Below are 144,179 nucleotides of genomic sequence, written 5' to 3'. Positions count from 1 at the left end.
TCATGGGAGCAGAAGAGCTGTCCTTGCCCCTGACGTGCTGCAGCGTTTGGGAGATTGAGCGCTGTATCACTCCTGGGCAGCAGGGTAGAGCTGGCCCTGGTTTGGGGGTTTGCTAGTGAGCCAGCTGTGAGGATGTGCTGGCAGGAGAGCTGGAGGGGTGACCAGCTTAGACACCTCTCAGGCAGAGATCCAGGGCTTTAAATCGGTCCATCCCAACATCTACCCCATCAATGAATTGCTGGAGTACATGAAGGAACCAGTCTCAGAGATCCAAAACTACAGGATCTCCATGACACAAGGCAACAGAAGGATATCCATGAGGAGTCCCAGTGAGGTTCCAGTACTGATAGAGTAGCAGAAGCCTGAGGCCTTGCACCAGACCAAGGAGACATCGCAATGAACATTTGCAAGCAAAGACATGTGGACAAAAGGGTATGCTGTGGGACGTAGTGTGAGACACTATGGTTTCCACAATGAGATCTTTGTTCTCTGTTGGGAGGCAGTTGCAAGGGTGGAGGGTAGGTATGAGGGGATGGGGAGATAAATATGATTGGGATATGTGGTGTGAAATTCACAAATTATCAATAAAAGTTAAAAAACAAAATAAAAAATGGCTCTATGTCAAGCACAATTAGTATTTACAATTGAACACAAAGAATTAGAACATTTTACCTAAAGGCATCAGTTCTGTGTTTCAGAAGACCAACGCTAATGATCTTGCACAATATTTGATATAGATGTTTCTGAAACTGTGTAATGGGGCATCGTGAACCAGTGGTAGTTCAGCTGGGCCCTGTCGCTCTGGCCAAGTTACTTCACTGTGAACTTGATTTTCCGTGTCTACAAAGATCCATCTATTGCTTCGAGTTAATCCATATCCAGATGAAAGAGACAAATGCTTTTTGGTGGCCCTAAATGACATTTAAATAACCTTCCCATTGGGCTGGTGAGATGACTCAATGTGTAGGGGCTGGTTGCCAAGCCTAAAGGCCTGACATGGATCCCACAGAGCCCACATGGTGAGAGAGAGAACAGAGTGATAGAAGTTGTCCTATAATCTCCACACATCACACATCACACACACACACACACACACACACACACACACACGCCATAAAACACCCCCACACAATACATATCATCCATAAAACACACATACAAACACACCACCACACCCATAACACACACACACCATCCATAAAACACACACACACACACAAACTCACCACCACACCCATAAAACACAAACACACACACACAAACACACCACCACATCCCATAAGTCACCCCACACAATACATATCGTCCATAAAACACACACACAAACACACCACCACACCCATAACACACACACACACACACATACACACACACAAAAAAAAAACCTATATAAAGATATATTTAAATTGAAAAAACGGACCTTTCACATCCCACCTGGAAAATGCAGAATTCCGATTAGCAGCCACCAGCTGGCCAACCTGTCTGCAGCCTGAAGACCCCCACTACTGGGAAGCCCTTGGAAGCATCAGAGCTGGACCACTTTGCCCATACTGAAGCAGAACAGGGAGTGGTCAGAGGTCATTCTCAGGAGGGAGGGAGGATGGGCTGTGAGCAACAGTGTAAGGAAAGACTCCTGCTGGTTCTTAGCTCTTCACCCAGAGCCCAGCCCCTGCCCCGGCTCTCCCGTTCTCTGGTACCTTTTACCTGCTTACTTATTTCCTCCTTACTAACAGAGCCAGCTTCTTGGTGGCTCCTATAGAAGATAATATACCTAAGCCATTTACCATCACCCAAGCATTCTGCACACATTCTTTGTCTTTAGAGCCCAAAGTTCATGTGACTAAGTGAAGGCTTCCCGGGCGTCTGTTTCATGGACACCTCACTGGTCCATGGCACTGTAAATCTTCTATTCTATGTATTCATAATCGGTGTGGGAATGGCTAGGGGCTGCACGTCCACTGAAGTGAGAAGCATCTAGAAAAACCACATTGTGATGTCTATGCTGTGTGCCTGAATGCTACCATCTTCTTTTGGAGATTAGAATGATGAACTAGCAGGCTGAGTGGGGACAGCTGACCCGCCTGGATGCTGGGTGCCCTCGGTGTGCTGTTTGATGCAGAGGCAGGGAGATATGCTGTCTCCCAAGCAACCATGATTTCAGATTATTGTTGAATGGGAAGCCAAAAGCACCTTCCTGAGGTAGTGAGGATCTCCCGCTTAGAACTGCTCTGGCCTCAGTTTTCCACTTAACTTAATGACTTAAAATACAGTGTCCAAACAGCGGGAGCACATCCCAAATGCCCAGTGGATGCTGGAAACAGAGGCTAGTACCAAACCTTGTGTACCTCACGTATTTTGCTATACACATATACCATAACAAAGCTAGATCGTGACGTGCAGAGACTCAAAAACGCCATTTCTAAGAAAGTAGAACAAGGATACTATTTTTAAAATTATGAATGTTATTTAAAATGTACAATTCTTTTAATTTCTGGAAAATGTCGTGTTAGACTCTGGGGCCTTGGTTACTGTAACGCCCACCTCGGCCGGCAAGGAAGACGCAACACCGTTGGATTTTTCTCAACAGCCTTTATTGCAGGAACACCTCATTGTTGATATGGGGACCCCGAGCAACAAAGGCACTAGCCTTATATACAAAACAGGCTATGGCTATATTTTTGTCCTCTAGGGAATGGTGGAGCATGAAATACCTCATTAGCATGAATATCACTCCAGCCTGATAGCTGCCGGAGAAATGCCAACACATGCGCTTTGTGGGTGTTTACCACAAACGACCACCGGATGTCAGCGCCATCTTTTTAATCTATATGTGCCGCTCCCTACAGGTTACCTGTGAGAGAATGAACCTAGGGACTCCTGTAGTCTCGAGCAGACATCTTTCTCACTCTCTTGGGAACGGCTGGACTCAGAAGCAGCTGTTTCCATGTTGTCTTGTTCAGCAATGTCCCCTGATGCTGCAGTGATCTGCAGGCTTAGGCACAGCTTCCTGGGCTGCTGCCTGGGTGTCTTGTTCTCAGAGCTCACAAGTGGGCGCTGGTTGTAGTTGGAGGCCTTTGTTCTTTAACACATGGGTGTCTCCCCTGGCCTACTTAATTCCCTTCTGCCTTAAAGTATAGGTGGTGTTAGTATTTTAGGTATAACCAGGCCAACGTACCAAAAGGTGATTGCCCACGAACACTCAGCTCTACGGTTCAGTAGAGCACTTACTTGCCCGGCACGCTTGGGGCTTGGAGCTCCATTCCTAGTACTGCAAAAGAAAAGAGACAAAGTTGTTACTCCTCAGACATCCCAAGAGGAGGAACATTCCAGGCCATGGGAGTCATGTTAATACCTAGAGCAGTGGGGAGGCGGGGGTGGGGGGACAGGGCACCACAGCTGAACACTTCTGCTGAGGTCTCTGGGGAGAAGGATCAGGGTAAGACAGTGAAGGTTAGGATTGGGTAGTTGGAATAATTTCACTGGGCTCTGGGGCATAGGGCTGTACAGGTTGTTTTGTATAGGGTGCTGGGATAATTACAGCAGAGGCATGGTGGCCTAGAGTGTAAGGTCCTAATGAGGAAGAGGCTGGGATGTGGTTGCTAGGGTGATTGATTCACACTTGAAAAGTGCACTAGCTGTTCACTAACTCTAGGAATTAGCTTGGAGGTGCAGTGTGTGGGGACACGTCTCTCTAGGTCATAAAGGGTCCAGCTACCTAAGTATTAAATAAACGACAACAATAACAACAGCTGGAGACAGGCTATACCTTATGGCATGATGCTGACTCCCCCAGAGGAAACAATACAGAGAGCATGGCCTCTGGGATCTAGGCTCAGCAGCCATATGCTGTCCCCGACACAGGCCAATCCTAATTCAGTGTTGGGTGTGTGAAGGAGTTGGGGGACAACATCTGGTATGAATCCCCAAGACATTCAGATCAGACCACCCTGGAGGTTATGTGGATACATTTGGTAAGTTCCTTACCTCCAAGACTGGATTTCCTCCTGTTAGAAAGATAAAATACTTCTTCCTTACAAACAAATAGATCATTTGGGGATCAAACCCAAATGATCCGGACTGGAATGGGCAAAGTTTAAATAGTACGTACATCAGAGGGGAGGCCATTTTCAAGATTCATATACCAGAAGGGAAGCCATGTCCAAGATCTATACACCAGAGGTGGTCATACCCAAGATTCATATACTAGAGACCATGTCCAAGTTGTTCACACCAGAGAGAGGTCATGTCTAAGATTCATACATCAGAGGGAAGCCACATCCAAGAATCATACACCAGAGGGCAGGCAACGCCAAGATCCATACACCAGAGAGAAGCCATGTCTAAGAATAGAAGGTGAGGGAAGCCACTTCCAAGGTTCATACACCAGAGGGCAGGCAATGGTCAAGATCCACCAGAGAGAAGCCGTGTATAAGAACAGAAGGTGTGCAAGAATAAGGAGCAAGAGTAGTACAAGCTCACAGCTTGGGACTGAACGTGCTAGGGACCCAGTGTGGACCAGAGCTCAGCTCAGCCTGGCCACGGCTGCCATTGAATGACTCAACCATGTCTGTACTTGGAAGATTCCACAGCAGCAGGAAGGAGGTTGGCTCCACTTGCTTCTCAAGAATACAGTCAATATCCCTACATACTGATCCCAGGACGCTCTCATAGGGATGGGACAGAGAGTATATGGGGTGCTGAAAGTGCACAGTTAATCATTAGGTAACAGAAGGCAGAAAGCAGTCATCCTGGGGGAGAATACAGTGAGTTAGGAGGTCTCAGGCCAAAGTGGAATGATGTCTCTCTCCTGATGCTGCTGGGCATCAAACCCAAAGCATGCTGGGTAAGCAACACACCACCTCACTCACACTGGTTGGTTCTGATCACACCCCACCCCTCTGACATCCAAATTCTTAAACCGCTGAGATGTACACAAATCCAATGTGTAATTTTGACCTATTTGCCCTGTGAACTGTTGGGGGATGGATAGTCTTGCACACTATGTCTCCAGTTGCAGAATTCTGTGCCCTGGGATCTGGTTTCTATGCCCAGACATCTGTCTACAGCCCTCTCCTCGTTGGCATGGCCAAGCATCTCTGGTCGTAATGCTATGGAAAAATTGTTTTCCATTGTCTCCGATTGGTCAATAAAGAGCACTGACTCCGCCTATCACTGGACAGAGGAGATAGGGAGACTGGACTTCTGCCCCCAGTAGGGGATCCAGGGGGAGAGAGAGGAAGGACCATGAGTGAGGAGGAGGTGGTTCAAGGCAGAAGGCCCAGGAGTCGTGACAAGCAGGTCACCGAGGGATTCACCATGAGGACACACGTGGATCAGAGCAAGCCGAGGTGAGACTCGAATTGCAAGTCACACAGAGCCTGTGTCTGGGAAGCAGATAGCTGAGAGGGTTAGAACAGATGGATATCTGCCCAGTCACAGCGCTTAACGCTTGTTAGTAACGTAATAGGATTTGTGTATTACTTGGGAGCTAGAATAGGGCTGGCATTCTTGAGTCGCAGCCTACAGTGGAGCAGGGGCAGGAGGTGACTACTGAAGGCAAAGACTGAAGGCTTCCTGCAAGGCTGCAGGTCTGCTCCTTGGTACCCGGCACGAGCAACAGGGAACCTCACCCCCCAAGTGACTGAGGCTCTGTTTGTGCTGTTATTGCCTTGACTTTTATCTCAGTTGGAATAGTCAAGACGTAGAAGCCCCTTTCTTACCAGAAAGCGGGGGCACTGTTGGCTGTGAGCAGGGTGCATGGATCAAATTGAGCTGTTTTCATTCTGTTGCACCTCTGTGGGTTCTGCGTGCCTGAGGCGGACATGTCTCCTGGGCTCACGGTTCTGCAACCGTAGTGTGCACGAGGTTCCAAGCTATGGTGTTTGGATTTGCCATCTTTTGACCTTTTGCTGATGTGAGCATGGTACCTGCTTTGGGAAAAGCACGGTCTGAATTTTTTTTTTTAATTTTGAATTTTTTTTCCAGTTACTGTTTCATTTTGCAACACAAGGCCCTACTTGGACTAGTAATCCCAAAACAGGGCAATGTGTTCACTGTCTTGCTAACATCTGATATTTTGTGGGTTAAGGGGATTAAATGAACTTGCAACTCACCTTCTTTCTAGATATTTATAGCAAGATGTCGTAGCACATGTATATAATCCTAGCACCTCAGAGGCAGAGGCAAGAGGACCAAGAATTTAAGTTCAGCAAATTTTGACACTAGCCTGGGCTACAGGAGACCTGTCAAAAACAAAAACAGAACTTTACAAATTAGTGTATGGTGGGTTTATTGCAGGAAGCCCTGCTGTAAGTCCAGCACCATCTGACTGTATGTGAGGATCACCAAGTGACCTTGCAAAAACACTCAGCCTGGGCACCTTCAGAATCTGGATGCAGAGGGTGTGGGGCAGGGCCTGGCAGATGCTCATAATTCTAATTGGTCACTCTGTGCTGCTGAAAGTTGTTGGTCTGGCCTCACTTAGAGAGCCACTGATTCAGGTAACTTCCGGGATCCTTCTTCTGGCCTACCCTGCAAACTTCTCCTGACTCATGAATGACTTTCCATAAAGAAAGCCGGTCAAGTGTGGAGGTGCATGCCTGCCATTTCAACATGTAGGAGGCTAAAGCAGGATAGCCTAGGCTACATAGGAAGACTCTCTCAATGCCCACCCCCACTCCCAAGGCCATGACTACAGAGTAAAATTTTATGATAGTCACATAAGCATTAAAGCTTTATTGTTGTCATCAAATGGATATTTGATTACACAAAACAAATATGATAGCTCAACCAGAAAATAGTTTTTCTCACAATCTCAGGATGACCCAAAAACTGTCCAACTTCATGAGGTGACATCACCTGAGCTCAGGCTTTTCCTATGCTCACACTCATCACCCTTGGAAAACGACTAATGCCCTCCAAGTTACAAGATGGCTGCCTCTCCACATGTAACCTCTAGACCAAGGCAGGAAGATGCAAGATGCAGAGGAAATGCATGTGTGGCCCTTCCAGGAAGCTGCTTTACAGACTTGTATTCTCACGTTGGACAATGCTGGCGCGTGCCAGCTTCAGGCAAGCTTGAGAGATCTGGGCATTTCAATTTCAGAACTCTAATGAAATAAGATTCCATAACTAGGCATGGTGGCCCCTGCTTATAATTCCAGCACTGGTGAGGAGGGAAGGGAAGATCAGGAATTTAAGGCCAATCTTAGCTACATCTATAGCTACAGTCTGGCCTCGAGGGAAGGAATGGGCAGGCTTCATTCACTTCTGTAGGCTGCAGAGGACTAGCCCTTGCCCTTTGCAGCTCCTCAGGGCTGCTGGATTCTTTCAGCTCCCTGGGTGGGATGAGTGTCTCCTCTGGGATGAGTGGTGGAGCCTTGGTCTCCAGGACAGTGCACTGGGAAGTGGTGGGATCTAAACACTGGAGGCCAACGGAATGTTCTTGGATCTTTGGAGGGATGTCCTCAAAAGGACACTAAGGCATTCTCACATGGCCCCTTGATCTCACAGATAGTTTATTTAAGCCAACCTGGCCCAATGGTTTTTCTCAGCTCCTCATTTCTTCCTGCCCGTGCCTTGCCATTTGTCACAGCCCCTCATTAACCTGAGGTAAGCCACCTGGACTTTCAGCCTCCACAGGTATAACTTAGACCTCTTACTTTATAAGCTAGGCTCCTTTGTTACAGCAGTGACAAGTTGACAGGTCGAGCATGGTGGAACATGTCTCTAATCCTAGCACTCAGGAGGCTAGAGCAGGAGGACTACTTCAAGGGCCATCCTCAACTACATAGTGAGCTGGAGGCTAGCCTGGGCTATGTGAAATCTTGTCTTTTAAAAGGCTAACTAATGCAGCTCCTTCCTCTGTCTCCAAGCCCTTCAGCGTGAAGACAATCCCTCTAGCTTCAAGTCTTTCTCTGCTGCAGTGGGATGCACTCTCCCCTTTAAGCCATGTGTGGGGCTGGAGAGATGGCTCTGTGGTTAAGAGCATTTTTTTGCTCTGGAGAAGAACCTGGGTCCAATTCCTAGCACCTTCGGGATGGTTTGCAACCACCCATAACTCCAGTCCCAGGGATCCATTGTCCTCCTCTGATGTCCTTGGGGACCAGGTGCTCACATGGTGCACACGCATGCATGCAGGCAAAACACTGGCACCTGAAATGAGGAAAACTCCCACAAACCCACATTCCTGCCGTGCTGGGTCCACCCTATAATCACGTCCCCACCTCAGGACAGCCTCCAGGTCGCTGTTGTCATGGAAGATAGCGTACTTACATCTTGTGGGCATAGGATAGAGGTGAGAAGCATTATTCAGCCTACTGCTTGGATGAGCTCCAGTTTTCAAAGAGCTATACCGGTGTTGAGAACGGATGTCATGAATATTGAAATTAGGATTATGTAAGGCACACAGTAAAAAGAGGGTTGATAGAAAGAATTAAAATTAAAAATAAATCAACAACATAAGAACCAAACTGAACCAACCAACCAATCAACCAACCAACCACCACCACCACCACCAACAAAAAACCAACCACACAAGAGGGCTGGAGAGAGAGCGCTGAGGTTAAGGCCATCAGCTGCTCTGGTAGAGGAGCCAGGTTCAAGTCTCAGTACCATATGCAGCTTACAGAGTCTCTGACTTCAATTCCGAGAGATGAAGCATACTTTTCTGGCCTCCCAGACGATGCACACGCACAGTGCCCAGCCACACATGCAGGCAAAGCACCCCTGGACATAACGAGAAACAAACATCCCAAGCAAAGAGCCAAACTGCAAGAGGAGCACACACTGGTTACAGAGGCAGCACCGGTTAGCCCCGCGAAGGAACCAGAGAAAGCAGTAAAGGGTTGTTATAGAATAGTCTTTTTCTCTCGGAACTAAAACCCCAAAACCACAGTGTGAAAAGCAATGGATTATCATTCACTAAACTGATCCTGCAGACTTTAGCAATTTTTAACAAGACTTGTTTTTTATTATTATTATTATTATTATTATTATTATTATTATTATTATTATTATTATTTGAATGCATGTGTGAATCCCGAACTTCTTTCAAGAGCAGTTATGTGACCTCGACCACTGAGACTTTCCAGCATCATCTGCTTGATATATCAGGGTGTGTGTGTGTGTGTGTGTGTGTGTGTGTGTGTGTGTGTGTGTGTGTTAGAGCATACAAGAAGCTTTACATGAAGATGTGGCCACACAGAGAATTTGAAGTTTAAGATGAGGTAAAAGGAATATGACGTCCACATCCAAGGAAGAATAGATTTGGGACCATGATTTTATTGAGGATCAATAAAAGAAGCAAGAACCAGATGCAAGGGTAAGGGTCCATGTGAGGCCTGCCCCTAGGACTTCACAGCCTTGGCTGACCAGCATGCTGGGACAGAGTACACATCCTTGGGTGGATCTGCTGTTTACTCCCAGGGTTCCCAGAGTCTCTGCACACCACCCACCCAACCCTGGGAAACCTCCTGTGCCCAGGCTGTGCCATCCCAAACTGTCCCTGGCTAGCAGGAATCCAGCGAAATTGCTGCAGCTGAGATTCACCGGTATAGTCAACGGACAGGCCAGGCAGGGGAGCAGTGGCCAGAAGGTGGAGCCCACGAGCCTGGTGAAGTGCTGTGGTGGTGAGTTAAGACTCAGGTTCACGGCCTCTGACTAGTACTCCACTGTGTAGATGTACCACATTTCCTGTATCCATCCCTCTGCTGAGGGACATCCGGGTTCTTTCCAGCTTCTGGCTATTATAAATAAGGCTGCTATGAACATAGTGGAGCATGTGTCTTTGTTATATGTTGGGGCATCTTTTGGGTATATGCCCGAGAGGTATAGCTGGGTCCTCAGGTAGTTCAATGTCCAATTTTCTGAGGAACCTCCAGACTGATTTCCAGAATGGTTGTACCAGTCTGCAATCCCACCAACAATGGAGGAGTGTTCCTCTTTCTCCACATCCTCACCAGCATCTGCTGTCAGCATCTGCTCACCTGAGTTTTTGACCTTAGCCATCCTGACTGGTGTGAGGTAGAATTTCAGGGTTGTTTAGATTTGCATTTCCCTGATAACTAAGGATGTTGAACATTTCTTTAGGTGCTTCATGGCCATTCGATACTCCTCAGTTGAGAACTCTTTGTTTAATTCTGTACTCCATTTTTTAAAAACATTTATTTATTTATTATGTATACGTCATACAGCTTTCTGCCTGCATGTATGCTTGCAGGCCAGAAGGCACCAGATCTGATTATAGATGGTTGTGAGCCACCATGTGGTTGCTGGGAATTGAACTCAGGACCTCTGGAAGAGCAGACAGTGCTCTGAATCTCTGAGCCATCTCTCCAGCCCCCTGTACTCCATTTTTTAATAGGGTTATTTGATTCTCTGGAGTCTAACTTCGTGAGTTCTTTGTATATATTGGATATTAGCCCTCTATTGGATGTAGGATTGGTAAAGATCTTTTCCCAATCTGTTGGTTGCCGTTTTGTTCTAATGACAGTGTCCTCTGCCTTACAGAAGCTTTGCAATTTTACAAAGTCCCATTTGTCAATTGTTGATCCTAGAGCACAAGCCATTGATGTTCTGTTCAGCCAGCTGGTGGACTGGCAAGGCGCCATTAGGAGTGTAGCGCTGGTTTACCCTCTTGGGTGTCTGGGGCAGCTTGAGGTCAGGAGAACTCCAGGACAGTGTGTTGAGGCTAGCACTGTGGGTGGCTGCTATCTGTTACGCTGTCGGCACAGATTTTCACAGGCAGGGTCACCTGAGCAGGTGACATGCTTGTTTGCAGTTTAAACAGTTCAGGACCTATTCGCTTACATGGTCGTTGTGCTTCATCTAGGTTAACTGTCTGTCCTTCTGACCCTTGGAAAAAGGAGGACAGCAGAGAGACAGGGAAGCACGCGGGCCATCTCCAGCCTGCACGCCTACTCAGGAGATGGTGCTGGCTCGCCCTGGGAGTGCAGAGGGAACGCCAGCCTCACACAGCCTGGCACCTTGTGCAGTAACTCCTTCATGGTCTGTGGGGGGCAAGCCGCCTGTCAGGCACACACTTATTACAAGTCAGACGAGACAGGTTTGCATATGAATATTAACGCAAGGAAGCTTGGGCAGCATGTACGAGCCCTGTGAGGCAAATAAACGTCCTGATTAGCAAAATTACAGTTCTGATGCAAGGCATGGTTAGGATAGGAAGTTCTTGGGTTCTGAAGGAGTGCTGATTTATAACGTTCTGAGGGAGGAAAGACTTCTGGGCTGGTAAGAGAGGTGAAACTCGGTGGCCTCGGTGGCTGATAAATTTAGGGTGCAGGTGTGGAGGGAATTTGAAGAGCCATGTTCATATTTGGGTTTGTGGTCAAAATAAGCAAAAATCAGCAACCTAAAGAAATAGCTGGACTATGATGTTTATTAGACTAAATCAAATTTGGAAATGAATACTTGATGTATGTATTAAGTTGCATATGATATGGCATGATTAAGACAAACCATTACCAAATAATAACTTGGACTACAAAGATGGCTCAGTGGTTAAGAGTACTGGCTAGGGGCTGGGGATTTAGCTCAGTGGTAGAGCGCTTACCTAGGAAGCGCAAGGCCCTGGGTTCGGTCCCCAGCTCTGAAAAAAAGAACCAAAAAAAAAAAAAAAAAAAAAAAAAAAAAGAGTACTGGCTAATCTTCCAGAGAGCCAGATCCGAGTTCCCCAGTATCTACCAGGCAGCTTGCCACCATCCCTAACTGTAGTTCCAAAGGATCTAATGCCCTCTTCTGGCCCCCGCAGGTACTGCACACATGTCCCTCTATGACGAGAGGGCCAGCTTTCTTCTTCAGCTTTACTTGTGTGTGTGTGTGTGTGTGTGTGTGTGTGTGTGTGTGTGTGTGTGTGTGTGTGTGTGCTGATGTGTGCACGTCATGGCACACATGTCGAAGCCAGAGCACAACCCACAGGAATCAGTTCTCTTCCTCCACTACGGGGGCCTGGGGTTCAAACTCAGGTTGTCTGGGCTGGTGACAAGCACCCTGACCCACTGAGTCACCTAGCCAGCTCAAGGTCTAGTTTTTAAAGCACCTTGTCTCTGGCCCTCAGTCACATGACATATGAAGCATAAATGATAATCAAGCACCTGTTTAGTTTGGTGGATCACAGGAAAATTGTTTTCTATTTGCTATAAAGTGGTTATGCTTTTGATTTGAGATGGAGTTTCACATAGCCCAGGCTGGCCCCCAACTCAATGTGTCCCTGAGGCTGGCCTTGAGCTCTGGGCCCTCCTACCTCCTTCTCTGTCTTAGGGTTTCCTGATGTGCAGGCACCACAGCAACTCTTTTAAAGGCAAATGTTTACTTGGGGCTGGCTTACAGTTTCAGAGGTTCATTGTCATCATGGTGGGAAGTTTCGGCATGCACACGGGCAGACATGGTGCTGGAGAGGTAGCTGAGAGTTGAGAGCTCTGCATCTTGATTGGTAGGTAACGTAAGGAGACTATATATACCATACTGGGCATAGCTTGAGCATATATGACCGCAAAGCCTGCCTCCACATTGACACATTTCCTTCAGCAAGGCCACACCTCCCAATAATGCCACTCTCCATGGTCAAGTATTCAAACACACAAGTCTATGGGAGTCGTTCCTATTCAAACCACAACATGCTCCTGACTATAGAAATGTATTTTCTGCGGCCACACAAAATTCTTTGCATCTCCTTGGCCTCTAGGTCATTCAGGCTTGTCTGCAGACACAGCCAAGGTGAATCAGAAATCTGGGAAACCAGCTTTCTCTGTGAAGGACAGCGGGAAGGTGGCTTTTCCGGTAACCGTTTTTGCTGATTTCGAATTTGTGTGAACAAGTCTCACTGTCACAGGGGAAATAGTCAGGAAAAAAAAAGCTTTTTTCTTAAGATATAAAATCTTCTTCGAGCTTAGGAACCTCCCAGAATGTTAAGCCAGGCTTTGGCTGACAGCATCATTTAGGGAGGGATGGTTTCTTTCTAGTTTCATCCTGTTCTTCTGGGCAGAAGAGATTGTTCTCTTCATTGACAACCTGAGATTCTCCCTCCCTCCCCCTCCCTCTCCCTCTCTGCGTCCTAGATAAGATGGTTAGTTTTGTTAATCTTTCTTTCATACAAATCCCACAGCATCCTTTTACAGGTAGAAATGTGGCATCTCGGAGAATCTAAAGGATTTTCTCTAAGATGAACCAATCAGATATACTACCTAGAAATGCTTTGTGTGTGTCCTTATAAAAGCCCAACTATTCTCAGTGAAAACCAGAACTATTATATAATAAGTTTTGAGGCTAATTTTAAAGCAAGTCATGTGTCCTTCCCATTGATCTGACCCAAATACAACGCAGGGAATCCACCTTGGATGCAACAGCTCGGGTTGATCGGAAAGCTCTGCATGAGTGATTTGATTACAAGAACACAAGCTTCATTTTCCAGCCATTATGGTGCTTCCTTCGCTGGGTGCCCCGAGTGAGACCCAGAGGCAGGAAGCACAGTCCTCAGCCAGGACCAACGTTCTGTCATCTGATATCTTGGACCCAGGCTTCCAGAGCTAACCTGACCTCTCACTGAGATGCCTGAGCTGCACTAGCCAGAGGCCGTGTAGAAGGATGCTGAAGCCTCGGTTGAGCGTTCTTTAGAGGATGGATAGGGCAGGGAGCAGACAGCACTGGAGCTGCCAATCATTCAAGTATCAAATGCCGGGGCCGAGGGACGTGCATGCTGACGAAAGGCAAACAAAATGCTAGCTCTCCTCCAGTTCCTCTCTAGTGTCCAGTGTTGCTTTATACAAGCACTTCTCAACCTGTAAGCTGTGACCCCTTTGGGGACTGAATGACCCTTTCACAGGGGCTGCCTAAGATCATGGGAAAACCACAAACTTACAGTTATGAAGCATCAACAAAAATAAGTTTACGGTTGGGGGTCACCGTATCATGAGGGACTGTATTAAAGGGTTGCAGCACTAGGAAGGTTGAGAAGCACTGATGTATACAAATGAAAGGGTGTTCTTCCTCTCTCCTTTCTCTCAATTAAAACCTGCTCTGAAGAGAGGGTGAGCAACTGCTTTTAGGCCAACAACTCCAATGACAGTCGGCAGCTGAAGCCAGAAACCAGTCACGGCCACCTGCAACCTCAGGGGCCCAGTAAGCTGGGCAGGAGATAGGACTTGTTCTGGCCAGTGAAAAGGCCAGTGGCTCAGCAGGACAAGAAAGAGAAGGAAAGGAAGTGGGCAAGGGGCAAGGGGCAAGGGGCAAGGGAGACAGTGGACATGGAGGCAAAGAGCAACTGCAAGAGCTCATACAGGAAGCTACCTGCTTCTTCCTTCATGAGAAAGACTGGGGAAAATATGAAGGCAAATTGCATTTATTTACAATCACATTCATCCATCTGTTCTTGCCTCCCTCCATTCATCTACATCTCCATCCATCCATCCATCCACCCATCCAACCACCCACCCACCCATCATCCATCCATCCACTCTGCATCTACTTATCCATCATTAATCTGTCCATCCATCTATCCATCCATCCATCCACCCACCCATCTATCCATTCATCTACTTATCTATCATGCATCCATCCATCCACTTATCCATCCATTCATCCACCCACCCACCCATCCATCCATCCATCCATCCATCCATCCACTTATCCACCCACCCATCCATCCATGCATCCATCAATCCACCCACTCATCCATCCATCCATCCATTCATCCATCCATCTATCCATCCATCCACCCATCTATCCACCCATCTATCCATCCATCCATTCATCCACCCACCCATCCATCCATCCATCCACCCATCTATCCATCTATCTATTCATCCATCCACCCACCCATCCATCCATCCTTCTGTGTGTCTTACTTTTCTATTGCTGTGATAAAACACTGTAAACTTCCTTTTTTTTTTTTTTTTTGGTTCTTTTTTTCGGAGCTGGGGATCGAACCCAGGGCCTTGTGCTTCCTAGGCAAGTGCTCTACCACTGAGCTAAATCCCCAACCCCGTAAACTTCCTTTCAAGTGTGTTATAACCATACTGTATAACACACTTCTTTTCTGTGATTCAGTGAGATTCTAAAGTTGTTACTAGCTCTTTAACATAAACAAGAGTACATGTGCATCCAATGTCTTTTTAAAAATCTAATTGTCTTTCTACCTAGTCAATGATTTGCTTGGGCTTGATTTGAGGATATTGAAAACAGGGACAAGCAAGCTAACAGACAGGAATTCGGTTTCTGCTGGTGAAGGAAAAGCTAGGCTGTCCGTTTCCTATTCCCTGAGAAGGCTGCTTCCTGGCTGCTGTCAGTTCTGTTCTTTTCTAGTTCAGCTCTTGCTCTGCTCATCATTCCTGTTTCTGCTGTCACCTCCCACCCAGCCTCCACCCTGCCCAGCTTTCCCCACTCAACATACCTTCCTGCTCCTCGAAGCTAGTACCAAATGCGTCTTTACCCAGTGACTGGAGAGTGCTTACAAGCATAGTAAGTGAAGGTTCAGTGTCTTAGTATCTGAAGTCGTCCATGAGCTTTGACAAATCACTGCACCATTTTGCCTATGGGTACATTTCCACAACTCAGCGACAAGTGGCCCCTGGCAATCATCTTGAAGATGATTAACAATGACAGGACCTTTGGAGTTCTTTCAGTTCTCTCTCAATAGGGTTTCATGTACACCAGGCTGGCCTCAAAGTTACTGTGTAGCTAAAGATGATTCTGAACTCCTGATCCTCTGGCCTCTGCCCAAGAGTTGGGGCTGCAGGGATATACCATCATTTCAGTACCACCCACAACATGGCTCAGGCCTTGGCATTTCTCGCCAGGCCAAGTAACCATCCTCCAAGTCTCTCTTCTTATCAGGGGTTGTTCTGTGATTCTACCAACTGAAAAAAAATTTGGGGTGAAAACCATGGTCAAAGCTGCAATTCGAGGGACAGACGAGGTAGAAGTCAATAGACCTCAAGTGTCTGACACAAGCATCGACAGCCTGCCCCCACCCCAAGGCTATCTCATCTGCTGCAGGTTCTAAAAATAGTTTCCCAATGCTGTCCTTCACCTTCACAATTCTGTCTTCAGTTCCAAATGCGAATGGCCCAGAGCAGCAGAATCTGTGCATTGTTTGGAGGAGAACAGAAAGCTCATTACTCTGAACACTGGCCAGCTCTGACTTGTCACCGTCATGTGCCTATTCTGAAATAAACCTGGGTGCACTTTTCTGAGATGATTAAGTTGTTTTACTGACAACCTCGGAGCTATTAAAAGCATAACACCCTTCATATCCCAGACAAGGTGAGTGTCCCCGTGGTGGGGTGTAGGTGACACGTACATAGCCCATCTCTGCTCATCCATCCGCAAGTTAATGTACTCAAGTATTTAGGACTCATATGCAGCAGGCCAGGAAATTAGAGAAGGAAAACAAAGAAAGGCTCGGGAAAGTGCCTCACGGAACAAGAATCCATGAAGGGAGAAAGAGGAGAAGGAGATGGGCCAGAGGAAGCTCTAAATTTGGCCACTGGGGAAGGTCTCTTTGGGCAGGTGGCATTTCAGAACAGGGACAGTGCAGGTGACACTGTCCAGGAGCTGAGTGTAGTTGAGTGTGTGAGGGAGAGGAAGGCAGACCTGAGAAGGGACAGCATATGGGGAAGGATGGATCAAAGACTTTATTCCCTTCAAAAGAATGATCCAAGGTAGCTGTGAGGCAAAAGGAAACATCTGTTAGGAACTGCAAGAAAAAGTTCCAGGCTTTGTGCAGTGATGTCCCCTCCACCCTCTCGGAGGCTTCAGTGTTCAGGTGAGCTTCTCTGGTACCTGGTCTACTGGAAGCAGACTTTCTTCACTCTGTGGCCTGCTTTTCTAACCATCTCTTATGAGCCACACGGGGACCATAAACCTTGAGTCTGCCCACATGAACCACACGATGGGTGCCTATTTTCTCAACTGTGCCAGAGATCTTTGTCAAGGAGGTTAAGTAGGTGGACAAGGAAGGTCACGTGATTGCTGAGAGATGGAAGCATTTAAACTCAGCTCTGACTGACTAGACTTGTTCTCAATCTGCACGATGGTGTCTAGTACTTCCCAAAGGCCCCTATTGTTCCTTCAGAACATTTTTGAAGCTGGATTCTGATTCAAAGCCAGAATTTAGGAGGCCAGCTGGACAACCCTGCTTCAAGGTGGTTTTATTGAACATCTGCTTTATGTTGGGCACAGGAAGTATGTCAAGGATACAGGAAGTGCTTCAAGGACACAGGAAGTGCTTTAAGGCACTTCTACAGGTGATAGCTTTGTGGCTAGGATCTCAAAGTACAGGGAACTGAAGCAAAAGTAGACAAATCGGACGCAAGTCCTCCGAAGAGACTGTGTGCCCGCAGGTACCTGTGTTTTCCAATAAACCCTCTTGCTGATTGCAAAAAAAAAAAAAAAAAAGTAGACAAATCGGATTTGATAAACTAGGAAGCTTTCATTTGGCAAAGGAAATAGAGTCACATGACAACCTAAGGAATGGAAGGAAATTATTTGCCAACTAAGAACCCACGAAACTGGGCAAAACGAAGCTTTTAAAAGCAGCCCATCAGGCTTAATGGCTAATGTAATCTGAGGTAATGCTCTGCCTCACTAATAACCAGAAAGAGAGAGGTTGAGACCACGAGTGTGAAAAGTTTAAAACGGGTGGTGGCAGCAGTGACAGGATAGCTTAGTAGGTAGCAGTAATTGCCTCTAAGTTCAGAAGACCTGAGTTTAATTCCCATGGTGGGAGGAGAGACTTGACTTTTACAAGGCATCCTCTGTTCTCCACACGAATAAATACACGTAATCAAAACACATTTTAAGGTGAAAAGAAAATGCAGGCCAAAGATTGTCGTCCACTGTGGATCAGAGTGTGAAGTAGTATAGCATTTGACAGGGAACTGTATGGAGAGTCCTCAACAAACTCTAAAGAGACAAACTAAAGGGCTGGAGAGAGGGCTCAGCGGTTAAGAGCACTGACTGCTCTTCCAGAGGTCCTGAGTTCAAATCCCAGCAACCACATGGCGGCTCACAGCCATCTGTAATGGGATCTGATGCCCTCTTCTGGTGTGTCTGAAGACAGTGACAGTAAACTCAATAACTACAATAAATAAATCTTTAAAAACAAAACAAAACAAACTTAAATCCCCAGTGCTCCCACTCCCGAGCTGCCCTGCCCGTGGAATAAAGTCTAGCAGAGAGGCAGCACATTACTCTATGACAGTTCTATTCATAACAGCTAAGTTATAAAGGGTGTCCTTCAGTCAGTGATGGGGAAGGGAAATGTAGACTGTACCCAGACACACAGACACAACGGAACGCAAAGGAATGTTTCAGCCATCATTAAACAAAATCCAACTTGCAATCCTCTTGCCTCTGCCTTGCCAGAGCTAGAGTTTAGAAGTGTGTTAGCCTGCCTGGCAGGTCTGGAATTCTGCAGCAGAGTAGGACAGCTTTTGGCTGGTTGTAATAGTCCGCTGTACTCGGCAATGGGGACTTTCTCTGGTTAGAATGGACACTGCCAGGAAGACTGGAGCAAGTGCAGCGCTAATGTGACCTGAGGCACTGGCTGGCTGGTTTCTTCTCTTACCACCACTGGGGCAGGAAGTACTTCATGATCACCTCCAACCACCATTTCTGCATCCACAGTGGAAAAGCACCAGCACCAGGGAAGTGGGTCTCAGGCTTCCTGGGACCCTTTAGTACAGTTCTCATGCTGGGGTGACCCCCAACCATAAAATTATTTTCATTGCTATCTCCTAGCTGTCATTTTGCAACTGTTATGAATTGTAATGTAAAAGTCTGATATGTGATCCCTGGGAATGCATAATTCAACCCCATGTAAGGGTCGGGACCCCTGGTTTGAGAAACCCTTATGTAGACAGCAGACATAGGAAGCAAAGTGCTTCTGCTTCACCCTCAGCAGGAACTTGTGCTTGCTTCTCTTCTAATAACTTCCTGTCTCAGTCAGTGAGGCCTGCCAGGGACTTGGAAGGCCTCTGGCAGCACCACTGCTGAACTCGGGATCTCAGAGAAGTTCCCATCTCTAGGACCCTTCCCCCATGTCTGGACCCCTTCAGTACTGAACGCCAACTCTGAATCTTTTCCTAGACTATTCTGCCCCACCCTTGCTTCAGGAACCTCGTGGCAAATCTCACTACTCCAGGTGCTGGGGTCCAGTCTATGTCCCCTTGCTCTGTAACCCTTCTAGATCTCACTTCCTAAAGGACTATATTGACAATCCACAGGCAGAGCACACGGGCAATCCTAGCAGTGGAGAAGCCAAGCCAGGAGGATCTGGGCAAGTCGAGCCCAGACTGGGACTAAATGGCCTTGTCTTGTAACAAAAGAGACAGCAGAGGCAAAAGGATTGGGAGTGACTGTCAGGGTAAAGACTAAGGTTTTGGGAGCGAATTCCTTTTTTCTCCTGTGATTTAAAGACAAAAGAGGCAGGAAAAGGAGGGACTGAAAGTAGGAACATATAGCAAAGCACACATACTTCCCAGACAGAAGAGGGCCCGAGACTGGAATCCCAGTCTACCAGGACTTTTCTATGTCTGGGAATGAGTTCTCTTTCTTCCTTTGAAGGGGCTAGTTTGGCCTATTTGAACTACATAATCCAGACCAAAGGGAAGTTAATTGGTTTCTATCACAAGAGCTCTCCTCAAACATCCAACTTGAAAATCCTATTGAACACTTCCCTCCAAAGGGAGAAGCTCACTAAGTCTGTGCTGGGAAGAAGCATGGGAAAGTTGGCTTTGTTAAATATCTGAGGAGCTTAGACCCTCAAAGAGGTCAAGGCCCTCTGTTCAGTTTTTGATGTACACAAATTCAAAGCTACCTGGGCTACGTTACATGAGACTCTCCTAAAAACCAAAACCAGAACCGAAAGTTAAAACATGCTGTAACAGAGTTATATAAGATTGCCCATAAAACACACTCCATAAAATATTAAAAATGAATTGAAAATAGAACAATTAACAGAAAGGCATCTAGGCCAGGAAGATGAGTCAGCAGTTAAGGTGCTTGCCAGGGACAGAGTTTGGTTCTTGATACCCATGTCAGGAAGACACGGTTGGTCACCTGTAATTCCAGTTCTGGACAGGCAGAGATAGGAGAACCCCAGACAAGCTAGTATTCCAGGTTAACCAGACAGGCAAATTATGGGTTCAAAGGAGACACTATTCCTAACCAAATGTGGTAGATAGTAACAGTGGGAGATGTCCAATGTCACCTTCATGCCTTTATACACACATGTACATACATGTACATATATCTGTGCACATGCAAGTGTGTCCAAACAGCAACATGCATACAAATGCACACACATACATGTAAGAGACTGTAAATTTATTTTTAATTTGATTTTATTTGTTATATTTTAAATTATTTAATACAAACAAGGTGCTTGGCTTTTCAGTTGGTTGTCCGGGCTGCTTTCCTGAGAAATGCTCTGTCAACTCCAGAAGGGACTGCTGACCAGCAAGGCCAGGAAATCTGCCCCTTATCTCCTGGTGCCTTGAGTTTGATGTCAGAAGCACGTGAGAGCAAGATCTCTTCTGCCTTTCATGGAAAGGCACTAGAATGAAGTAGATGGAAAGAACTAGAACATGCTCTCAACCCCCTCATTCACACAGTAGACCCCAGAGTTCTGGTTCACCTTTACAATTACATGCATGCCCTGTAATTCATGTTTGCCAGCATCTATCCACGATTAGGCAATTCTCACATTCACAGATTGTGAGTCATCTAAATTTAAGATATCTAAAAATTGTTTTTCTTTCTTTTTTTATTTTTTTTTTTTTAGAAATATAGGCTCCTTTATGAAAAAAGAGCCGGTATTAACTAAATTTCAATGATAATTTAGGCTAATAATTTGCTTCAGGGAAAAAGCAACTAATGTCTATCTTCCTGGATAACTTCGTATTTGTTAAAAAAAAAAAAATGACCTGAGATAGTTAACTATAAGGGTGTGTTAGAAGTATTCTACCTCCTGCCTTCACCTCAGCCATCTGGGCTAAGGAATTCAGATAGATCTCTTTCATAGCTGAATAGGAAAGTAAGGTAACTCTCCTGGGGTCCCCACAGGGATGAGTAGCAAGGTCTTTAACCTAAGGGATGGACACTCCCTCCAAGCCTGACTGGACAGACCCATCTAGTATGTGTACTTTCAACCCAGTTCTAAACGAAGGGTGTAATCCTGTGTCTCACCATGATTTCTCTTGTCCACTCCCCAAGGAAGCAGCTCTGTGTTCAGGATTTGACTTCTGACTGCTTCCTTGTAAGGGCATGCAGTGACTTTTGGCCTTGTTCTTAAAATACGTCAAAGCCAAGTAGCATAGGGTAGAGAGCCAGAGCTTCACAGTTGGCCGACCCAACCATGCAGCTTCCTTAGGACTCAGAAGTGAGGCCGAGGGGGCAGGGTAGGCCCATTTGTGTTGGAACTTGGTGTTGACGAAGCCTTACAAATGAGAACCTACTTCACTAGCAAGACGCACAGTGGAAGGCACGGAGCTTGCTGGGGAGAGCTGGCTAGCTTGGCTAAACCGTTGTCAAACTCACTTATGAATGGAAAGCCAAATCTGGGTCTGCTATTTCAACCAGTAATGTCAGCAGTGTGTTGACATAATCACCAAACAAATTTTTACTTACAGCCAACATGGGAATTGGCGTATTTACAAGTGCTACACACCACGTACCCCCACCCCCACCCCTTTTGAGTGTCCAAATATCATTTCTTGTGTTTGAAGGAATTTTCTGCCTCTGACAAGGCTTCTGTCAGTTCACAGCTGATTGGACAAGCCACCGTAATTCTCAGCCTAACTGTACGCTCTTCTTTAGATGGTCAGGACAGGAGGCGTGGGCAGAATGATTCCTTTACAGCATAATTACTCCCACCCCCAAGGCTGAGTAAGACTCGCCTTCCATCAATGAGAACACCCAAATTCCACCCTCCTTACACTTTCCCTCTTAAATGTAAAGACTAGCGGTTTTACCCCATGCACGCACACTAATTCAGTGCAGTGTGCTGTCTCTGCCTTCTACACCTTTGCCTTTGTAGGTTCTTGGACTGGAAATGCTGGCTCCCAGACAACCTCCAGCCTCCATCTCCATACAGAAACCCAGACGGTCTGAAGGCTCGTCTGAAAAGCCATTCAACACCACCATCTCTGGAAGAGCCCTTCCTCCCCAGTACTCTCAGGAGCTGGCACGAGCCACAAGCCACTTAGGGCATCGGTGTATACGCTTCCAATCCTAACTGAACACAAGCTTCACTGGGGACTGAAGGAACTTTTCGCACAATTTGCTTCATCCACTTAATTCGGCCCCTTGCACTTACTCTCTCCCAGTAACTACCATAGAAGTCTGGCTGGTCCACACAGCAATGAAACTGGACATGACAGAGAACAGATTATCTAAGAAAAGACCAACTGTGGCCACATCACTGGCTCTTTGCCTCTGTGCCTTGTTCCTACAACTTCTATCCCGGGCGTCTTTTATGACCTCAGACCAAAGCCAAGTCCAGATGTCCTACATGGACTGTGGCAAAGATGGCCTAAGAATTTCTCCTTCCAGATGAGAGCCATAAACATAGCTGAGAGGAGAAGAGATAAAATGTAAAAACAAACCAAAACGACAACAACAACAATCTACAAATATCAAGGATGACAAATGTGGGCTTTAAATCTTCTGGGAAGAGGTGGTAACTAGAGAATGGTATAGAGTGGAGAGAGAGCGACCACTGTTGCCACACTGTCTCTCCACTAGAACTACCACTCAAGGTTAAAAGGGTAAAGAATAAACTGGTTAGGGTGGGTCCAAGAGGACAGTGGGACATATCTGAGTTTCCGTCAAAGGCATCTCAGGTCTTGAAGAAATCTGGCTGGAGTGTTGCTATCAGATTGGAGAGATTATGACCAGTGGGCCAGACTGATATTCATAACCCTGTTTGCCAAAGAGCAAAGGAGATGTTAGCACACCAAGAATGTTTTAAGACTGGAGAGAGGGCGCTGTGGTTTAAGAGCACTTTCTAACGTCCTGGGGTCCACTTCCAGCACCCATGTGGCAGCTTGGAACCACTCCAACTCCAGTCCAGAGGTGCGGATTCTGGCTCCTGTGTGCATACGGTACATACGAATTTACAAGGGCAGAACACAAATGCACACTAAAAGACAAAAAGAACAGAGACAACTGGAGCAGGGGGATGACACACAGGCAGGGTCTGCTGTAGTCTGCAGGAAACAAACTGGACAAAATAAAATAACCGCTTTAGAAGAGGTGAAACCCAGGTATCTCTGGATTTTTAAACCAAGGCAAAAATGGAGAATTTTAAAAAGCAGGTCCAGAATGTATCCCAAGGGACCGTATCAGTTGGGGAATGCCCCACTCCCGGAGGGAGGGCACGCCAAGCGCAGACCATGGGACCTGAGGCTTAAGATAGAGAGGCTCGGAGAATCTGTTCTTTCAGGAAGGGACATTTTACAGACCAGAAAAAGAAGGGGAATGGGAAAGACAGCAACAGTGGTACTGGCAGAGGGAAGAGAGACTAGGAAAACCCCTTTCTCAGCTCTGGACTGGGCAGCCATGGTACACCATCTTAAAAAGTCCCTTGTAGAGTCTGGAGAGCCTGAGACTTGAAGTCCTCTCCACAAACTCCAAGAGTCAAGAATGATATACCAAACCTTGACCAGCAGAAAGGTCCACGTAGACCAGAAAGAAAATCTGAGTAAAACCCACGCAGTGTTCAGGTTGGTAGACGCCTGCTTGAAGCCAGAATCTGCAGGGGCATAGAATCTTGGGTTCCATGTGGGACACCTCAAAGCAGGAATGACTGCCCGGAGGGCAGGGCTAACGCTTTCTGGTAACGTGAATGGTGAAGATAGGAACACCAATGTTACACCAACCTTGCCATGACCTGCCTGGGGGCTGTGCCAGCATTCCTAACCAGACTCCTGAAGAACTACCCCCCCCGAGTCCTGCCCAGCATCAGTGACAAGACCACACAAGGCCAGCACAGAGGTGAAATCATTATTTGTAGCTTGACTCAGCCTTACAAAGGAACATGAAGGGGCATGACAGCATCGGGAGGCTGGAGGGAGAAGGCAGGACCTCATACTGGAACCAGCCAATGGGTCAGACTGTTCAGTCTACAGACCCAGGCAGCCCTCTGTTTTTACATTTACTTCTCCTTCTGTAACATTATTTAATATCCAATGTCAACGTGGGAGGCCAGTAGTTCTGCTCTGCTCTCTTCTTCCTTTCCTCATTCAAAAGGCGTTCCCAAAGAACAGAGGGAGGCCTGCGCAGTTTGTGGGGCTTGTGGCTCAGCCTCCCACCTGACCCAACGGTGGCTTCCTTACTCCATTTTCATTCTACCTTGAGCCCAAATGGCCTCATCTCCCCTGCCTGGTCCCTGCTGTCCTCCCCTCTATTTCTACTTCCTTTTTCTCCTTTTCTGTGTGAACCCAGTATTAATCATTAGTCTGATTCCACTTTCCCCCTCCCACCATGCCTGCAGTAACTAACATGGCGCACACAATGCTATCAGTGTTCTTTACGTTGAGATATGAGTAGCTGTTAAGGGGTGACTGTGTTCTAGTTGGCTGTATTTTTATAGTGGGCCTACCTTATGATAAGTGTTTTTTTCCCCCAGACAGTATTCCACTCTCAGAGTACTGGGGATTGAACCTGGTGCCTTGAATACCAGTCCAGCAGAGGAAATGACACCAACTAAGAAGGTCCATACATTAAAAACAACCATTTTTTAATTCTTGGGAGTTTCATTTAAATTACTTTCATTGGAGGTCATTTCTCTGGGAATGATAAAATTCTCGGAGTCATCACAATGTCCTAGTTTTTACTGTTTCTTGTGTTCTTGAATTGGATTTGTGCCTTTCAGGTTAGGTCAGTGGTTGAATTTTGTTTGTTTTTGCTTATGGCCAATTTCATTTAAAAATACTATTAGATAATAGGTTACAGATAACCCTAACATAGTGACTTCAGTACCCAAATTTTACTAACAGACAAACATCTACATTAAATACCACAGATCAAACTGATCTATAAAAAATGGACCGTAGGTCAAATGGACTTATGAAAAAATTCATCAAATGCTGTAGGATACACAACGTTTCTCAGCAAAATCCAAAAGCAGTACATGGAAAGAAATAAGATCAGGGCAGAAACTAAATGGGACAAATAAAACAAAACGTCATCAAACGTCATCAAGACTGTTTGTTGGAAAGATAAATAACATCAATGAACCCTTACCTAGAGCAACCCAAATAGGGGCAAGTCCAATTAATAAAATTACAGACAAAAAGGGAGGCAGTACAACAGATACCAACGAAATTCAAAGGTACAAAGACTTAAGCTAGAAATAACAGTAGGAAAGCCTGAAAGAAATAGATTTCCAGATGGATACCAGCCCACCAAAGCTAAGCCAAGAGTGGGAGAAACCCAAACAGATCCGTGACATGTAGTGAGGCTAAACTAGTAAGAAAGACTCTCCCGGGCTGGAGAGATGGGTCAGTGGTTAAGAGCACCAACCCGCTCTTCCAGAGGTCCTGAGTTCAATTCCCAGCAACCACATGGTGGCTCACAACCATCCCTCTTCTGGTGTGTCTGAAGACAGCTACAGTGTATTCATATAAATAAAATAAATTTAAAAAAAAGAAAGACTCTCCCAACCAAAAAGTCCAGAAGCAGACAGACCCACTGCTCTTTTCTTTAGAAGAGATACCACCAGCACTTCTCAAAGCACTGCATATAACAGAAAAGAAAGACGTGCTACAAATGCCTAGTGCCAAAACCAGAAGGACACATTGAGAAAATTACAGGCTAATCTCAGGGCTGAAGATAAAGTCAAAGATTCTCAAGGCTTGCAAACGAAATTCAAGAACAAATCAAAAAGATCATTTGTCTTGATCGTATTCTAAAGATGCAGAAATAATTAAGAATATTCAAACCAGCAAATGTAATAATACACCACATAAATGCACTCAAGGATCATCTCGATAAATACCGAAAAGGCTTTTATCCAATATTCCCTTCGAGATAATGCCCGAAGAGATGAAGGCAAAACTTATCTCAGTATCATAAAGATTTTATACAGCAAACCTACAGCCACATTATAGTAAGTGGGGAAAACTCGATGCACTTTCAGTAAAATGGGAAACAAGACAGAGGGCTAAGCTTTCTCCATTCTCATTCAATACAGTGGTTTAAGATAAGAAAGGGAATAAAATCAACAGCTTTCCTACATTCTGAAGTGACACAGACTAAGAATTCAGAGTAACAATCTCAACTCACAAAAACATCTACCTTAAAATAGAAAGAACCAAAGAAGTGAAAGTTAAAAACAGTGAAGAGAGAAATTAATCATTGTGCTTATGAATTGAAGAATGAATACTGGCTGTACTACCAAAGAGCTCTCTGTACGCAGCCATGGTGACTCCAATGTGTTTAACCAAAAGATGCCAAGTCGGTGTTTGACAGAGATTATGTGCACCCTGGCCAGCCCCATTTACCCAAATGTGTTATGAAGCCAACCTGGGTGTTAAAAATGTAGCATATAGGGGTTGGGGATTTAGCTCAGTGGTAGAGCGCTTGCCTAGGAAGCACAAGGCCCTGGGTTCGGTCCCCAGCTCCGAAAAAAAGAAAAAAAAAAAAAAGAACCAAAAAAAAAAAAAGTAGCATATATACATTTTGGGGGTATGTGTGGCATAATGATGAAGTCATGTCACTTTTAGGGGAATGGATGTAACTGGAAATAATCATGTTATCTTCCTCATTTGTTTCTTAGATTTCTGCAGAAACACACAGTCATGACTACGGTAGCAACAAGAATTACTGTGTAGGAAACAAAGCAGACTAAAGGAGGAGGGCGCAAAGGAGTGAGGGATGAGGGAATCCGGTCAATGTATAATATATGCATGTAGGAAAAATTTAAATTAATAAAGGGAAATCTGGCAAAATTAGGAATGCAGACTGCAAACATTTAGACTTGTAAGGCTCTGAACTCTGATTCAGCAGAAGAAAGGCCATATTTCTGTGACAGCCAAATTGGGGCAGCCAATCAGGGCCTGATCCGTAAAGCAGCAACTTGTATTTGGCAGAAATGAGTGGGGTGCTTGGAGATCCCAGTCGTGGAGGCTAAGAGCCCTTGTGATCCCCAAGTTGGGCTTCTCAGATTAGGCTACACCACCTTCCACCTGAGTTGGAAGGCGGCCAGGGAGGGTGCTCCTGTCTACAGAGGCAAGAGAACTCAGAAAACAGAAACGGAACATGCCTGGCCTTGTTCTCTTCTCTCACCCACTCACTCCTCCCAGGGGAGGAGGGAGATTGACAGCTAACACCAGGAGAGGAAATTGAACAGTCTTGGTGAGGTAAAATGTCAGCAGGTCAGAATCTGCATTAAGGGGAGCCTTCGTAAGCACCAGGACCAATCTTCCTCAATGTTGTAGTGGCAGCAAAGGACCAAGAAACCACACATTGGTGTGGTGATGCCAGCCCTAAGTTCAGTCCAGGACACTTGTTAGCTAAGGAGAGCCCTAGATTGTGGCTCAACAATTGGCCTTTTCAGTGAGAGGTGTTACTTCAATTTCTCTTCTGTCTTCTCCTCACTTTTCTCTTCTGATGTTTTCTATATTATCCTGGTTGGCCTGTAACTCTAAGCCAGCTTTATTTGCCATTATCTTCTTGACCGCACCTAAATTAAATCACCCACTTCCCCATAGACATGGGTGGGAGATAAAAGCCTTGGGTAGGTTAGGAAGGGCAGGATTTGGGAAAAGCTGTTAAGAAAGTGATAAGACTTTGGGATGAAGGAGGGAATGCCATTTCTCCCCAGCAGACTCAGCAATCCACAGCTCAGGTCTTTTGTTTTTTCATACAGCGATCCAAGACAGCTCCACCCACTTGCTTACATGCCTGTGACTGTTTTGTACTCTTACAAAGGCTGGGTTACATAGTTGCCATGTGAACTGAAACGTAACCTACTTGCTCTTCACAGAAAAATGTGAGGACTTACTGTCTACAGTGAGAAGTTATGCCAACAGCCTGTAGATGAAGGGACAGAGTGGGATACCAGGAAGGAGAGGAGGATCCAGGAGAATGCTCAGAGCTGGAACCTCTAGGAGGAGTGCAGGAGGATCCAGGGTTGGAAGGCACTGTGTTTTATCCCCTGGGGTCCTTCGCCAGGGGAGGTGATAGCAGTTCTTGGCTGTCAACCTGACCACATACAGAATGAACTACAACTCAAATGGCTGGGCACAGCAGTAATGGATTTTGTTTTTTAATCATCTGAAGGGAAGACCTGCTTCAAATCTGGATCTCTGAGGTAGAAGACCCAACTTTAATCCGGGCCACACCTGCAGCCTATCTATAATAGGGACAGAGAAGACGGAAGCTCCCTTCTCTTTGCCTGCTTGCTCTCACTCTTGTTAGTGTGTCCATTCAAGCAAGTCCTTCAGTGGCATTAGATGCTGCTTTGGGACTCCAGTGTTTACGAAGAGCAGCTGAGACATCCGGCTTCGCGGACTGAACTACTACTGGATTCTTGGACCTTCAGTTTGCCGACAGCCTTGTTGGACTAGCTGGACCACAACCTGTAAGCCATTCTATTAAATTCCTCTTGTATTTAGATTCATTCTATCAGTTCTGTTCCTCTAGAGAGCCCTGACTGATTCAACCACATTCCGCATTCATGCCCACTTCCTAAGCTCCTACAAGGTGACAGAGTTGACCGCCCTGAATAATAGAACAATAGAAAACACAGCCCGGGTAATCAAAAAGGTTTTAATGATTAATGTTTAGACATTATTTGACAGTGTGGGTATATCCAGATGAGCTAAGCACACTTTGACAGCACACTACTGAATGTTATAGTTTTGTACTAAGATATGTAAAGAACCTGCGAGCGGTACCCTCGGATGGAGACACACATGGACGCTCTAGATTAGAGAAGATCAATGTAAACAGACGCTGCAACTCCGTCCAAACAGAGGCTAATGAGGACCAACTGGCTCCTTAGAATATGAATGTGCAAAATTAAAGCATGGTAAACTGGTATTTACATAAATATCAAACCCACAATTAGTTTGTACATTGTCAATTGTCTTCTAGGATGTGTCACGAGTGGTTCAATCAATTTTCTTCAATGCAGAAGGTGTTCAAAGGCTAAACTTTCAACACTTTAAAGATGACACATGTAACAATAGTCCCCACTTGTATGACCAACGTCTCCAGCGCACTATCTGTTACTTTTAAACAAGCGCTTTAAATCAATCTTTAGATGCTAAGCAGAAAAAAATTACAGATGCCACCGAGATTTACACTGAATAAAGCGATTGCTCCCCAAACACCCAGTTCCTGCGTGCTCCAGCTCTTTAATTTTGCCTCAAAATGATTACGGTGCTTCCTGGTCTCTTGGTAAATTAGGCACATTTTAAAAGGAAGGGTATGTCAAAGTAGCACTACAGAAAAGAACAAAAAAAATTTGGACCCAGGCAACCAGTTTCCCATCACTGGGCGTGTGTGTGACTGTCACATAATAAATGTCTAATCACCTTTCCTGAAAGGTAGTTTCCTCTCTCCAAGTGGTGGGAAACAGAATGGCCCATTTTCTCTCCTGTATAAAAACACTAAGCACTTCAGAAATAAAAAGTGGCCTACTCACCCTACAGTGGCCCTAGACTCTGGGGGACCAGGGACAGGTACATAAGTGCCTCCAGATGCTTGGGACCCTTTCCCCACCTCTTTAAACACATTGATAGTGGCACTCAAAATAAAAAAATAAGATTTGTTAAAAAGTTAAACTGACTGTCCCACTAGACTTGAGCCTGCTTATGTAAAACGGAAGGTACCGTCAGGTTTCGCATCTCCCAGTCACTTGTAGTTACACATCACACACTAATTTCATAAATCACGCATTTGATTTTTCTAAACAGAGCTATTACAAATGAATACAAAGTCGAAACATACCCTAATTAAACTAATAAGCTTTGGGCCCTGCTTTTTAAGTCTTAAGGCATGTGTGTTCTTCTACTGTTAACAACACTGTACAAATTTACAGTCACATGCATGGTCTACACTTAAAAAAAAAAAAGTTTGGATTACAGTGTTTTAAATTGTGAACCACAATTCAGCACCTATCGTGTTACAACTAATAAGGCAACAGCAGTGTCGTATACTACAACAACATTCCCTTTCCACAGTCTAGCGCGGGGGGCGATGAGAGCCCAGAAATGTGAGAGAATCGTATGCCTACTTGTATAATCTGTATACATATTCTAGGGGTTTTGAACTGATGAAAACGGTCCTACATAAGTCACACTGCAGATAGTAGGGCCAGACTATGACAGCAGCTGTTGTGAGCGTCAGGGCACAACTCATACTGTGCTTACAATCACACGCCTTGGTCTGGAGGCTTCGGCTCGGCTTGTCAATCCTTCCGCTGCTTCCTTGACGTCACACTGTTCTCCAGGGAAGCAAAGTTGTTGGTGTGTCCATTGACGGCAGTCATAGACCCGTTCTGGTGGCCCTTCAGGTGCTCTTTCCTCCGAGAGGCCCCTTTCTTGTTGTAAGTCTGAAATGCACAAAGCAGATCAGTGGCTGCCAATCAGTTGACTGTACTGGTCAGCATCTAACTAGGCTTCTTTGTCTGATAAATCTCACCACGTACTTCCTGTGATAAAATAGCCATTTTATGTTTCTTCCAACTTTCTGAGGCTTAGCTCATGTTCTGAGCCCCAGGCCAGAACAGAAACACTTAGGACAACATACAGTTTCTGCTCATTCTGCCTTGTCTCTTCGGATGGTGGAGGAATGGGCTAGGCGACCACACTGGCTTCTACTGGCTAGCAGCAACTCTACCACACAAGTGACTGCTTATCTTTCCACGTCTGTTACTGCTTCAGCAACCATCTGGGCACTCAGGCGGTGCCACGAGCAGCTGGAAGGTCCTATTATCAGGCCCCAGCAAAGCTCGAGTCAACAACTCACACACAGACACATGGTGGCACAGAAGAGAAACAGGCGCTGAGCCTCCAGGTGGCTGTTCCAAACTACTGGACTTTTCTCCCCATTTCCTTTGTCCTTGCTCCTGCCCAGGGGACAGTGGGGACAGAAGCCACTTGGTACTGGCCACAAAAGGAGGAGAATCATCAGTGTCTGCCTGGTGGCTGGGCACCACCAGACAGACAAACTTCTATCAAGCCCCAAGCAGTGGCCATCTAAGAAAAATGGGACCTAACAGTAGGTTTCAATTAAATCAGAGTAGTGATGAAAACTTCACACTATGAAGCTATGACCCGCAGGGCAGTGGGGCTGAGACTTCTGATCGAAAATCACCTCTTTATTTCCCTGCGTTACCCAAAGAAAAGTGGTGAAGCACTCACTAAACATGGCATTATTTCCCACCTGGGTCCCACGATGCCCAGGACCAGATGGAGAGCAAAACTGGTGAACCCTCCTTCCCTACACAGCACAGTGCCAGCATCCAGCAGTGTTCCACACAGCCCCACTGAGTGAAGGGATGAAGGGTGAGACTCACCTGAATGTAGAAGTTTGTGAAGAGAGCAATCAGGGAAATCATGTATCCGATCTGGAAGTACAGCCACCCGAGAGGGAAGGAGCACGGCCAGATGACCCCGCAGCTGGTCTGGATGATTGTCAGCACAAACTGGACCTAGAGGGAAAGGCCAGGGTTGAGCGGCAGCTGCACAGGGATGGGTTCCTACCAGGGGACTATGTCTCAGTGTCCCCATCCAGTGTCCTGAACCAGCACTTAGTAGCTCTTTATACTAGGTTTTAGTCTGTCTCTGCACGTACGTATGCACCTACTAAAGGTTCCCCCTGTCCTCAAAGCTACGTAAACCACCTTTTCCCAAAAGTCTATGACTCAGCACAGAGAGGTAAGAGAAAGGAGTGAGGCACACGTTTAAAGGGCCAGCGATGATGTTACTCATGATGTGCGGTCTGACTGACTCACTTCCTGCTCAGTATCTGTGTTCACTTTGGTGTGGCGAAGGCTGTCATGAACATGTAAACACTTCTTGGCCAAAATTCAAGGCCTTCTGATGAGTGACCTTGGAAAGCAAGTGGACCCATATGATCCTCTGCAGAGGCGTTAAAGGCCCTGACTACTCAAGCACCCTCAGGAGCCCATTGAGGACTCAGAGGCTCCCAGCAGCTGTTTCCCTGTTTCTTCAGTCTGGTCTTTAATCTAAGACCCAGGCAGACAGCACGCAGCCCAGCAGGGCAGCAACGTGTACAGTGTTCTTTTACATTCTGTCTGCCAGAGCCATGATTACAGCACCAATCCGTCTCTGCATCCTTTCTCGTCTGTACCAGGGGAGGCTAAAGAACGATTGTCCTCCCTCACAGGTGAGAAAAAGATTAACAAGGACCGCAGAGCTGCTGGCAGGGTGGTAATGAAACACCAGGCAGAAGGGCTCCAACCTCTCAGTGTTATTTTTAAATTCTGAAAAATCAAGACTGATTCAGGGATCTAAATTAGATTCATTTGGAACAAATGCACACAGCAGGACTGGGCTGGAGGGTTTGGTGCTGGTCCTCCAGCCTCCAGCTTTAATGTGCTCACCTATGAGATGGAGGTAATATTCCAAACAACTCACGCAGAATCCCATCCTTAGCATTAGTGCCTGACACACAAAACAAACCAGGCCAGTGTTTAGCAACAGTATACTAATTACTCAGGAGGGCTTCATGAGGGGAAAGGAACACACACTACGATGGGCCGACCACTGGGCAAGGCGCAGAAAGAATGGCAAGAGTCATGGAGACCAGACAGTTGTTGGCCTGCCTCTGCCAGGGGCCACCATCTGAAGCAGCGGGAGCTTCTACCAAGGACTCCGATACCAGGGTCAGAGTAGAGTGGTCACCTGGCACCCACCTTACCCAAGAGCTTTCACTGTGTAGTAAATACAGGCGCTCTGGACTCAGCACCAAAGTTCTACCTGAACCTCCTGGGAGCATAGGGAAGCGGTTTTCATCTTCATCTTGGAAATGAGAGCGCACACCCAGGTCCATGTGTGCACATTACATGCTTATACACACAAAGCCTGACCTCGAGTTGGACGCTTAAGATTTGAGGCAGCCCCAGTAGAGCGCAGGTCTCCCTCTACTTGAAACAACAACATTGCCTGATCTGCCTACCACAAGTTTAACTGGATCAACTGGATTCCATTAAACAACAGGATGGCTTGGAAGGGGTCTGGATCAGGCAGGGATCAAGTTCTGGGCACAGCGACCAGGTTACTCACCAGCTGCCCCTGAGTGATGTACTTTTTCCACCAGAGGTAGGGACGCATGGAAGGGACAGAGGACAGGCCATAGTACGAGTACATGAGGACGTGGATGAAGCTGTTGAGCGTCGCACCGAAGTACGCTGCGGGAATAAGGCGAGGGAGGAGGCATTAGAGTGGTTTAAGTAACCGGTGTGGGAAATCCAAGACAATTTTGGAGCTGGCGAAATTCTTCTGAACCAAGAGGGTGACGAACACTGCAGCTCTAAGTGCTACTTGGATGTGGAATGAAAACTCAGTCTCCATTTGGGTGGGCGGGGCAGGCAGGCCACCAGGACACCTTGCACCCAGAGTCACAGACCTGCTATGCCTAGCTTGTGCCCTGCAGGTGTGGCTGGCAGACTCGGAGGCACGGTCCTCCTCCCGAACGCCTACAATGAAAGACCCGTTTATCACACAACTTCCAACTTCCGGTAGAATTTCACTTTTAAAATACTTTTATTCTCAACAGTAAATCATGAGGCGAAGCGAAGCCATTGGCTTTTCAGACGTGCCAGGTTGTATAGGAGGAGTTTTGGTGGCTACGACACTGGTCCTGCAGCCCTCACATAGGTCACGTACACTCTCTAGCTCTCTACCGGCCAGTGGGGCTAGATGTCCTATGAGGTATCTTGAAATTTAAATTACTCCTCAAATGTAATCAAATGGAGGGCTGCCCCTACTAGAATCTGGGCTAGCTTATCCACAGGTGATGTGGGATGGACAGCAGACATCAGTTCCAGAGTTTTAGAACTCAGCCCATCCTTCTGGGCTATCCCTTCCCTCCAAGCCACTCCCTAAAGGTACTGTATTTACAAAGTCTGTCTCAGTTATGAACCTACAGCTCAGAGTTAGAGCTGTGAATCTCCGTGGGCAGAGAGAACGAGCAACCATGTTGGGGGCAGATCCAGAGATCCCCGCAAACTCTCCAGGGTTAGGAAGAAGACCCTGTGCCTGAGATACTTTCTGGAGCCTACGTGGAATCCAACCATACCCAACCTTTAAAACCAGCAAAGCTTGATACACGTTTTAGAGACTGTATAGTTTCACTCTGTCAGACTGGATGGGGACTTCCTAATGTGTAGCTTGCCTAATCCATGACACTCGCCCTCCACACCAGACAGAACAAGGATTGTGAGGGTTGGTTCTCTCCTCCACCACACAGGTCTGGGGTTTAGACTCAGGTCATCAGCTTGGCAGCAAGCCGACTTACCTGCCTACTCACTCCCTACTCCTTAATGTGCCCAGGCTGCTGTTCCCCATCGCAATCAGCAGAGAACAACACCAGAGAAAGGTTCTATGCCCCTAGGCCACACAAACTATTGTTAAAGGCAACCCCAGGCCTTTTCACAAAGTCCCCGCCTATACAGGCCTGGTTCTTGAAGCCACTGGTTTCCTCTGGCAGGTTCAGAATTTCTGACCTTACTTTAAGCCCCTGGCCTATTTAGAACTGATTGTGTGCAGAGTAAGTGAGAGGTCTGAGTTTTTGCTTCCCTGTTTTACACATGGATGTCTAATTTTTCCAGATCTATCTATTGAGGAGGCTTGGCTTACGTAACTCCTAAATTAGCAGAGAAAACAATGGGTTTCATCGCGGCATCTTCATACATTCTGGTTGCTGCTTGGTTATCATTTCTCCCGTCCCCAACAGTGTCCTTCCCTGTGACGTGCTCCCTTCCTCACCCCCCACACCCCCAGCAGTCCCTTCTGTTCTTACACACACTCCATCACCCGCGCACTCTCCTACCTCCCTTAAGATCGCTTCCTGCCCTCTCATGATACGTTTTCCAGTTTTGTGACCTCATGCACACACAGGATTTTATATTTAGGTTTACATGTGCAGTATGTGAGTCTGGCTAACTTCACTTAACATGATGTCCAGCGGCCTCCATCTTCCTGCAAACGGCACACACGATTTATGCCTGCAGAAAATGCCACTGTGCATTTTCATCTGTGCTTGGTCACCCAGGCTGCTACCATTTGTCAGTCATTGTGAGGAGAGCAGCCATAACCAGTAATGTGCTTGTATCTCTGTGGTATGTTAATTGGAGTCTTTGGCTATTTACCCAAGAGCAATACAGCAAGTTCAAACGGAAGTTTTAGTTTCAGTGTCTGAGGGGTCTCCACGCTGACTCCCACAGCATCACTGAGTATGGAGCAGCACTAGGAGTGAGTAGAATCCCGTGTCCTTGCCAGCATCTTGCCTCTATGGATACTGAACCTAGCGCACCTCGCTGACACGGCCAAGTCACTGAGCTACATCCCCCAGTGGTTTGTGTCCTTGATGATAACCTATCTGAAGTGAGATGGGATCTCTTTTTCCTGACAGCTAAAGGATGCGGAACCCTTTTAAAGCTCTCACTGGGCCTGTGGGTTGCCTTTGCTGAACTGTGTATTGAGTTCACAGTCTGTCTGCTAATGAAGCATTTGTTCTTTTTTAAAGCAATGATCATTTCTTGTCAAAGAGTATGCGGTAAATAGATGTGTGATTTACTTTCTGGTCTTCTACTCCTTTAGTCTACAGTCCCTCTTTGTGTCTATACCACAGTGTTCTTACCCCCGGCTCTGTGGTATAATCTTGGATTGGGCCTTGTGAGAGCTTCAGCGTTGTCTTTCTGTTTAGGATTGATTACTCTGTCTAAAATATGTGACATGAAGTGGAAGGGTAAAGGAGACACAAGAAGGTGGGGAGAAGGGACAAATGAGAGGTAAGTATGACAGGGGAAAATGTCACAATGAAACCTTCAGTGTGTGCTTACTGAAATAATAGTAGTAGTAATAATAATACTAAATAAAAAAGAAAAAACTTGCACACAGACTCAAAAGCTTAACTTGAAAATTTACAGAGAGAACATTTTTCTGAGGCTAAGTTTCCAGTCTGTCTCTGTCACATGTTCTCCAAACATCCTATTACTTACAATGGCCGCAGGGAACCCAGTTCATGACAAACCACCAGATGTTGAGCATAGTGGCATGGTGGTAGACGTGCAGGACTGTGATCTGGTGGTTGTTCTTACGAAGAATGAAGAAAAAGGTGTCCATGAATTCTATGAGTTTGGAAAAGTAGTACCACCAGAGGACACGAATAACCTAGGAACAAAAGGTTCACAGTTTACCTCCGTTACTTCCCATTACGACATCGGCGACATGATGCCCACTTCCTTATAAAGCTGGGAGAGCCCCACTGGCCCCTGCTGCCATCCAGTGACAGCTCTGGCCACTGTGAGTGCCTTTAATCAATGAACATGTGATCCTGGAGAACTGAAATGTCGTCAAAGGGCTCCGCACACACTCTTGCACAGCCCAGGACTGGGAGGTAGAGAAGCGGAGGATCGAGAGTCCAGAATCCTCTTCCTATGTAGAAAGAACCCAAGGCTACAAAAGACTGTCTCAAAGCAACTAAGTCAGACCAAAAAGCCCTGGGCGGAAGCTCCAGGCTCAGCAGTGCTGTCCCGTAGTCCAGAGCTGCTACAAGTGAGGAGGATGCTGGGGCCTGAGGGCCTGGTGTGAGGAAGTATGAATCATGAAGGAAGGAAATGGGACGAAGACGTCAGTACCTGTTTCTGGTCCAACTGAAATGCTCAAAGGAAGCGCTGGCCATGCTGGGTTTGACTGCCGGCCTCCTGTTCAACAGACTCCAATTCTCAGAGTGGATAATGGATTTTACCTTTACCATCGCTACTCAGAGGGTACTTACAAGAGCGATTTTAAATCAAATGGTCTTTTATGTAAATATGACACCTGTCAACTGTTCACAGGAGTTTCTTTTACAGAGAGGAGGAGGATTCAGTTTTCATTTTATTTATGCCCTTCATGTTCAAATCATCACACCACACACCCGCCTCTTCTTTCTCTTTTGAAAATGTCAACAGGAATTATCAGGATTGAGAGGCTACTGTCTCTTTTGTCTTTTGTGTAAGTTTTTTTATCAGGGGGGTAAAAAAAAAGCAAATACACAGACACCCCCACCCCCATAACCCTGAAACAATACCTTCATATCTGATTCTCCTGCGCTGCGTGTTCCCTGACAGAAGAAGTTGTATTTGCCTTCCCACACACCTGTCACCAACTGAAAGAGGAGGAAAATTAGTTGCTACACCAGAAACCTGTTCAACAGAACTCTGTTAGTCTACAGTATGCGAAAATTAACTTGGGGCTCTACGGAGTCAAGTTCGTTGAAAGTAAAACGGTCAGAGCGATCAGTGAAGAGAAAAGTTTTCAACCCTGCCAGCACTTTTGTCTAGTCTCCATACTGGGAGGTGAAGCTTGAAGGCACTCCCAGGACGCTGCCGTCAGAAACCCTTTCTTCACCTGCCGCTTGGGCGTGCCCAGACCCATCCAACTCCAGATGTCATCCTGTCTCTCAGGTCACCTTCCCTAAGCTTAGGCTCCTGAAACCTGACTGTACAGGTTGGAGCCATCTGTATGAGCCAGCCATGGACTCCCCAAGGGTGGGGGCTCAAGATTTGTAATTCTAACAAGTTCTTCAATTGCCAGTACCAAAACCACTGGCCTGGAGCCAGCATTTAACACTAGGACGAACATAGTCCATCTTCCTATTCCTTTTTATTTCCTGTTGCTGTGTCTCCCTCTAGACTTACAGATCAGCCGTCTGCAGACACAGAAAGGACCCCAGAACTGGCATGCAAGTTGTAGTTGTCACTGGCTCAGTGACAGGGCCTGTTTCCTCATTGGCACATAGTGAGATGTGTAGCCTATGATGAGACCTACTCTAATGGTCAGGCTAGAAAGTTTAACTATTCTATTTCAATGCTGCCCGCCCACTATGTTCCTAACACCTACTGTATGCAATTTATCGATAAATACCATAGCTCTCTGCTTGTTTGCTTTTCTGTAGTCTAGAACAATCTCATGTGTCCCTGAGGGCCACAGAATGCCAGGAGGTTCCTGAGATGGTATTTTGAGCCTCACGCTATCCACATATGAAGCACACACAAGGACCCAGTCACCAGCATCAAAGTGTGTACCCCTGTCCAGCCTACCATGAGCACCGAGGACCCCTAGCAAAATGCAATCTTGAACTATCACAAACCTTCAGGATCTGAAACCCTGGGGTAGATCACCAAGGTTAGCACTCAAAGTGCCCGATCATAAATTCTTGAGAATCTAATGATGTTGCTTCAAAGTATTGTCTCTAATCCCAGATCTTACACCACCCAGGAACTTGTTGCTAACAGCTTTAGGCCCTACCCCAGATCTTGTGACCTTGGAATTTATGAACCAATATGGGATTCGAGAGAGGCCTCAGGTAACCTGGGTTGAAATTCTCATTTTCCTTCCAGCCTTTGAGTGCTGTGGTTTTACCAGCCAGCCAGTGTCTTAACAGGTGGTTCTGATCATATGAAATTTGGAAAACAACTGTGGGTCCCATTGTAGCTACACAGCACTGTCACCCTGGGATCGTGAAAGAATTACTAGGTGCCTGACCTCACCTAGACCATAAAACAAACCTCAAGGGACCTCTTTCAAAGTTCTCAAGAGAATTTAGTGTGTGGCTCAGACTGTAAACCAGTGGCTTCACCTACTGAGCTCAGTGAGAAAGTGTCTGAGGGAAAGGGTAACTGCAAGCCATGCTGTGGACTTGGTCAGTGCTGCTTGTATTATGTTAATTTCATCCCCAAAGTTGTACAAGAATCTCCATATCCACTGTAACTCGCTGAGGAACTCTGTCCTCAGTTGGTTATGATTGGTAAATAAAGTTGCCAGTGGTCAATGGCTAGGTAGGGAGATAAGAGGCAGGATGTTAGGATTCCTGGGCAAGAGACTAAGGAAGGGGAGAAAGTGATGCCACTCTGGGAAAGAGTGGATACCATGCCTGAGAGGTGCTAGACACTAGACAGAGAACACAGCCACCATGTAGGTGTTGGGAAATTCAATCCGAGAGGGATGCAGTCTGGGTCTGGTCAGCCAAGACGGAAGAAAAGCTTAGTAAGTGATGAGGTGGAATACAGGAAGGTACATCAGCCTCGAAGAGGGTAGGAAGTGGCTCAGCCACTGAGTTGCTTAAGGCATATTAAAATACACAGAGAGAGAGAGAGAGAGAGAGAGACAGAGACAGACAGACACCGTCTGTCTTTGTCTTTCATTCTGGAACCCAGGACACTGGGGCAGGTAGCGTGGAGTGCTCCACCAGGGTTGGTCTGCGTAGTGATAATTAGGCTATGATCCAGAAGGCTCCAGTTGCTCTCCCACTGCCCTCGGACAAGTACTCAGCCTGGTGAACAGTACAGATGCCCTATAGCAAGCAGAATGTTTGGACAAGGACTGGAAGACATACTGCTACATTTTTTATCCAATCTAATGTCAAAAATCAATGTCAGAGTGAGGAGTAGGCTTGGGCCTTTGGAGACCTGACTGGAGAGACGACTGACACAAGTTCTTCCTTTGTCCTGTGAAAGAAATGCAGAATATCCCGAGATACCAAAAGGGCAAGGTATGCTGGCACCCACTTTTACTTTCCTTTGGGAGATGGAGGCAGGCAGATCTATGTGAATTTGTGGCCAGCCTGGTCTATATAACAAGTTCAACACCAGACAAGGTAAATAGTGAGACTGTCTCACAACTATCAAAGCAACAATGAAAGTCACGTTCTAGACCCTACCATTACTATTTTCTCTAGCTACCACCTTGGTATCCTAGATCAGATGACCACTTCACTTGAGAAGACTATCTCCTGTGACAGGTGGGGCTGCTCCGTAGGAAATCGGGCAAGCACCCCCTTTATAACCCTGCAGGTGCCTCTTAACAAGGAAGGCTCTTGTTAACTGAGCAGTGGGTCCCTCCTGACATGTGGTTCTTTTTTGGTTTTGTTTCCAAACGAATCTAGGTAGAACTTCCTTCTATAAGCAAATTAACTCGAAATCCTTCTTGCCCTTTCCTACAGCCTAGGATAGAAGTAGAAAATCTCTACACGACCCTTGGAGGACAGAAGTCAAGCCTGGGCACTGGGAAGTGAGTGAGCTCTGTCAGCAACAACTGGCCACATACACCAGGTTCACTGGTGACCATGCTCTTGGCCTGTGCCTACCACACCTCCCCCACCCTGAGATCCCTGTGGAGGCAGCCTTCACGGTCACACTCTCTCCACCGGGACTGCCACTAGGGCCAGTGAGCCTCTCAATGCACTGAATTCCACACTTAAAACACTTTAAAGATTTGTTACTGCCTTCCTAACAAAACCTCCAACCCCAGCACAGTGCTGGTCTTCATGTTCTACGATGAACCTCTCAGGTTTCCCCTCCACCTCTGTACCTACAAGCTACTGTATCCAGATACTTTCCCAGATACACACTTCCTTAGCCATCACTGAGGTCAATGGCTGTACTGACCTGTAAAACCTGTGCTGGGACAGAGGCACAGCTTTAGGGTCTCCATCTGTGCAAGCCTTAGGCCCCTGGCACAGTGTCTTGCATCAGAAAGGTTATCTTGAGAGGCCGGGGATATGAACTGTGAACTGTTCATCTCGTCCAATAAGGCTCCTAACACGAGCATAATAAGTGTTTGCAATGGCCCAATGGCCGTTTATTCCTACCACCTAGGAATGTCTTCAGGCACCCTACGTCTCCAGATCTTCTATCTTCCAAAGTTCAGTTCAAATTCTATTTTCTCCATGACTCTCCCTCCTTCCTGTAAGCCTGATCTTTCGTGGCTTCTCTTACTTTGCTCAGCTGATCACTGTCCTTTCAAAGTGTGCTGTTCACTGTCCCTTCTCCGTCCCAAGACTGAAATGCAATAGATCTTCTGAGATACCAAAAGGAAACGCTTCTTGTCAAACGTCACAGATAACGCAGTGAAGTTTTCATAAGGAAAGTAAGCCATGAGGGTCTCATGCTCCTCTGTAGGCTCTGGGGGACCCTGACTCTCACATCAACAGACTTACACACAGGAGAGGGTTAACCAACCATATGAAACTAGTGACAGAAGTTCAAAGTCGTCTAAAGCAGTGGTTCTCAACCTTCCTAATGCTGCCATCATTTAAGACACTTCCTCATGTTACTGTGACCCCAACCATAAAATTATCTCATTGTTACTTCCTAACTGTAATTTTGCTACTGTTATGAATAATAACAGAATCATCCGATATGCAGGATACCTGATGTGTCACCCTGTGGGGTCATGACCCACAGGTACTAGATATCAGGAGACAAAAACCTCAGTTCTGTCTGGAGGGAGGGACTTAAGTTCATTTTTGCTTTGCAGAGAGAGAGAGTAAAAAATATCTGAAAGTATTTCAAAGAGGCTCAAATTTTATGGGAGGCTTCTGAATTCTGTTCATAAGAAGAACGCCATTTACCAAACTTCAGAGGGGGGTATGTGTGGAAAACGTCAGAAAGGCCAGAATAATTAAACATCCCAAACTGCGGACCTGGGCTAGCATTTATTTGTCTGGATCTCTACTGAGTCTCTGCAAATGGGCCAGTAATTGAAGCTTCTCTACCCTTCATTCCAGTCAGGGGGATGCCCATGAGTAGTGGCCCCAGAGACCTTCGATGCAAAGGCCTGAGATCCCCTCCCAGCCCTACAAAGAGCACACAAGAGAAGACACTCCAAGAACGGTCCTGTAGCCATTGCTTCCCTGCAGGGCCCAGGCTCAGGTTCTCTCCAACAGGCTGATTTGTGGTGAGGCTGCATGACCGCAGAGGTGGGCCAAGGGGCTCAAGAGACAGGCAGGATGAGGCGCTGAGAGGGAGGGCGCCTATCTGCCTGGGGCTTCTTGGGATCAGCGGAGAGACTGTTCCAGATGGAAAAGCAGGCCACAACACACAGCTTGCTCTGTCTTCGCACTCCCCGTGTGTGCCACTAACTGGTCCAAGGGTGACAAAGAGGACTACTGACGTGGCTTCCCCAAGTAACCATGACACAAGCAGTGCTGCTGTAAAGCCATATGTGCTTTCTCCTTCCTTGGAGTAAAGCAACCTTAATTAGGCCAGGAGCATGTGAAGAGCTATAATTAAAACACAGCAGGCGGCTTCCTTCTCTCCCTAGGAGACAATTCAACGGCCAATGCAGGGTTTGTGCATCTTTTCATCTTAAGAGAATATAACTGCATCACAGTGAGGACCAGGGGACCCAACTCAGGGACAAAATGATTTTAGTGGTGAGAGCTGACTTCTAACCACAAACGAAGGAGAACCTTCGACACAGTCCTTTCTGGAACGCTCCCAAAGCCTCACGGGAAACAAGGTCATCGAAAACACTTGAGTCTGATTGGAAAAGCTTTATCCTCGCCCCAAAGTCCTAAGATGTCAGAAGGGTTGGTTGTTTTGGGTGGTAGGAGGTGGGCAAGTTATGTGGACACCATGCCCTGAACAGACGAGCGGAAGGCAATGAAAACAGACTCCCAATGCTTAAAGACAGCAGCGTACCAGCTGAGGAATGCTCTTAAGAGCTACTAAGACATTTCACAGATTTGCTGGCTTGGATGTGTATGTTTTTATATCTGGTAGAGTGAGTGCTTTAAGAGAGGAAACAGAGACAAAGAAAAGACCCGGCTAAATCCAAGCACACATCACACAGCAGTTCTAGGCTCCTCTGCCTTCCAAGCCTGTTTCTGAATTGTTATCAACTCTCTCCGTGAAGGAAACTGAGAAAAAGACCTTTACCTGTATCTATCTCCTGAGCAGACTTCTAGCCAACCATAAGCTATTCCAAAGACAAAGGCACCATTTTCTCTACAGTGTAGCAGGCCACTCTGGAATGAGGAAGCCTGACTTTCAGTCTGCAGAAGTGTTCTTCCTTCTTCTCCACATGACAAAGATGAAGGGGCCTCCTTGCTTAAGTCGTAAGGAGGATCCCACACACTTATCTTCAGCGCAGAGCAAACAGGCTAACCCGAAACAGGCATGCCTGGAATCTTCTGAGTACTAGCCCTTGCCCTCTCGTGTTAAAGGTTTATTGCTGTGACTGTTTTACTGTTCAGGCTTCCTCTGCAGAAAGAGACAGAAACCTTGAAACAGACCATTAAATGAGGAGTCTGGTGCAGGGCATTAGTATAGGTGCCATGTAAGTCTGATATGATTCTAGCCACAACCATGGTATTTCTGCTCCAACCCTTGAGAATCTACAGCTAGGGCAAAACCGGAGCTCCTGCCAGGGCCCTTTGAGGAGGTTAAAACTCTACAGCCAGCCTACTGCAGTCTGCTTTGCAAAACTTGGCTTTAACCTGTAAGATGGGGTGGTGGGTGGTGCTACAGACCTTTGAGTCCCTGCCCTGGGAGGCAGAGGCAGGAGAATATCTATTTTAGGCAGTCAGGTCTTCGTAGAGGTATCCTATCTCAAAAGAAAGAAGAGAGAGAACAAGAGAGTGAGAAAGAGACAGAGACAGAGAATGAGGGGGGTGGGGAACTTGTAGTCTTCCCATATACTTCATTACTTCAATAGAGAGTTAAGTTCTCAGAGGTCTGAGGAGTCTGCAGAATGTGATCCAAGCTCTCGGGGGGGGGGGGGGGGAACGTATTCTTTCCCTTCTACCCTCTGGAGGTGGGCGAGGAGTAGGGAGGAGGTGCTTGGACTGCACTCACCTCTTCCCTCTCCACTTTGTGCAACCCTTGAGGAGAAGAGCTGCAGCTACACTGAGGGGCAAGTATTATTTCCCCTGGATCTCTCAGGAGAGTTCTGAGCAAGGAACTTCAGTTGTAAGGGAACAAAGTATTACCTATTTAGGGCAATGATCCAGGAATGTCCAACCTACAAGTGTGCACCCCAGGATAGCTATGAAAGGACCCCAACATAAAACCTACACGTGTGCACCCCAGGATAGCTATGAAAGGACCCCGACATAAAACCTACACGTGTGCACCCCAGGATAGCTATGAAAGGACCCCAACATAAAACCTACACGTGTGCACCCCAGGATAGCTATGAAAGGACCCCAACATAAAACCTACACGTGTGCACCCCAGGATAGCTATGAAAGGACCCCAACATAAAACCTACACGTGTGCACCCCAGGATAGCTATGAAAGGACCTCAACATAAAACCTACACGTGTGCACCCCAGGATAGCTATGAAAGGACCCCGACATAAAACCTACACGTGTGCACCCCAGGATAGCTATGAAAGGACCCCAACATAAAATCTACACGTGTGCACCCCAGGATAGCTATGAAAGGACCCCAACATAAAACCTACACGTGTGCACCCCAGGATAGCTATGAAAGGACCCCGACATAAAACCTACACGTGTGCACCCCAGGATAGCTATGAAAGGACCCCGACATAAAACCTACACGTGTGCACCCCAGGATAGCTATGAAAGGACCCCGACATAAAGCCTACACGTGTGCACCCCAGGATAGCTATGAAAGGACCCCAACATAAAACCTACACGTGTGCACCCCAGGATAGCTATGAAAGGACCCCGACATAAAACCTACACGTGTGCACCCCAGGATAGCTATGAAAGGACCCCAACATAAAACCTACACGTGTGCACCCCAGGATAGCTATGAAAGGACCCCAACATAAAACCTACACGTGTGCACCCCAGGATAGCTATGAAAGGACCCCGACATAAAACCTACACGTGTGCACCCCAGGATAGCTATGAAAGGACCCCGACATAAAAGCACAGACTTAAAGTGTTTAAACTTTCTCTCATGGTGGGGTGAGTGTGTGTGTAATGATTCCATGGTGTGAACTTTCTGGTGACAATGTCTTGTCACAATGTCAAGAGGCCGGGCACACCTTGCAGAGCTTCCTACAAACACTGGTCTCTCCAGTTGAGTCAGCTTTCTGTACCCTCCTTAAGCAGGAAGGCAAAGAACCAAAATCCTTCCCAAAGTATTCTGGCAAACAAAATACTTTCTCCAAATCCTGTTTTGCCACAATAACATTATCTATTTTGGGAAGCCAGAACCAGAAGAAAAAGAAGACAATTTAGAATACAATACTTCCAAAGCAACCAACTGCTCTGGGGCCACATCAGAGCCCCAAGCAAGGGAGAGCCCAGAGGTCACTTGGGAGGTGCTTGGCTACCCCTAATTACAGAGGACAGGAGGCTCCAGCACAGTAAGCGGCCTATCAAACGATAATCTCCCATATTCCCAATAAAACACTATGACCTTCAAAGCACAATTCAAAAAAACAAAAACAAAACCAAAACCCAAAAAACAAAACCAAAAAAAACCCCCAAACCATCAGTGTGAGCTCTTGGCAACCTGAACAACGGCGGGAACCATCCAGGTGGAACACATATCCAGTGCACACCCAGTCTACTGCGTCAGTGCCAACCAGGAAGGTTAAGCTTTTCCTCTGCCCTGTTCTTGTTCTTTAGAAGTCTGTATTCTAGTTCTTCTACAACTTCAGATGCTTGGGAGAAGACAGTCATGTCACATAACCCCAGAAACTCTAATATGGGAAGCTTATCTTGGAATGTCAACAACACTTGTTTTAATGTAAAAAAGAATTCACATAGGCTAAATCATTACTTCAGAAGCATGACCTCAGGGGTAGCTGTAGGGTATTTGTTTTTTAAGTTTTGTTTTGAGACAGGGTTTCATGGGTCCTGGGCTGGCCTCACACTTGCTATGGAGCCAGGATGGCTGCTATGACATGCATGTGCCTCCACGCTCAGCTGGGAGTACCATCGGGTCTTTAAAAGCTGACTGAGGAGATGAGGAGATGGCTTTGTTGGTGAAAAGCCTGCTGCATGACCTTGAGGGCTGAGTGCAGATCCCTGGAGCCCACGGCAAAGCCAGGCACAGCAGCACACACACGTAATCCAGCACGGGGAGAGAAAGAGTAAGTTTGGATTTATGCTAAACCACGCCTGTCTTCTTGGGAATACATTTTACATAAAATTTTAAAGGCTCTGAGTGTCTGGAAGATAATTTGGTCATATTTTTCACAACATATGATTCTCTACACAACTACTAGAGAAAAAATATACTCAAAAAGTAACCATTTGTAACCTTTAACTTAAGTCTGATTGTTAAATAGTGTAAAAATGTGGTTCTCATATTGGCCTTTTTCCTATTCCTGTGGTGTAGACAACCGAAATAATGAGGAGCTGAAGAGGGGACCTTTTCATTGCAGGTGTCTGTCTGTCTGTCTCGTAAGCCAGTGGTTGGTCTGTGAGTGTGGACTGGGCTGCAGTGGGATGTTCATGGAATACCACAAAGGCACTTCACTGTGGAACAGATACCGAAGAGGCTGGTGGGGAGGGAGGAGGAATCAAAGAGCTGGTGTTTGTGGGTTATGCAGAGCTAAGCAGACAGCCTGGGGGAGCCCAGAGTAACCCCCAGACCCTGGGAGCAGCCCTAGGGTGAGCGAGGGAAAGGCACTGTACAACACTGATGCTGCTTCTCTGACAGTGGCTGCAGAGTCCTGGATCAGTGTGGGAAGCGCAGACTGGGCAGGACTAGCTGCCCTTTGGACTACATCAAACCAGACAATTAGATGCTCTCTCTCCATGCAGGGCCTCAGAGGTCAGAGGCGCAGTGAGAGAAGAGCAGACACATCAAAACAGCTCCACATCCGAGTAGAGCAGCTGCCTGAGAGGCCGCCTGGAGTAACACTGTAACAACGGATCAGAAGCAGCTTTGCCAGCTTGCTGGTGCAGAATCAGAATAAGGGAAAGTCGCTCCTGAAAGCACAGGTTTGTATTGGTCCCTTTTACCTTATAAAAGCGACTTGAGAGGTGGACAGAAGGGTTTATTCTGGTTCAGTTCAGAGAATGTGTTCCCTTGTGGTGGTCAGAAGGGCTTACTTCACTCTGGAGGCAGGGAAAGGAAGGCCATCATCCATCTGACCTTCTCCTTCCCTACTTTCTATTCAGGTCAGGAATGTTGCCATCCAGATAAACCTCTCTGTAAATACACCCAAAAGTATGCCTCATTAATGCCCCAGAACCTAGGGCCTCAGTGTTTCCTAATTCAATCAAGCAAGCTGATGCTCTGAATTTACTGTCACACGGTTCTCAACCAAGAAGACTGACACAGGTCATTTGACAGACAGTGTCGCTACCCAGGTGGAACACTGTCTGAGGGTGGGAAGTATGTAGACTCCCATGCTTGTCAGAGTGGTTTCAAATGTGTCTCTTCTACAGCAACAAGGGAAAGCTCACACACCCAATACTGTCAAACTAATACATCTCACGTCTCAAATACACCGAAAACTCAGGACTGGACCGCCTAAGGTCAATGAGGTATCTACAAGCACAGCCTGTTCTCTACCCAATGCATCAACTATAAATACACCTATACTCCCTTTACATTCTGGCCTTGTGTCAGTTTCAAAATTGATTTGGTTGTTTTTGCCCCGCTCCTTTCCTGTCTCTGTGGTTTATTTCCTTGTTCCTCTCATTTAAGAAGACTTCTGCATTTCCTTTATACAGCCATTACTTTTCCTTGTATTGATTCAGAACATGTCAAGGCACATTTATAATAAGCAAAAATACCCATGACTACGTATTTGCTTAAAAAGTTCCTTACAGCCTAAGCAGGAAGGTAACTAGAGACTGGCGTGCTCAACACTGCACCCCAAGGACCTCACAATCTCCTCAGTGTAGCCGGTTAGGCTTCATGGCTGCCCTACTGTGTTTTGTTAGTTAACAGAATACAAATGCTAGTTCCAGAAAAAAGAGCTGGAGCTGAAATTAAGTCCCGGACTTGACAAGGACACAACACAGTCACCACTGTGAGTCCATGGAAGGACAGAAGGAACAATCATATATGATTGTGCTGACGGCTAGGGCTTCTCACACAGCAGGAGACGGAATTCGGTTGTGTGCTGCTCTCTCTGTCCTGACAGCTTAGAGTTAAGGGCAGGATCCCTTTCAAAGCGCTCTATCATTTGCACCACACTGCCAGGGAGATCTGTGATTTTGATACGGCTGCCTGAAAGCCCATAATCAGACACGCAAACTGCCAGTTGTTTATACAGCAATTCTTCTCGCTACCTCTGAGGTACCGGTATACGAAGATAAACAACACTGTGGCTACCTCGTCGGGGCTGTGAGGCACCAAACACTAAAAGCACACACTTGGGTACTTCTAAATTCAATCACCTTAATTTTTTTCTAGAATATACTATGTACAATATTAAAGTCTGTAAATTCTACAGAAGTTTCCTTAAAGAAATGGCTCTATCATTGTTCCATTATGTGAGAGAAGTTTGCTCTGGAAGATGATGGCTGCTGCAGTCTGTCTCTGGAGCAGGAGAGCAGCGGCCAGCACCAGACCAAGAATCAAGCACACGCACTGTCCCTGCCTCCAGGCCTGTAATCTCCATCTTAAACTGCCTTCATGCTAGAAAGGGAGAGAGAAAATAAAAACAAAACAAAACGGCAACAAATGAAATAAAACCCAAACTGTCTAGAAGCGTTTCTCTGAGAGTTAGGCATAAGAGCAATGGTAGCTCGGCTCTCATCTCAGCCAGGTTGTCTCTACCGGGGCACAGGGCTACACGTGTGACGGGACAAGCAGCTCTTTCAGCTGCGTCACCTCCAGTGGTCGCAGTGGTTTCTACGTTCACATCCTTGAGCAGTATGAGCCAGGAAGTCGCCACTACAGTTCATCCCTCCCCTCCTCCATCCTTTTCTCCACCTCCTGGAGAAATGAAGCTGCAATAACACCGAAGAGCAGGATGAAGACAGTAAAAGTGGCCATTTTACCAAAGGCGATCTACAGACTCAATGCAATCCCCATCAAAATTCCAATCCAATTCTTCATAGAGGTAGACAGAACAATTTGCAAATTCATCTGGAATAACAAAAAACCCAGGATAGCTAAAACTATCCTCAACAATAAAAGGACTTCCCGGGGAATCACTATCCCTGAACTCAAGCAGTATTACAGAGCAATAGTGATAAAAACTGCATGGTATTGGTACAGAGACAGACAGACCAGCGGAATAGAATTGAAGACCCAGGGGTTGAGGGTTAAGCTCAGTGGTAGAGCGCTTGCCTAGCAAGCGCAGGCCTTGGGTTCGGGCCTCAGCTCCGGAAAAAAAAAAATAAATAAATAAAAAGAGGTGGGGCCTCAAGAGAAGTTATTTGGGGTTGGGGATTTAGCTCAGTGGTAGAGCACTTGCCTAGCAAGCACAAGGCCCCGGGTTCGGTCCCCATCTCCGAGAAAAAAAAAAAAAAAAAAGAATTGAAGACCCAGAAATGAACCCACACATCTATGGTCACTTGATTTTTGACAAAGGAGCCAAAAGGAAAAAAGAGAGCATTTTCAGCAAATGGTGCTGGTTCAACTGGAGGTCAGCATGTAGAAGAATGCAGATCAATCCATGCTTATCACCCTGTACAAAGTTTAAGTCCAAGTGGATCAAGGACCTCCACATCAAACCAGATACACTCAAACTAATAGAAGAAAAAGTGGGGAAGAATCTCAAACACATGGCACTGGAGAAAATTTCCTGAACAAAACACCAATGGCTTATGCGCTAAGATCAAGAATTGACAAATGGAATCTCATAAAACTGCAAAGCTTCTGTAAGGCAAAGGACACTGTGGTTAGGACAAAACGGCAACCAACAGATTGGGAAAAGGTCTTTACCAATCCTACAATGGATAGAGGGCTTATATCCAAAATATACAAAGAACTCATGAAGTTAGACCGCAGGGAGACAAATAACCCTATTAAAAAATGGGGTTCAGAGCTAAACAAAGAATTCACAGCTGAGGAATGCTGAATGGCTGAGAAACACCTAAAGAAATGTTCAACATCTTTAGTCATCAGGGAAATGCAAATCAAAACAACCCTGAGATTTCACCTCACACCAGTCAGAATGGCTAAGATCAAAAACTCAGGTGACAGCAAATGCTGGCGAGGATGTGGAGAAAGAGGAACACTCCTCCAAGTTGGGATTGCAGACTGGTACAACCTTTCTGGAAATCAGTCTGGAGGTTCCTCAGAAAATTGGACATTGAACTACCTGAGGATCCAGCTATACCTCTCTTGGGCATATACCCAAAAGATGCCCCAACATATAAAAAAGACACGTGCTCCACTATGTTCATCGCAGCCTTATTTATAATATCCAGAAGCTGGAAAGAACCCAGATGCCCTTCAACAGAGGAATGGATACAGAAAATGTGGTACATCTACACAATGGAATATTACTCAGCTATCAAAAACAATGACTTTATGAAATTCATAGACAAATGGTTGGAACTGGAAAATATCATCCTGAGTGAGCTAACCCAATCACAGAAAGACACACATGGTATGCACTCATTGATAAGTGGCTATTAGCCCAAATGCTCGAATTACCCTAGATGCCTAGAACACATGAAACTCAAGACGGATGATCAAAATGTGAATGCTTCACTCCTTCTTTAAAAGGGGAACAAGAATACTCTTGGGAGGGAATAGGGAAGCAAAGTTTAGAACAGAGGCAGAAGGAACACCCATTCAGAGCCTGCCCCACATGTGGCCCATACATATACAGCCACCCAATTAGACAAGATGGATGAAGCAAAGAAGTGCAGGCCGACAGGAGCCGGATGTAGATCGCTCCTAAGAGACACAGCCAGAATACAGCAAATACAGAGGCTTATGCCAGCAGCAAACCACTGAACTGAGAATAGGACCCCCGTTGAAGGAATCAGAGAAAGAACTGGAAGAGCTTGAAGGGGCTCGAGACCCCATATGTACAACAATGCCAAGCAACCAGAGCTTCTAGGGACTAAGCCACCACCTAAAGACTATGCATGGACTGACCCTGGACTCTGACCTCATAGGTAGCAATGAATATCCTAGTAAGAGCACCAGTGGAAGGGGAAGCCCTGGGTCCTGCTAAGACTGAACCCCCAGTGAACTAGAGTGTTGGGGGGAGGGTGGCAATGGGGGGAGGGGGGGGAACACCTATAAAGAAGGGGAGGGGGAGAGGTAAGGGGGATGTTGGCCTGTAAACCAGGAAAGGGAATAACACTCGAAATGTAAATAAGAAATACTCAAGTTAATAATAATAAAAAAAAGAAGTGCAGGCTGACAGGAACCAAATGTAGATCTCTCCTGAGAGACACAGCCAGAATATGGCAAATACAGAGGCGAATGCCAACAGCAAACCACTGAATTGAGAATAGGACCCCAGTTGAAGGAATCAGAAAGGACTGAAAGCTAAAGGGACTTGAGACCCCATAGGAACAACAAAGCCAACCAACCAGAGCTTCCAGGGACTAAGCCACTACCCAAAGACTATACATGGACTGACCCTGGGCTCCAACCTCATAGGTAGCAATGAATAGCCTAGTAAGGGCACCAGTGGAAGGGATAGCCCTTGGTCCTGCCAAGGCTGGACCCCCAGTGAATGGGATTCTAGGGGGGACGGTGGTAACGGGGGATGGGGAGGGGAACACCCATATAGAATGGGAAGGGAAGGGGATGTTGGCCTGGAAACCAGGAAAGGGATTAACATTTGAAATGTAAATAAGAAATACCCAATTTAATAAAGATGGGAAAAAAAAGAATATCTGAATGTGTCCAGTGTGTGTGTAGATAGGAATTATCTGTACAAGGGACTTAGCAACAGGCTAATGTGAGCCTGGAAAATAGAGTCCTTCCAAAAGACACAGACAGACAGACAGACAGACAGACAGACAGACAGACTATGCTTACCAATGGAGCACAATGTTCCCCTTTTTTCCGGCTGTATTATTATCCCTTGCAAAATAGTGAGAACTGAAATGCTGATTCTGATTATTTGTCTCTGAAGCCAAAACATCTGACTTTTAACATTCTAGCCATGTAAAAGAAGTTATTGGGCCTAAACTCACACATACCCTTACGATTCTGAATGAGGATCCCCACCCTTCATGTGTCTTAGCTTCTAAAATCGGCTTACACACAACACAGTGTGTGCTTGTGTGTCCCCATACAACAGTGCCATGCACAGTGAATACAACGTACAGAGAAACGTTAAAAACAGAACGTGTGCGGTTTGACAAGTTACCAGTTACAAAGGCCGAATTGCCACAGAATTTACCAATGTTCCACCCACTTCCTCCTCCACACGAGCAACAAGCATTTATTAATAATGGAATGTGCCCAGATCTGCTCGTCACCCTCGCTGTTTTTCCAGCCTGTCTTTTACATGAATAAGAATGTTTCTGAAGCCATTTAGCCTAGTTCTGAGTGTGCCACACAGAACACGAGCGACAAAAACTCAGTAACAATAGCTTCTGCTTTAAGGTATTCCAGGGGACATCTGTACAAACAACTGGTTCTTAAAGATCAATTCTGAAACCTACTTAAAATGCATTAGAGGACTCACTGTCCCTCATTCTCCTGAGTCAAACAGATGTCTTTCCTCATGTAGGGACACAACTCAGGCCGGCCACAGCCGCACGGCTCGGTGAAGGAAACCCCATAGCCATGACCTACCTCATAGAACATGTAGAGAGACAGCAGGGTGAGCCCAAGATTATACACCACCAGGATGCCTCGGCAAGAGAACGGCTGCCTGTTTTTCATGTATTTTGGTCCCAGCCACACGATGAGTAAATAAATGGCAGAGCAGACAAACGTAGGGATGTAATTGTCCAGAAGAAACCATCCTTTGACTCGTGTGTCTGAAAACATCAGGAGAAACACATCGAATCACCAATTAGGTTCACACACGGAAACCATTTCCAAAGCAAGCTGACACTAATGTTGCTTTTAATCTGCCCAATACAATAAAAGCAAAATACATACAAACACACACCAAACAAAGCAAAGCTTTTTATACAGGTTTAGAATAATTTATTACTCGTGTTTATGCTAAGTAAGGTAATGAAAACATGCTTTCGAAGAATCTGAAAGAAAATAAAAAGTCAAATTACCCACTAAGTTTATTAAGTTTATTGAATTAACATGGAATCGGGAAACTATCGTAGATGATAGTTTGCTTTCAAAAGCCTTCCAGCTCAGGGAGTGCCTAGCACGTGCAGGCAATGTGCCCGACTAGAGGCAGGCAATAGAGGCAGGCAATGAGTAAAAGACATGAAATGCTATTGGCTCAGCCATGATCAGACTCGGGACTATGGAAGACAGTGGTTCTCAACCTTCCTAATGCTTTAACCTTTTAACACAGTTCCTCATGTGGTGACCTCCTACCATAAATTTTCATTGCTACTTCATATATGTAATCTTGCTATGTTATGAATTGTAAGTATCTGATAATGCAGGCTATTTAATATATGAACCCCGTAAAAAGGTCATTTGATCCCCCACAGGGTCCTGACCCACAGGTTGAGGACTCCTGAGTTCAGGTATTTAGGGTACTATAGGAACTTGAGACCCACACTGACTCAGTGGACCCCACCCTCTCTCCTAGTTTCCTAGGCAGGGCAAAGAAAGGGAAGAAAACCAAGCACCTGCTGGTAACAGCCTATAGCCCGGTCCTCTGCTGGACTCCCTTCCTTGCTCAAGCCCTCATTTCCTGCCCTGGTCTCACAGGGAAGAGAAATAAGCTCTCTTCAGGGAGCTGCATGCCAGTCTTCCTTCTCTGCAGACACTTGACCCCTTCCAGCCTGTCTGCCACAGCTTGTTTTCTCTTGCTTCAAAAGGAGATGCTGCCTCCACTTCCTTGCCACCAGCTATGCCAGAGTAGGCACGGATGGCACTGTTGGTTCTCACAAGTCCTTCAGGGAAGTGGCTGGCCCAGGAGACTGACCGCAAGGAAGGGATTCCTAACATCTTTTGATCTCAGCTCTGGTCCTTAGCGGCCTATATTGAGAAAGTAAGTTATCACCAGCTAGCCTCTACATCTTTACCTACAAAATTTCCATATCGTTTACACAGAGGTTCAGCTCAGCACCTTACTCTTTTGCATTGTACACTTCCAACAAGCACCCACTCTCCCTCCAAGAGCATCCACAGCAGCTGTCACAACCCTAGCCCCAGGGAGGGAGCTCGTCGGGATCCAGGTAATCATGGTGGCTCCAGGCTCTGTGTGGTTTCTCAGTGCAGAACTGAAATGTCAGGATCATTGTGACCACTTCAGCTTTCTTTCTTCTCCAGCTCATGCAATGAACAAATAAATACCTTCTTCCAGTGTTGGAGGAGCAGCCTGAGCTGCTGTAATCATGAAGGTGGCCATCTTGAGGACACATGAGGGTGGCGAAGTGAAAAATGAAAAGAACAGGGTTTTTTCTCCGTTACTACCACAGTGCCCTTGAGATGGGCTGTTCTTCCTTGCAAAGTAAGCTAATCGTTTTTATTACTTCAGACAATTAAAAGCTGAATTTTCTGACTCTGTAACCAAGTACGAAGGCACTGTTTCAACACAAGCAGATACAAATGCATTTCACTGTTCTTTTTCTTTGTCCTTTACCTTACAGCCCAGTATGGCTTGGAACTTGTACATGATTTGTGCTACTCTCAAACTCATGATTTCCTGCTTCAGCTCCCTGAGTGCTAGGATTACAGGTCTGAGCCAGCATTGCCAGTGTAACGTGTTCTTACAACTGACCACCTTCTAATCTAGCCTGTTCCTCCTAATGACGGGCGACTAGCTTGGTGCCTGGTCTCAACAATTCTCAGAAGGGCATCCTTCATGTATGCAAAATGATCAAGAATCACTGTACAACGACAGCTTAGGACGTGCATTTTAACTGCCACAGAAGCAGAGGGTGCACCAGGTTAGATGCCCACACCCTTGTTCTTATCACAGGTGCTATCAAACGCCTTTCATCTTTGACCCACTGATGGATGAAGCTCTTTCGTTGTTTTCTTCTGTACCTTAGAAATGAGTGAAACCGAGAATCCTCTGTTCTGATAAGAAGCTTTTTACAAGCAGCTGCCTAGTTAGGACTTTGGGGCAAGTGACCACGAGGCCCCTGACAGCACTAATGTGTGAATCTGTCAGTGGGGTCATCCTTGACTGGACTACCAAGGCACTGAAATCTGTAGCAGTCGGGGCCTGGTGGGAGAGGACAGATCAACATGGCTTCCCTTGAAGGGAATATCTTATCCTTGTCTCTGTCCTTACATGCTCTGTCTCTCAGCTGTTTCAAGAGGCACGGCTTCTCTGCTATGCTCTTCCGACAATAGTCAGCCTTGTCTCCGGTTCAGAGAGATAAGGACCAAGAGACCACAGACTGGGCCCTCTCAACCCAGAAGCCAAAATAAATCTTTCCTCCTTTAAGTTGATTTTCTTGGTTATTTTGTCAGTGATGGAAACTTTATACATTTCTGTGAAATCTCAAAAATTTCTTTTCTAAAGAAAGTATTATAGGTAATACTAAAAGGCCATGCATAGCTACTTCAAAAAGAACATAGGAACAAATAATGAAAAGCATCATTAGTGGAGCAAGGGATTTCAGGCATGATTCGATGAGAAATGATTAAAAATAAAATGCACTGGGGGTGCACACCTCTAATCCTAGCACTTGGGAGGCAGAGGCAGGTGGATCTTAGGTTCAAGGCCAGCCTGGTCTTAAAAAATACGAAGAAGAGGGCTGGTGATGGAGAGGGCAAAGGAGAGGGTAACAGAGGGAAGGAACCAAGTACATTCTGTAGACACAGAAATGTCAAGAACGAAGCCCAGTGCTTGTACAATTAACACATGGTAAAATAAACATAATTTTTAAAAAAAACTAAATTTTTTCCTGCCCTCTCCTAAAAATTAAATTTGAAAACAGGAGTAAAGTCCTATGGGCTTCTTACACCACAGCTCAACAACAGAGCACTTCCTCAGCACACAAGAAGCCCCAGCTCTCAGCTGGCACTGTACGCAGACACTTGTATTTGCTGTGGTACCCCACAGCCGCTTACCAGTCCAGCACTTGGGTAGCAGAGACATGAGGATCAGAGGGGTTCAGGGACACCCTGGGCAATAGTACAAGACCCAGTTTTTAGAGAAAAGAAGCCCTTGGGACTTTGCAAGGGAAGACCTCTTGTCCTTGGGCTGGTTTCCTCTAGAGTCAGGATTTAAGGAAAACACACCACCACCAATCACTGTTAAGTCATTGGAGGTCACAGGCTGCAAGTATGGAAACTGAGGTTGGCAGAAAGATGTCCCCAGCCATGGTGTCTCTGTCCCAAGATAGCATTCAAGTACCAAAGAACTTCGCAAGGTCCTTTGTTGCTGGAGATAAAGTTTTAGTCTCATCACAGAAAACATTTTCTAAGATCTCATGCAATATTTACAAGAGGTTATAAAGAGATGGGAGGGAGCTACAGAGGATGAACTAAAGCAGGAGCCACCTTACCTCGGGGGCCCAGTAATGCCCTGAAATAGGTACTGAGTGACGCATCGAAATGTTCCATTTTAAACCTATTAAAGAGAAAGGAGACATTGATTACTGTCTACTCAAAATACTTCTTATACGCAGCTTCCTAAGAGAACAACAAGAAGCCATTTTCAGAGGTGCAAAAGGAAAGGCTGAATTCCTCATGCAAAACCAAAACTATTCCCCACTCCTCCACACAAATCATGTGCGAGGGCTGAAAATCAGAACAACAACGCGCCCTGTGAATTCATGTTAAAAAACTCTCAGTTCCACAGAAACCCTCCCTGTGGTGCTGAACCTCAGTGTGCAAGAAGGAACTGGATTGAGAGGTGGCAGACCTCCATCCCCACAGCAAACCACATTCAGACCAGCAGGAGAGGAGGTGTGTCCTTGCTTGTCACCAGAAACAGTACTGTATATAATATATACTGTATACGTTATATATACTTAGGCTATACACAGTATATATTATATGCAATATCATTTAAACTATTCTTATTGTGGGGGGGTATGAATGTGGAAATCTGAAGACAAGTTTGGGAATTGGTTCTTTCCCTCTACCACATGGGTCCACAGGGCTCAAACTCAGGTTGTCACACTTGGCAGCAAGTGTCTTCACCTGCAGAGCCACCTTGCTAGCCCAAGCCTTCACCTGATGTTGTTATTATGACATTTTTACACACACACACCACAGACACACACACAGACAGATACAGACAGACAGACAGACGGACGGACAGGCAAGACACGCGCGCGCGCACACGCGCGCACACACACACACACACACACACACACACACACACACACACCCCTCCGATGTGTCTCGTCTTGCTGGCCCTCTTGCCATCTCTACCCCACTGACCCCTCTCTGACTCTGCTCCCTGCTTTAAATTACTTGTTACCTTCCTTTTTATTTTAAATAGTTCATGTCCACAGTAAAAAAAATTAAAATATAAAACATCATGTGCTCCAACCACAGCCATGTCAGCACCAAACAGAAGGAAGCCAGTGGCAGTGCTCGAATAAACTGCTCCAGAAATCTCTCCTCTTTGGAGCGTGCACAGACACACACACACACACACACATGCACACATGCACACACGCACGCATGCACACACACAAAGGGTCGGACTGTAATCCATTAGCAAATGACCAAGTGAATTTAGCATTCAAAATAGCAAACTGATCGCAGTAGTGAGTCAAGGTGTTGATCCTTAGGACTCTGGATTAATGCTGGGCTGGATGTGGAAGTGCACACCTTTGAGGCAAGACAAACTCTGATTTGAGGCTAGCCTGGGCTAGCCATAGTTCCAGGTCTGCTGGGGCTACAAAATGAGACCATGTCTCAAAACAATCAATCAATCAAACAAACAAAAAATTCAGTTAAATTTAATATAACTTTAATTTATGGTTATCAAATTCACAACCATATGTTTAGCTATGCTGTAAATATAGTTGCATTGTTTTACACAGAATCAATCAGTGAGCCTCCAGTTCTGAAAACCTTCAAAACCATTTCTTAGTATTGCCAAACCTCTAGGGAAAGGGTGGGGCATGGGTATGGATAATATTTTAAGAAAGAAACTTGGAAGAACAAGAGATTATCTTAAAACAGCAGCAGCTAAATGAAAACACTCACTAAATATCAAGTATCTATTGCCTCCCATGTCCAGCTGAGTGCAAACAGGGATAGACTTTCAGCAGCATCACCTAGAACAAGTGATGTGCACAGAAGGCACAAGGACCCAGGTCTAAAGCACAGATGTTGGAATGGACCTCTGTGGTAGCTGTACACACACATTTGATGCTACACGGTAGGAATAAAATTCAAGTTAGCATTCAGGCACAGTTCCCGGAGAGACATGAGGAAACAATACAAGAATCGTTCACTCTGCTTGTTAACTAAGGGCTTTTCAGAAGGGGCTGGGGAGGTATTTTCTAAGTAGAGGCCACGGGAAAGCTGGAAACAATGTAGAAAGGCTTTAAATGATACAAGGCTAACTGGTTGGGTGGGGGTGGACAGCGTAGGAGAGCCATTAGTGGATTGGGGAAAAAGTAAGTTCCTGGAACTGCTCTGAATGACCCATTATTCCAAGGACAGCAGCCTAGGACAGAGTCCAGTTTGAGAATGTAGGCTAGCATGGCCAGAGAGAAGCAGAAAAACGTAAGGTCAAATTTCAGTCTGAGAGTACGGGACAGACTTGTGGGTTTAGTATCTGGAGACCCTGCAGACAGTGTCTGTCCTGGATAATCTGTCTAAACTGCTCTGCCATGGAGGCCTGCAGGAGCTGGCTCACATGAGGTGCCCTCTTCAAAAGCATACCCAGGAGGAGACTTGGCCAGAGTGCCACACCTGTTCTGACAGTGCCTTTCTTCTCAGCCGCACAACTCTTCTGAGTATGCAGAACTTTTCTCAATCAAACTTAGGAACATGGTGAAAAAGTCAACAATCTTTGGAAGAACAGACATGGAAATGGTCGAGGGGGATCTATGTCACGGGATAGCTCCATGTTCCTGTGATGAAGTGGGAGCTGACCCAAGATTTACCGGCCTGATTCTGACATGTCAGATGTCTTCCCCCACACCCACACCCACACCCACAGGTGGGTGTGTCCACACGCTCCTCACAGCCTCGGCTGCTTGTTCTTATCAGGTACGAAGACAGGTTGTCACCAAAGGCTCCCTTATATCATTCATACCCACAATGCCATGTTTCTGTCTACCACTCACCAATCCACACCATTCACTTTTTCATTTACACCTGTACACTTGCTGTCCACACCAGGTACTGTGCACTGAGGACTTAAAACCCTAAGAGATACAACAGTTCAGAAAACAGAACTCAAGGCCAGGGAGAAAAACACCATGAACAGAGAAACAGGATCTAAACCGTTCCAATGACCTGCAGGTGACTGCAGTCTGAGAATATTAGACTGATAATAGCAGAGGAGAGAGGCACAACCCACACAATCCAACTACATACTACCAATGGGACAAACACTTCTAAGTGTCAGCTACTTATCAGACTGTCCATTCACACAGCCTTTATTAATGACCTTAAAAAATACTGATGCTGGCGATTTGCAGATGTCAAAATAAGCCTTTTAAAGTGTGCTTTATGTGAAAAGGTTAACATCTGTGTGTGTGTGTGTGTGTGTGTGTGTGTGTGAGAGAGAGAGAGAGAGAGAGAGAGAGAGAGAGAGAGAGAGAGAGGGGGTGGGGGGAGAGAAGAGACAGAGAACTTAGTATGTACAGGATTTCATATAATCTCTGGCTTCAGGCATTCAGTGGGGGTCGTGAAGTATATCCAAGTGGACAGAGAAACAACTGTATTAACAACAGATGCATACATGTAACATGGTATACCTTCACAACAAGAAGAAAGCAGGGGGAGGGGGGAAATGAGTCTCAGATGGGACTTATTTTCAGAAATCCAGTTAGAGCGGGCTGCCCTGAGGACAGCAGGTGTGAGTGAGCTGTGTACAAGAGAAGGGAGGGCCCTGCACTTCAGAGAGCCACACAATGGCTCCAAGGCTTGGGTGCACCTGGCCGGGCTCTGCACAGGACAGTCAAATGGCACGCCTTGCAGAGAGCCAGTGGTGAATGGCTTGGGAAAGAAGAGGGGTGCCAATCCTCGGCTGCTCACACCACCTCTATCCCTGATGCCGGCTGTAGACCACCTGCAGCTCTGTGCCCTTTCCAGTCTCCTCTCCCTCACCGCCTCACCCGCTCAGTCACAGGGTCTTCCTCAGCGACAGTACACAGGGTCTTCCCTGCCACGCTGGACTGACCCACTGTTGAGTGAGTGGCCTTTGACATACAGGTACAGAGCCTTGAAGAACCCTTGACACTTTGCTTAGGCATCTGGAACTATGAGAACGGCATGACCCAATTTGCAACAATGTTCAATCATGCTGTCAGGTCTGCAGCCTGCCTGCCTGCCTGCCTGCCTGCTGCAGTTTCCAGCCTCCAAGCCGTGAAGCCCAGAGACATGATTCTCAAGCGCACTGGGCCAAGTGGAAACACAGCCACTCTGTACCATGGTGCTAGTAGGGACCAAGCCAGGCACTGGGCCTCTCTAGAGGAGGCTTTGATCCTCTGGAGCATGCAACAGGCCTTTCTTTGATCTGCCTGGCTCCCCACAAATTGAAGAGAAATACATGACAAGAATAGATTACTCTCCCCAGAAACAAGACCCTGCTGATACCAAACCAAAGCCTCTTTAGCTTGGAGTCTCTGACCTCCACTCAACCTAGCTGGCCTCACGGACACTACTGCAGGCCACATCCAGGCGTACCAAAATCCATTTTTTTAAATTCCAACCTAAGAGTATCCTAAAGCTATTCTGGAGTTTGAGAGCACACAATAAAACACATGGACAAAGATTACATGAGTGAATCTCATTGTTGATAAGTACGAACAGATTTCAGACAATCTCCTCTTCTGCCTGTAACAGACATAAAAGCCTAGGCTGGCCTTAAACTGGGGATCTCCCCACCTCAGCCTCTCAAGTGGCGGGATAGCCAGTGAGTAGCATCAGGCAAGGGAAGAATTCCACTTTAATACTGCAAGGCGTGCCAGCAGACAGTCTCAGCTGAGTCTCTTCCCATTATAAAATTACTGCTTTTGGTAAACGTGCAACTGTATTATTGTGTTACATCTTAAACATCACAGTATGGAAAACTGACTGTGACTGGCATTGTGTTTATAAGCTCCTCTGTATGTACCCGGGTTCAATTCCCAAGCCCCACACAGTAGCTCGAATTATCTGTAGCTCTAGTTCCAGAGGAGCTGGCGCCCTCCCTCAGACACACACTCAGGCAAAACACCAACGTAAGTGAGCGAGTGAAATATTACATTTATAGTAATGTTATAATATAAATATAATACATAATTATAATACTTATATTTATGAAAGGACAGCTGAAGAGAGCATGTGAGGAGGGAAGAGTTCAGCATGGATTACTTGACTTCACCATCTAAGTCACTTCCAGTAACTACTTAGAATTTAGAATCCTTCTGCCTGAATTCAAAGAAAGATCAGAACCACAGCAGCATGAAATACTGTAAACTCTGAACGCAAAAGGGCAAGCAAACCTCATGGCCAAAGAGAGCCGGTCAGGCTCATGTGGAGAACCCACCCCCAATCTCTCTCATTAGCTCCTTTCGAATGCAGTCTAAGTCCACGTGAATTATATAGCAGTTACTAGAAGCATCGTCAAAGAATGAAAAATTACACTATGACAGGTTTCCCAGCAAGCCAGCTTCCTCTGCTGCTTCCCACTGGGCTGCCAAGAAGAGTGAGTGAGAGAAGTGTGGCAAGGACTGCTGAGGGCCCTTAGGCACTGGAGCCAAATCTGAAGAGAGAGATCTCCCGGGCAGTGTACCTGCTGAAGGAAGAAAGAGAGCTGCCAAGCAGGGAAAGGGGCTCGGACCATGGGCAATCTGTCTGGACAGGCCAGACTATAAAACTACACCACAGCAAAGAGAGTTAATGCCCTAAACCCACAACTAGGCCACCTGGTGACCCATCTGTGCCAGGGACATTCTGAAAATCCTGTTTCTGGTTGCAGAGGTGACAAGAGCAGGCTGGCAGTCTCATTTTCTGTGAAATCAGTCCAGTCAAATTCCTTTTGGCTTAAAAATATATCATGAAAGTTTAGCTGTCTACCATGTTACCCCATCACACCGGGTTTTACTGTTTTGAACTGTCAAAGTTCACCCAAAACAGCCAGCTAGCTGGGCTAACAAACCTATGCCCTGCGAGGCCAGGCTGGCACCTCAGGCTCACGCAGGCTCACTCATGACGTTTGAGCAGGTGTGGGACATTCTTTATGTTGGCTGCCAACACACACACCCCCCCTCACACCATAGTCACGAAGTGTTCCCCCTGAATTTTAGAGTGTTCTATGCTGAGATCTCTGGCTCCCAAAGAGAGAGAATAAGCAACAATTCTTCTTAGAAATGTTAATACAGCCCGAGGGCATTGTGTGAGGGCTCTGTCAATTCCCAGCCAGCCCACCGTACATAGTAAGACCCCTATCTCAAAAACAAAAACAGAGGTTAAATACACAAGGGGAAAAGCCTTTAACAAGCTTCAGGATATGAATGTGACCCAACAGTGAAATCCCTCAAAACGTCTGGCATTTAAATAAATAATAAAGTTGGGTTAATAGAAAAAGAATCCACATTAGCTCAGTGCTTCTGTTCCCGCATACAGAGCTATTCTTTTCTACTGCAGAATTCCCATTTGCTCTAACCTCTCTCAAAGAACATAACTCTCATCACCACCCTGATGACACCCCGCCTCCCCCGACAAACTTGAAAAACAGCACAGCCCGTCCAGGCTCTCAGACAGTAACTAAGAGCAAGGTCTGGATGTGTTGTTCTTCCGAGTAAGGTGACAGATCAGGTTGTTGAGAAGGTAAAGCCTTCCTACCGTGTGGAGATAATGGAGCAATTCTGGGACACACATGTTTAAAACGTTGCCACCATCAGATTCCGTTGCACTAAAGTAAGATTAGATGTTTCAAATGGGAAGCATCCATCTCCAACTCCTGGGGCTGCTGGTTGGTGTGAGGAGGGGGAGGCGCTCTTTTAGGGCCTGAGAGTTTTGCATTGGTTGGCATGCCCTCGGCTGGCAAGCAGGGAGCCCTGAACTCAGGGTCCCCAGGACTCAGGCTCATGAGCACAGAAGGGGGCTGGTAGGACTGTGGAGGACACTTTCTAAATCCATAGCTGCTCCACTGGCCTGGCTGTGATCTGTGGTAGCAGTGGTTCATTCGTTTGTCTGAGACGAGGTCTCACTATGTAAGCCAAACTGGCCTCAAACCTCATAATCCTCCTGCCTCAGCCTCCAGGGAGCTAGGATTGTTTACCCACATGCCCAGCTGTTGTTCTTAAAGGAACTGTCTGTAATCCTCCTCCCTACTCTGCTCTCTTCATTCTCAGACTTTCCTCCTTCCTCGAGCCCCACATGAGGCCTGGCCCTTCCCCTGTAGTTTCCTGTAGTTCTGCTCTCTGGGCTCGCCCAGCATACGGCAACCTCCATGTGGCAGAACCCGGTTACTTCAGTTAGGTATTATGAAACAACACTGTGCACCTTAAAGCTTTACTTATTTCAATCCCTTCTGAGTAAGAGAGTACATGATTATGACACTACAGATGGTCAGACTTAGCATTCCACAGGAAAGTGGGAGGAAGACCCATTATCCCACAGCAGCTTCCTAAAACCCTAGTTACTGAGACGTTTTTCCAGGGAGCCTTTTCTCAATGCTCTGCTCCCCTCTAAACAACATGCTCAGCAAAGACATTGTGTGAGGTATAAACAACTTTAAAAACACACACGTATGTAGGTGTACACCTTTCAACACTGAAAGGAACTTCCTTTCTCTCAGGACAAAGACGTGTGCTTTTCTGGTCCTTAAAACAATATATAAGTAATCTAAGGAACTCAAGTCATAAGAAAAATCAGTCTGAACGGGCAACTAAAGTGATCCTAGAACTCAATTCTAGGGAATTCTTAACAGGAATTTTAGCTTTCCCGGTCTCTAACATGGATTCCACATAATAACATTTATCAGAGATGGGTACATTGTTATAGAAATTTACCAACTTCATTTCTACTTTAAACCAGAGAACTGGTGATAACGTTTGCTTCATCAAAATGCATTCTGTTGCTTGGAATGAGACAATATCTGATGCACAGAATCCTCCTTACTGATACATGAACGTCAGTCTGCAGCAGGCGGACTCAGAACTCATTCCCACAATGACCTATGAACAACCACAAAGCCACAGTGTAGCAATGTAAACCCTGTAGTAGTGTGGGAATCCGGCCACACCATGACTGGTTTTACTTCTGTGCTACACAGATGCTTTTCATGCTACCAGGCTTTTGAAGTGGAGCTGACACACGCTAACATACTTCTCGAGTTGTGTACAAAGCAGCGCACTGCTTTATTAGTGAAAGGGCAGAGGCAGACAGGACTCCGCTCTTCTTAAAACACGGAGTAGTAAGCGATATGCAAAGACACTTGCTGGCCAATCAGAATTGAACAGTAGTCGTGAGGCGCACAAACTCTGAAGCCAGCCAGCCAGGCTTCAAAGTGCCTGTCTTGCCAACAGATGACCTTGGGAAAGTGACTGACTCCTTCAGTCTTAGATCTCTAGTCTTTGAAATGGGGTTTATTATACCTTCACGTGACCCAGTGAGTCAACATAGGTAAAATGTTATTACCATCATTACAAACTCAACGCTGATCAAACATACACCTCATGTTTATGAACTCAGGCCATAAACTGAAATTCTCTATGAGGTAGTGGGCAGTGAAACTCGGTATCAGGGCTCTGATATGCTCTACTGCAGATGGACTCACAGCCAATAATAGTGTTTTCATCATAGGACCTGCAAGAAAACTCTAGCGAATTTCTCTGGAACGCTAAGAGGATGCTGGTCATTAATTTCTCTGGGAAAATGCAGATCAGGGCCATTCCATTCTCAGTGAAGAGCAGACGGAGGCCTGTGTCTGACCTGCCTCTTATCCCTCACAACCAGCGAATGGCTGATGCAGAGGATTTTGCTTTTGTATGTTTGTGTACCTGGCATGAGTTTAATGCAGAAACGTCTCTCATACCAGAGGTGTCAAAACTAGAATTATAGACAGCTGTAAACTATCTGTATGGGTGCTGAGAACCAAACCTTGGTCCTCTAACAGAACAGCAAGTGCTTTTAGCCAGAGCCACCCCTCTGGACAAGAAGATTCAAGTTCTTTGACACTGTGGAGGTGTGAGAACAATCCTTAGAAGAAACTGCTTTCAATTTTAATCTTTTCCTGGCCTGGTGACAGTCAAGTGTGACATCCACTCCCTCTGCTACTGGATGACAGCATGAGCCACAACTTCCAGCCAGCCATGTGATCACATGGGATAGCGCTAGCGGACTTGGTTGCTAAGCAGCAATGGATGGATCTGGACATCATTATCCCAAGTAAGATCCATTCTACCTACAGAGGTGCTGAGCTGCCAGTGGTCATACACTTAAAAACTGAACTTGGGTCTTCCGGTCTACATCCTACTGCTCTTAAAATACTTCAGGCAGCCTCCACGGGTCCTCTGATTCAGGTAGTACTATAGCCTGTGACTCTAACAGAGCCCTGACATCAAGCAAGCCCATGACCTCGTAGGGAATTTCAATCCAAATTCTTGATTGTACTAAGATAATGAAGACAGTAGGTACCAGAACTGATTGAATATACATTTCTCATGAGAATATACAGGATCAGTGTAATTTTAAATGATAACATTACAATACAACCATATCAACACTGCCCCACGAACAGTTATGTTCCCCTAAAATGGATGGTAGGTACTCGAGGGCCTCAGAAACCCCTGCAATGCATTGCCAGATAGGAGAATGAGGCCATGCTCCTCCCTTGGCAGCATCTGCATATTCCACCATCATTTCTACCTCCCCCAACCCTTTCCCCAAGACAGGGTTTCTCTGTGCAGCCCTGGCTGTTCTGGAATTTGCTCTGCAGACCAGGCTGGCCCTGCCTCCTGAGTGCTGGGATTTAAGTCATGTGTTTCTATGCCCAGCTGTTTCCACTCTATTTCAATCTGAGATAAAATGGTGGAGATTCTTTTTGTAAAATGTAATTATTAGTTAAAAGACAACTATCTGTTCATTTGTCTACAATTCTAATTAGGTCTCAGCTCTTCAAGAGTGAAACCTCTGGAGTTCACATCTGTACCTTTACAGAGAACCTGGATGTGCATGTGGCTGCCCATGTAAGCCTGGACAAGTGTGGGCACGTATGTCCTCCTGGATTCCCAGTTTCCTAGCAATAGCTTTTCAAATCTGACCGTGCTTACAGTCACCCAGAAGCTTTAAACACAATGTCTGGAGGCCATCCCCAGAAGTTCAGGTTTGTTTCTGGAGAAAGCTCTCTGAGCAGCTCCGCGGGTGATTCTAAGGAACGGTCTGCTCAGTAACTGGTTCATGAATGAATAGGCCTCTAAATTCTAACAAATGTCCACGTCGCAGCGTTCAGTTACAGCTGCTGATGCTTACACACCGTCCCAGCCATAGATCATATTACACTGGAAAAGCCTCGACAGCAGGCTCAAGGACAAGCTGGTTTTTCTCCCAACAGACTCTGGCACAATTCCTTGTTTGCTGTAATTTTACCAGCTAAGAGGAAGGAGGACCACGTCTAGTCCAACCATCTCTCCAAATGAAACAAAACTCCACCACCACAGAAATTAATTCTTAGGTGCTCTAATACTGCCCTGCCTCACATTTATGGCATTTACCCAGCATGCATTACACAGCACAGCTATCTCTCCTGCAGACTCCCCAAGTGGATGTGAAGTTCTATGAGAAGCCCCTGGCTATTAGTTCTTTAAGCCACAAAGCAGGGTCTGAACTACTTTTAAAACAGAAAACTTTCCATCTTAAATTCAAAAGTTTTCAATGCTATTATATGTCACAAGAGCTATTCTTTCCACTTTTATCGGGAAAAAGAACCCCCACAATTTTCCCTGCTTCTTTCACAGAAAGCCAGAGGCAGTCAATTAGGTTCACAGGGAACTTTGAACAAAAGCAGATTCACTGTGGTTGTAAAACCAAAGGGGCTGCAAAGCAGGGCTGCATTAACAGCTCTGGCCTCTCCTTAGAAAGGCCCGTGTAATAGTCGCCATGAAGAGTTATCCTCAAGGCAGGTAGAACAGGTGCTGGCACTGGGGTATTTGTCAGTGGTGGGGAGGCTGGGATACTTGTGTGGCTTTGTCGTTGTTCAGTTCGTTGTTTTGTTGTTTGAGACAGGGTCTCACTACGCAGCCCTGGCTGGCCTGGAGCTCACTATATAGCCCAGGCTGGCTCAGACTTCCAGAGATCCACCTACCTCTGCTTAAATGCTTAAACTCTTTTTGGTATTTATGTAAACATCTAGAAACCAACACTATAGAAATAAAAGCAGGTGTGTTTTACGATTTCTCTAAAGATCCTCATCTAGGAAATATTTAGAATTGCTGAAATACTGAGAGGAGCTATTAAGATTCTATCTGGAAATAATGAGCTACAGAAACTACAGGCTGCTGGCCACTGACACTCAAGTTCCCTGCTGCCGGGTAACGGAGTATGTGTATGGAAAACAGTTCAGGAAGTGCTCGGCAGGAGAAGGAATTTCATGTTGTCCGGTAAGTTTAGATATTCACCTGAAAGAATGAAAATGTATGATATATTATTTCTAAAAGCCCAAAGTTAAAGCAATGCAAGAGTCTGACAACAAATCAGCAAAGTGTACCGTGACAAAATGGGACAGAAAGGTACGATGTGTGTGACTTAGCACAGCACACAAAAGGCTGTTCCATTACACCAATGCCCAGAACAAATGACTAGAGAGACACAAAGCACAAACATGGCTGCTGGTGGCAGGGGTGGTGCGGGGGATGAGAGGAGGGGTAGAATGGAAAGCACCTACTGTGTGTGGAGTTTCTTTTCAGGATGTTAAACACTCCAAAATTACATGCACTTAAATAACTTTAAAAAAAATTAAAGGAAATGTTTAATCTATATTTGGTATTTATGTAAATGTCTAGAAATCAATACTAACAAATATTACAACTCTCCTAAAGACCATCATCTAGGTAATATTTAAACTGTAGAAATATTGAGAAGAGCTATTAAAATTTTATCTGGAAATTATGCCTACAGAAACTATGGAAGAGGCCCCATAATTACATACTATTCTATCATCAAAATAAATTTATTGAAAATTTGGAGAAATGAAAAAGTATGTTCACAGAAACACGAACACAGCAGCTTTTATCATGGTAAGCCTTGAACTCAAAATCACTGTCATGCTCTTTAATGGGTGGGTAGTTAAACAGTAGTATGTCCGTTACTCAGCAATTATTAAAAACCATGCACGCATGCACACACACACACACGCTCACACACACACACACACACACACACACACACGCTCACACACACACACACACGCTCACACACACACACGCTCACACACACACACACGCTCACACACACACACACACACACACGCTCACACACACACACACGCTCACACACACACACACACGCTCACACACACACACACACACGCTCACACACACACGCTCACACACACACGCTCACACACACACACACACGCTCACACACACACACACGCTCACACACACACACACACACGCTCACACACACACACACACGTTCACACACACGTTCACACACACACACACGCTCACACACACACACACACACACGCTCACACACACACACACACACACGCTCACACACACACACACACGCTCACACACACACACACACACACGCTCACACACACACACACACGCTCACACACACACACACACACGCTCACACACACACACACACGCTCACACACACACACACACGCTCACACACACACACACACACGCTCACACACACACACACACGCTCACACACACACGCTCACACACACACACACACACACGCTCACACACACCCTGGCATTAGATACTTGCCATGAGTTGTTAGTCAGGGAGGCCCCCAAATGATGTTACCAAACTATTAGTGTTGCTCCTGGCTGCCCAAGAGCTGGGCTGTAAGACTACGATGGAGACACAGCGCACTCTGGCTGGACGTTAGAGAAGTCAAGATGGAGCGGATTCTAATGTTTCTCCCGTTGGCTGGCTTTCATAACACCATAGAGTGCTTTGGGCCACTGAAGGAGAAAGGTTATCAACGGTTTTATACAGCAGGGAATCTTGCCTGACAAGGAATGCCTGCTGGAACAACAGCAGAGGAGGCGCTGAGGAGGCGCTGAGGCCACACTCACTTTCCCATGGATGCAAGGCCTGCTCTTGCCTAAGGGTCAGGGCAGGGGGTGGGGAGTGGTCACCTAGGTCTGGGGAGTGACAGGGGAGGAATCTGGTACTGCTGTTCTGCCTGATGGCCATGGTGTCACACTGCCTCCTCAATTGGGTATGCTCACACACACAGATAAATGCTGCTTCCAACCCTGACCAGGGAAGCCTCTCTCTAGTCAATGCAGCAACTGGTTCACTCCCTAATGCTCAGGAGAGAAAGGAAGACACAGGCCAAAGGACAGTAGTGAGACGACCTTCAGACATTGCAAGCAGCAGTACCTGGGCTTTCTGGGTCACAGAGAAGGGAGGGTGGAGAAATGAAGACAGGAAGGAAAGAAAAGAAAATAGACGAGGACAGGAAGGGGGGAGCAGGACATGCTGGGGGACATCCCGGGGTAGGGGGAGGAGAGAGAGTCAAGAAAGTATGTACTCATGTTTGAAAGTCAAAGGATAAACGACTTAAAGAAAAAAAACCGCTATTGATATCCCAACTACCTACCTGACTGTCCAGAGATTTAAATTGAGTCAAAGTCAATCATTTATATACTATTTCTGCAATAAGCAAATTACAGAGCTGAAGAAGAGCTTAGTGGTTGCCAGGGGTTAGAGGTGATGGGGAAAGATGTAGCAATCAGAGCAAACTTGCCCTGATGGCGCCATCCCAGGCCAGACTGTACCAGGTCAACGTCTGCAGGGCACTTGCCCTGGGAAACCAGGTGAAGGGTATTTAAGATCCGTGTGCTATGTCTTTTATTTATTTTAAATTACAATAGAATTCCATAGTTCCCCTATTTCCCTTTATCCTCGCCCTCGTGCCCCTGCCCTAGCTCCTCCCTCTGTGTTACCTGCCCTCTCTTACAGCTACATCTACAACTCTCTCAACAAGAAAAGCTAACCAGCAAGTGAGGCTAAAAATTCATTAAATAAAAACAAACGCACAATCAGATCCTCAATCTAATCTACATGGTGGTGGTTTTGGGGGTGCGACTAAAAATAAGTCAGGGTGTGTGTTCAAAAAGGGGGAGGGGTCCTTTGACCTTTTCCCCAGAGCTTAAACCATCACCAAGCACTGGTGTTTCCACAGCCCTGGGCTCACGGTAGTCTGTCAGAGCATGTTATTATTTAACCCTCAACTCTGCAGACCATGTGGGGTGGATAGGAAGCGGGTCTCCACCACCCTGCTTCACACATGGAGCCCGGCACTGCACACAGGCTACTTTTCAAAGAGTAAGAGGGTCATGGAACAAAAGCCCCCCTGGATTAAAATGTCATCTTTGAGATTCAAAGACACTGTGCTCTGAACTACTTCAGTCATGATGACAAATGCAAAAATCTCATCTTACAGGACTGTAATGAGTAGGCAAAGACACTGGGGATACAACCATAACAGCTCCAGGGCTTTGTAAAACAGTGAGTGCAAGCTATGTGTGTGTCCTTGTCCCTAGTAAGTGGGACGCCTTCCCTCATCTCCGCCCCTCCTCCCTCTACTGCAGATTCAACCTGGGGTTTCACACTAAGAAGGTGTTCTGCAGCGGAGTTAGTCTTGGGCCCCTGTGACAGAAGTCCTTGCCACATCCCAGGTGTTTCTGCCAACAAAATATGAAAGCTTGTTGTATCTTAAAATAAAAAAGGGTTTGTTCTATTGTCTGCCACTTCCTTATCAACTCCACAGAAAAGGACAAGGATAAAGAAGTATTTCGGAAATGATGCATGGTGCCCCACACCCTTAACCCTGCACTTAGGAGAAGTGGAGACAAGTGGTAATTTCCAGGCCAACCAGAGGCTACACAGAAACTGACTCAAAAATAAAGAGGAGCAATTTTACGTGTGGGGGGCTCCTGTCACTGTGTGACCCCTTCCTGGTGCATTTGGCTCTGCATGGGGTTTTCTGTCATGCAGTCTGCGGGGACTGCGCCTGAGTAGAACTGCTAAAGTTCTCCTGGGTCCCAGCAATATGAACAGTGCTCTCATGCGAGCCTTTCACTCCAGCTCTCCCCAAGCAGTAACATTCAATCTGAGCTATCAGAAAAACCACCTTACTGTAACAAAATGAAGCAAAGCCAGTGGTGACATTAGCATAAGTCCATTAAGGCTTAACCAACGGGTCCCCATGGAAAGTTAAGGAGATTTAGAGGTAACCCTATCTGTGTACTAAAGTTATAAGGCGCCTTTCCTAGAGGAATCAGGGACATTTTAATGAAAGAAGATGGCTTTCCCGAGCATTACCATTTTTTTTTTTTAGGAGAACAGCACAGATGCTGGCCAGGAGTGAACCTGTCTCCTTGAACCTCCAAGAGCTGCTGTACAAATGGGGTTCTCTATTGACTCTATCAAAAACATCCATACTCAGCAGAAATCCACAAATCGTAACCCAGGACGGACAGACGGACAGACAGACAGAAAGACAAGACTGACTACCTAGCAGGTGACAGAAATAAAATGGTACCTAATATCCTACTTGATTAGGAAAAGCTATCACATATTTCCTTGTGTACAAAATGCTGAAGAGCTGAACCTGTTAAACCCGGCAGCAGGCCTGAGAGAGTTGTCATTTCCTCCAGTGATCTGTCACACACACGAGCATCTAATGGAGCCCATTAGTCTGGAGATCAGCTACAGCCAGCCTGGGCTGCCGGAACACACACTCAAGACAAAATGACTCAGTAAACCATTTCTTCCACATTGTGACGGAGGACAGAATGTCCGGACCTTTTTGCTGTTTTGGTTTGTTGAGACAGTCTCATTCTGTACCTCTGACTGGCCTTGAACTCACAGAAAGAACTGTCTGTCTCTGCCTCTGAAGTACTGGGATTAAAGGTGTGGTCCATCACACCCAGTGTGTGTGTGTGTGTGTGTGTGTGTGTGTGTGTGTGTGTGTGTGTGTGCGCGCGCGCGCATGTGCGTACATGCATGCTTATGTACAGGTGTCCACTGAGCCCAGACACAGGACATCCCCTGGAACTGGAGGGAACTATGAATTACCTGGTGTAGACTGTGAGAACTGAGCCTGGGTCCTCTGGAAGAGTAACAAAAGCTCTTAACAACTGAGCATTTTCAAACCCCCATAAACAGGGTCCTAGATCTTTTCAAGTCAAATGTGTTCCGTGTTTAAGAGGACACACTCTCCTGGTTGGTTTCCTAACTGTGTACATAGCATCCTGCAGGAGTGAGGCCCTGGTGGTCAGCAGCTGAGTCAGCCATATTCTGTTTATGTCCTTAGTCCTCACAGGCGCTAAAGCAATAGAAAACAGCTTGATTTTTCCAATCCTTGTGCGGGTGCTGATGAACAGGAAAATATTTTGACTTGATCACAGAGAAATTTTATACCCATGTCAGAGGACACACCCTGAGTGTCCTCTACCTGCTACACATAGAATAACTAAGTGCCTTGGGACACAACAGCTTCAATTTACAACCAACTAAATTCTACCTGGGTCATAATGGCCTCATAGTGACAAGCGGCCCTCTGGCTGAGAACGGTCTCACTGTAGGAAACTGTTTAGCAAGTAGGGAGAGAGAAGCTCTTCTGAGTTTAACAGGATGAGGTGGCATTAACTCTGGCCTAATTTGTCTGAACATCAAACACATATCATTATGGACTGTGATGCTTCGCTAATAAGTTAAAAAGATTCCATTATGAAGGCTCAATGCTCTTCCTTTGGTGATACCTGCTTTAAGATGGGAGCCTTAATAACAGAAACACACCAGTAACAAGGCCAGTAGTAGCTACCACTGATGACTTAGGACCAAGTACATACCACACAAACTGTTCAATTTCATCTTCTTGACTATGCTACAGAGGGCTATTTTTCTTATTTACAGACATAGAAACTCACACATTAGACACTGCAGAGCCTGCTCTGGGTTGGAACAGATCCAGATCTGGCTGCCTAGCTCTGACACTAAAGTTAGAACAGCTTTAATCTTCCAATCTTGCTGCTCATAAGCCTCATGCGTGTGCTGTGACAAAAAGTTGGGGTGACCCCACTCAGCTGAACTCTAACTCAGGATCCCACTATCCAGCCTTAACCTGGACATCCCCCTCTCTTCAGACACAGGTTCCCAGCCGGACCTTCTCCCCGGTCCTCCATGGATGCAATCTGCTTTGGGGATGTCTCCACAAGACCCACATCTCTGGCCCCACCCACAAAGCTTTGCTTTTCTAGTCAGGCTGGATCCCAGCTTGCCATTCCAGGAATACTCCTGACACCACCTGTGGAGCCTGACTCCCAGGAAAAAGGACCAGCAGAACCAAACTTCTGCCAAACTCAGTGTCCATATGAACAGCACTCTATCCTCAAACATCACTCTGACACATCAGATGAGCCACAGAAACGCTGTCCGTGTGCGGATGAAAGCATCAGTAGGCAGTCTGCAAAGGTCCGCATGGAGGCAAGCGAGGCAGTCACGAGTGGTGCGGAGACAGGGGAAGAGCTGAGGTACAAGATCTCCTCTGTGAGAAGGAATGCTTTGCAATAAGACAACACCGACACACACCAAACCCCACTGAACTAAACCTTCAAAACCATCAACCGTGTACTATGTAAACCAGTAGAAATCCACCCTTCTCCGCTCACTGTCTATTTTAAGACAACCTTTTGACAGAATGACTATACACTTACAAGTGTGACAGTCTACATGTATATACAACACGTGCTGATCGTCATGGTAACCATACATCATCTCAGACACAGCGCTGCTTCACTGTAAGAACACCCAAAGCCGTCTCTAGTAGCTGCCCTACATACTTCACTGTTGTTGGCCACGGCTGTTTTGTGCCACAGAGCATGACAAGTTATCCCTACCCCCACAATCACACCTGTGAACACTGTCTCCATTCCTCTCCCTCCTCCCCTTCCTAGCCCTGGATTACCCCACTAGCACTTCTATGAGATCCACCTTTTAGCTTCGTTGTCTACATGGAGGATGTGGTGGCTGTCTTTCTGTGCATGACTGACTCCTCCTGGCATAATGCTCTCCAGCTCTACCCATGTTCCACAGAAGCTAACACAGAATTGCACTATGTATGTATATCCTGTTTTCCTTATCTAACTCAGCTGACAGACGGGCTGGTTGTTTCTACTTCCTGGCTTTTATACAATAAACTCCCAAGTATGGGGTCTCCTCAACATACTGCTCTTCTTCCTCTGCACAGCATCAGTGTGGGATCACTAACCTGTTTTATAAAGTCCCTCTTCATCCCTCTACTTTTGTCGTTATTCTTCCCCTTCCGAGAAGTCACTCATATCCCATTTCCCATGTTACCCTTACTTCCTCTCTCCAAAGGCTGGGATGATCTTACCCAACCTGAAAAATCATCCCCTAAACTGTCCATCCAAACTCATTTTCAAGGTATATTACCAAACTTGCTTTTCATTCCTGTCTCTTCAGTTTCATTCTCAGCGATAAAGCAAACTAGACAGCAAAACATAACTGTGTTGACAGACGCATGAGCAGGGTAAGCCTTCAGGAAACAGAGGTCAGGAAGGAGACAAAGATGAAGCAGAGAGCTGTTGTTAGGGACAACCAGCCAAACCGAAGAAAACACTTCACGAGGGACTGTCTAGAACTCACTCAACAGCAAAAGCAAGATTTCTCAATGTTAAAAAGTAGCAACATTCACTTCAGCGCCCACAACACTGGGACAAAACAGAGGTCAGAGAGGCCCCTGTGCAAGGACAACACACACTTGTGAAATATTCATTATTTTTATTAATCCTTCTTTCAAAAAGTGAGCAAACAATCTCACCAGACATTTCTCAAAAGGAAGTGGCAAAGAAGTACATGAAAAATACTTGGTGTCACCAAGGAAACTGAGAAATCACCACCTGCCAATCAGAACGGTTGTGACTAAAAAGATAAAAGCATGCATTAGTGGGGACAGGAAAAGGAATGCCCAAAACACTCCTGCGAGGAGTGTAGATAATGCTGCCACTGTTGGAAAACCACAAGGACGAAGCTCCTCAAAGATCCAAACGGAACCACCACAGGAGCCAGAAGGTCCTATCCAAGCATTATTCAAGGGTTTCGTTCAATAATTCAAGCATTAGTCAATGGTGCCAAGTGTGGAGGATTCAGTTGGTCAGGGAGCATTTACCCTCTATGCATAGGACGGCACAGGCTGCACCCTCAGCAGGACACAGGCATGCACGCAAGCACCAAGGTGGAGACTCAAGTGGAATGGGGCACATAAACAAGCCAGGCACACATACACAAGTCAAGACACACACCCAAGTCAGGCACAGCAAGAAGACAGCTACTTCGTGTTTTCACTCATGGGAGTTCAAATGTTGATTTCGTAGAAAAAGAAAGGTAGGAAGGTAGCGGGGGATAAACTCCTAAGGATACATGATTGACATGAACATGCTATTTCAAGGAGGCCAGTGCTACCCATGAGAATGACAAGGCCTTCCCCAGGTCCTATTAAGGCTGTTGACAGTGTGTCAAAAAGCATAAACCATAGGCCTCTTGGATGACAGCAGCCTGTGTCTCCTCCAGAGACAGTAAGTTTCAGAACTCCCGATGGTCTCCATCAGAATGTTTGACCTATCTGATCCCAGAGAGAGAGAGAGAGAGATAGAGTGAGTCTGTCTGTCTGCTTGTATGTCTGTTTCTTTATTCTCTATTTTCATTCCCTAGTGCTCTCATCAGGTCAACCCCAAAGCCCTTCAGGTAGCAGCAAGGGTAGAGGGAACAGAAACAGATCAGATACTGGGTACAAAAGTACAGTCAGGTGGGGGGGAATAGCTTCCAGTGTTCTGCAGCACAGCAGAATGGCTGTGGTTTACAATAGTTTATCTATACTTTAAAGTAACAAGAAGAATTTGAAGGATCTCAATGCCATTTGATCACAATATATTTATATGCATGTACTGAATGTCTACAGTATACAATATGTACAATAATTGTTAAAACTTTAGAAATGAAAATAATTAGATACTCTTTGGTTACTAAAATTCATTTAGAAAACAAAACAACCACTGTAACAAAACAGGCTTGGCTGGTATGATGGTAAGGAGGAGTGTTATATAGCCATTTTCTCGATAGTAAAACATTCCCTCCTACAAGAATGCTTAAGACAGAAAATAACTCAAAACCTGAAGGAAGTCCCTGAAACTGACAGGGTTCATTAATCCTTCCCTGTCCAAGAAGGAGCGACCACTCTCAGAAGCCAAGCCCAAAGGAGACTTTAAGACAAGCCCAGGGGGTTGGGGATTTAGCTCAGCGGTATAGAGCGCTTGCCTAGCATGTGCAAGACCCTGGGTTCGGTCCCCAGCTCCAGAAAAAAAAAAAAAAAAAGGACAAGCCCAACCACTTTGAATAAGCAGAGATAAGTGAGCTTTCTGGAAGGGCTCAGATCAGCCAAGCCTAGAAAGTACACTCAACCGGTTAAGCTATAGGCTATGCAGTGTGCTCCACATTCCTAGTTTTGCTTGTTAGCTCTTCTGCCCCTGTAAGAAATCATAGTAAAACTTACTGGTTCACCAAGTTGGACTTTGGTGGTAACTGTACTTTGGTCTGTCCTGGCCTCCCTAACTAGGCTAAGTAGTAGATTTTGTGGGGTTTTTTTGAGTGTGAGTGTGAGTGTGAGAGAGAGAGAGAGAGAGAGAAAGAGAGAGAGAGAGAGAGAGAGTGTGTGTGTGTGTGTGTGTGTGTGTGTGTGTGTGTGTTAGAGAGTGGGAGGAGGAGGAGGAGGTGGTGGTGGTGGAGGCATCTTCCCCAGGAAAAGTCTGTTATACAACAAAGGCAGGCAGATCTCTGTGTCAAAAATAAAGAAAAAAATCATTAAAAGTCAAAGTAAGAATTCATTCAGTTCCTCAGTTACATTAGGCACTTTTCATGTCTTGGTGACAACATGTAGCTGGTGACTACCAGGTTGGACAGTGCAAACAGAGCTGACAGAAAGGCCAGTAACTAGAGTCAGTAACTCACTGCACTGAAGCAGACTCAGCACAGAAACAGGCAGACTGGCAAGACTTGTCTTCCAGGGAATTAAGGGTTAAACAGTTACAGAGAACAAGATCAAGGGGACACACTACAGCAGTTTTGGATCAAAACAAAGGCACTCTCCAGCATCCACAGTAAATGACACCAAGCCTGAATAAAAATGAGATCAAGATTATGTATATTTAAGTGATTTTCAGCCAACTTTAAAGTCTAAGGATTATAAAGCAAAGATATTCCATGGGAAGAGATATATTCAAAAATAGAAATGAGTATTATAAAAAAATGATTACTGCTACAATGACATTAGTCTTTTTGTTTGTTTTTTAAACAGGGTTTCTCTAACCCTGGCTGGCCTCAAACTGACAAGAGATCCACCTACCTGTGTCCCCAGAGCTGGGATTTAAAAAGTGCACTGCAAGGCACGTACATCCCAAGTCTAATCGTACTTGCTCCTTTCTGCTCAGATTCGTATTTTTTCTACTACAGCTCTACAAGACAGCACACACCTCAACAACCAGTACTGGAACACAGCAACAGTACATCTTACCCTACCCGAGTAGGGCACGCTACAGACATAGTCATGTGATCAAGTCCAGCGCTGCCATACACCAGGTGAAGGTCGAATGTGAAGGAGGTGCACACAGACCCTGTGGTGCACACCTAGAATCTTAGTCGGAGAGAAAGGAGGGCAAGAGCTGCTGTAAGAAGAAATGAAAAGCAGTCGTTTATTAGCTAAGTAGAAAGATCCTCTTTAAGAATGCAATATGGGGAGCTTTTGTAGAGGGACTCTTAGCGGGCAGTCGGCACCCCTAGCCTCTGACCGGTTTCAACAAGAAAAAACTGTTTTCCTGATACTGAAAGGTTATTTTCCCATCTCCCACTCACCAGAGACTATGCCTGTAAGATCTGAACCTGCTGAATGCAGCAGACGGAGAGGATCCCAGGCGTCTTTCATTAAGGCAGGCACATAAGAGATGGGAAAAAAAAAAAAAAAATCAAGCATTCTGGCGTGCATTAATTTTCTGCTGTTTTATAAAGCACATTTCCCACAAAGAGATTGTTTATGCTCCCAGGTAATGAGAAAATATCTAAAATTTAAATTTTTGAGTCATTTTAAGTTAATTTCTGTCAGGTTAAACATCGATAAGTATAATCTGGGTAAGCGAAAGCTAAGGCTCAGTAAGGTTTTAAGTGTACATGAACAAAGTGCTTGACAACTGCTCTATTAGCATCTACAGTGATAGTCCTTACCCCAAGGCTTTACTTCCAAATGATATTGAAAATTTAGTTCTTAATGTTAAATATCCACCACCACCTCCACTCCCACCCCTACCCCCAAAAGAAAACTCAAAAAAAGAATGAGGGTTGTTCAGGTTTGTTTTGTCAATGTGCACTGGTGTTTTGTCTGTCTGTCTGTCTGTCTATCTGAGGATGCCAGATCTCCTAGAACTGGAATTTCAGCTGTTGTGAGCTACATGTGGGTGTTGGGATTTGAACTCAGGACCTCTGGAAGAGCACTGCGCCATCTCTCCAGCCCCCAAATGAGTGTTCTTTTTAGGTTTATTATTTCTAAGTGTGTGTGAGAGAGAGAGGAAGAGAGAGAGGAAGAGAGAGAGAGAGAGAGAGAGAGACAGAGAGACAGAGAGAGAGCGAGCACATGGGCCCGAGTGTACATGTGTAGATGCCTATGGAGGCCTGAAGGGGGTTTGAAATCCCTGGAGCTGACCTTGGAGGTGGTGGTGAGCTACCTGACATCGGTGCTGGGCAGTGAACTCTAGTCCCCTGCAGGAACAGCGTGTGATCATAAGTGTTCAGCCATCCTTTAAGCCCCAAGAATAATGCTTTAACACCTGACTTCAGTAGCTAAAAGTGCACAGTTTAAAAACTGAACACTCAAATACTTTAATTTTACTGAAATAATCATTTTGAAAGTAAGGCTAGCAATAATAGGACTTAAATATGTTATAATTAAAGGCACTTGTGAGAGAGTCTTACTACCACTTCCCTGCTGACTCAAGCACATATACAGGACTAAGGAAAATTCAACCTAATCAATTGAACAATAACAAGCTGATTTTCACATTACTGTGTGGGCATAAAATCTGACAGTTCTTTTTTAGTCAAAACACCACTGGCTCTGATGGGTTAGGACACTCTTGAACAGTTCCTTGAGCTAGGCTGCTTTAGCTAATGTACTCATACTGCAACAAGAGTACGTTCAAAGGACAATGAGGAAGGGCACAATACAATAACACACGCTTAAGAAAATGCTTTACTGCCAGGGATGGTAGTGCACACCATTAATCCCAGCACTCAGGAGTCAAGAGGCAGGTGGTTCTCTGAGTCTGAGACCAGCCTGGTCTACTGAGCTAGTTCCAAGATAGCAAGGGCTACACAAGGAAACACTGTCTTAGGGGAAACAAAAAAGAAAGAAAATGCTTAAATTACAACTCGTTGCTTTGTATGCAACTTAATTTAAGCATAGACATAGGGAGACAAAAGAAGGGGAATGTAGGGTGAGGGAAAGAAGGAAGAGAGATGGGGACAAGAGGGGAGAGGAGGGAGTTAGAGAGGGGGAGAAGGAAAAGCAGGAGTGACTAGAAAGTCAGGGCAGAACACATGGCACGTGCAAGTGACATTTCATCTCCCTGGGCATGCCTCTCACAGTCTGGGAATGTATTCCTTTACAAGACTACAGTGTCATGAGAGCAAAACACTGCATCTGAGTGCACACACTCTGCTGTGCTGGGCACGGCACATCCCTTGTGCTATGAATAACAGCTCCGAAGGTTTCTACCAGGGCACAGCCTCAGAACAGACATCTGTGAATTTCTCAACACAATCGTTTTCTCTTTGCTTTCTTAGTTCGGAAAACATTATAGAGTGATGCCTAGGAGCTAGGCGTACGATCTTACTAAGGGATAACAATGATCTGAAGATAGAAAACAAAATCTTGACAGTTTATACAGAACAATGCAGCTGACATATTGGCAGTGGAGAGAGGCCCTCCTTGCATCGTACCTCAGCCTGGCTGTGCTCAGCCCATGCTTGCAGCACTGGGGGGGAGGGGGGGCTTTGTCTCACGGGGGGGGGGGGGTACTGATCACTGTAAATGACACCCACTGTCTGCAGAGAGAACAGAAGCTCTGGCTCATCACCTAAGAGGGGACTGGCTCTCATTTCAATCATTTCCCTTTCTGGAGATGAAACAGAAGCAGAGATGATTGCAATTAAAGCGATCTTCACGGTGGCACGCGCAACTGCTTTATTAATACCATCTCCAGACAGGTAGAAAGGCAACGTGGTGCCAGAGAAAATAAGTTCTAATGCCAAAACACTCCAGTCGCTGGAAAACAGTTCCCACTCCTACTCCTTGGGAAACACCAGTTTTAATCACTACATCAATTTAATTATGAAAATCAAAGGGCTCTAGACACCATGAATTTAAAACCACGAAAACGCCGGAGCAGCATCCATTCCCCTTCTAGCATGCACCAGCAAGCAATGATTGCTTCCCTCCACAACTCACTGGTAAGGTTAGGCTCAACCCAGAAGGCAGGACGTGTGACCTTGAGCTACTCCAAGAAGGGAAGGGACCACAGAGTCAGAGTGGCTTCTGAGAAAACCCTGCACTGACCTGAACAAAAGCAGCAATCTTACAGCCACAGAACCACCATCTTCAGTTTAACTTACTAATTAAATTGCATTTACTTACTTTCGTAATTAAAAAATTAGGGGTACTGTTATCATAAGTGAGGCTGCAGATGTCGCCTGGTTTCTAAGCAACACAGGCTTCTGCTCCTGACCCCGGGGGGTCCTTGGCTGGCCCACTGAAGCAGCTGAAGTGGAAGGCTCAGATGTGGACATCAGAGGAAAGGGCCGCAGGACCAGGGTCTTTCTATGAAGGGCTGAGTAGAAAGGGAGGCAGCCCAGCTCCTGCTGCCAGGCTTAGGGAAGCTGACCCAGAGTCTAGGCCCAGGCCTTTAAGGGAACTGAGATGGCAGGATTATTAAAAGGGCAGAAAAATGTGCATGTGCAGGAGTCATCGGTGAGAACCTTCAAGTGACCCAGGAGCCTCTGGATGGAGTTAGACAGGATGAAAGCAGAGACACACGGGGGTAATATTGGATCAGAGCAGGGTCAGCGCCTTCCACCAGCAAGGACACAGTTCTTATAGCATTTGCTAGGGATGAGCATGAGCAACGCCCACCAGTGACGGTGTGTGAGGCCAGCCTTCAGAAGCATTAGATTTCACAGACTGTTGGAAAAGCCACGAAGCCTGCCCACCGCAGACTAAAAGGCCTGGAACATGGGTAATGTGGTGTCTACAGACAGTACGTTCACCATAAATGCTAAGCTGTAATTGTATTTCTCCTAGTGATTTCTGGTCCCCGTGAAAGGAACAGGCAGTGTGTCCCTGCCTGGAGGCAGTGTAAAAGGGCTGGCTCTAGATCAGTGAGTCTCAACCTGTGGGCATCGACCCCTATGGGGTAGGAGGTGCTGAACAGTAGATACCCCGCATATCAGACATTCACGCTGATTCATGATAGTAGCAGAATCACAGTTATGAAGTCACAATGAAATAGTTTTATGGTTGAGGGTTACTACAACATGAACTGTATTAAAATGTCACAGCATTTGTCACTGCTCTAGATGGTAGTGAGGTTGCATCTGGCTTATGAGACAGAGGTCAGAGGTCTGCTGTCCTGTGGTAGGGACAGCACTGCTCTTGTGGGACCTGATGTCTATGTATTGAGCTAACTCAATCTGTTGGATTGAGGTGGGTGTCAGGTGCAGGAGACCGGAAGGACTCCTGGAGAAGTCGCATCCTATGCTGAGAGCTCGGGTCGGCTGGACAGTAGCAGAAACGGGGAAGACAGTGTTTTAAGCATGGGCTGAAGGCATAACCAACAGAAACACCAAGAAGTAAGAGTGCAGGCTCCTCAATAGAGGAGCAGCGATTGTAAAGAATGAGAGAGCCTCAGGCCAGGCACCACTAAACCCAGCAGCTGGAAGACATGGGCAAGGAGATCTCGGTGAGTTCAAGGCCAGCCTGGTCTAGAGTTCCAGGAAAGCCACCAAGGTTACATAGTGAGACCTTGCAGGTGGGAGGGAAGGAAAACAAGGGAGAGAGGAAGACTCCCTCCCCCCCACCCCACCCCTCAACCCCAGACAGAAAAGTCAAGGCCCTTGACATAGATGCGCCAGTGTACACATTCTCCTAGATAACAAACTGAGCTCACAACTGGAGAAATGAGTGAGGAAGCAGTGTGGCAGAACTACAATGAAGACTGGAGCTCATCCAGGGTACAGACCTTAGTGGGTGCATGCTTCCGGCCTTCAAGAGTCACGGGCGATGGAGAAGGGGACAAGCTGACAGAGGGGTGAGCCGTCTCAGAACTGAGCAAGACAAGCTACTGAGCACTCAGTGAAACCCAACCCAGAGGCTTCTACTCCCTAGAGACAATGGCTGGAGCTGCAGCAGGAGGCAGAGAAGTCACAGTTTTCTGGCTGAGTCAGTGGGGCACTGCTGTGTGCTGAGACCCAGCTTGGTGAAGTCTTCAGCTGTACCTGAAAGCAATCATCACAGAGACCTCATAAAGATGTTAGCATTCTGGGCCTGATACTGTTTTTGCTTTTAGTTTAGCCTGGCCAAAAGGTTTGGTTTTAATGAGGAATAATAAAACATTAGTTCAAAGACTGGGGGTGGGTGGAAGGGTGTTTACTATACTGTAAATTACTACAAAAATAATTTAGGTTAAACACTAGAAGAAAGGGAAGGGGGTAGCTCTAACAATATGCAACCGCTTATTCTATAAACATTTACTGTGAAAACATGTCGCACAACAATGGCAACCGCCCCACACATCTCATGCTGTAGTCAAGCCAGGTGAGGGACGGAGGAATACCAAGTAGACTCAGGGTCTTTCTATGACCAACCTTCTTAAAGGTCACTGGAATCATGAAAAAAGCTGGTAACAGTAAAAGGTTTCTGACCAAAAATTAATTCTACATCAAATGTGTAATGAACCGGGAGCGTCTGTCTGAGCCCCCGCCCCTTTACATACGAGCACGGCACTGCCTGCACCACCATGCCTTACGGTCTCAACCAATGCCAACCGAAGCCCTCAGAGCTCTGACTCAGTAGTGTTGTACACCACAGACTGCACTTCTACTGTGCGGTCTTCTCCCCTTAGAGACACGTTAGAGGTTTACTTATGGAAAAGAACAACATTTAGTATTTTTCTACTGGCATCCTCCATGTGCAGTACCAAACTAGTGTATTTTGATATTATACGGTTTAGGTACATTCGGTCTTAAAAACTGCTGTTGAAGCTGCAAGCTTGGATTTCATTAAAAATAAAGCAAAACCAAACAAACAAAACAAAGTCACTGAATGAATTTTAGCCTGGGATTAGCACAAATTTCCAAAGCAGTCCTACATTACCTTCTGCCATTTTGTGCCACATATTTATGCAAAGCAGAATCCTCAGTCCTGGTGATTACAGAATCAAATCAATCAACTCTGAGAAAACACTGAAGCTGCCCTACAGCTGGAGCTGCTACAGCTCTTCAGGGAGAGCGACTCATACTTCCTGGAGGTACCCAGTTTCACTCTCATCATACAACTAAGGGCTCACATGCTGCTCACACAGTAGGCCCTCCACACAGCAGGCCCTCCACACAGTAGGCCCTCCACACAGCAGCACTCTACAAGGCAGACCCTCACTACTCTTCTCTCCAAGACGGTCTCAGCTCTTGAAATTCAGTCCAAAAGCCACCCACCCCCTATGTCTAACTGTCCAAGCCAGAACAAATCTACTTCTCTAAAACCCCACAGAAGCTATATGTGGTGGCTCACTCCTACAAATCCCAGGACAGCCTGGACTAGAGAGAAAGACCCAATTTCAAAAACACCAAGTGAGGGCCAAAGAATAGTTCCGGGTGTAAAATGACAACCTGAGATCAAGCTCTGAAACCCTCCCTGTGACCCTTTCTCAAGAAATATATTTTCTAAAAAAATCCACTTTTTTAAAAAAATAAAATAGCCTGAGACCCTGCTCAAGTACTTAGTACCCCTTTCAGCCAACTGTGATTAATGCAGTCCTCAGCCCTCACTGGAGTCTCTTTTTGTAAAGAGTGGTGGTTAAACAGAGTCCCACAACTGATCAAAGAACAGAGAGTGAGTGACTATACGCTGTAAGGCCTAAACAGGCCATCTAAATCACCCTTCCCTCAGAGGCTCAGCAAACATGGCAGGTGAAGAAACAACAGAACAATTCTGAGAGTCAGAGGCTGGGTTGCTATAAAAAGGTGTTTTCCTGACATAAGGCCATTGTGCTCATGAACTCATGGCTGTGGCTGCCGGTACAAGATCAAGCCAGTCAGCGTTCCAGCATGAGTAGAGGAAGAGAGATCCTGAGGCCCAACCCCTAGCTGCTGCAGTTGATAGCTGCTGGGAAAGGAAAGTCTGTTTTTAGAGACGAGGCCACTGGCAAGGTGCCCATTCAGTAGACAGGCCTACATCCATGCGCATCCTGTGGGCACTAAGTGGACTCAGGGGTGTAATGAGGGTGCTCAGGGAGATGATCAAAACTATACACACACACACACACACACACACACACACACACACACACACACACACACAGATCTCACACACAGAAAAGTTCAAAGAAAATTAAAATACCAATGTCCATAACGCCCTACTCTCCCAAAATAGCACATCAGACAGAGACATAAAGTAGTTTAGAGAAGGGGTTGGGGATTTAGCTCAGTGGTAGAGCACTTGCCTAGCAAGCGCCAGGCCCTGAGTTCAGTCCCCAGCTCCGAAAAAAAAAAAAAAGTTTAGAGAAAGTTTCTTGTATTGCTCTATTTGAATTTCTCTGCAAACCCCAGCAAGTTTAGCAGGCCAGATTATTTCTAAATTCCTTCCTAGTCCTTAACGTCTATGGATAAGACTTATCTGCTTCTACCAAAGCCACTGTCTGACTGAAGCTATCACTCTGCCTCCACTGACCTTACACAGCCCCTCTCAAGCGGAGCTGCTCTGCCTTCTATCTAGTCTTGCACCATTATTCCCTGATCAAAACCAAACAACTGTTCAAACTCCTCAGAGTGGCCCTAGGGCCCACACTGATAGCTTCCTCACCCACAGGTTTCCTGATTGTTATTCCTCACAAGACTCTCTATCAACAGGACTCCTTCCTCTTTCCCCCAGCCTGCTTCCTGCTTCCTCCTGGCTTTCCAATCCGATGGAAGTTCTCATGACTGTCCCCTGTACCCTACACGATCCTACCACAGGCCTCACCACCAAGTTAACATGTTCAGTTTGCCACTGTCCTCCAGCAGTCTGGCCAGCCTACCATTCACTCTATAAACCAGGCTGGCCTTCAACTCAATAGATCCACCCTCCTCTGCCTCCCAGTGCTGGGATTTAGAATGTCACTACCAACACCCAGCTAGGAGCCATGCTCCTCAGACGGCAGCACCATGCTCTGCAGTGAGTGAATATGCTTAACTGAAGAATCAGGTAGCCTTGTGGCTACTTAACCCAGCTCTGCCCACCCTCACCTTGGTGCAAACCAAAATAAGGTTCTGAGGAGTGGCAAGCCCATGTTATTTTAATAATGGACACCTTCAGTACTTACAACAGCACTGATTATTACTTCTTTGGGAATAGTGCCATCAGGCTGCTCTATCGCAGGCCTAGTCAACCTTGAAACTTACAATGTGATATGCAAATAAACAACACCTTTAAAATAGCACTCGTCACCCAGGTGGGTGGGATGACTGTCTAGCAAATGGTCTGAGCTGCTAATGCTCGCTTGGCCGGGAGACGTGGCCCAGTTCCCTGACCGGGCTGGCTCCTCATCTATGAAGAGTCATGTAGCTCAGGGTTCTCAGGGGTCCTGTCAGCTTCACACAGCCCAGTGCAGAGGAAAGCACACATCCATCCAAAGGACACTATGGAGAGATGTTTCTGTGTCTATTTGCCAGATACCTGCCTGCACTACAGCTGGAAGGTAGAGACTCTGAAACAGAGTCTTCCTAGGAGGATTCTGAGAAACTATGAGAAGAAAAGTACTGATCACTTTCATTTTTGTCAGAGAAAACTGAGACACACAGAGGTTAGCATGCCAGGCCAAACAGCCAAGGCGTCGGAACACCCAATTCAGCCAGAAGAATGAAGGAGAAGCTGAGGTTTGCCTTGGCTTTCCAGCTCCCATTCTGCTTGGCTTTTTAAATGGTGGGAAGAGATACAGATGTAAACGAGGGAGCTATTCAAATAAAACATGACACAGAGACCGGAGTAATCGAACAAGGGGGTTGGGGGAAACACAAGTCTTAAGCATTCAGACTAAGAGGTACACTCAGGCCATGGGGTCAAAGGACAACAGGCCTGAGGAGACCTTTAGGCTGGACCGAAATGATCCTATCGGCATGCCAGAAAGCCGCTTGGGCAACAAAACACAAGGGAGACAGAGGAGACAGAGTGAAGCTGCAGTCGCTAACTCAATGTGCAGAGAACGTCTGAGCAGCGGTCAGGGCCAGGCCAGGCCTGAGTGGGCCACAGCTGCTGACTGACAGGGTAGGCAGAGTGGCTGACGTGAGGGTTGCTTCTAGCTTAATAGTGGCTTAGGCAAACTGGTGTAGACTAATGCTCCTTTACCATGCAGCACAACAGTAGAATTCTTGGTGACAGCCCACAGACTTGGATACAGAAGTTAGCAGCCTGGAGCTCAGAGGAGGTGAACCAGAAATAAACAGCAGAGAGGAGCAATGAACGAGTGAATAGCTTTGCAATTCCACCAGCAGATCAGCCATGCACTGTGACAGTGTCTGCAAAGGTTCACCTCCGTCTTAGATTCCGGAGCCCCATTTCTCAAAACCATGAGAATTCCCACTTCTGTGCTACAGCTCGATGAAAAGCAAGTGTCTGGGCTAGGGCGGAGGACATCCGTGCCTGTAACCTCAGTACCTGGGAAGTCACATAATGAATTCCAGGCTAGGAAGGCTGTGTATGGGACTCTGTCAAAATCACCACCACCACCACCACCACCACCACCACCATCATCATCATCGTCATCATCATCATCATCAACAACAACAACAACAACAACAACAACAACATCCAAACAAACAAAAGAATACAACATGGGCGTGTGGCTCAGTGGTAGAGCACTTACATACATGACTTAAGTCCTGGGTTCAATTCCTCGTACCACCAAAGTGGAAGGGAGAGGAGGCAGAGGAAGAAAAGGATGGATGGCCTCAATGCTCTCTGGTCACAGTCAACCTCCTTTGGGGTCACTAAGCCCATTCCCAACTCTACTACTTCTTGTCTTAAAAATGAAGCCCCTGCAGTATTCACATAGCCTTTCTAGGGACATGGAGGTCCTGACAGATCTTAAGAGTCTTATTTAACAGCTGCCTTAGAGGCTGGGCTCAGGAGGTTCTGACAGATCTTAGGGAAGGAGGACAAAATAAATAAAGTAATTTTTAAAAAAGTCTCAGTGGAGACACTCCAATCCATTCAGAGCAACCACCTTCTGGTGTGAAGTGCACTGGTACAGGAGATAACAGGCAAGACCGTCAACTGCCATCAAGCATCGAGCCAACTCCAGACTCCTCCTTGGGACAGCTGCCTTTGAGGCCTGGGGCTCAGACGACTGGGCTCTACCTCAGTCATGTTGTAAATGGCTAACCCTACAGGCTGCAACTGCAAAGAGTTGGGAGACTAATATTCACGAGGCTTTTAAGCAGTGTTTTCTTCTTTGGATAGCTACTTAAAATTCCTATCTGATTGCAGTCTCACGACTGATGTGATTACTTGAATATTCAAGATAAATTCTAATGTTCTCCAAGCTAATTTGTACAAAGCGTACGAAGGCTGTATTACAGTCCAAGTTAAAATTAAAAGAGAGGAGAGGCATAAGGGAGTTATACAACCCCTCAACAGAAAATGATTTTAAAGGTCCCCATTCGAGTCTATGTAACCTAAGGCAGGGAATATGAAAACACAGTTCTTTGTTAAAATTCAACTAAACATCTCTACCTTATAACTATTACCAGTGTGTGGAGGGGACTGCAGTCCACGCAGAACCAAAATGTGCAGGGCATTTTTCAAAGCCTGTTGCAATGCTGTAATCTTCAAAAAGCAAACTTAAGAGTGTCCATGTATTCATCTCTTCTACAGATTGTGGCCCAGGGTCACGATGGTTTTATCATCAGGTTCCTTGCTAATATATAAGCCATCATATGACTTGGGATTTTACCGTAGGAACAAAAGTACTCTCAAGCCATCTCAGTCCTGTCAGACAAACCTAGTGACTCGATGCTCATCTAGAAAGAAGATTCAGTGCTGAGAAGCTGGAGGGATCCCAAGAGAACTGAAGGGGCAGCAAGGTGCCTCCGGCTGAAACACCAGCCCAGCACACCAGCTCTTAACAGTGCAGGCAGCAGAATGACCTAGTGTTCTCAAAACGCTAACGACTTACATGTCCATTCTCAGGGCATGGAGAGGACGCTCCCTAGGGAATCTGAGTGCCTTTCCTACCCAGTGTAGCACACACCTCTCAGACCTTACACCTTGTAAAGAAAACCTAATGGGGCCAAGTCCCCATCAGGACAGCAACTCTGGCTTCCCTAGGCCAGACATGAGGCTTCTCAACACAGGCTTCTTAGACCAGCAGAGTCCTAGGTCTGCACTCTTTTCTTTTTCTTTTCATTTTTCCCTCAGTACTGAGAACAGAATCAGGGCCTTGGGCAACCTTAACCATGTGCTCTGCCACTGAGGCACTCTACCAGCACCACACTGACTGCCCAAACAGACAAGCCTTACCTACAGAATATCTGAAGAAGAGGTAAGGTGGGAAATGAAAAGTCCCTCTTAAGCCCTGACCACAGGGTTACTATTCCCTGTCTACTTCTTCATATAGAGCTCTGCTTAGTTACTGTCAAACAAAGTCTTTATGTTGTCACCAACCTCCCGGAATGGGATGGACATGAACTCCACTGGCCTCTTCTGCCTTCTGAAGCTGGGCTACCCATGCAGGTGTCTGGGCCTTAGGGGTTAGAGCATTGCAAAAGCCCAGGGACTCTGCTGCACTTGCCTGGCTTTACATGAAACTTTGAACACTGAGGTGACATTCCTAAACCCTACCTCTTCTGTAAAACTCAGGCTCTCACCTTCTAAGGTCCAGTAAGCTAGGTGGAAATGAATTAGTTTATGCTGAGCACTTAACAAAAGTGGCTCATGGTAAAAACAAAAAACAAAAACCAGCTCATTTAGCACACACCAATCAGTGTATGCCCTGCCGAGCTCTGGCACAATTTATTCTGCTGTAGGACATCTTCTAATCTGTTGCTGTTATAAATAATGCTTCAGTGGCATCCTGTACAGGGGGAATTCTCCCTGCAATAACCAGTCAATATCTTGCTTAACTTTCATACATAATACTGATGGATCCAGTGCCATTCGAAGTGGGTATAGTTAGTATCGAACTCTCTACATAACCTGGGCTCTCGGGGAGGTGGCGTGTAACTTACCTTCAGTAAGTGTGGAAGCCTACATGAGTGTGTGGCTGCTAACTCAGAAGGCACTGACTCTAATATGCATCCCACAGCTGTCCTTACTTAAACGCAGATAAGATGTTCTTTTAAATGCTTCTCAGATCCTAAAGTGCATTTAAATTCCCAAGACATTCCCAAGTTCTGTCAGAAGTGAATGCTAATTTTCAATTGTGCAAATCAACTAACAAAACAGCTGGCTGGGGTTCAGTAACCTCTGTAAATATTAATTTGTTTCTTCTCCAAAGAAGCAGGTGTGCCTTGAACACTAGCCCTGGGGAATCACCATACTGCTGAAACCCCAGAGAAACAAATGAGTAATTACTGAATTTGGTATCCTGAGAATATTCTTTAAGGATGGAGAATTCAAAACAATCACTTTGTCACAGCATTTACTGTGCCAAGACAAAGGGGGGAACAGTACTCCTGGCTTCAGAAACTCAAACACATCTCTGAGAGGCCAATTCCCCAGCATGGTTCCAATGAAGCCCCTTCAAGATGGCTTCCTAGAAGTTAGTAACAAGAAATAACTATTAACCAGGAGAAAAGGAAACGGTACCGGTGGAATCAACCAGTAGAAACTATCACTAACATGAGTCGGGGTTTGTAGCCTCATATAGTAACTAAAAATACACTTAAAAGTCACAAGTGGTTTTCAAGAAAGTGGTTGTTCTAGTTAGAAAAAGCAAGACAGAATCAACACTGAAAATCTTACAAAAATAACAACATGCTACACCCTAAACCTCAAAAAAGTAAGATGTTAAGCCAAAAGCACTCAAGTCTATCTGGCAATAAGGAGTACTAGGGTATCCCTTACTGCCTGAATACAATCACAACTGAACTTCAAACACAACAGGTGAGGAAGGGACAGGAAGGGTAGGAATTTTGGTCTCTGTGCATTTGTGTGCCTGTGTGCTTGTGGAAGCCAGGACATTGTTACACCATTATTCCCCAGGTACTGTCCTTTGGGGGTGGGGACACGACAGGGTATGTCATCGGTCTGTAACATTCTGAGGTGTCAGGTCTGGATGGTCAGGGACTTCAGGAATCTGTCTACCAATGTCTCCCAGTGTTGTGAATACAGATGGACGTCATCGCTCCCAGCTTCCAACCACCCCATCTACCCCAGCTATGGGTTCTGAGTAGCTAACAAGTCCTCAGGCTTGCAAGGCAGTCAGTTCTCTATGCTGTAATTTAAACTTCTAAAAACTCACCAAGAAGGACTGTTTTAAACTCAGGGACCACGCGATGCTTAAAGTGGATGACCTCAAGTCAACTAAAATGTCCCCATGGGGAAAAATACATGCCAATGGGAACCAAAAAGTTTGGTGACAGTAACGTTTATGGGTTGAAATCAGGGCATGGGAGGGAGTAAGGGGATGGGAGGGAGGGCCCTATCAGAAACTCACTTTGGTCAGATGTGTTTCCTTCACTAGGCTGAAACATCTCCTAGGAAAACATGTCAAGATCCAAGCTCCAGAAGTCAAAAAGAGCAACAGTTTGCTACCAACGTTGCAATCCCCACCATCAGGTGTCCTGCCCTTCCGAGACCTAAAAGCTCAATTTTCATTCTCTACCCACTGCCAGACAGAAACAAAGGGTTTATTCTTGGCAAAACTGAAACTAAGAAATGTTAACCTTTCATTTTTAAAGGGAGAGAAAGGGAGAGACAGACAGACAGACACCAGGGCTCAAAGCTAATTCTCATGTTGGTAGCATGTAACAATGCAGCCAGTTCCACACACCAATGCTTAAACGCCCATGCCTTTTCAAACGTTACCAAGTGAGCAGGTGTGTGCTTTACTCAAACCATGCATCCCGGGCCTGTGTGTTTTCAGTCTGTCACATGCACTACTGTGTGAAGTAAGCCAGACTGCTACCTCTCCTTACTCTCAGGCTCTCTCCACATTCCAAACCTCCACCCTATACACACCAACCAGACTCCTATTTCTTAAGCACAGCACTCAGTGTATTCCTTTGGGGGGTGGGGTGGGGTGACGACCAACCCAACTTGTAGTATTCTGTTACAGGACAGAAAACAGGATCTGGCACCAGAAACATCTAGGCTGCATGAGTTGTGACCTTGGGGAAGAATCTAAACTGAGCGTGTTATTATAAAGTGAGAATGCTCTGGTATCAATTAATAGGGTCTGAGGTCAGTTCTCAGGAAGTAATTGATCTAGGGGTCTGACAATACACCTCAATAAGTTCTTCGTTATTACGGCAAGGCCAGATTAAAGTCATACTTCTAAGGTCTCTCTACCAGTTCCAGTCACCTGCACTTCCTTCTTGCTCAACGACTCCATACTTGTTCACTCTCCAAACTTCCTCTTATTCTCAACCAGCTGGCGTTAATGCAAGCCCTCCCTAACAGCTGGTACCGCAGCCAGTTGGGTGAGGTTAAGAGTCAACCCACCCGTGGGATGAATACCAAGTTATAGGAACCTTCTGCCAGTTACTGCTTAAAGGGGCCGAGGCTCAGGGCCAAGCACCTCAAGGGGGAATCCAGATAGTTGCTAGGAGTCATCTTGCAGAATGAGCCTAAGGATCTATCTCAGAGGACTGCAGTGAACTGGAGCAAAGGTCTTGCTTTCAAGGCCGTTACAAAGGTGTGAGGGTAAGCTTATTAGGACTGGGTTTGCTTCTCGGATCTCAAGCATCCTGACCAATTCAGCATTACTAGGCACTGCAATATCTGACAGGCAGTTGTTCCACAGAGTCGGAAATTTACCTCCGACTCTTCTTTTGGTGTAAAGTATAAAAGAAGTACGCACAAAAGGGCTCCAAATGTAAGCCAAATCAAGAAGCCCTTTGGAATCAGAGACTGCTTCACTCATCTTTGGATCTGAACACCCCATCCATACACACATTTAATACATACCAGCTAATGAAAGCCCATAAGTTAGTAAAAATGAATCACAGATTAGGGACATACCTCAATTGGCAGACTACTTGCCTAGCATACTGAAGCTAGGTCCACGCCCTGCCCAGCCCAGTCCAGACGTGTTAACCTATACCTATTTACCCAGTGCTCAAGAGAGAGGTAGAAGGATCAGAAACTGAAGGCTGACCTCAGAAACCCTTAAGATGAGGCCAGCCTAGACTGCACGAGACCCTGTCTTAAAACAATCGAATCAGGTATAGGGTAACTAAAGGAACATATTTCAGACAGACTTGAGACAGCAAACTGCTAATCCTAGATGGTTTAAGATGGTTACGCACATGGTTAGATGTTTAAAGTTACCCAAATAGCACAATTACATACATGACATACATATATGTGATTTGACAAGCAACCCATCAACAAGCGGATGTGGTAAGAAGCTGGAGTGCTGGAGACAGAGTCCGTGTTTAGTCAACATCTCTGGGCCTTAGGTTTGGTTTGGCTCGGTGTTCTGAGACAGGGTTTCTCTGGGTAGCCCTGGCTGTCCTCAAACTTGCTCTGTGGACCAGGCTGGCTTTGAACTCATAGGGACCTGCCTACCTCTGCCTCTTGAGTGTTGGGATTAAAGGCAGGTGCTACCACCACCCAGCTGCTAGTTCCCGGTTTTTAGTTGTTGTTTTTTTGTTTTTTGTTTTTTAACAAAAAGGTGGGTAATGAGACTCCCTAGAGGACTTGGTATGTGGAAAGAAGCACTGAGCAAATCTGTTCTCAACATTAGTTCATGAAAACAGTTCAATGAGCTCAATGGTAGCGTTTGCTAAGCGTGTGTGAACTTCTGGGTTCAACAGCCTGCAGCAGGACCAACGGGGAGGCAGACTTGTGAACGGGACCTGAACAGGATGCATGCAACTAAGGGGAAGTGGTCTATGGTATGGCTGGCAGGCAACAATAGAAGATGTATATATATATGTATTTCAAACACACACACACACACACACACACACACACACACACACACACACACACACACACCACATAGGGAAGGTTAGTGTGTGGCAGAGAAAAAGGCAATAAACACGCTCTGCTCTGCCACAGTTCCCGAAGACAAGGCAAGCCATTTTGCCTTGATTTGTGTGTACACTTCAAGTTGGAAATAAAGCACAAAGGTAAAGTACTTCACCCCTAACAGCAGCTCAAGCAGTAATTATGGCTAAGAAAGAGAGGAATTGCTGGGGGGGAAAGAATTCTGCAAACAACAGGCATCCAAAGGCTAAGGTTCTGGCCAAGAGAAACACTGTTAATCCCAGGAAAGGAAAAGGAAACATTTATCAAACCTCTTAGCCGACCCCCTGTTGGGTTCTTTCATTTATAGTCTCTTGAAACCACCTAATAAATCAGTAACACGGGACCTGGTTGCCTAACAAGGAAAACCAAGAACAGTGTTGGACTTACGAGTTACCTATCTCGAAAAATGCAACATCCATGCTTCCCATTCGTGTTTAAGTTTACCCTACATTCTGTGTAAAGTATTTAACATTCCTCCCATCTGTCCTCAGTTCGAAACTGGAAGACAAAAAGAAAATAGAAAACGAGATGGCCTACGGTAGAAGTTCCTGGCACTGACGTTATCATCAAGAGAAAATCTCAAGGAAAGTAGCATTTCTTTCAAGGTCAGGGCTTTTGCCGAGAAACCAGGCAGTACTGGGGCTCACTAGATACACGATGCATTTATGCCCAACCACCGGTGGAAATCTAAGGAGTGCATTCACATTTACCTAACGCAAGGCCAGCTGTATCTGCAGATGCTGACCCAAATGCTGTGGCCGGAGACTTGCAAGCAACGTTAAGTACAAACCAACAGGTTATAACTGCCAAACGGAGTTAGAGGAACAAATTACAAAACCAACAGGCAACACTGGCCCTCCCATACAACTGTACAAAACACTTCCTGCCACCAGCCCTGACATTAAAAAACAGAAAGACAGTCGAGGCTGGTGGGAGGGCTCCTCGCTCACCACAATTTCTTATCAGACTTCTCTCTGGGTATCCTCCAACTAATGAGTCATGCTTTGCATTCTTTCAATCGCCCCCTCCTCTCCCCTTATGAAAATTCAGCCAATGCATCCTTCACATTTGCAATCGAGGCGCCTGGAGATGAGCATAACTCATAATGTTGAGCGGTGACGCTAAGTTCAAAGGTGCCGAAGGGCTTCAAGATCATCTAAAAAGAACTCACTCGCTCTCTCTGGGCGTTACTATCTCCAGCCCAAGGATAGGGGAAGGGGAAGGCTTGCTGGCAGGGAAACAATAAAGGGCACTTTTCCTAAAACTCCGAGCAGCTCACTTTATGGATTGGCAGACTGCTGGCCGTTACCCGCAGCTCTGCTCCCGCGTCTCCACCCTCCGGATACCCGCCGGAGTGGTCGCGGGCTAGCGGGCGTCCCTGGTAGCAGCAAAGGAGTGGAAGGCAGGAAAAGGGCGGCGCGCGGCCCTGATGCCCGGTGCAACACGGACCCGCGCGGGCTCCTCCTCGGCTGCCCATACGGTCGCTCGGAGAAAGCTCTGAGGAAGATCCAAGCGTGCCGCCATCCCTTCCTGCGATCTCCGCGCCTGTCAGTGCACCAAAGTGGCTGCCACCCACGAACAGGTGCGACAGCATCCGGGCGGAGCTCTGCTCCGCCCGCGCCCGGCGCTCGCCGGGCCACGGTGCCTGCCGCCCCCCGCCCAACCCGGACCTCACGGCGCCAGCAGCCCGGCCGCACCCCAGTGCCGCGGCATCCGCCAAGTTCCTGTAGCAGGCGGCTCACCTCTCGGCGTGAGCGGCGACGAGGAGCACCGGACGGCAGCAGGACCGCGCAAGCAGGAGGATGTGCAAGCGGACGCGGGAACACGAGCAAGCAGCAGCCGCGGTGCAAGAGGAAGGCGCCCGGTAGCTTCAACCCCGGCGTGGGCTGACCGTGACGTCACAATGGCGCGGCCAGCCAATCCGAGCCCGGAGGCAGGATCAAGCGCTATGATGTCATGCGGTCTTGGAGCCAATCCTGGGGCGATAGAACTTTCGTGATTGTAAATTCCAGAATCCGATGTGGTGTGCAGCGGAGGCCGGGGTTGGTCCCCCGTGGTTCACGTGTTTCGGGGCAGTTTTCTCGCTTCTTCCTAATAAGCCTGCGTGGGACGCAGAGTCTGCGCAATAGCCACAGTGAAGTTCTGGATGCCCTGAACTCTTTCCAGCAGCCAGGGGGCAGGGTCTGGCGTGGCGTTTTTGGCAGGTGCCCACCCACCTAACGGGCTTCGCCACCTTTCTAAAGGGGATTCTTTTCACGGTTTTTAGCGACCGTCTAAGACCTACGTGGGGCTGCTGTTGGGCAAATCGAAGCAACAAAAATCACTAGGAACTTTGTAACTGTAATACTTGGATAGGTTGATCACATACTATTGAGAGTTTTGATATTTCTACTCTACAAAATTATGTCTTGTAATGAAGAAGTATTGTAATGTCTTTCAGCTGGGCAAATTTAAACATTTAAAAAGGACTCAGGCACAAACATAAAAACCTTACTAGTTTTCGCTGCTGTTTGCTAAATCAAGGCCTTCATCTGAGTATCATACAACTCTCATTTCAAGCGCCAGAAATTGAACCTTTTGTTGTGCCCCTTTTGCTTTACACCCATTGACACAACACGTCCAAACAGCCGTTCAGTGTAGAAATATTTAATTATTTATGGTAAAATGTTTATTGTGTACCAACAATGTTCCAGGACCCAGACCACTGTCATAGGAATACGGATATACAAGCTATAAACACATTAGATAATTTGAACATTCACAGATTGTCGTAGTAATAACAATTAGTTGCTATTCACTGAATAACATGCAGGGCACTAACCATAAGTGCATGTCTGTCTATACATGAACTGTCATTCAAGTGGCATGTGAATGGTCACCTGTGCGTCCTGGCTTCCCGGCATTCGCCATGCTCATTGTACTGTCGTTGCTTTCACACAGCAGGGACTGCTAAGATCTGTAGATAAGTAATGCATCGAATCTAGCGTGTATCTCCTCTCAATGGCATTTACAAGGTCTCGGGGCATCATTTGCCTACATTCTTTGTAATCTGGGGTGTGACCTGTAGTCACTAACCATTTTTTTTTTTTTCTGAATGGGTGAAGCATGAACTCAGCAGTGCCATGACCGATCCCTGTGTTGGCTCCACTCACCACCCGTGTCCCTCCTGTCCATGACTCTTAACTCCTCAAGACTATTAGTGAGGCCACACTCTCCTCTTCCTCAGGTCAGAGCCTTAGGGTTCCTAATATGTAATTTACATATGCAATCAGAGGCAGGCAGGAGCTACCCCCATTTTAGTACCTTTGAATTCAAGTGTAAATCTGCGCACGCAAGCCCCCCACACACACACAATTACCGAATTTGTGTAAGTAAGGTGGGAACCTTACTTAACTACCTTTTTTCCCCAAATAAAAACATACCTCTAATTCAGTGCCAGGCTTACTAAATAATGGGTCTTTGGGGTACCATAAGAATTGAATTCTTGGCTGTCGGAACTACAAGAGCTATGAGAAGCTACCCCCACCATCTTACCTATCATATGTGATCTGAGCTAGTTAGTAGCATTCATGTGGTAATATAAAAATTTGCATTTTCTCCATTAAATAATGGTTTTCTTCTCTATTTTTAATATGGTTGTATCCCTCACTGGGGCACTTTGCTCTTAGTTTTTATCAGTGGGCCTAGATCTCCTCTGATACACTTCCAAGTAAGTCAAAAGTTTGCATCAGTATTATTTTTGAGGAAGAAACTGTTTAATATTCTGGGCAATTTGTCTTATTGCGATAGCAGCTGCAGGCAGTTGAATTTAAAAATACAATTAACAGCTTTACTGTAATATTGAATTCTAATTACTGAAAGTGCTACTGTTGGATTTGCCTGACACAATGAGACCTGTCTCTAAAGTGATGTCTAAGTCCATGTTAGTCTCTGAACATCTCAAAATTGACTGGAATCTAAGATGACTATTGTTTTATACTGAAGATGACACCATGCCATCTATTGAGCACTCTTGCTCCCCTTCCTTTTCTTCTGTTTTCTTCCTCCTTTTCTTCTTTTCCTCCTATGGTTTTCAGTTCAGTGCAGCACTACCTATCAACTTTGTATCTCAAGAGAGAATTAGAGCCCACACGCATCCTAACAATAGACTTTTGACTTTAATTATTTAGCATGTTGCTATTTTTCTAAACTTCTAAAATTACCAGCCTCCTGTCTGGAGCAAAGGAAGCCCTCAGTGAGTGGATGGTTGACCAAGGACCAATAGCTCAGACCCAAGGGAATTGGCAACACCTTCATCCGGGTGAGGCTCCAAGACATAGCGAAGACTTCCTCTGGTTCAAGTGGAAGTACGTAAGAATGATTGACCAGTATGTGCAAAACTTACAGCCGCAGCTTCCTCCCCCTGGAGCCTGAGATGGCTCCCCTAGAGACCTGCTAAGACAAGCTAGCCTGTCCTTCTTGAGCTGTGCATAATAAACAAGACAGGGAGGCTTCAGGTTGTTGAGTAGTCCTTGACATTCCATCAAAGTGACATGTTCCACTTTTCCATAAGTGTGTCTGTCCCATTCTTCATTCCCTCATCACCCCTGTCAGGTTTCCAGGACCAAGCCATGCTGGACACTGTGGTCTTTACTTGAACACTGGGAGCACTAGACCACCTCAGAACACTCGCTCTTACCTGTTCTCTAAGCCTGCAAGGATTTAACCGAGAAATCTCTTAAGGTTTGCAATTTTGTTTCATTTTGATCTTTGTATAAATTCCACCTCCTCAGGAAGCAAATGACATTTTTCTGTCACTCCATACCACCTTCTGCTTTGCCTCCTGTTTTCTGGAGCCTTTTTTCTCTACTCTGATTTTCTCCTTAGCACTCATTACTATTTAACACATCAAACATTTGCTTTTTAATAATTATTATCGTGTCCTCTAATAAGCTTACTGTTTAGAACTGTATCCCAGGACTCAGAGCAATACAATTAGGGCGAAGACAAGGCTGATTGAGAAATGGCTCAGCACATAAGAGCACTTGTTGCTCTTATAGAGGACCCGAACTCACATCAGGCAGTTCACAAACATCTGCAATTCCAGTCCTAAGGGATCTGACACTCTCTGCCCTCCTCACATACATGCACGGACGTGACACATATAAACTCATGTGAGCACACACACAAGTATAATTCTCTTTTTAAAAAAATCTTAAGTTTGTATTAACTTGAATACCAAGCACTTTCCCATGAGGTAGAAATTATTATGTTTATTGCAACAATTAGTCAAGTTTGGGGGGGGACCAGAGAGATGGCTCAGCAGTTAAAATCACCCACTTGGTAGCTCACAACTATCTGTAAGTCCAGTTTCAGGACACTGAACATTTTCTTCTAGCTTCTTCAGACACCAGGCATGCACAGGGTACACACACACACACACACACACACACACACACACACACACACACACAGGCAAAACACTCAGACATTTTTGAAGTTGAAAAAAAGTTAAAAACTGGTATCAGTTTGCTCTCTATTTTATTACTGATAATTTTCTAAGACCTTTCCCGGTAAAGATTGATGGCAATCTTTTTTATTATGCAATTGTATATGAGTATTTTGCTCGTATTCATGTCTGTGTATCACACTTGTGGCCCAGGAGGTCAGAAAAGGGCACTGGATATCCTGTGCATAGTTGGGAGCCATCATGTGAGTGCTGGGAATTGAACCCCAGTCCTTGGTAAGAACAAGTGCTCTTAACCTCTTAGCCATCGTTCCAGTATTCCAGTATCCTGGTTCTTTTTTTTTTTTTTTTTCCCCAGAGCCAGAGCTGGGGACCGAACCCAGTATCCTGGTTCTATTCTGTCAACAGCAAAAAAAAAAAAAAAAAAAAAAAAAAAAAAGCCATAGAAGACTCAAGTGGCATATCTATGGCTGCAAAACCAGTTGGTAAAAATGAAGTCTTGTCCTGGCTTCTCGAAGCTCTGAACTGCTTCAAATGCTTGGAGAATAAACTGCTTTTTTCCCACGTGGAGAGGTTTAATGAGAGAAGAAGAGGAGAGGAGAGGAAAGGAGGCTGGCCATGGGCACGTGGAGGAAAGAGGGGTGGGGAATGGGGAGAGAAGGGACAGGGACAGAGGGGAAGAGAGCAGAGAAGAACAAAGAGCAAGAGCTGGAGGATAGACTTTACTTGCCTGAATTTTGTGACTTATAAATCATATCTCAATAAAGTTGTTACATAAATGGAAATAAGTGTTTTCAACCAGGACAGATTATCACTGATTTTAGTTTGCTGGTTATTAAGATAAATTTTTAAACTAATTTATTTAATTCAATAATCTATTCAAGGACTAAAGATTAGATAAAGGCTGTTGATAAGCTCACTGTTAGCTAAACATTAGCTGTGTAAACTAGTAGGGTGTAGCGATGTGGCTTCTGAAGTTAGGGAATGAACTCTGGCTACGTATCCTTTCAAAGTGATTTATATTATTAGAGCTGGAGGTATCATTTCCCTGTTCTAGCATTTAAAAGAACAATTTCCCTAAAAATTAGCCTTAAAGGGTGTAGTTGCTCTAGGTCATGTGGTATTTAGTTACCTGAAAAAAGTCTATTGGGAAAAGCCTTGCTTTTGTGCACCCGACCCATCAGACATGCTCTTACATGTGTAGCACAATTTCTCACAGTCTCAAGTTCACTTTCCATCACTTAAGACTCAAGTGAAAATTTACAAGTTTTTGAGGCAGCTTGACTTTTTTTTTAAAAAAACGTGAGTTCTTTTTATTTTATACTCACGAGTGTTTTACCCGGATGTATGCATGTGCACCATGTATGTACCTGGTGCCCGCTGAGGACAGAAGCCATCAGATCCCCCTGGAACTGGAGTGAGGGATGGGTTTGAGTCACCATAGGAGTGTTGGGGACCATCCCCAGGTCCTCTCCAAAGGCAACACATGTTATTAACCACTGAACCATCTCTGTAGCACCAGCTTAATCATTTCCTGAAGACTACTGCCTGCCATTTGATTGCATGGCATCTTTTCTTCCAAATGCACACGGTCCCTTATGTCAAAGAGCTGTATTGTCTCCTAATGTAAATGATTACATAGCATACTGTCCTGTACAAGTCGTTAAACACTTTCTGAGCATAAATTCGGAGCAGTTGTAAACGGTTTAAAACCAGGAAGTAAAGAATACAATGTTATTACCGTGCAGCTTAGTGACAGGAAAAGTTAACATCTTTAGAGTTTCCATGCACCTATATTTCATCTTTTCGTTTTTATCTTCCTCTCCATTCTGTTTTGCTTCACAGAGTGTAAAGAAGAACAAAATGTTTCTTTTTCCCCTTTCCCCATAACTAGAGCCCTGTGCTCCCTTGTATCACTTCCTGTTTCTAATATCGCTCTTCTTCAAGGGCAGAAACTTCTAGTATGTTGTTGGGCCAGGTACATAAAAAGCAAAAAGGAATGAATATTTATTGAAGTAGACTTGTAGAAGACCATCACATAGTACACACAGAGAGAGAGAGAGAGAGAGAGACAGAGAGACAGAGACAGAGACAGAGACAGAGAGAGAGAGACCATTCCAATCTCAAGAAGACCATTTACTTTCTCCATGATCGTAAGAGCAAATCAGATCCAGTAGGCTGTTTCAAGATACAAAAGACCTAGGGAGTCTCCAATTCATGCTATGAGTTTTTGTTTATTTGCTTGTTGTTTTCTTCACTTATTACTATGGATGGACACATTGCTGGTAACCATGGTAACACAAACATTGAACACAAACAACCTGTGGGACTCTGCGCTTTCAGTAGCTCATGGGGTCAGAGTAGGCTTGAGGGCCTGAATGCTGTGGAAAGCTGTGTCGTAGTTAAATATTCAAGAAAGGCTTCCAAAGAGCAGGGAGAAGGGGTGCTACTCTGGGTGTGTGGGATAAGCATAAAAAGATAGAACTGATTTTCAGCAAATATTCACAAATATGTTATTCATTTTAAAAATTGCCCTCTGTACCCAGCCGGAAATCTAGACAGCAGTAAACATCCTGTACATATGTAGTGACTGGTCTTTGGGGAGCCGCTATACTCCTGGGAACTCAGATAATAAGCAAGACGTTATGAAAAGTGATGTACTTTTAGCAAATAAAAAAAATTAAAATGCTGTAAGAATTCAGTGTTGAGAGAACGAGGAAAGAACACTGCAAAGCCAGGCGTCAAAGCCCGTGTACTCCCCATCTTCAGCTCCTTTTCTAAACTCATAGGCCCCACCAGGTTGGCACTATCCTGCCTAAGCCCAATCCACACTCTGGTTTGCTTCTTTCTCAGCACACCTACACTCTGTAATGATATTGCTTCCTGATTCTCACCCTCCATACTTCACCAAGGCAGAGGCCTCCTTCACTGAGGTCTGTATGTGACATGCAGAAACGGCTGAGTCCAAAATACTGTGTTTAACAGCCAGCTGCAAGCCAGGCCAGCCCAGGTTCAGGAGTGGAACCCGGCGAGGCCCCGCCCAGGCTCCAAGGCGCTAGTACTGGTGGGCGATCGCTGCGGGTGGCCCGAGGGACCCACCGGCCCGGGCTCTCTCTCTCTGTCTCAATGACGCATACCCGCGCACCCTCCAGGACCCCCTCGGCCTCACTTCCGGCCAGAACCGGGGCGCGGAGCTGTGGGTGGGCGGGGAATGGGGGGAGCGGGGTCACGCCATTCACCCGCGGCGGCGCCCGCCAATCACAGCGCCGAGCTGGGCAGTCTGAGCTGAGGGGCGGGCCCGCGGGGTTACTCCGGGGCACTGGCCTCCGCGGCCGCGCGCTGACCCTGGGGACCTGGCAAGCAGTGCACACCAGGCGGGGAAAGGAAGGTGCAGCCCCGGGCGGAGCGGGAGGCGCGGGAGCGTGGGAGAGGAGGCTGCTGCGGGGACACGCATCCGGACCGCAGCTCCCTCCATGCCTGCGGAGAATGCCCGCCTGCTCCGGTGACTCCAGGCCTTGTTAACGCCCTTGTAGGCTGTGGGCCCGGGTCGGGGATGGTGAAAATGCCCTCGGCATATTTCAAAGACCTTCCGAGATTATCTGCTATGAGATCTAACGGCTTTGGACAGGAAGAGGAAACAGTTACATTTTCTTTTGTCAACCAAGGGTCACTCCCTTCCTCCCTTCTCTCTGTGGGGGAAACCTTAAAGGTACAGAGAGCAGTTGGATCGTGAGCTACTGCTTAACGTTTTTACTTCTCAGTTAATCACCTCCAGTTTTAGATGTAGAAACAAGCTCAGAAATTTATCCTGCAAGTGCCACAGTTGGAAAGCAACTGAGTTGTGGCACTTCCATGCCTTTTGCAGATGACGAACTGACAATCCACTTGGGAAGCCCTTCAGGGAAGCTTTTGGTGGGTAGGTCAGCAGGGTGCATATGACTAAGTGCAAGCGCTTCTTTCTTGGATCGAAGATTGTGTTTCTTAAGAATTCTATAAAGTACAGCAGTTTCCAAGCCAGAACCTTCAAGGGGGGGGGGAGTTCAAGGCTTTTAATGACGAGGTCACATATGGCTTGATGAATCAGTTTGTAACCTGCCTTAGGGTCAGTTGCTATGATGAAACACCGTGACCAAAAGCTACTTAGGGAGGAAAGGGTTTATTTCACCCACAGCTGCGAACAACAATTCATCTTTAGAAGAAGTGAAGGCAGGAACCTGGAAGGCGGAGCTGAGGCAGAGGCCATGGCTGATTACTGCTTACTGGCTTACCTCACATAGCTTGCCCAGCCTGCTTTCTTACAGACCAGGGGTGGCTCAACCCTGATGGGCTTTTCCCTCCCACATCAAGCGTTAATTAAGAAAATGCCCTACAGGCTTGCCTACAGCCCGATGTTAGGGAGGCATTTTCTTAATTGAGGTTTCCTCCTCTCCCATGAATCTAGCTTGTGTCAAGTTGACATAAACTACCCAGCACATAACCCCAACCTCCCCAACCTGACATTAAAAAAAAAAAAAAAAAAAAAGAGATGTCCTATTTTTTGTGTGACATATTGGTAGTGACAGGACCATAAATCTTCATGGGAGGATCACTGTGTAAGAAGAATGTTGTAATCAGACTTTTAGTATGTTTTATCAGATGCTACAATTATGTGCTGCCTGCTGTATGCTTGGTCACATAGAGGAGATAGTAAAGAAGCCTATTCTGTCACTGGAAACGCTTTGGTGAGATCTGTTAGTCCAGGGTGTGTATTACTAGTAAAGGAAGACAGCCATGATGTAGCCATTGTAAGTACAAAGAAAGAAGTATGGGGACCCAAGAAACTTGGAAGGAGCATTACAGGTTAAAATTAAGGGGAAAGAAAGGCTCTTGAAGGCTTCGAGCTTTAAGCTTTAGCTTTTAACTGAAAAGCTTTTTTTTTTTTTTTTTTTAACTAAAAGCTTTGACACACTAGCTTTTTAAAAGAAATGATGAGGTGTTCTTGTAATCCCAGAACCCAGGAAACAGAAGGATCGCAGCAAGTCCCAGGTCAGGCTGGGCTGCCAATTGAGTTTCAAGCTATTTCTTTAGAGAGAGAATGAGATCCTGTTTTAATAATAGAAAGAATAAAATAAAATAAATGATAACTCAATGCCTTTTTAAATATAATATTTGTATCAATTCTTTATGAACTTTGACCATTCACCCCTGACTCCTCCTGGTAATGTCTCCTAAGCTCACACCTCCAATCCCCTCTTACATCCCTTCCCAACTTATGTCCTTCGTTTTTGTTTTTGTCTTTTTAAATAATCCACTGAGTCCAGTTATTCTGTCCATAGACTTTTGGGTATGGGGACTTGGTTGATCTTCGGGAAGTGGGGGACATGTCCTTAAAGAACTCTGATGAGGAATCTGACTCTTCCTTTCTTGGGATCCATCAAAAGCCAATAGCTCTTGAGTTCCAGGTGTGGCCAGAAGGCTGGCTGTTTTGATCTTCTGCAGATAACCACCGATGCTATTAAGTTCATAACTGCAGTGGTCCTGTCATATTCAAGAGGTACTATTTGCTTCAAACCTCTGGCTCATGTGAGATTCCTGCTTCCTGTTCCATGATGGTCTCTGGGCCTTGGGAAGAAAGTTGTCATACAAATGTCACATTTGTGCCTAAGCACTTCATAAACATGTCTTCCCTACACTTTCACCATTTGTGAATTTTCTGTATTAATGACTGTTTACTACACATAGAAACCTCTCTGAGGGGTCTGAGAGCTGCACCGATTTACGTTTAAAGAGATGGATTTTAGAGGGCAGTTTTATGTCCATTTAGCCAAACAATAGAAGTAGATTCATACCTGTAGACTGTGAGCTCTCCAACCACAGGTTCCTGGCCAGATATACATTAGTAATCATGAATTTCCTCACGTGAAATGGCCTTAAATCCCATAGAAAGTGATTGGACACTCCCATACTTTTGTGCTAATATTACATTCATGAGCATATCTTGCCCCACCAGTCATTATTGTAGCCCACAGTATTCACAGCTAGGTGAGACTGTTGATGACTCTCCCACTCCAAGCAGCCTACCCAGCACTCTCTGGTATTTTGAAGGCTAGCCAGTAGGAGGAAGCTTCCTGATACTCTGAAGGCTAGCCAGTAGGAGGAAGCTTCCTGATACTCTGAAGGCTAGCCAGAAGGAGGAAGCTTCCTGCTCAGTATCAACTTGCAGCGGAGATTTCTGGATTCTTTGGAGACTCAGTTGTGTCACGTGAGAGGATGCCTTATGAGAGGATGTTCTGCTGAAGCATGTCAGGATGCTTTGCTGAGAACAGACACATAGTGTTTTTTTCTGGAAGCTCACTTGTGAAAGGTCACGTGATATTTTGCTGGAGTGGATGCTTTGAGAGGTCACATGATGTTTAGAAAAAGAATATAACCCCACAGACAGTGAGAAGACATTCTTGCATTGGTGCGCCTTGCAACGCTTTAGTGGCCGTCAATGATCGTCACTTGTGACTTTGCAGAGATCAACTCGCCAAAGAGTGTCTCCTGGTATTCTGGCGGCTTCTGGCAGATTCTGTGGACTCATGCCAATTCAGGTTTTTTTTCTGGATCGAGCAGCCACTGCTGATTCGTTTTTGGTGACACTGTTGAATTGGACTGCCGATATCCTGATAAGGAAGATTGGAATCACCCCTAAGAACTACTTCTAAACAGCTCCACATTCCTTGTGCTATTAACCGTCTTCCTCCCCTACCTATGGATGTTGGGCTAGAAGGGAGGTTGACGTGTTAAAGAACCCTGATTAAAGTAAATTTTGAAAAATCTAAGCCTACACCAACTTGGTTTCTCCATATCCTGTTGTAAAATTATAAAAAATGGTGTCTTTGGGCTGGAGAGATGGTTCAGTGGTTAAGAGCACCAACTGCTCTTCCAGAGGTCCTGAGTTCAAATTTCAGCAATCACATGGTGGCTCACGAGTATCTGTAATGGGATCTGATGCCCTCCTCTTCAGGTGTGTCTGAAGACAGCTACAGTGTAATTATATGTAATAAATGAATAAATCTTTTAAAAAATGGTGTCTTTTACCCCCACTAGGTCTGGCACCGTAGTGCCCCAAGATATCCGATAGATCTCTTAATCTCAGTCAACAAAGCCTCTCACCTGCTTTGCTCCATCCCATATAACAGTGCCAATAGCCTCTCTCTGAGCCTGACAACAATCTCTCTATCCATCCAGTCCCCAAGGCAGGCTGTCACCATACCAGAAATACACATCTCAATTCCATGGCGGCTTAGTGTCCCAGCTGCCACATACTGTCTCAAACTTAATTCATCACATGAAAGAACACACAACACAATAACCTCTGATCCAATTGATAAGATATAGTTGCTCACCTGAACATACAAAACCCTGTACACATCCATCCCTTAAGAACATTCATAACAACCTATAAAGGTACGGAGTGTCCTGTCCTCCCCCAACCCCTTCTCTTCCCTCAAACTTTTCTCCCACCCGTCCTTTCCTTCTTGTCCAATGTCAGGCCTCGTTCTGACTTGTACCTGCCTTCACCTGTATGACATCCTACTATCCTATGACCAAAGAGTATGGTGTTTTCAGCACTATGATCTTACCATCACGCTTGGTTGGGCGACCAAAAGCAATGGCATTAGCATGTATCATTGGGCATCTCTGGGACACCGTAACCAACAACTCAAGGGGATGGTGTGCTACACCCAGCACTGATTTATCCTTCCTGGAGGAACATTATCCAGTGTATAGCATAACTCCAACTAAACAGGAAGCTTATGAAATGGCAGCTTGGGTTCCATATGTCTTTCTCAAACAGAAGAGTGTTGGTTTCCCTTTGCCTTGCCCTCCCAGCCTTCTCCCTACTTAACCTCTCCCACATCCCACATTCCCCCTTTCCCCTTCATATCACCCATGTTCTACTATCTCTCCTCCCTTAAGATCTTTGTTCGCCCTCTCCACCGGTGGTTTTTTCCTATTTTCCGGGATTCTATGGGTACTCCATGTTTAAACACACAAATCAAAAGATTCAATACTAAGGTACACCTGTGAGCGAGAGCACGCATCTGTCTCTGTGGGTCTGGGTTAGCTCACTCTGTATAATATTTTCCAGTCTCACCCAACCCAACATCTTTGAGTTACCGTGCAGTAGATTTCCGAGGGCATTTGGTACAAAATAGGAAATCTATACTATGGCATAAAGGCTGGTGTGGGCTGGGTATATATATTTTCTCTCTGTTCGCCAGAGGCAAGTTTTTCTCACTTCAGATCTATTATACATGTTGCCTTGGCTCCTTTGCCAGCCCTTCTCTCTGACCCTTTCCACAGTTGATCTGTCCTTCGTTTTAGATTCCATTGAGCAGATTCCCCTTTTCTGAAGATGTATTATATAACACACATGTCGTCAAGTCCTTGCCCTTCCCCAACATACTCAAAATCAAGAGGATGCTGTTATTTGCTTTATAGCCATGTCTGTTTTGTGTGTCTCCTATTAGATCCTCCCCCTTAGAACAATTTATGACACACTGTATTTATTGTGCAGTCAGTAGTGTTGCAACTTACAGGCCTTTCTTGTTTTTAATGCCCCATCCAGACATGCTTTTGTGTCTCTTTACATCCAGTGTTTAGCAGAATGCTTGCACAAGGGCAAGAGCTCAATGTAGATCTTCTGTCAAACTGTTCAGGATCAGATGGTCTACTCTACAATGACACTGTGGAGTAGAGGAAGGCAGGCCGACAGAGGCAGAGTGGAGCCAGAGTGCCATGGGGCATTTTGCCCCATCATCTGGATGTGCTGCGTTCCGCACAGAAGCCGTTTAGCTACTTGTAGCTATGAGAACTTAAAATGTGGTTGAGCAAGGAACTGGATTTTAAGTTTAATTTAAATCAACTTACATGCTGTAAAATATGTTTGGAACATTTTGTAAATGTGACTCTACTTTTCCTAATGATACATTTTAGGGAATCTAGATATAGAAAGAAATTGCATACCTAAATTGAATGGCTCTGTAAATGCACTGGAATTTGAGACCTTATACAAGGCCCTTCCCCATTCATCTTCCCATTGATTGCATGTTGAAATGGAAATGTTTATATCTGTTGAGTTAAATAAAAATCCATGGTTAGAGTTAATTTTGCAGTAGTAAATGTTAAACTAGTAAAAGCAAGGACACGGATATTCAGACACCAACACCCATAGCAGTATTCTTTCCCTGTTTTAAGTTTATAATTTTCTTTTTATTTATTTATTTATTATATATAAGTACACTGTAGCTGTCTTCAGACACACCAGAAGAGGGCATCAGATCCCATTACAGATGGTTGTGAGCCACCATGTGGTTGCTGGGAATTGAACTCAGGACCTCCGGAAGAGCAGTCAATGCTCTTAACCACTGAGCCATCTCTCCAGCCCCTGTTTTAAGTTTAAAATGATTTTTTTTTACTTATTATCACATGAGTGTGTGATGGGGAAAATGTGTGTGTACTATAACGCATGTTTGGAGGCCAGGGTTGCTCTTCTTCCTCCACAGATTCCAGGGAACGAATTCGGATCCTTAGGCTTGCAAAGCTAGCTCTCTAACCCAGCGAACCATTTTACAGGCCTCAAGGCAGCGTTCTGCAAAACAGTTCCAAATGAGCTGGCCTCTCACTGGTCCACAGCACAGAGGATCCAGTGTTGGGGTGGGCGTGGAAAATCTGGCCACGCCCCTCTCTGACCACTGTGCCGCTCTCCTCAGTTGATATGTCCTGGAGATGATAAAGGCTGAGAAAGACTAATCCTCCCTCAGGTGGGCTGGCCACCAGGAATTTGATCATGTTCCAGTGAATATATAAATAACACAAAATGGGCTTGCTTCTTTTTCTTTTTTGTGGGGAGAAGAGTGTAACAGGGGGAGGGGGCAGCATAAGAAGACTAGGAGGTAAGCACAATTAGGGTGCCTGGTGTGAGATTCCCAAATAAGCAATTTTAAAAAAAACTTTAAAAAATAGCTTCGAATGTAGCATACATCTATATATGTCTCCTCAATGTCTATCTGCTGTCAAACAGATACACGAAATGTGGTATAAGTAGTAAATTTTGTGTTGTATACATTTTACAATGAGAAATTTAAAAAGCAACTTCACTTGTCTCTACTTATTTTTCTACTAGGAAATTTTAAATCACAGACATGGCTTTCTACCAGGGCTGGGAGAACTCTTGCTAGAAATGCCATTTTGCCATTACACTGAAGTGGTGACCAGAGAGCACACCATTAGCAAGACACATGAATGGAACCCACCCGGATGTTTACTGGGAGTCTAATGAGGACTCCTCAGGTGTGCATTAGCAAGGCTTCCGGGCCAAAGGAACAAGGGATGCCCACATCACGTCCATATGCAGTTGTTACAGACAAAGATGACAAGACGCCAGACCCTACTTGTGTACTTGCTGACTCTGGGAAAACAAACAAAACCTACCATTAATGTTGATGAGAATAAAGCATTATCGAATAATTTATAAGCCCACAGAAATAAAGTCAATAAATTAAAACAAGTAGCCCTCTCTCATATTTCTCTTGGACAGAACCAGGTCAGACAACTGAGAGATAATAATAGGATTCCTGTGGGGAAGGGACTTGTCAGTGTTGTCAACTTTCCAGGCAACAAGATTGCTTGGAAAAGGGCAAAAGAGAGAGGAGATGCTGATGAGCTCATGGACTTAGGATGTGGTAAAATATGGTAGGTCTAAAACAGTATATGTGGAAAACTCTGGGGGAGGGGCACACGGGGGTGAAATCCCATGTGGCTGAATTGGGAACCTGCTAGGTAGGTCCTTTGCACAATGGGCTAACTTGGCGGTGTGCCCATGCGGTGTTCCTCATTTGTTGTGGGATCAGATGAGTTACTGTGTGTGTCAAAGGGCTTCTAATCTAAGCCAAGCAGCCCAGATAGGGTGTCAGTGAGGTTAATCACAGCACGGGATCTCTGCGGTATGCTCTATGACACACTTAACCTGCTCCCATCCTAGCTTAGGAAGCAGGCCAGGTTTGGGGGCCTGCCCCATGAGAAGTATCTACACAAGGGCTCTGATGTCAGTTCTACTGTGGTCAAAATGATTTATGTTCCAGAATTAAATGTTCACTTGAGTTATGTGAAAAGTTGCTCTTGGGAATACAGAGACTAACTTATACTTTAATAGAGAAAAGTCTCTAGGCCTAGTATATGAATTTATATCACACACACACACACACACACCTCTGAGTTTTTTATTTTTCAGCCTGAACAAAATTAGAAACACAGTAACACTTGAGAAGTTCGCACCAAATGAGAGCTTTAAAAAAAATTCATATATTTATACATCTAGCTAATTATAAATCTTTCTTGTCTTCATCTTTAGACCAGTTATATGTAGCATCATTATTTTTAGTGACCCCTCTATGACTTAAAACAATGTCTCAGTCTGACCATTTTAATAGTCACCAAAATCCGTTTCCTACATCAATATATACAGTATTGCCACTGGCCTGGGCTGAGGGAATACATATTAAATAGCATCTAATTCCTACTTCTTATCCTTGGGTATTTGGGCAGTATTTTTATGCATGTGCATGCATATGTAGGCTGGTGCATTTGCATGTATATGCACATGCATGTAAAAGCCAGAAGAAAACTTTTGAGTTTTGTTCCTCAGAAACCTGCCGCCATTTTCCTTGAAACAGAGTCTCTCCCTGGCCTGGAGAGCTCCAGGTTGTCTAGGTTAGCTGGCTAGCCAGACTTAGGGTTCCTCCCGTCTCCCTCCAAAGTGCTAGGATTACAATTTTGCTTCACCTTGCCTAGCTTCTAAAAAGTGGGTTCTGGGATTGAACTCAGGTCCTCATAGTTGCAGGGCAACTACTTCGCCAACTCTCTCTCCGGCCCTTGATTGGCGTCTTTGGTAGAATTTTACTTGTGCCTCTCATCGCAGTTACACAATTAGTTGTGTGAGGATCTCAGGGTATCCTGTGGATCCCCTGGGCGCTTTCTTTCTGGAAGAGCAAACGGGATGTTTTTAGCAACAGGATCAGGATCACAACTGTGGATTGATATTAATCTTTCTTCCTTTCTGAGAGGGAACCCAGCCCGGTGTGGAGGATTCCTCAGTCAAGTTACTGTGAACATTTTGGGGTTGTTTCCAACTTGTAGCTCCTCAGGAGCCAAGCATAGCTTCACTATGCCTACAGCCATCCCCAGTGTTCACCCATGGCTAGCGACTGAGTGGTTGTGCAGTAAAGATGTTATTTTAAAGGCATTTGACCTCAGTTTCTTCCACACCAAAAAATGCCTTGATGGTTTCCATCATGCAACAGGGTTTTTGTTTAGTTTCTTGTATTTGACAGCCACTTGGGAGATGAGGGGACAAAAGAGACAAAGTTCTTGACAACTCCAGAGTCAAAACATACAGTCACTTATGGCTTTCCCCGAGATTTGATAGCTATGTAGCATCTTTCATAGGGATTATCCGAGTTCTAATAATGAATGAATGACATTTCAGTTATCTCCCTCTTTCCTTTCTGTTAACGTTCATGCTCCACAAATCTGGGCTTAGCGTAGAATTTTTGAAATGCAGAACTATCTAACGCAGGTATAGAGTGACATAGCATGTAAGGTGACAGGAGTTGGAGGGTCATGTAACTGAGTGTAAAACCATTGGCTGAAATGGTATGGAAGGACAGACTTGAGTACCAAGCAGAGGGCCTGGGAGAAGCCCTCTAGGCTTTTTTTTTTTTTTTTTTTTTTTGGTAACTGAGCCTGTTTTGAGGTTTTTAAAAGAAATTATTTATGTTTAGGAAGATATGATACGAAGGGTTCAGTGGATGTGGCAAGATAATTTAGAATCACCTCACACAGAGCCTGTGATGAAACAAGAAATCTTTAGAGTAAGATAGCACAGAGGGGACAGACAGAAGGACAGGTGTGACGGAGAAGCCACAGAACTTGGCAGGGCTTAAGAGGACGAACCAGCAAAATTCTGAAGGTGATAAAGAAGTATGTGGGAGCTTGATGGTGACACAGCTCATTAACAATGCAGGACAACAAAGACACTTCAAACCGATCATGACACGGAGTGAGATGTGTGCCAGCTCCTAGCGAGATTGGAGTGCTTACTAATTGAGTAATTATATTCAGTTCGGCTCAATCCCTATTTTTAGTATTCCCACGTTGCTAAGATTATACTCATCTTTGTATAAGGCAAGCAGCATGAAGGACGTCAGTATAAGCACACACAACCACAGACAGCAAACTGCATCAGTGCATAAGAACGGAACAGGAGCCATCAGGACCTGAAGGAGGAAAGCATCCTAGTCCTTCGGAGGCGTGCTACATTCACAAGTAGTACTGTCCATTCCAATATAAGGTGACTATGAAAATCTCAGTGGATTTCTTCAAAGGGAGTGGATGACATAAGATGCATAGGTGAAAATTCACACCTATAAACGGGGAAGCAAGAGACTGGCAAAGATGCGTCTGCCGGAACCAGTCATAGACTCTAATTACAGACGCCAGCTCTCCACACACTGGCAGTCTCTTGATTCTATTCTTGGAGACTTTGAAGGCACCAGCTTAGACTGAATGGACCAGTTAGCTCTGGGAAACAGGCCCAGGGAAGGGGCATCTTTCAACGCTTCGGCAGGCTTGTATGCAAACAGACCTTTTGCTTCTCCATTCTACTTTCTCAGTTCGATAAGAATACAGAAGCTGTTTTGTTTGTTTGGTTTTTTTTTTTTTATTTATCATCATTAGTAAGTTCTTCTGCTATGTGAAATGTGATGACCAGGTCATGCCTTAAACTAGCATGAGCATCTGTGTTAGTTTGTGCCTGGATCAGTTCAACATGGCGTAATTTTAATTTTGTGTTGAAAACATCAGCCACCGACTCAAAGAGGAAAAGACTCCATCGTGAGTTCTTTCTGAAATCGAGTTTCCATCTGATGGGCTTCTTTCTCTTCCCTTCCTCTCTATCTCTATCTCTATCTCTATCTCTATCTCTATCTCTATCTCTCTATCTCTATCTGCCTACTATATTTAATTTAGTCTATTTATTATTTATTTTTGTCTGCTTGTTCCTGCTTTCTATCTTTTGAAAATGTCAAGTTGGTTCCTGTCTTCTAGCTGGGCAACCTTTCATTCACATCTCTGCTACCCTAACTTAGGAATCCTGTCCATGACCTGACTCACTCTTCTGTGTTATAGACAGAACATTCTTCTTACTTTAAAACCAGGGTCCTGGCTTCCAGTGCTACAACTGATGAGCGGCAGAGAGTGATGGCTCAAGGTGCCATCTGTTTCTCCCCACCCCCCGTGTTTTTAAATTAATTTTTAAAGATGCATTCTCTTGAGCTGACAAGCAAGCAATTGCTTCTTATTCCCATATCATCTGACCATCAAAAGAGAATGTTTGTTTGAGACCATGGGCTGCTGGAGCCAAGAGTTAAAGCTGATTGTTTTTGACATCTTTTAGGGGGCAACTCCCCTGTCCCTTCCCCAGACAGGCTGCCAGAGACAAATATGCTCAAGAATTATAATCACATTTCTGTCAGCAGGAAAGTGTTGACCTGCTTCCACTGGGCGTTTTCTGTTTGGTTGGTTTTTAGTCCTGTCTTATTTTTTTCTGTAATTTTAAAATTTGAAAACATTGATGTTTGAAGAGGGTCACTCATATCACGGCTAAGGTTTTATTTTATTGCCCTCCAGTCTCTCTTGTTTATGAAGTATAATTTACAGATACACATCTTAGTTGCTATGCATATAATATTTAAATATAGACATGCCTAGCTTTTCACTTTAGTTTTGGTTACAAGTTTTGTTTATTTAAGTTTGAACAGCAAACCCTTCGCCCTCGGTTACCTGGGTGTCTTTGTTTCTCTCTCTGCTGTGCATGAACTTGACATAGGATCTTGTCTTCTGGTCAGTGTGGGGCCTTTGGTCACATCTCGTTCATCCAGCAAATGCCCTGGAGGGAGGGGAAACGGCCCCACTTTCCTAAGTCTGAGCATCTTCCTGCTTTCACTTTCGTTTTAAAAAGTCTAATGTATCATTTGAGTCCTTTTTCTGGGGGTTGGGGATTTAGCTCAGTGGTAGAGCGCTTGCCTAGGAAGCACAAGGCCCTGGGTTCGGTCCCCAGCTCCAAAAAAAAGAACCAAAAAAAAAAACAAAAAAAAAAACCAAAAAACAGGATTTGAGTCCTTTTTCTGCAAGACCGGATAGAAAGTAGCAAACATTGTTTGCATCAAGGGGCGTGGGTTTCCTAAAACATTGGATTGTACTCCAAGCCACATATACAGTGGTCCATACATCCAGTCTTTAAATGTACCCCATCCTCACCCCCCAAGACCGGGTTTCTCTGTACAGCTCCTTGCTGTCTTGGAACTCACTGTGTAGACCAAATTGTCCTTGAATTTAGAGGTCTGACTTCCTCTGCCTCCCAAATTCTGGGATTAAAGGTGAGCATTAGCACAGCCCAGCCCTTAAACACACTTTTGGGGAAATCTAAGCTCATCTTGTCAAGTGGTAATGGCCATATTTACATAACCTAATGGCTCGATGATGTAGGATTCACGTTGGCAGTGCCTACAGGCTGAGTGTCTTCCAGGAGTTGCTAATTAGGAGAGAAAATCAGTATCTGGTTGCTCCCTTCCAACGGTGTAGCTCCAAAATTTAAATGGCCACTTTGGTGGGCCTGGATCTGGTAATGTCAATTTTGTTAGTTTTGTTCCTAGAACTTGTATGTGGGCACTAGACAGAGGCTTGTCAGGGTCAGCCGTAGAAATACATCCTAACTCCTGAGCTACACTGATGCCACCGGGTGTACTAAGGTGTGTCACTCACTAAAGCAATGTCCCCAAAACCCACTCTCTTCTTCTCATCCCTTAAGGATTAGACTGGCTGACAGACAGGGACTATTGTACCAGCTCTCCATGGTTACCAAACACATGCCTTCTGCCCAGTCAATTTGAGGTTGTAGTTGTTAGATGTCTTAAGTGTTAATTTAAGCAGGAAGGGTTTGTTAAAACCAGCAGCTCTCAGCCTTCCCAATACTGCCACCCTTTAAATACAGTTCCTACCTTTGCTGTGACTCCTGATGATAAAGTTGTTTCCCTACTACTTCATGACTGCAAGTTTGCTACTGTTACAAATCATAACGTAAATATTGGATATATAACCTCCAGGGAGTCACAACCGGCAGGGTGAGAACCAGAGGTTTGAACATGTGTGGTTGGCTCAAAAAAAAAACCTTGAGAAAGGACGATCCTACAACGCCAGGCATGGTATTCTCTAACTGAAACTTTTCTTTATCTTAACTTTAGATGTTTCTGAGGCAGTGGCAATAGAAAACTGCTAATTGGTAATTACTTAGGCTGATACATTGATGAGACTCATCGGGCACAGCAATCTTGCACAGCTTACTTTAGTGTGCTCCCTCAGGCTGCTCAGGCTGTGTGCTACCACACCTGCAGTGCACCCTCTCATCTGTTTTACCACCTTTAAGGTGCTTGCTCTGTCCCTCCTCATGACCTACCCCAGAGCCAACTCCATGCTTAGCTACAAACATGTGAGATGATGCTGTAAATGTTGTGAATATGGTAGTGTTACCATAATTCAAGATAAGGATTAGCCCTTATGTCCCTTCAAATCAAAGGTAGATGGGTGACCCTTCTCTTCCTCTTTGTTTTTTGTGGCTCGACTTGGGCTTCTATAGACACAAAAATGCAGACTGCATATTTTGTAATTGTATATAATACATGGGTTTTTTTTGACTAAATATTTTGAAAACAGTATAGACAAGTCTTACTTCACACTTAGACCCTGACCAAAATGTTAGCAAGGAGAATGAAGGATGAATTCAGTGGTGTTGGAAATAGACTCTAGCAGTACACATTTTTGTTGCTGTTGTTGTTGCTGTTGTTGTTGTTGTTGTTGTTTTGCGGGGGTTCAAAATGTGGTTTCTCTGTTTAACAGCCATGACTGTCCTGGAACTAGCTTTGTAGACAAGGCTAGCCTTGAGCTCACAGAGATCTGTCTGCCTCTGCCTTCTGAGTGTTGGGATTAAAGGTGTGGAACTACACTGCCCACCCAGCTCGGTGCATTTGAAGAGCCAAGGTCTTTGCAGAAATGCAGAACTTATTTTAAAATGAAGCTCATAGCACAGAATCAACCAGAAGGGCAGATGCAATTTGACCAGCGTGAGCAATGAAGAACTCGTGACAGACATGAGTGTGGTGGTTTTCAGTTTATAACGCTAGCACTGGAGAGAGCTGAGGAAGAGGACAGGAGCCAGTTTGAGTGTTGCTGCCTGGACAGTGAAGTGAGATCTTGTCTCAAAAACAGAACAGAATCATCCAGATGGGCACAGTGTTGCATACTCACTGTAGGCGTCATAAGTCTGAGACTAGCCTGGGCTACAGTACTGGCCAGTTTTGTGTGTCAACTTGACACAAGCTAAAGTCACCGGAGAGGAAGGAGCCTCAGTTGAGGAAATGCCTCATGAAATCCAGCTGTCAGGCCTTTTCTCAATTAGTGATCAATGGGGGAGGACCCAACCCATCACAGGTGAGGTGATCCCTGGGCTGGTGGTCCTAGACTCTATAAAGAAGCAGGCTGAGCAAGTCAGGGGGAGTAAGCAGTAAGCAGCACCCCTCCATGGCCTCTGCATCAGCTCCCACCTCCAGAATTCTGCTCTGTTTGAGCTCCTGTTCTGATTTCTTCAATGATGAACAGGAGTGTGGAAGTGTAAACTGAATAAACCCATTCCTTCCCAACTTGCATTTTGGTCATGGTATTTCACTGTAACAATAAAAACCCTAACTAAGGGGAGGGAACCCTAACTAAAACAACCACATAGTGAGATCTTCTTTCCAAAAAAACAAAAAACAAAAAAAAAAACCACCATGGTCTCCAAAATTAAACATCTATCTCTAAAAAAGAATATTTTATTTTATTTTAATTATGTGTATTGTATGGGTATATGCATGTGAGTGCAGGTGCCTGTGGAGGCCAGAGTCATCAGATCCTCATAGAGCTGGAGTTACAGATGGTTATGAACCACCCAATATGGTTGCTGGGAACTGAATTCAGGTCATCTGCAAGAACAGTAGCTGCTCTTAACCTCAGATCCTAAGCCTTCTCTCCAGTCCAGATTGACTTTTTCCCTCCTTCCTTCCTTCTTCCCTCCCTCCCTCCCTCCATTCCCTTCCCCTTCTCCTTGCCCTTCTTCTTCTTCCTCTTCCTCCTCCTCTTCTTCCTCTTCTTCCTCTTTTTCTTCTGACAGAGTCTGACTACCCCCAATCCTTTCCCTCTCCTTTTAGTATAAGTTGTCTGAGCACTGAAACCTTGGTCTCTTCTTGACTTTTCAGTCTTTAAATCAGTAGAGAGAAAGAATCTGTTTTTGTGATTCTAGACGGACCTCGCCATGATGACTTGCAGGCAGGACCATTTTATTCCAGGAGAATTGAAAAAGAAATCACAAGAAAAATGAGCATTTCCAACAGTAGCTAGTTTCAAAATGAATACATACAAATATAAACTATTTACAAAGTATAATCGGAGGGATGATAAACCACAAACTAATAACAATGACAAGAAACACACCTTTCCTTACCAAAAGAAAGCTTGGAAACTGCTGAACATATTAAAATAGACGTCAGTTGTCCATGGCCACCATTATAGCTTTAACCTATTCCCAAGTAGCATGTTAGAAAATGGCAATAGAAAAATTTCAAAACCATTCAACTGATTAAAGCTTCAATAGGTGTTTGTGTGCCAAAGGATGAGGAAACAGTGAAAGGTTAAGGCTGTACAGTTTTGAAAGAATAACTTGGCAATACCCATAGGCTTAAATTAACCCAATAACTTCAGTCCTAAAAATGGATCCTTTAGACAATTCAGCGCAAAAACTAAATTAAGCATATAACTAACTATTTGTTTTCATAAGAAAACAATTATACTTAGGGAGTTTTCGGTTTGATTCTCTTATATTGACTTTCTATAATTTATGTGCTTTGCCTCCTGTGTGTCTGTGTGAGAGCATCAGATCCTGGAGTTACAGACTGTTGTTAGCTGGCATGTGAGTGCTGGGAATTGAACCCAGGTCCTCTGGAAGAGCAGTCAATGCTTCCAACTGCTGAACCATCTCTCCAGCCCCTTGTATTGACCAGCATTGTTATAACCATCATTTATTTAAAAGGAATTAAGGTTTTTATCTTAAATACCACCCCTCCCCACACAACACACACTTGAGGATCCTGTCTGTGTGTGAGCTGCTGTTGATCTGTACAATGGCTTAGGGGTCATCAATGGTGAGAAGTCCAGGTCCCCTGGGGAACAGTGCCATAGCTGCTGTTTCACTTGGAAGACAGCAGACTTAGCAGGTGGCTATGAGCACTTCACCCCAGGGGCAGCACTTCTCTGACTTAGGGGGAGATATAAGTGTCTGAATCATTGCCTGGAGAGGTGTTCCATTTTCTTCCAACTTTATTAGAATTTTCGAAACATGGGGATTTTCTTCCTAGTTACCACATCTTCTATTTCCTATAGAGCAGGCTGTACCCAGCAGGACTGACATATGCACTTCTGTGTTACCTGACCCTTCAATGGCTTCTCCAGCCTAATCCTGAACCATAGACCGTAGTGCTTCCACGGTGGATGCTGACCTAGCGATGGATTTCAACACCAAAAGAGGAGTACAGAGGCAATGCCAGGCTTTGGGGAAGCCAGAAAATGATTCTACAATGAAAATGTTAAGACTCTGACAGAAGAAATTAAAGAAGATGTTAGAAGATGGAAAGACTTCCCATGTTCGTGCATGAGAAAAATATTGTAAAAATGGCTCTATTACTGGAAGCAACCTACAGATCAATGCAATCCACATTCCAATGATATTCTTTATAGATCTAGATAAATAATGTTAAAATTAATAACAAAGCATGAACAGCTTAGAATAGCTAGAGAAATCTTTAGCAGAAAGAGTAATGTTGGAGGCCTCACAATACCCCCTCCAGAATGCTATCAGAGCTGTGATTACAAAAACTGTATTGTACTGGCATGAAACAAAGTCAGATATGTAGATTAATTGAGTAAGATAGAAGAACAAGAAATAAACCCATAGTTCCCGTCACCTGATCTTTACAAAGGCATTAAAAACCCGAGTGGGAGAAAAGACAACCCTTTCTACAAATGGTCCTGGGGAAACGAGACAGCCACATGTAAAGGAGTGAAGCAGGATTTATATCTCTTATCCCGTATAAAAAACCAACCAACTTCACATGGTTCAACATCCTTGATGTAAGATTAGAAATCCTTATATTAATTGAGATCAGCCAGACTCAGACTCAGAAAAACAAAAGCCTTATTCACGTTTTCTGGTGTATGTGAGGCCTAATTTTAAAAGTGTGTGTGTGTGTGTGTGTGTGTGTGTGTGTGTGTGTGTGTGTGTGTGTATGAGAGAGAGAGAGAGAGAGAGAGAGAGAGAGAGAGAGAGAGAGAGAGAGAGAGAGACCGCCCCCTCAGGCTGACCTTAAAGCCATCGCCTACAATCTTCCTGGTCCTACCTCCGAGCACCATGCCTGGTCAGCCGGGCTCTCTGCTCATTCTAAATGTGAAATGATTAGGTCAAGACAGCATTCCAGAAGTCATAATCCACAGAGGGGATGTTTAAGAATCAGTGTGACCTCCTTCTTTAAAAGGGGAACAAGAATACCCTTGGCAGGGAATAGAGAGGCAAAGATTAAAACAGAGACTGAAGGAACACCCAGTCAGAGCCTGCCCCACATGTGGCCCATACATATACAGCCACCCAATTAGACAAGATGGATGAAGCAAAGAAGTGCAGGCCGACAGGAGCCGGATGTAGATCGCTCCTGAGAGACACAGCCAGAATACAGCAAATACAGAGGCGTATGCCAGCAGCAAACCACTGAACTGAGAATAGGACCCCGGTTGAAGGAATCAGAGAAAGAACTGGAAGAGCTCGAAGGGGCTCGAGACACCATATGTACAACAATGCCAAGCAACCAGAGCTTCCAGGGACTAAGCCACTACCTAAGGACTATACATGGACTGACCCTGGACTCTGACCTCATAGGTAGCAATGAATATCCTAGTAAGAGCACCAGTGGAAGGGGAAGCCCTGGGTCCTGCTAAGACTGAACCCCCAGTGAACTAGACTGTTGGGGGGAGGGCAGCAATGGGGGGAGGGTGGGGAGGGGAACACCCATAAGGAAGGGGAGGGGGGAGGGGGTTGTTTGCCCGAAAACCTGGAAAGGGAATAACACTCGAAATGTAAATAAGAAATACTCAAGTTAATAATAATAATAAAAAAAAAGAATCAGCGTGACCAGAAAGAAAACCAAAGGCTGTTCTAACCACAGCTCCCTTGTTCCAGTTAGCAGTAGTTCTGAACACGAGGTACCGTTTCCCCACAGGAACAATCAAAGGAGCTTAAATATGTGATTTCAAGTAGACAGGAAACATCATCTACTTTGCAGACATTGGCAGCTTTTCTGTTTTGTCTCGTGTGTGACTTTAATATCAATTTGAGGATGAGAGGCGATGATGTCAGAGTGTCAGTGTGCATATTCCCTCAGTCCAGCAGCTATATGACAAACAAAACTTTTGCAAATTTCCAGGAAGCAGCATCATTTGGACTTTCCTTTAAAAATTAATTTCCAATTGAGGGGAACAGAGTGGTATCTGCAACTTCTTTCTTTTAACTACACAGTAGAACCCATGAGCTCACTACTCTGTTCTGCGTGGTCCAGCATGCAAGAACATGTTGCTGGTGTCTGTCTTCCCTGCTGTCCCAGTAAGATTGCTATTAAAATGCTTTTAACTCTATATTTTAAAAGACGGAGGCATATTTTCATCAACTAGGGAGTGTAGTCATGCTTGGTCAGTTCTACAAGCAGTCACTGCTCTGATTTTACCAGGTTTCTCTCTTTGCAGGACTTCACACTCCTGAGACTCAATCTCCTCACTTGGCATAGACGGTGGGGACTCGTTCATGTTTCTGCAAGCAGGAGCGGGTTGTTCTCCTTTGTTACTTAATTGCATTCCACTTTCTGAGCACATCAGTTTATTTTTCCTGCTCTATTGATGGGCACCTGGGTTGTTTCCAATTTGGGGGCTATTAGAAATAAAACTGCTATAAGCTTTTGTACACAAGGCTTTTTGTGGGCGAATGTTTTCATTTATTTTGTATAAACACTAAAATTGGTATTACTGAGTCATACAACAGATGTGTGCTTAACTCTTTAAGAAACGGCTAGATTGCCAAAGTGCTTAAATCATTCTATACTCTAACTAGCATGCAAGAAATGTTCTATCTCCTTCATAGTCTTGCTAACATTGGATGCTGTCTTAATTAGGGTTTTACTGCTGTGAACAGACACCATGACCAAGGCAACTCTTATAAGGACAACATTTAACTGGGGCTGGGTTACAGGTTCAGAGGTTCGGTCCACTATCATCAAGGTGGGAGCACAGTAGCATCCAGTCAGGCATGATGTAGGAAGAGCTGAGAGTTCTACATCTTATTCCAAAGGCAAACAGCAGAAGACTGGCTTCCAGGGAGCTAGAATGAGGGTCTTAAATCTATGCCCACAATGACACACTATCTCTAATAAGGCTACACCTCTTACTAGTGCCACTCTCTGGGCCAAGCATATTCAAACCACCATAGGTGGGTATCAGTCATTTAAACTTTAACCATACAAATGAATTTCCAGTAATATTGTAGTTTTAATTTTAATTTCTCTAACAACTAAAGATGTATTTATTGGACATTGTTATATTCAAACGTGTTTAGTGGACATTAATATAATTTCTTGTGCTGTTCGTTTACCTCTTATTTTAAAAAGTTGACAACTAAAACTAAAGAGCTTCAGTCCAGCTAAGAAAGAATCAATTGAGTAAAGGGGACAGCAAGAATGGTGGGGAATCTTTGCCAGCTATACATCTGACAGAAGACACCCACAATATGTAAAGAGAACTCAAGAAACAAAGAATTAAGAAATAAACGAACAGTCTGATTTAAAAATTGGCTATAGCTCTGAACAGAGTTCAACAAAGACGAAATAAAAATGGCTAAGAATTACCTCAAAAACGCCCATCATCTTTAGCAACTTGGGAAGTGGAAGGTGAAGCAACCTTGACAACAAATGCCCATGAGGATGAAGGGAAAGGAAACCCTCATTCACCACTGTTGGGAATGTATGCTGGGGCAGCCATTCTGGAAATCCGTGTGGAAAGTTCTCAAATGCTAAAAATAAATCTCCCATATGACCCAGCTGTATCATCTCTAAAGGACTTGACATCCTATGCCACAGCAGATGCGGCTCCGCCATGTTCATTGCTGCTGTATTCGAGGTAACCAGCTAGCCAAATGTTCTCCCACAGATGAATGGAGAGTGAAAGTGTGCTACATATAGACAATGGGATACCCTTTGGCTATCAATACCTGAAGTCATGAAATCTGCAGGGAAATTGTTGGAACTAGAAATGATTACACTGGTGGGGGGGGAGGTAACCCAGACCCAGAAAGACGAATGTGTGTTTTATTTCTGATTCCTGGTTCCAAATCTTCAGGAACAGGCACATAGTTTAAAGTAACCAAAGAGACCAGGGACATAGAAAGGTTATTATCGAGGGGGCACTAGAGAAAAAAATAGAAGGATAAGGGTGATGTGAAGACAGAAATGGGGGAAAACCAGGGGAGGGTCTTGACTTGAGAAGGGGAGAGGGAGGTCAATGGTGAGGAGAAGGCAGGGGTGGGTGGGGTGGGGTAAATAACACTAAGGATGTTTGAAAAGTCCATATGGAATTATTTAATATTTACCTAAAATTATATATGATGCATATATGTGTAGCCAAGTGTACATATTTTAAATGGAGATATGCTAATTGTGGTGAGAATGCTTCCTCCAAGATTCATGGATGAGCCAACGAAACCCTTCATGCCAGACATAAGGTGGCCACTCTCAAGTTGTTGGTCAGGGGAATCCAAAAGACTCCCAAACCAGTATGGGCTATTGTGATTGCTCTTGGTTGCCTCCCAGAATTGAACTTACGTCCTCATTGTTGAAGACACCATATACTTTGGACATCGGACTTGGAAGAAATGAGCTGAATCTGACCGAAAAGACTCTTCCCTGAGGATGAGCTTTCATAGTGCTGGATGATGCCATACAAGCTGCTAAAGGAGGAGAACCACTGAGACCCTGTCCATTGGTGACCTATGAACCACCACAATGACTAGCATGGAAAGATATTCCTAAGTTTGTAATAGTGGCATTTGTGTCTTGGCAGTAACCAATGGCTGTCCAACTGGAATCAAGGAGCACTCGACTGAAGGGAAATCATTCCTGGTACGGACCAAACTTAGACTACTACACATGGCTAGCGGGGTCATGGATCTTAGAGGAGAAACCAATCCTGTCATTTTGCTAAGCCAGTATAACTTCTAACTGCATTCTAAATACTTATCACTAGACCCACAGATAATTGTAGCTCTCACCCCTCTTTGAAGAAGCGTCTCTTTGCAGCAGATGGAAACCAATGCAGAGAACTACTAGTGGTCAAAATGTAGAAAACAACTGGCCAAGGGTTGTTCCATTTCACTTGATAGATCTACACCACAACCCTTATCCCAAGGTTCAGGGGACACTGCATAAGAGGGGAACAGAGACACTGTAAGAGCTAGGACTGCAAAGCCTGCTGAGATGAGTTTTCTAGACAGCACAGAAGTAGAAGCTGCACCTATGGAATCTTAACAATATGGCTGCCTAAAGAATGCGGGACAATGACATACCAATAGGCTCACCACCATAGAAGGGAGAGGTCTCACTGAGCCCCACTCCTGCATGAAGAGCTATGGGGTAGTTCATGACTTTGGAGAAGAGGAGAGAATCTTCTCCAGGGATGAGTCCCCTAAGGGGTTCTGTGGTCAGCCCTGAAAACATATATCTACAAGCAACATTAAATGTTCCCAGCGGGTTGTGCTTGTATATTAATGTGTTTCTATGTATGCAACAATAATAAAGAGAAAGATCCCCCCTTTCTCTCTCTGTGCTATTGCTCCCCTGACACACATCATAAACCTCCAGAATGCTTATTGGTCACACCAGAACGATCATCTGGATAACTGGTTCTCTTATCTCGAGAATTCTATTTAGCAATAATTGTTCAAATTTATAATCACAGTTGTATTTTCTAAAGCAGAAGCAGAGCTGGCCATTTGTGAAACACTTCTTTCGAAACCTTCTCATGCCACAAATATTTTGTGTTAAAATAACTAAGAGCTAGGGTGTGTAATGCTACCTAAGCTCTTGAAGACTCAGCAGAAATCTTACTCTTTTATTGTTTTATTTTAAAACTTTCTATTTTATGTGTATGAGTGTTTGCCTGTGTGAGTATCTGGGTGCTACATGCATATGGTACTCAGAAAGTTCAGAATATGATGTTAGACACACGGGGATTGGAGTTTCAGATGGCTGAGAGCCACTATGTAGGTGCTAGGAACTTGACCTAGGCCCTCTGGGAGAACAACCAGTCGTCGTCGTCTTCTTCTTCTTCTTCTTTTGATTTTTCCCAATCTTTATTAAATTGGGTATTTCTTATTTACATTTCAAATGTTATTCCCCTTCCCAGTCTCCAGGCCAACGTTCCCCTAACCCCTCCCCCTCCCTTTCCATATGGGTGTTCCCCTCCCCATCCTCCCCCCATTACCGCCCTCCCCCCAAGAATCCCATTCACTGAGGGTCCAGCTTTGGCAGGACCAAGGGCTTCCCCTTCCACTGGTGCTCTTACTAGGCTATTCATTGCTACCTATGAGGTTGGAGTCCAGGGTCAGTCCATGTATACTCTTTAGGTAGTGGCTTAGTCCCTGGAAGCTCTGGTTGCTTGGCATTGTTGTACATATGGGGTCTCGAGCCCCTTCAAGCTCTTTCAGTCCTTTCTCTGATTCCTTCAACGGGGGTCCCGTTCTCAGTTCAGTGGTTTAATGATGGCATTCGCCTATGTATTTGCTGTATTCTGGCTGTGTCTCTCAGGAGATATCTATATCTGGTTCCTGTCAGCCTGCACTTCTTTGCTTCATCCATTTATCTAGTTTGGTGGCTGTATATGTATAGGCCACATGTGGGGCAGGCTCTGAATGGGTGTTCCTTCTGTCTCTGTTCTACACTTTGCCTCCCTATTCCCTGCCAAGGGTATTCTTGTTCCCCTTTTAAAGAAGGAGTGAAGCATCTGCATTTTGGTCATCCTTCTTGAGTTTCATGTGTTCTGTGCATCTAGGGTAATTTGAGCATTTGGGCTAATATCCACTTATCAGTGAGTGCATACCATGTGTGTTTTTCTTTGACTGGGTTACCTCACTCAGGATGATATTTTCCAGTTCCACTCCATTTGCCTATGAATTTCATAAAGTCATTGTTTTTAATAGCTGAGTAGTAGTCCATTGTGTAGACGTACCACTTTTCTGTATCCATTCCTCTGTTGAAGGGCATCTGGGTTCTTTCCAGCTTCTGGATATTATAAATAAGGCTGCTATGAACATAGTGGAGCATGTGTCTTTGTTATATGTTGGAGCATCTTTTGGGTATATGCCCAAGAGAGGTATAGCTTGATCCTCAGGTAGTGCAATGTCCAATTTTCTGAGGAACCTCCATACTGATTTCCAGAATGGTTGTACCAGTCTGCAATCCCACCAACAATGGAGGAGTATTCCTCTTTCTCCACATCCTCTCCAGCATCTGCTGTCACCTGAGTTTTTGATCTTAGCCATTCTGACTGGTGTGAGGTGGAATCTCAGGGTTGTTTTGATTTGCATTTCCCTTATGACTAAAGATGTTGAACATTTCTTTAGGTGCTTCTCAGCCATTTGACATTCCTCAACTGTGAATTTTTTGTTTAGCTCTGAACCCCATTTTTTAATAGGATTATTTGTCTCCCTGCAGTCTAACTTCGTGAGTTCTTTGTATATTTTGGATATAAGGCCTCTATCTGTTGTAGGATTGGTAAAGACCTTTTCCCAATCTGTTGGTTGCCGTTTTGTCCTAACGACTGTGTCCTTTGCCTTAAAGAAGCTTTGTAGTTTTATGAGATCCCATTTGTCGATTTTTGATCTTAGAGCATAAGCCATTGGTGTTTTGTTCAGGAAATTTTCTCCAGTGCCCATGTGTTCAAGATGCTTCCCCACTTTTTCTTCTATTAGTTTGAGTGTATCTGGTTTGATGTGGAGGTCCTTGATCCACTTTGTACAGGGTGATAAGCGTGGATCAATCTGCCTTCTTCTACATGCTGACCTCCAGCTGAACCAGCACCATTTGCTGAAAATGCTATCTTTTTTCCATTGGATGGTTTTGGCTGCTTTGTCAAAAATCAAGTGACCATAGGTGTGTGGGTTCATTTCTGGGTCTTCAATTCTATTCCACTGGTCTATCTGTCTGTCTCTGTACCAATACCATGCAGTTTTTATCACTATTGCTCTGTAATACTGCTTGAGTTCAGGGATAGTGATTCCCCTAGAAGTCCTTTTATTGTTGAGGACAGTTTTAGCTATCCTGGGTTTTTTGTTATTTCAGATGAATTTGCAAATTGTTCTGTCTAACTGTCTGAAGAGTTGAGTTGGAATTTTGATGGGGATTGCATTGAATCTGTAGACTGTTTTTGTTAAAATAGCCATTTTTACTATATTAGTCCTGCTAATCCATGAGCATGGGAGATCTTTCTATCTTCTGAGATTTTCTTCAATTTCTTTCTTCAGAGGCTTGAAGTTCTTGTCATACAGATCTTTCACTTGCTTGGTTAAAGTCACATCGTGGTATTTTATATTATTTGGGACTATTATGAAGGGTGTCATTTCCCTAATTTCTTTCTCGGCTAGTTTCTCTTTTGTGTAGAGGAAGGCTACTGATTTATTTGAGTTAATTTTATACCCAGCCACTTTGCTGAAGGTGTTTATCAGGTTTAGTAGTTCTCTGGTGGAACTTTTGGGATCACTTAAATATACTATCATATCATCTGCAAATAGTGATGTTTTGACTGCTTCCTTTCCAATCTGTATCCCTTTGATCTCCTTTTGCTGTCTGATTGCTCTGGCTAGGACTTCGAGAACTATATTGAATAAATAGAGAGAGAGTGGGCAGCCTTGTCTAGTCCCTGATTTTAGTGGGATTGCTTCAAGTTTCTCTCCATTTAGTTTAATGTTAGTTACTGGTTTGCTGTATATGGCTTTTACTATGTTTAGGTATGGGCCTTGAATTCCTGTTCTTTCCAGGACTTTTATCATGAAGGGGTGTTGAATTTTGTCAAATGCTTTCTCAGCATCTAATGAAATGATCATGTGGTTTTTATCTTTCAGTTTGTTTATATAGTGGATTATGTTGATGGTTTTCCATATATTAAACCATCCCTGCATGCCTGGGATGAAGCATACTTGATCATGATGGATGATTGTTTTGATGTGTTCTTGGATTCAGTTTGCAAGAATTTTATTGAGTATTTTTGCATCAATATTCATAAGGGAAATTGGTCTGAAGTTCTCTTTCTTTGTTGGGTCTTTGTGTGGTTTAGGTATAAGAGTAATTGTGGCTTCACAGAAGAATTTGGTAGCACTCCGTCAATTTTGTGGAGTAGTTTGGATAGTATTGGTATGAGGTCTTCTATGAAGGTTTGATAGAATTCTGCACTAAACCCATCTGGACCTGGGCTCTGTTTGGTTGGGAGACCTTTAATGACTGCTTCTATTTCTTGTACAGGAGTACAGGAGTTATGGGGTTGTTTAAATGGTTTATCTGTTCCTGATTTAACTTTGGTACCTGGTATCTGTCTAGGAAATTGTCCATTTCCTCCAGATTTTCAAGTTTTGTTGAATATAGGCTTTGTAGTAGGATTTGATGATTTTTTTGAATTTCCTCTGATTCTGTTGTTATGCCTCCCTTTTCATTTCTGATTTTGTTAATTTGGACACACTCTCTGTGTCCTCTCGTTAGTCTACAACCAGTCTTATTAACTGCTGAGCTATCTCTGTAGCCTCCAACAGAGATTTTAAAGAATAATTTAGATTGTTTCAAAGTCCATGACTGTATATATGTTAATTCTAAATATGGATAATACAATTATGTGATGTCTCTTGCAGACGGTCTTAGAAAACAAAGAAACAAAGATTTTTAAAACTAGATTGTAAATGTGAACTGCAAAACGAAAGTAATATTTGAAAAATAGATTGGGAAAGAACAAGAAAAAAATAGAAAAAATATTTCTAAGTAGTAAGTAGATCTGTAGGAATAGAAATATTCTGTCTGATCCCCTCAGATCAAGGCTCCCTCCACCTTCCACAGTGGACTCAAGAATGTCCAGAAAGCCACTTACTGTTGGGGACTTTGCTGCTCTGTCCTTGCGTTGTTACTGCAGTGGTGCCTTCTCTGATTCTAGTTAAGTGTGTTCCTTCCTTGCTCCTCACCCTTCCTTCTGACTTCTACTATTCTTACCATGGCTCCTTCTACCCCCTGACTTCTCATCCCCCACAGTCCATCTGACATACCACATTGCTTTCCCTCACTTTGTGAGGGAAACCGTCATGGTCACTTGCCCAGGCTACAGCGAGGGCTGACAAGCGGTGGATTCTGAGTAAACAGAAACAAACCTCTGTTTCTTCCCTACGCTATCTCTTGGAATTTAAATCACACCTCATAAATTTTTATTGTGTCTGGGCCAGGTTGGGGACAGCGACTACGTTATTCAAACCTAGTACTTTAGTGTCTAGCACAGCCCTTCATAAAAGTGATTACATGTTTTTCTTGTTTTATGATAGTGATTGAGGGATGGAAAATAGTTGAAGATTATGTACATAAATAATTTAAGGAGGTACTTTTTAAAACAGAGGAAAACAGAAAGATGAATAATTATCTCTTCAAAACCTTGTTTTCATTGTGTACATTCATGGTACGTGGTACTGTTTTACATAAGAACACAGTCACGCAAGCATATAAGTTGAACATATTCTATCCACCCACTACCTTTCTGTTTCTCTTCTCTGTCCTTAGTCTCTGTTGATCCCTGAGACAACCTTTCGTCTGCTTTCCTTTCATTTGTACATACATGGCTGTATGTATTCATATTTATTTTTATACTTTTATATATTTATATACATTATATGAAATTTAAAAACTTATAAGAGAAAAGATTTGTATTTCTGAGATCGTTTAGCTTGATTTATTACTTTGACTATCCCTGGTTGCAGCTATTTTCTCTAAAGTGACATGACTTTAATCTTCTACTGTGAATCTAGCACATTTTCTTTACCCGGTCATCTGCTGTTGGACACCTCGGTTGCTTCCACAACTTAGCTGTCATGAATTGTGCCGTGGTAAGCATTGGTGTACAAGTGTCTCGGTGATGTGCTGACTTGGAGCTCAGGAGTCAGGAAATGGATTTGCTGGTAAGGGGCTCGCTGTGCAGGAACTGCAGTTCTCATGTCCAGATGCACTTAAAGAACCAGAGGAGGTGACACATATCTGTAACTACAGTGCTGGGGGTAGGTGGGTGAGGGGTGGAGGAAGGTGAATCCCTGAAGCTCTTTGGCTACCAGTTCAGCTGAATAGAAGGTTCAGTAAGAAACTCTGCCTCAAAAAAAAAAAAAAAAAACACAAAGAGAATAATTGACAAAAGACACAGGGCATCAATCTCCGGCCTCTACAGGCGTGCATACACCCAAGTACATTCACCTCCACATGTACACATAGCCACACAAAGAAATACACCACACACACACACACACACACACACACACACACACACACACACACACAATGACACAATGTACTTGCAAATAAAACTATTTTCAATGGAAAAATGAAGGGTAAAAATAGAAGGAAAGAAGGGAGGGAGAGGGGAGAAAGGGAAGGAGAGGGGAGGGAGAGAAGAAGGGGGAAAGAGAGAGGAAGAAGTGAGGGGGGGAGGGGAGGAGCCCTTGTCTAGAGTCTCTGGGAAGCTGAGTCTCACCACTAGAAACAGAAAAGGAGGGCTGGAGAGATGGCTCAGCGGTTAAGAGCACTGACTGCTCTTCCAGAGGTCCTGAGTTCAAATCCTAACAACCACATAGTGGCTCACAACCATCTCTATGAGATCTGATGCTCTCTTCTGGTGTGTGTTTGAAGAAAGTGACAGTGTACTCATATGACTAAAATAAATAAAAATATTTTTAAAAAAAGAAACAAAAGGAAACTGACATTCTAGATTAGAAAGCAATGCTAGAAAAGTTCAGGAGCCAATAATATGGTATGCGTGAGGCCCTGCAGGTCACATGCTGACGCCTGATATGCCTAGTGGTGTCCTGAGAGGAGACTGTAAGTCGGCAGAGGTCAGACTGCAGCTGCCTTGCGTACTGTCTTAGTGAGGGTTTCATTGCTGTGACAGAGACACCATGACCCAGGTAACTATTATAAAGGGCAGTCATTTGGGGCTGACTTAGAGTTTCACAGGTTTAGTCCATTGTCATCACAGAGGGCAGCATGTTGGCATGCAGGCAGGCATGTTGCTCCAGAACCGAGAGTTCTACATCTTGATCTGAAGGCAGCAAAAGGAGACTGTGTGCTACACTAGGCATACCTTGAGCATAAGAGACCTCAAAGCCTGCTCTCACAGTGACACACTTCCTGCAGCAAGGCCACACCCAGTCCAATAAGGCCATTCCTCATAATAGTGTCCTTCCCTAAGGGCACTTCAAACACATTCAAACACGTGAGTGTGGGGGCCATACCTGTTTAAACTCCCACACATGCCAAGTTGAGGAGTTGAGATGAATTTGGGAAGTGAAGGGAATCCATTGATGGCTTTATGGAAGAAGGTCATCCTAATAATATGTCCAGGAAGAGCGGGTGGTGGCCCACACCTTTCACTCCAGCACTCAAGAAGCAGAGGCAGTCAGACTTCTGTGAATTTGAGGCCAGTCTGTCTACAGAGCTAGTTCCAGGATAGCCAGGGCTACACGGAGAAACCCTGTCTCATGAAACAACAAAAATGTCCAGTAACATGGACACACTATTCTTTGTAGGTGGGTTATTCTGATAGCATAAATTCTGGGTTTATGGAGGTATCTGCTATATCAGAATAAAGTAGACAAAGGCACAATACTGGGGGAATAGCTAGGTAATAAAATCACTGGACCGTGTGCACTGTGAGCTTAGCCCTCAGGACGCAGAGATAAGATGGAGGGGGCATTGGAGGACAGTCTGAATTACTGGATAGTAAGACCCTTTACCAAAAATTTAAAATAAACAAACTATGAGGTAGCCTACTTGAAACAGAGGCTATTTACAGGCTTCTAGGTGGGGAGAGGGGGTCTGTAATGTTGAGAGTATAAGAAGAGACTGATGGGGGAAAGATGAGATTGTTTTTCACCGAGACCGAGATTGCCATAGGTTTCTGGCAGGCAGCTGTGATAAACACCTGAAAGGCAGAAACTTGGTCCCAGATGTTTCTACCAGCGATGCTCAGTTCGGTGTCTCCATTTACCGCCCTAAATTGATCCCTCATAGGCAGTTGTAGCCCTTGGTACAGACAGAAGTTCATAGCCAAGGAGATGCCAGTCCTACAGAAAGACTGTGGGGCTACAGCCTGGCACCATAATTCTTGCTCTTTGGTCTATTCTTGCAAAAAAGCAGAAGGCTTACTGAATAGCTAAGAAAAGGTCCTTGAGGTTGGAGAGAAGGCTCAGGGTTAAGAACATTTATTGCCCTTGCAAAGCATCATGTTCAGTTCCTGGCAATCTCATGGTTGTGGCTCATAATGGTCTGTAACTTCAACTACAAGGGGATCCAATGTCCTTGTCCAGTCTCCACAGGTACTGCATGCACAAGGTACACAGGCACACATGCAGACAAAATAGTTATACAGATGCATTGAGGTCTGTGCTCACAGAAAAGCACCGGGGGAACCTGGAAGTTTACGCATACAGGGTTGTTCCTTCAAAGGACAGCACTTAATGTTACCCATCCAGAAGGATGGGAGTGGACATGCTTTCTAACCTGATGGCCTTTGTGCTATCTATGTGACCAGACTACCCCAACTCCTCCCCAAGCCCCGTATCATAAACTTGTTCTTCCCTGTCAGTCTAAAATCTAGCTACATGGAGGGTGTCACGTGCACTTTACAAACAGTTTCAATATAATCACGTCTGATCTTTTTTAGCTTACTTAATTCCTCAAGGAGATTTGTGTATTCTTTATTGTGCATATGGGATTGAGTTAATGATCCCCAGGAAAGTTTCACCAAATTGGGTGGTGGTGAAACATGCCAAAAATAAGACACTCAGGGTCATGCTAAAAATAAGACATTCAGGGTCAGACTCCTGAAGCTTGGACCAACACTTGCTACTGAACTGTGTTGAACTGAACTGCCTTCTTGCCCATCCCCTGGGGCTCTCTGCAGGCCTGTGAAGGTTGAAGAGATCCTGACTATGGTGGTTTGAATGAAAATGGCCTCCATGGGCTCATAAAGAGTGGCACAATTAGGAAGTGTGGCCTTGTTGAAGTAAGCGTGTCCTTCCTGGAGAAAGTGTGTCAGTAGGGGTGGGCTTTGAGGTTACGGAAGCTCAAGCCAGGCCTGGTGTCACCTGATTTAGGCGTCTTCCTGCTGCCTGCTGATCCAGATGTAGAACTCTCAGCTACCTCTCTAGTACCGTGTCTGCCTGTGTGCCGTCATGCTTTCCGCCATGATAACACAATAACTAAATTTCTAAATCTGAAAGCAAACCCCAGTTAAATGCCCTCCTTTATAAGAGTTGCCACGGTCATGATGTCTCTTCATAGCAATCAAAGCTGCATGCAAAACCCACACACGCATAGAATAAAAATAAAAATATGTTTGTTTTGAAACAGTATCTCACTATGTAGTTCTGACTGTTCTGTAACTCCTTATGAAGACCAGGCTGGCTTTGAATTCACAGACATCCACCTACCTCTACCACCTGAGTGCCGGGATTAAAGGGATGTGCCACTATGCCTGGCTATAAATAAACCATATGAAAGAGTTCTTTTTCACTGATGGTTTGAGTATCTTTGATTATAAGATAACGAGCTTATAAGATAATGAGATTATAAGATAATAAGATAAGATAACAATTTTTAAAAAATCTCCTTTTATCTAGCATCCTGTTTGTGATGCTGTTTCTTCCCTATAGATTTGTTTATTAGAGTTATCCAGCCCGTCTGGAAGATGAATGGAGTGGACCTAAAGTGAGAATTTTCCCTTGGAACAGAGGAATTTGAGGAAGTCTGTGCAGAGGAACCATCAGGCAAGCTGTTTATTCTTTGTTCAAACCCATTTTCATTTGGAGATCACATTTTTCTAGTCATTTCCCCCTTACTCTCCAGGAGCTGTATAAAGTTCAAGGGGGCCACCTAAAAACTAGGGCTGCAGCTCCATGGGAGAGTGACTGATTAGCAAGTAACAATGTCTTGGAGTTCCCAGGAGCAATTAGTAATTAGTTGTCCTTACAGATGGCATTTGTCTTATCTTTAATGGTATCCCCTTGATGTGTTGATTACCTTCCAAAAAGGTAATGGCACCTGTCTCTCCAGATGCACACCTCACTGCACCAGTCAGGTGTAAATGTGGGCTAATGGGCACATCCAGCCTGTTGGCATGAAGTCTGTTAGAAAACCCACAGCATAGGATTAGCCTGCCATTGTTCTTCCGAATTACAACTAAACACACAACTCCTGTCTCTACATGCAATGAGGACATTTAAGCTAAATAGAGGAAGTAGAAGCTTGATCTTGTGATCAGAGGAGACTGGATATCCCAGTGTTGATGTATGCTGTCTCTAATCCCTTGTATTCAATTGCTAGATCAGTTTCCTGGTTGGGAGTATGGCCAGTCTCTCTTACAGTGACTAGTGGGCTAAGATCCAAGCCTCTGGTTTAAAGCAGCAAGGTGTCATGCTAGTGGCAGGGTTTCTGTGTCAGTGCTCAGCGTTGAAGAAATTGCTCTCTGCCCTCTATTAATGCTGTGTTCAGCACGGGGCTATATTGTTTCCCAAGGTCTTTCACGAAGGCTCCACTTTTTTCTGGGGGAATAATCTCAGAAGTGCCAGAATTAACAAAATTATTCTTTCATCACTAGACATCCAGGATGGTGGTGGGTTTAATGTTGTTGGAAATAGTGCGGTAATGGATAAGCATGTATCATTCCTTGTTAAAATTTTCTGTTGTGACAGTTTAAATGAGAAATGACCCAATAGGCTCCAGCAATTAAATACTTGGTGTCAACAGTTTACTCTCTATTGTTGTGATAAAGACCATAATCAAAAGAAACTTTAAAATAAAAGGGATTATTTGGTTTATATGTCCTGATTAACAGGCAATTGTTGGGGAAGCCAAGGCAAAAACCTAAGACGGACAGGAATCTGGAGGCAAGAACTAAAGCAGTGATCAATGAGGAGAGACCACCACCACCACTAACCATAACAAAATGACAGGAATTAAAGATAATTGTTTATTGATATCTCTCAATATCGCTGGCCTCAATTCCATAATAAAAAGACACAGGCTAAGAGAATCAATGAAAAGCAGGACCCCGTCTTCTGCTGCATACAAGAAACACACAAGATTGATGTTATGTCAGAGTCAAGGTAATTTCCCAAGCAAATGGAGCTAAGAAGCAAGCTAGTGTAGCAATTCTACTATCCAATAAAGTAGATTTCAAACCAAAATTGATGGGATCAAAAAGAGATGGGAAGGGATGCTTCACACTCATCAAAGAAAATTGCCTTTTAAACTGTAAAACCTTTTGCAGATGGCAGTTATGATTGCTCAGAAATTTGCTCAAATGTATTTGTTCCTTAGCGGTGTTCAGTGCAAGATTTGGGAGTCAGTAGAGTCTGCACTCACCGAGTGCATGTCTCAAGCAGGTTGCTGACTTTCTGTGACTTGTTGTAGCAGAAGGGCAGCAAACCAGACTTTAAGAAGTCCCAGAAGTAGGGTTGGCAGCAGGTTATAAGCAACTGTAGCTCTACCCACACTATCTACAGTTGTCGAGCTGTGGTTACCCTGTGTTGCACTGTAGTCAACACCCTTTCTTATGAATCACAGGGCTCTGACTAGATCACTCAGCAGGGATAGGAAAGATGATAACAGCTCTCAGCCAGAGTGGTAGTGCCAAGCATAGCCAGTGGGTGAGAAAAGCTTCTGCCAGTTCATTCTCTTCTCCCTTGAAGGCTCATGTCAATATCAACATCAAGTCCTTAGGCCCTGTGTTCCTTAGGTGAGAAACTGAAATACAGATTTATGGCAGTAGCTAAGATGAGTACAGAGTGTCCCATAGAAAGGCTGGTGTTTGAGGGGGTCCCTACGTGTGTCAGACAGGGATGAGAGCCACATGAACTGATAAGAAGGAAACCCCAGACTGACTTTGTCAAGCTGGATCAAACTTGGAGGAGTCTAATAACAGGTGGATGCATTCCCAATGTATTTAAGAATATTTGGAAATTATTTGGAGGGATAATTTGAAAAAAATATTTTCTGGTGTGATATGATCCCCGTTGCACAGAAAGTGTAATTACTTTGAACTCAACTCAGCAGAATGCCATTTTACCCAAGAAGATGGGTTCTAGGGATACGCTACTTGTGTTAACTTAAGGGCCTAAGGGTCTGGCCTGGTGTCAGTCATACAGATAGCATAGAGGTCACTTAGACTATTGGTGTCTTAGTGATGGTTTGACTGCTGTGAATAGACACCAGGACCAAGGCAAGTATTATAGAGGATTTAATTGGGGCTGGCTTACAGGTTCAGAGGTTCAGTCCAGTGTCATCAAGGTGGGAACATGGCAGCATCCAGGCAGGCATGGTACAGGAGGAGCTGAGAGTTCTTCTTCAGTCTTCATCTGAAGGCTGCTAGCAGAAGACTGAATTTCAGGCAGCTAGGGTGAGGGTCTTAAGCCCACACCCACAGTGACACACCTACTCCAACAAGGCCAAACCTGGTCCAAGCATATACGAACCATCACAATTAGCCATCTCTCATCTAGTTGTGGGAGCCTGGGGGAATCCTGGCTCTAAGTGTCATTAGATTACCACCCACCCCAAGGCTGGTTGTAGGAGCTTGCAATGGCTGGTCCCAACAGATAACACAGATTACAAGGCTGTTGATTTTCCAAATCTCAGCTTTCTGGATGAAAGAATGGGTTTTGGAAAGACAACCTCATGTGCTTAACGTTTCTATGTTTTTCTGGATATATGTGGGCACAGGACCTACCTCCACACTATGTTCCCAACAGGTCTTCTGTAAGAGGAGTTCCAGGGGTGACCCCTAAGATATCACTGGCTTCTTGTTGATAGGACTTCAAGAAGAAAGTCAGGGACTGAAGGAAGGCCTCTAGGATTGTCTCCACTCTAAACCCAAATTTAGACTGAATCCAAAAGTAACAACAGGAAAGCAAAGATAAAGTTCCTCTGGAGGGTTAACACAGGAGGTGACAGTGTCACAGCAGGGGCTCTGGATCTCACATCTTTACTAGTGTCTTAGAATTTCCAATAAAACAATTTAAAAGCAGAGTTATTATGGGGCGAGTAATTCTTTCAGTCCATGGTCCTTTTGATCCATTATTTCTGAGCCAGTAGGTGTCAGACTATTAGGGCAGGGAGATTGTGGGAGACCAAAGTAAACCTGTCTCGTGGTAGGTTCCGAGGAAGAGAGAGGGACAGGGTGTATTAGTTACTGTTCTGCTGCTGTGGCAGAACACCATGACCGAGGCAACTTATAGAAGGAAGGGTTTATTTGGGCTTACGGTTTTCGAGGAGTAAGAGTCATCTATCAGGGCAGGAAGGCATGGCCGCAAGCCATGGGCATGGAGGAAGGAGTGGAAAGGTGAGGGCTCACATCTTCAAATGTAAGCAAAAGCAAATCAGACTGGAGGGGGGGGATGCTATATATTCTCAAAGCCTCCTCCTTCCACACCAATGACCTATGTCCTCCAGTGAGGCCACACTAACTAAACCTCCCCAAGAGTGTCACTAACTGGGACCAACTGCTCTGTGCCTGAGCCTATGAGGGCCACTCCTCACTCAAACCACCACATTCCACCATCTGACCCCTATAGGGTTATGGTCACATCACAACATAAATGAGCTGGAAAGTCTCTGGTCTTTCAAAGTCTCTTGATATTGTTGCGAGGTCCCAAGGCCCAATTCTCTTTTGAGACTTAAAATAATCTTTTAGATGTAATCCTCTGTTAAACCAAGAAGTAAATTATATACATCAAACACCAAATGGCACAGAGTATAAATTCTCATCCCAAAGGGAGGAATGGGGCCAGAATGAGGAGATCCCAGGCCAAATAAGATCCAAACCAAGCAAGGTTAACAACGCAATTCCTGTAGCTCCAAGTCCAGTGTCAATGGTTCGGATGGACCTGCCCCTTCAGCTTTGCCTATTGCAGACATGCCTTTTGGGGCCGGCTCTCCATTTCTTGTGTGTGCCTCCTTGTTAGATGACTTATGGCTCCGGCATGTCCAAATATTGGGACTTCACTGCAACTCAGGCTTTACCGTCATAGCTTCCTGATATAGTCTCCCCTAGCCTCTTGTCTTCTTAGGGTCTGCGTTCAGGGACTCCGTCGTCACACGTGAAGCCTAGCTTCAGTGGCTCCCTAAAACCTCAAACAAAGTGCTCACAATCCTTCCCCTCTGACATCCTTCATGCCTCTAGCAGTGGTTCTCCACCTTCCTGATATTGAGGGCCTTTAATGCAGTTCTTTATGTTGTGATGATCCTACGACCAAAACATTATCCCATTGCTTCTTCGCAACTGTAATTTTACTTCTGTTATGAATCATAATGCAAACATCTAATATGCAGGGCATCTGATATGTGACTCCCAAGCGGTTTGCTACCCACAGGTTGAGAACCACTGCTCTAAAGCCAGCACCATGTAGATATCACTGCCAAAGGCGACTGCCAGCTTGGGTTGAAGCCTCTGTGAACCACAGCAACAGCAGTTCTGTGTTTGTTACTTTCTAGGAGGAAAACTCTTGAGGCCATTTCCTTTCACTAATCGGAAGTTTAGCTGGATGTGGCGTACCTTCCCCATATACCAGTGCAGAGCAGGCCTCTTTGATGGTGATGTGTTATTCCAGAATCCCACTCTCCTCTGCCCAGAGGGAGTGCATTCAACAGCAAAGCGGTACAGCAATGGTCCCATCACACAGAAGCCATATGAAGAGACACTGTGAAGAACTGCAGCAAGAGGAGGTGCTGCTCCAGAGGCCGCAGCCTGTGCACTGTGACAGGGACCACCCTTCAGCAGCGTCTGTGTTTTACATGACCTGAGGACCTGAGAACCAAAGACAGAGAGAGGAGGGCTCACACCTCTCATCATTAGCCTTCCCTATACTCATGTCCAGAATGTTTCCCTTTCTACTTACACAGCCATAGTTGTAGTGGGTTTGGAGGTCCACAAGTGGACTTAACATAGTCCACTTAATATAATCTGGCCATTTTGTTAATTTAAAAATCAAACCCCTCCCCTGTTCTATTTTTACTTCTCATGCTACTAAACTAGAGGCAGATAAAGGACTGACTACAGATCCGAGCAATGGATGCCAGTGCTGAGGAAATCAGTTCTTCCAGACAAAGCACTTAGAGTGGATAGCGATTCTGTAGTTAGAATTTGTATTTGTCGGTATTGAGAAGGTCAGTTCTACTACACAACACAGGCAAGTTGTAAATCACGAATGATTCACTGCAATGATCAATACAGATTCAATCTACCACTGCAGGAAATGTGAACCACCCTGTCAGGGAGGGAAGGCAGTCATGTGAGGCACTAGCATGTCAGGGGAATGTGGAATGGACTACGACAGAAAGAATAGTCATCTAAAATTAGGTTTAGAGAACTGAGAGGTGCAGAGACAGGGGGAGCCGAGAGTGCAGAGACAGGCGGAGCCGAGAGGTGCAGAGACAGGGGGAGCTGAGAGGTGCAGAGACAGGTGGAGCCGAGAGGTGCAGCCGTTATTTTGGAAGTCTTCCCATTCCTTTCTCTGATCATTTCCCCTAATATTTTAGTAAATTATAATCCACTGCCTTTGTCACTATGACCGAGGTAACCCACAAAAATAAAGCATTTAATTGGGGGCTTGCTTACATTTCTTCATCACGGCAGTGAATGTAGTGTCGGGGAGGCAGGCGTGGTGCTGAAGAAGGACCTGAGTGTTTGCATTCTGATCTGTGGGCTGCAGGCTGAGACAGGGGTGGGGTGGGGGGGACTGGGCCTGACTTGGGCTTTTGAAATGTCAAAGCCCACACCTCTAGAGACACGTTTCCTCTAACAAGGCCACACCTACTCCAATAAGGCCACGCCTCCTAGTCCTTCCAATCTTCAAACAGTTCCACTCCCTCGTGACTAAGTATTTTAATATATGAGTCTACGGAGACTCATATTCTCATTCAAAGCACCACACACACAATGCAAAATTCACTGTCTTATAATCTTTACAATTCAGTGAGTTTTTTTAACCCTTAAACATCATGCAATCACCTCTACTATCAATTTCAAAATATTTCTTTTAATACTCGTTTCTGGTTATTCTCCCACCCACTTGAAATCACTATTTTCTCTCTCTTGACACTTCATATAGATAAAATCCTGTGACCAGTGGCTTTTGTGTCTTACGCGGAATAATGTTTTCAAGGTTCATCTATGACACAAGCAGGTATGTATATTCCATTCCTTTTTTTTCATGGCTATCTAATATTCTATTTTTGAATACAGCATGCTTTTGTTGGTTAATTGCTTAAGTTTTCCCACTGGGCTTGTTTCTCCTTCTAGCTGCTATGAATAATGAATAATGCTACTATGAACCTGTTTTTGAGTGAATGCTTGTTTCTTTCTTTTAAAGAAAAAAACAGACCTGTCTGTCCTGAAATAGAGTTGCCGGTTTATGTAGTAGTCTGTGTTTAGTATCTTCAGGGTGCTCCAAGCTTCTTCCTGACCAGAGGATCGACTTTACATGTCTAGCACACCTAGGATGGCGCCAACGTCTTCGTGTCCTCTTCTGTACTGGTTACTGTGCCTTAGAACTATCCTAGCAGGTAATAAGCATCAGGTCTGTGTTGTCTGCTTCTTACTTATCTGATGGTGACAGAGCATCTTCTTGTGTGCTTTCGGCTACTTGCCTAGCTTCTTTGAAGATGTGTCTGCTCAAACCCTTCTCCTGCATTGTGGTTTGTCTTTTTATCGTTGCACTGTGAGAAATCTTTACACATTCTGACATTGCATCCACATTAGAGATATGATTGTCCTGTATTGCCTCCTTTGCATGGATAGAATGGTCATTTTCTTAATGGTCCTTTAGCCACACTGATGTTTTACTTTTAGAGGGTCCAAGCAATTTATGCGTGTCCCCTGGTCATTGTGGCTTTTTTTTCTTATAGCTAAGAAACCTTTGCCGAATCACAGCACACGAGGAAGTCCTACGACTACACTCCCTCTGAGGATTTCATAGCCTTCGCCCTTCTTCAGCTTTTGATCCGTTTTGAGTTAATTTTTCCACGTGGTATGAGTTAGGTATATTCATCCCCCCCTTTCATAAAACCATATGCTGAAAGAATAATTCTTTTCTTGTGATCTTGGCACCTTTGTCAAAAATCAAACAAACATACATGAGGTTCACTTCTTTTTTTTTTTTTTTTTTTTTTTGGTTCTTTTTTTCGGAGCTGGGGACCGAACCCAGGGCCTTGCGCTTCCTAGGTAAGCGCTCTACCACTGAGCTAAATCCCCAGCCCCGAGGTTCACTTCTAGCCTCTCAGTTCTGTTGTTTTATATCCGCATCCTAGGCTGGGACCACAAGCTTCTCCATCACTATTGTTTTTCAGTGCCTTTAAAACCAGAAAATCGGAGTACTCAATTTTCGTTCTTCTTCTCAGGACTTTTGATTTTCAAAGTGATGCTATCTGGAGTCTTCTGTATTTCCATATGAATTTAAGACTCTGAAAGTCCATTTGAAAAAGAAGCGGTTGGGATTTGATAAGTATTCATCACATTCTCAGGTCTCCATTTTATGTTAAATGAACAGTGATGTAATGAATGCTTTGGAATGAGATCGAATGTCTTACAGTGTGAAAGTAATCACTGAGACTACATGTTCTCTGCGTTGGGTACATAGGTCCTGTCTTAGCTAGGGTTCTATTGCTGTGAAGTGATCACAGCAAGTCTTAGAAAAGAAAACATTTAATTTCAGCTGGCTTATATTTTCAGAGGTTCAGTCCATTATCATCAGAGCAGGAGCATGGCAGCTGCCAGGCAGACATCGTGTTGGAGGAGCCAATAATTCTACATCTTGATCCTCAGGCAGTAGAAGGAGACTGTGTTCCATTCTGGATAGAGAAAATAGGAGACCTCAAAGCCTTCCCCGACAATGACACACTTCCTCCAACAAGGCTACACCCACTCCAACTAGGCCACACCCACTCCAACTAGGCCACACCCACTCCAACTAGGCCACACCCACTCCAACTAGGCCACACCCACTCCAACAAGATCACACTTCCAAATGGTGCCACTCCCCATGGGCCAAGCATTCAAACACATAAATCTATGGGAGCCATTCCTGTTTAAACCACCACAGTTTCTTATTCTAACTAAGGGCAAAAGTGATGTTAGCATAGAAAGAAGGTGTCTGCTTTTCACTTCAGACTCATTCTGCACATTTTTTTATCCTGTCCTGGGCTGTGAGAGACCAACTTGGTGGATCCCAGCACCAAAGTTCCCTCACTGTCTGGCTTCTGACTACATTGAGCCAGTATGAGGTATCACTGGGAGACCAGAGAGAGACAAAGAAGAGGCAGCCCTGTGTTTTATTGTAAGATACTCTGCTGCTGTTGGGTCATCATGATCTGTACAAGCAGACATCTGGCTTCTGGTAAGGAGTCCATCTAACTTACGTGTTTAGCTATGAGGGTGTGGGAGGCTCCCCTAGTTGCTAGCCCTGGACTTCACTACTATCTTTTACCAGTTTCTCCAAATCCTGTCTAAATCTTTATAAATGATCCTGTTTCTGGTGTGCTTTCTGCTCCTGTCCTCCTGGACAGCACAAAAATGGACAGATACATTGAAGCCAGAAACCAATGCAGAGCTGTGTAATGGCGAAATGTGCAATGTTTCATTATTTGCAAAAAAAAATGTATCTTATTTTCTCAAAATTTATATGGGTATTTGGTTTTGAGGTCAGTGGTAATGTACAAAGTGAATGTCCAGAGTAGTGACTTGGGCTACTCTAGAGATGGATCAGCAGCTACACAGCTCTGTGAGCCTGAGTTCTGATCTCCTGGTCCCTTATAAAGTCTGACAAAGCAGTGAGTGCCTATATCCCCAGCGCTCTTATGACCAGATCAGAGATGAAGACAGGAGAAACCCTAAAGTTCACAGGTCAGCTACGCTGTGTACACAGCAGTGGACAAAGAATTCCTCCCAAAGGAAGTAGAATACAATTGTCATGGCAGACAGGTATCCAAACCTCTGTCTCCCCCCCTCCCTTCCCCTCCCCCTTCTCACACAGACACAGATACACACACACACACACACACACACACACACACACACACACACACACACCTAGGTATATCCTACCTACTTGCACCCAGTCTAAAGGATCCAGGGGAATATGGTTTTAATTCCTAGCATCCAGTTCTGCAACTGAGCATTCTAAAAGAGTTAAGATGAGAACACAGGGTAATGAGAGCCATTAGCAGTTTTTTTCATGCACTTGCATTTTAAAACCACTGGGAAGAACATGGAGATGTTGACAGCGGACGTTCTCCAGGGAAGAAGAAGGCAAAGCGGGCGAGAACAAGAACAGAGGAAAACAGTAATAATAGGAAGATTTTGTTGATATATCTATTTCACTGTGAACTATGTATTCATATTACCTACTTATAACTAGAAAGAGTCTTCCCCCAAATAAGTAAGTGAAAGAAAGAAAATGTTCATTAGTCTTGAGTTTGGTCAGCCAGTGGACTAGCTCTAACAATTAGAATGGCCTAGGACCTAGGCAAATGTCATTCTAAGGAGGGGTTAGTTCCTTGTTCTATAACAAGTATGTGAAACTTCAGGGTAAATTAACACCAATAAGCCATGGTTACTGCTTCCACTTACACGAGTTACCCAGAACTCTGAGATTCACAATGACAGAGAGTAAGATATGGCTGCTATAGGCTGTAGAGGGAAAAGGAGACTCCTTCTGCTAAGCTGTACACAGCTTTGAGATGAGAAGTTACTGTGTAATATTGTGCATTATACAGTAATCTATACATACTCCAAGATACTAAGGTATGAAACAGTTGAGATAACTTCATATTATTTTCAAACATAGTTATAAAACAAATTCAGCTGTAGCATCTAAGGGAACCTAATTGGCACCATTAATATCTTGCATGTATAATAATTGCATTGTCTATATCTTGTATAATATTGAGTATATACTTGGGTCCTATCTGCACTCCAAGGTCAGAGTCTTGTTCAGGAGGGAAGGACGGTTACTAGGGTATCATTTCAGTATTCTGCCTCCCACACAATAAGACCAGAACAAGCACTCTTTCAGGGCCATTTTTCCCCTCAACTTTCAAGTCCCTGCTTAACCTCAGGTGGTCTGGACTCTACTGTGTTTATGAGATAGGATTTCCTTCCCTTATGAGACTCAGCAATGCCTGATCACAGCGCCTATTAGTGGACACACATTTTTCCAGAACGGAATGACATTTCATTTGTGAGGTTTTAAAATTCATTAAACTATTGATAGCAACTCTGGGATAAACACCAAAGCCTGTTTCGGAGAACACTATCGTTAGATCAAATTTTTTTTCCAGTCAAAGATTAAACAG

The 144,179-nt window shown here is 45.1% G+C and overlaps 1 protein-coding gene and 3 long non-coding RNA genes across 6 annotated transcripts in view; 1 reads left to right on the top strand and 3 right to left on the bottom strand.

Moving 5' to 3' along the window:
• Nucleotides 1-27,999: 27,999 nt before the first annotated feature.
• LOC148004259 (uncharacterized) lies at nucleotides 28,000-72,469 on the top strand. The gene is made up of 6 exons (XR_015627913.1): nucleotides 28,000-28,600; nucleotides 46,736-46,915; nucleotides 54,270-54,450; nucleotides 67,486-67,681; nucleotides 68,199-68,317; nucleotides 71,619-72,469. It is a non-coding gene; the product is annotated as an uncharacterized LOC148004259 (long non-coding RNA).
• On the bottom strand, nucleotides 28,770-95,704 carry Elovl5 (ELOVL fatty acid elongase 5). 3 transcript variants are annotated; one of them, XM_087560328.1, is made up of 8 exons: nucleotides 95,543-95,704; nucleotides 56,462-56,526; nucleotides 52,650-52,837; nucleotides 37,288-37,365; nucleotides 36,215-36,386; nucleotides 33,276-33,400; nucleotides 31,544-31,678; nucleotides 28,770-30,577 (listed from the first exon to the last, which is right to left on the bottom strand). In XM_087560328.1, exons 2-8 carry the CDS (start codon nucleotides 56,517-56,519, stop codon nucleotides 30,434-30,436), a joined length of 900 nt encoding a protein of 299 aa, XP_087416454.1. In that variant the 5' UTR covers nucleotides 56,520-56,526; nucleotides 95,543-95,704; the 3' UTR covers nucleotides 28,770-30,433.
• An 8,724-nt stretch (nucleotides 95,705-104,428) lies between these two features.
• On the bottom strand, nucleotides 104,429-114,296 carry LOC148004258 (uncharacterized). Its single transcript, XR_015627911.1, has 5 exons — nucleotides 114,160-114,296; nucleotides 111,103-111,299; nucleotides 109,575-109,729; nucleotides 108,286-108,390; nucleotides 104,429-106,295 (listed from the first exon to the last, which is right to left on the bottom strand). It is a non-coding gene; the product is annotated as an uncharacterized LOC148004258 (long non-coding RNA).
• Nucleotides 114,297-136,055: 21,759 nt separating this feature from the next.
• LOC134480076 (uncharacterized) overlaps nucleotides 136,056-144,179 on the bottom strand; it is a 31,081-nt gene continuing 22,957 nt past the window's right edge. Inside the window, exons 2-3 of the long non-coding RNA XR_015627910.1 lie at nucleotides 140,213-141,677; nucleotides 136,056-138,636 (exon numbers count right to left, since the gene is read on the bottom strand). This is a non-coding gene — a long non-coding RNA (uncharacterized LOC134480076). The remainder of the gene's footprint in view (nucleotides 138,637-140,212; nucleotides 141,678-144,179) is intronic.

The sequence above is a fragment of the Rattus norvegicus genome, chromosome 8 (genome assembly GCF_021556685.1).
Source record: "Rattus norvegicus strain SHRSP/BbbUtx chromosome 8, alternate assembly SHRSP_T2T, whole genome shotgun sequence".
Taxonomy (NCBI): Eukaryota; Metazoa; Chordata; class Mammalia; order Rodentia; family Muridae; genus Rattus; species Rattus norvegicus.
The sequence above is the reverse complement of the archived record's forward strand: the minus strand, read 5'-3'. Positions and strand labels throughout refer to the sequence as shown.

Coding starts and splice junctions, on each gene's coding strand:
- Elovl5 (XM_087560328.1), bottom strand. CDS start 56,519: ATGGAACATTTCGATGCGTCACTCAGTACCTATTTCAGGGCATTACTG. Junction 33,401..36,214: donor CTGGGTTCCCTGCGGCCATT/GTAAGTAATAGG, acceptor TTATTCCCGCAG/CGTACTTCGGTGCGACGCTC. Junction 30,578..31,543: donor TCACAAACTTCTACATTCAG/GTGAGTCTCACC, acceptor TGTGCATTTCAG/ACTTACAACAAGAAAGGGGC.